Raw genomic sequence first — 144179 nt, 5'->3', positions numbered from 1 at the left:
AACAGGTCCATAGACACAACCGCCCAAAAATAGTTGAAACCAATCACTAGCCGCAGTCACATTTTTCTTCAAATGTTTACGAGGTTAAAAGTTAATGTTTTTCGGGAGTGTGGATTTCTATTTGTTTCTTCTTGTGCACATAATCTTCTCTATCACTCTCTCTCCATCTCTTTGTGTAGGTGTTTCTTTCCCTAGTTGAAAAGAATCTAAAAGGAGCCACTCGCATGTTTGATAAGAAAACCATAATTTACAAAGGAGGGTCGGGTCAACTCCATATATTCCTTAATTGTGGCAGCAGTGAAAGGCTTCAAATGTTACCAACGTTCAAACTATGGGAAGTTCGAATGGTGTGTCAACATAGAAAGCTTCATGGTGGCAAGGTAGATATGTGAATATTGAAATTTGCATTATTCATGAGAAATTGTTTCAATCATCTGCGTTCGTCTGTTTCATTAAATAGGATTGGCAAGACAAAACCAAGATAAAATTAATTAAAAATTTGCCCGCCCCCCCCCCCCTCCCGAATATCCATCTTTCCCTTCCAATAGTAAGGAGATTGAGAACCGTCTTAAGATTAAAGGTTAAATTGGATACGATAAGGAAAGAGTATCACGTAAAGTGCTCTATATTTCAGTATAACATCACATGCCAACACAAATGATTCTTAGTTTTGTTGATTTTTCTGGAATCCCTCATCCAATGAAAAATGTCACCGTACACCACTGGTACACCAACATTTTTACCCTAAATCTTATATTGTTGGGCAAGATATTATATCACGATCAGTTTCGACTGTTGCCTTATCCTAATAACAAGGTGAAAACATGTACTTACAGTAACCGAACACTTAGATATAAGTGGTGATATGAACTGCCCCCAGTTCTTGCCACTTTTTTTGCCCCCACACTATGGACTCTTAATGCTAAGAATTGTCTACCAAGAGCAAGTATGACGAAAAAATTATTAACATGATTTTCCGAATACTTAATATATTATTTCAAGATTTCCAACTGTTCATAACCTATACTCCAACACACATACGGTCGTAGCAAAGCAAAACACGCTCAAAATGACAAAATTCGCATGCTTTCTTCTTTAACTAGAACCAACTTGGTTCTTATTGTCGGCTGGGAGTCGTGGCGTGCTCCTGTAATCCAGCTTCCTGGAGGCCGGAATCAGAGGACGGTTTGAGGTCGGGAGTCCTGTTGTCCAGTGGACTACGTCGACTGGGCGTCCGCATTAAGCTTGGCACCAATTGTTGTTGGGGGAGCCCGAGGGATCCAGGTTGGCTAAGGAGGGGCGTATCGGGCCAGGCGGGAAACCGAGCATCCAAAAAGCTCCCGTGTCGAGCAGTAGTGGGATAGCGTCCGGGAGTGGCAGCTGGCCAGCAACCTGACCAATACAATTGGACTTGATTCCTTTTGCTAACTTAAAACCATGCTTTATTTTATCGGTGAAATAAATAATCTATTCCTTCAAATATTTGCATTCATTTACACTATTAAAATCAGACATCATGTTTAATTTCCAAGAGCATTCGCATATTCATATTATTTCCATGGAAACTTGAAATAAAGTTATATATTTACAGATATTTATTTCGATTTCGGTTTGGGATAATATTCCAATCAAAATAGAGAAAAGATGCGGGAACAACGTTTCCCTGCTACAGCCAATTCTCAGCTTTTCAACTACTCTCAATTTAGCTACGACATCATATTACAGTGTGTGTGTTTGTGTGTGTCACTTAATTTTGAAATTTCTCTTCACGACAATTTGCATGATGATAAACGTTTCAGGTTGTTCGGTTTAAGACAAGACATCTAACAGGTCCATAGACACAACCGCCCAAAAATAGTTGAAACCAATCACTAGCCGCAGTCACATTTTTCTTCAAATGTTTACGAGGTTAAAAGTTAATGTTTTTCGGGAGTGTGGATTTCTATTTGTTTCTTCTTGTGCACATATTCTTCTCTATCACTCTCTCTCCATCTCTTTGTGTAGGTGTTTCTTTCCCTAGTTGAAAAAAATCAAAAGGAGCCACTCGCATGTTTGATAAGAAAACCATAATTTACAAAGGAGGGTCGGGTCAACTCCATATATTCCTTAATTGTGGCAGCAGTGAAAGGCTTCAAATGTTACCAACGTTCAAACTATGGGAAGTTCGAATGGTGTGTCAACATAGAAAGCTTCATGGTGGCAAGGTAGATATGTGAATATTGAAATTTGCATTATTCATGAGAAATTGTTTCAATCATCTGCGTTCGTCTGTTTCATTAAATAGGATTGGCAAGACAAAACCAAGATCAAATTAATTAAAAATTTGCCCCCCCCCTCCCGAATATCCATCTTTCCCTTCCAATAGTAAGGAGATTGAGAACCGTCTTAAGATTAAAGGTTAAATTGGATACGATAAGGAAAGAGTATCACGTAAAGTGCTCTATATTTCAGTATAACATCACATGCCAACACAAATGATTCTTAGTTTTGTTGATTTTTCTGGAATCCCTCATCCAATGAAAAATGTCACCGTACACCACTGATACACCAACATTTTTACCCTAAATCTTATATTGTTGGGCAAGATATTATATCACGATCAGTTTCGACTGTTGCCTTATCCTAATAACAAGGTGAAAACATGTACTTACAGTAACCGAACACTTAGATATAAGTGGTGATATGAACTGCCCCCAGTTCTTGCCACTTTTTTTGCCCCCACACTATGGACTCTTAATGCTAAGAATTGTCTACCAGGAGCAAGTATGACGAAAAAATTATTAACATGATTTTCCGAATACTTAATATATTATTTCAAGATTTCCAACTGTTCATAACCTATACTCCAACACACATACGGTCGTAGCAAAGCAAAACACGCTCAAAATGACAAAATTCGCATGCTTTCTTCTTTAACTAGAACCAACTTGGTTCTTATTGTCGGCTGGGAGTCGTGGCGTGCTCCTGTAATCCAGCTTCCTGGAGGCCGGAATCAGAGGACGGTTTGAGGTCGGGAGTCCTGTTGTCCAGTGGACTACGTCGACTGGGCGTCCGCACTAAGCTTGGCACCAATATGGTTCCCTTGGGGGAGCCCGAGGGATCCAGGTTGGCTAAGGAGGGGCGTATCGGGCCAGGCGGGAAACCGAGCATCCAAAAAGCTCCCGTGTCGAGCAGTAGTGGGATAGCGTCCGGGAGTGGCAGCTGGCCAGCAACCTGACCAATACAATTGGACTTGATTCCTTTTGCTAACTTAAAACCATGCTTTATTTTATCGGTGAAATAAATAATCTATTCCTTCAAATATTTGCATTCATTTACACTATTAAAATCAGACATCATGTTTAATTTCCAAGAGCATTCGCATATTCATATTATTTCCATGGAAACTTGAAATAAAGTTATATATTTCCAGATATTTATTTCGATTTCGGTTTGGGATAATATTCCAATCAAAATACAAAACAGATGCTGGAACAACGTTTCCCTGCTACAGCCAATTCTCAGCTTTTCAACTACTCTCAATTTAGCTACGACATCATATTACAGTGTGTGTGTTTGTGTGTGTCACTTAATTTTGAAATTTCTCTTCACGACAATTTGCATGATGATAAACGTTTCAGGTTGTTCGGTTTAAGACAAGACATCTAACAGGTCCATAGACACAACCGCCCAAAAATAGTTGAAACCAATCACTAGCCGCAGTCACATTTTTCTTCAAATGTTTACGAGGTTAAAAGTTAATGTTTTTCGGGAGTGTGGAATTCTATTTGTTTCTTCTTGTGCACATAATCTTCTCTATCACTCTCTCTCCATCTCTTTGTGTAGGTGTTTCTTTCCCTAGTTGAAAAGAATCTAAAAGGAGCCACTCGCATGTTTGATAAGAAAACCATAATTTACAAAGGAGGGTCGGGTCAACTCCATATATTCCTTAATTGTGGCAGCAGTGAAAGGCTTCAAATGTTACCAACGTTCAAACTATGGGAAGTTCGAATGGTGTGTCAACATAGAAAGCTTCATGGTGGCAAGGTAGATATGTGAATATTGAAATTTGCATTATTCATGAGAAATTGTTTCAATCATCTGCGTTCGTCTGTTTCATTAAATAGGATTGGCAAGACAAAACCAAGATAAAATTAATTAAAAATTTGCCCCCTCCCCCTCCCGAATATCCATCTTTCCCTTCCAATAGTAAGGAGATTGAGAACCGTCTTAAGATTAAAGGTTAAATTGGATACGATAAGGAAAGAGTATCACGTAAAGTGCTCTATATTTCAGTATAACATCACATGCCAACACAAATGATTCTTAGTTTTGTTGATTTTTCTGGAATCCCTCATCCAATGAAAAATGTCACCGTACACCACTGATACACCAACATTTTTACCCTAAATCTTATATGGTTGGGCAAAAAATTATATCACGATCAGTTTCGAGTGTTGCCTCATCCTAATAACAACATGAAAACATGTACTTACAGTAACCGAACAGTTAGATATAACTGGTGATATGAGCTGCCCCCAGTTCTTGTCACTTTTTTTTGCCCCCACACTATGGACTCTTAATGCTAAGAATTGTCTACCAAGAGCAAGTATGACGAAAAAATTATTAACATGATTTTCCGAATACTTAATATATTATTTCAAGATTTCCAACTGTTCATAACCTATACTCCAACACACATACGGTCGTAGCAAAGCAAAACACGCTCAAAATGACAAAATTCGCATGCTTTCTTCTTTAACTAGAACCAACTTGGTTCTTATTGTCGGCTGGGAGTCGTGGCGTGCTCCTGTAATCCAGCTTCCTGGAGGCCGGAATCAGAGGACGGTTTGAGGTCGGGATTCCTGTTGTCCAGTGGACAACTACGTCGACTGGGCGTCCGCACTAAGCTTGGCACCAATGTGGTTCCCTTGGGGGAGCCCGAGGGATCCAGGTTGGCTAAGGAGGGGCGTATCGGGCCAGGCGGGAAACCGAGCATCCAAAAAGCTCCCGTGTCGAGCAGTAGTGGGATAGCGTCCGGGAGTGGCAGCTGGCCAGCAACCTGACCAATACAATTGGACTTGATTCCTTTTGCTAACTTAAAACCATGCTTTATTTTATCGGTGAAATAAATAATCTATTCCTTCAAATATTTGCATTCATTTACACTATTAAAATCAGACATCATGTTTAATTTCCAAGAGCATTCGCATATTCATATTATTTCCAGGAAACTTGAAATAAAGTTATATATTTACAGATATTTATTTCGATTTCGGTTTGGGATAATATTCCAATCAAAATAGAAAAAAGATGCGGGAACAACGTTTCCCTGCTACAGCCATTTCTCAGCTTTTCAACTACTCTCAATTTAGCTACGACATCATATTACAGTGTGTGTGTTTGTGTGTGTCACTTAATTTTGAAATTTCTCTTCACGACAATTTGCATGATGATAAACGTTTCAGGTTGTTCGGTTTAAGACAAGACATCTAACAGGTCCATAGACACAACCGCCCAAAAATAGTTGAAACCAATCACTAGCCGCAGTCACATTTTTCTTCAAATGTTTACGAGGTTAAAAGTTAATGTTTTTCGGGAGTGTGGATTTCTATTTGTTTCTTCTTGTGCACATAATCTTCTCTATCACTCTCTCTCCATCTCTTTGTGTAGGTGTTTCTTTCCCTAGTTGAAAAGAATCAAAAGGAGCCACTCGCATGTTCGATAAGAAAACCATAATTTACAAAGGAGGGTCGGGTCAACTCCATATATTCATTAATTGTGGCAGCAGTGAAAGGCTTCAAATGTTACCAACGTTCAAACTATGGGAAGTTCGAATGGTGTGTCAACATAGAAAGCTTCATGGTGGCAAGGTAGATATGTGAATATTGAAATTTGCATTATTCATGAGAAATTGTTTCAATCATCTGCGTTCGTCTGTTTCATTAAATAGGATTGGCAAGACAAAACCAAGATCAAATTAATTAAAAATTTGCCCCCCCCCCCTCCCGAATATCCATCTTTCCCTTCCAATAGTAAGGAGATTGAGAACCGTCTTAAGATTAAAGGTTAAATTGGATACGATAAGGAAAGAGTATCACGTAAAGTGCTCTATATTTCAGTATAACATCACATGCCAACACAAATGATTCTTAGTTTTGTTGATTTTTCTGGAATCCCTCATCCAATGAAAAATGTCACCGTACACCACTGATACACCAACATTTTTACCCTAAATCTTATATGGTTGGGCAAAAAATTATATCACGATCAGTTTCGAGTGTTGCCTCATCCTAATAACAAGGTGAAAACATGTACTTACAGTAACCGAACAGTTAGATATAACTGGTGATATGAGCTGCCCCCAGTTCTTGTCACTTTTTTTTGCCCCCACACTATGGACTCTTAATGCTAAGAATTGTCTACCAAGAGCAAGTATGACGAAAAAATTATTAACATGATTTTCCGAATACTTAATATATTATTTCAAGATTTCCAACTGTTCATAACCTATACTCCAACACACATACGGTCGTAGCAAAGCAAAACACGCTCAAAATGACAAAATTCGCATGCTTTCTTCTTTAACTAGAACCAACTTGGTTCTTATTGTCGGCTGGGAGTCGTGGCGTGCTCCTGTAATCCAGCTTCCTGGAGGCCGGAATCAGAGGACGGTTTCAGGTCGGGAGTCCTGTTGTCCAGTGGACTACGTCGACTGGGCGTCCGCACTAAGCTTGGCACCAATATGGTTCACTTGGGGGAGCCCGAGGGATCCAGGTTGGCTAAGGAGGGGCGTATCGGGCCAGGCGGGAAACCGAGCATCCAAAAAGCTCCCGTGTCGAGCAGTAGTGGGATAGCGTCCGGGAGTGGCAGCTGGCCAGCAACCTGACCAATACAATTGGACTTGATTCCTTTTGCTAACTTAAAATCATGCTTTATTTTATCATTGAAATAAATAATCTATTCCTTCAAATATTTGCATTCATTTACACTATTAAAATCAGACATCATGTTTAATTTCCAAGAGCATTCGCATATTCATATTATTTCCATGGAAACTTGAAATAAAGTTATATATTTCCAGATATTTATTTCGATTTCGGTTTGGGATAATATTCCAATCAAAATACAAAACAGATGCGGGAACAACGTTTCCCTGCTACAGCCATTTCTCAGCTTTTCAACTACTCTCAATTTAGCTACGACATCATATTACAGTGTGTGTGTTTGTGTGTGTCACTTAATTTTGAAATTTCTCTTCACGACAATTTGCATGATGATAAACGTCCAGGTTGTTAGGTCTAAAACAAGACATCTAACAGGTCCATAGACACAACCGCCCAAAAATAGTTGAAACCAATCACTAGACGCAGTCACATTTTTCTTCAAATTTTTACGAGGTTAAAAGTTAATGTTTTTCGGGAGTGTGGATTTCTATTTGTTTCTTCTTGTGCACATATTCTTCTCTATCACTCTCTCTCCATCTCTTTGTGTAGGTGTTTCTTTCCCTAGTTGAAAAGAATCAAAAGGAGCCACTCGCATGTTCGATAAGAAAACCATAATTTACAAAGGAGGGTCGGGTCAACTCCATATATTCCTTAATTGTGGCAGCAGTGAAAGGCTTCAAATGTTACCAACGTTCAAACTATGGGAAGTTCGAATGGTGTGTCAACATAGAAAGCTTCATGGTGGCAAGGTAGATATGTGAATATTGAAATTTGCATTATTCATGAGAAATTGTTTCAATCATCTGCGTTCGTCTGTTTCATTAAACAGGATTATCAAGACAAAACCAAGATCAAATTAATTAAAAATTTGCCCCCCCCCCCCGAATATCCATCTTTCCCTTTCAATAGTAAGGAGATTGAGAACCGTCTTAAGATTAAAGGTTAAATTGGATACGATAAGGAAAGAGTATCACGTAAAGACTCTATATTTCAGTATAACATCACATGCCAACACAAATGATTCTTAGTTTTGTTGATTTTTCTGGAATCCCTCATCCAATGAAAAATGTCACCGTACACCACTGATACACCAACATTTTTACCCTAAATCTTATATGGTTGGGCAAAAAATTATATCACGATCAGTTTCGAGTGTTGCCTCATCCTAATAACAACATGAAAACATGTACTTACAGTAACCGAACAGTTAGATATAACTGGTGATATGAGCTGCCCCCAGTTCTTGTCACTTTTTCTTGCCCCCACACTATGGACTCTTAATGCTAAGAATTGTCTACCAAGAGCAAGTATGACGAAAAAATTATTAACATGATTTTCCGAATACTTAATATATTATTTCAAGATTTCCAACTGTTCATAACCTATACTCCAACACACATACGGTCGTAGCAAAGCAAAACACGCTCAAAATGACAAAATTCGCATGCTTTCTTCTTTAACTAGAACCAACTTGGTTCTTATTGTCGGCTGGGAGTCGTGGCGTGCTCCTGTAATCCAGCTTCCTGGAGGCCGGAATCAGAGGACGGTTTGAGGTCGGGATTCCTGTTGTCCAGTGGACAACTACGTCGACTGGGCGTCCGCACTAAGCTTGGCACCAATGTGGTTCCCTTGGGGGAGCCCGAGGGATCCAGGTTGGCTAAGGAGGGGCGTATCGGGCCAGGCGGGAAACCGAGCATCCAAAAAGCTCCCGTGTCGAGCAGTAGTGGGATAGCGTCCGGGAGTGGCAGCTGGCCAGCAACCTGACCAATACAATTGGACTTGATTCCTTTTGCTAACTTAAAACCATGCTTTATTTTATCGGTGAAATAAATAATCTATTCCTTCAAATATTTGCATTCATTTACACTATTAAAATCAGACATCATGTTTAATTTCCAAGAGCATTCGCATATTCATATTATTTCCAGGAAACTTGAAATAAAGTTATATATTTACAGATATTTATTTCGATTTCGGTTTGGGATAATATTCCAATCAAAATAGAAAAAAGATGCGGGAACAACGTTTCCCTGCTACAGCCATTTCTCAGCTTTTCAACTACTCTCAATTTAGCTACGACATCATATTACAGTGTGTGTGTTTGTGTGTGTCACTTAATTTTGAAATTTCTCTTCACGACAATTTGCATGATGATAAACGTCCAGGTTGTTAGGTCTAAAACAAGACATCTAACAGGTCCATAGACACAACCGCCCAAAAATAGTTGAAACCAATCACTAGCCGCAGTCACATTTTTCTTCAAATGTTTACGAGGTTAAAAGTTAATGTTTTTCGGGAGTGTGGATTTCTATTTGTTTCTTCTTGTGCACATAATCTTCTCTATCACTCTCTCTCCATCTCTTTGTGTAGGTGTTTCTTTCCCTAGTTGAAAAGAATCAAAAGGAGCCACTCGCATGTTTGATAAGAAAACCATAATTTACAAAGGAGGGTCGGGTCAACTCCATATATTCCTTAATTGTGGCAGCAGTGAAAGGCTTCAAATGTTACCAACGTTCAAACTATGGGAAGTTCGAATGGTGTGTCAACATAGAAAGCTTCATGGTGGCAAGGTAGATATGTGAATATTGAAATTTGCATTATTCATGAGAAATTGTTTCAATCATCTGCGTTCGTCTGTTTCATTAAATAGGATTGGCAAGACAAAACCAAGATCAAATTAATTAAAAATTTGCCCCCCCCCCCTCCCGAATATCCATCTTTCCCTTCCAATAGTAAGGAGATTGAGAACCGTCTTAAGATTAAAGGTTAAATTGGATACGATAAGGAAAGAGTATCACGTAAAGTGCTCTATATTTCAGTATAACATCACATGCCAACACAAATGATTCTTAGTTTTGTTGATTTTTCTGGAATCCCTCATCCAATGAAAAATGTCACCGTACACCACTGATACACCAACATTTTTACCCTAAATCTTATATGGTTGGGCAAAAAATTATATCACGATCAGTTTCGAGTGTTGCCTCATCCTAATAACAAGGTGAAAACATGTACTTACAGTAACCGAACAGTTAGATATAACTGGTGATATGAGCTGCCCCCAGTTCTTGTCACTTTTTTTTGCCCCCACACTATGGACTCTTAATGCTAAGAATTGTCTACCAAGAGCAAGTATGACGAAAAAATTATTAACATGATTTTCCGAATACTTAATATATTATTTCAAGATTTCCAACTGTTCATAACCTATACTCCAACACACATACGGTCGTAGCAAAGCAAAACACGCTCAAAATGACAAAATTCGCATGCTTTCTTCTTTAACTAGAACCAACTTGGTTCTTATTGTCGGCTGGGAGTCGTGGCGTGCTCCTGTAATCCAGCTTCCTGGAGGCCGGAATCAGAGGACGGTTTGAGGTCGGGAGTCCTGTTGTCCAGTGGACTACGTCGACTGGGCGTCCGCACTAAGCTTGGCACCAATATGGTTCACTTGGGGGAGCCCGAGGGATCCAGGTTGGCTAAGGAGGGGCGTATCGGGCCAGGCGGGAAACCGAGCATCCAAAAAGCTCCCGTGTCGAGCAGTAGTGGGATAGCGTCCGGGAGTGGCAGCTGGCCAGCAACCTGACCAATACAATTGGACTTGATTCCTTTTGCTAACTTAAAATCATGCTTTATTTTATCATTGAAATAAATAATCTATTCCTTCAAATATTTGCATTCATTTACACTATTAAAATCAGACATCATGTTTAATTTCCAAGAGCATTCGCATATTCATATTATTTCCATGGAAACTTGAAATAAAGTTATATATTTACAGATATTTATTTCGATTTCGGTTTGGGATAATATTCCAATCAAAATACAAAACAGATGCGGGAACAACGTTTCCCTGCTACAGCCAATTCTCAGCTTTTCAACTACTCTCAATTTAGCTACGACATCATATTACAGTGTGTGTGTTTGTGTGTGTCACTTAATTTTGAAATTTCTCTTCACGACAATTTGCATGATGATAAACGTCCAGGTTGTTAGGTCTAAAACAAGACATCTAACAGGTCCATAGACACAACCGCCCAAAAATAGTTGAAACCAATCACTAGACGCAGTCACATTTTTCTTCAAATTTTTACGAGGTTAAAAGTTAATGTTTTTCGGGAGTGTGGATTTCTATTTGTTTCTTCTTGTGCACATATTCTTCTCTATCACTCTCTCTCCATCTCTTTGTGTAGGTGTTTCTTTCCCTAGTTGAAAAGAATCAAAAGGAGCCACTCGCATGTTCGATAAGAAAACCATAATTTACAAAGGAGGGTCGGGTCAACTCCATATATTCCTTAATTGTGGCAGCAGTGAAAGGCTTCAAATGTTACCAACGTTCAAACTATGGGAAGTTCGAATGGTGTGTCAACATAGAAAGCTTCATGGTGGCAAGGTAGATATGTGAATATTGAAATTTGCATTATTCATGAGAAATTGTTTCAATCATCTGCGTTCGTCTGTTTCATTAAACAGGATTATCAAGACAAAACAAAGATCAAATTAATTTAAAATTTGCCCCCCCCCCCGAATATCCATCTTTCCCTTTCAATAGTAAGGAGATTGAGAACCGTCTTAAGATTAAAGGTTAAATTGGATACGATAAGGAAAGAGTATCACGTAAAGACTCTATATTTCAGTATAACATCACATGCCAACACAAATGATTCTTAGTTTTGTTGATTTTTCTGGAATCCCTCATCCAATGAAAAATGTCACCGTACACCACTGATACACCAACATTTTTACCCTAAATCTTATATGGTTGGGCAAAAAATTATATCACGATCAGTTTCGAGTGTTGCCTCATCCTAATAACAACATGAAAACATGTACTTACAGTAACCGAACAGTTAGATATAACTGGTGATATGAGCTGCCCCCAGTTCTTGTCACTTTTTCTTGCCCCCACACTATGGACTCTTAATGCTAAGAATTGTCTACCAAGAGCAAGTATGACGAAAAAATTATTAACATGATTTTCCGAATACTTAATATATTATTTCAAGATTTCCAACTGTTCATAACCTATACTCCAACACACATACGGTCGTAGCAAAGCAAAACACGCTCAAAATGACAAAATTCGCATGCTTTCTTCTTTAACTAGAACCAACTTGGTTCTTATTGTCGGCTGGGAGTCGTGGCGTGCTCCTGTAATCCAGCTTCCTCGAGGCCGGAATCAGAGGACGGTTTGAGGTCGGGAGTCCTGTTGTCCAGTGGACAACTACGTCGACTGGGCGTCCGCACTAAGCTTGGCACCAATGTGATTCCCTTGGGGGAGCCCGAGGGATCCAGGTTGGCTAAGGAGGGGCGTATCGGGCCAGGCGGGAAACCGAGCATCCAAAAAGCTCCCGTGTCGAGCAGTAGTGGGATAGCGTCCGGGAGTGGCAGCTGGCCAGCAACCTGACCAATACAATTGGACTTGATTCCTTTTGCTAACTTAAAACCATGCTTTATTTTATCGGTGAAATAAATAATCTATTCCTTCAAATATTTGCATTCATTTACACTATTAAAATCAGACATCATGTTTAATTTCCAAGAGCATTCGCATATTCATATTATTTCCATGGAAACTTGAAATAAAGTTATATATTTACAGATATTTATTTCGATTTCGGTTTGGGATAATATTCCAATCAAAATAGAAAAAAGATGCGGGAACAACGTTTCCCTGCTACAGCCAATTCTCAGCTTTTCAACTACTCTCAATTTAGCTACGACATCATATTACAGTGTGTGTGTTTGTGTGTGTCACTTAATTTTGAAATTTCTCTTCACGACAATTTGCATGATGATAAACGTTTCAGGTTGTTCGGTTTAAGACAAGACATCTAACAGGTCCATAGACACAACCGCCCAAAAATAGTTGAAACCAATCACTAGCCGCAGTCACATTTTTCTTCAAATGTTTACGAGGTTAAAAGTTAATGTTTTTCGGGAGTGTGGATTTCTATTTGTTTCTTCTTGTGCACATAATCTTCTCTATCACTCTCTCTCCATCTCTTTGTGTAGGTGTTTCTTTCCCTAGTTGAAAAGAATCTAAAAGGAGCCACTCGCATGTTTGATAAGAAAACCATAATTTACAAAGGAGGGTCGGGTCAACTCCATATATTCCTTAATTGTGGCAGCAGTGAAAGGCTTCAAATGTTACCAACGTTCAAACTATGGGAAGTTCGAATGGTGTGTCAACATAGAAAGCTTCATGGTGGCAAGGTAGATATGTGAATATTGAAATTTGCATTATTCATGAGAAATTGTTTCAATCATCTGCGTTCGTCTGTTTCATTAAATAGGATTGGCAAGACAAAACCAAGATCAAATTAATTAAAAATTTGCCCCCCCCCCCTCCCGAATATCCATCTTTCCCTTCCAATAGTAAGGAGATTGAGAACCGTCTTAAGATTAAAGGTTAAATTGGATACGATAAGGAAAGAGTATCACGTAAAGTGCTCTATATTTCAGTATAACATCACATGCCAACACAAATGATTCTTAGTTTTGTTGATTTTTCTGGAATCCCTCATCCAATGAAAAATGTCACCGTACACCACTGATACACCAACATTTTTACCCTAAATCTTATATGGTTGGGCAAAAAATTATATCACGATCAGTTTCGAGTGTTGCCTCATCCTAATAACAACATGAAAACATGTACTTACTGTAACCGAACAGTTAGATATAACTGGTGATATGAGCTGCCCCCAGTTCTTGTCACTTTTTTTTGCCCCCACACTATGGACTCTTAATGCTAAGAATTGTCTACCAAGAGCAAGTATGACGAAAAAATTATTAACATGATTTTCCGAATACTTAATATATTATTTCAAGATTTCCAACTGTTCATAACCTATACTCCAACACACATACGGTCGTAGCAAAGCAAAACACGCTCAAAATGACAAAATTCGCATGCTTTCTTCTTTAACTAGAACCAACTTGGTTCTTATTGTCGGCTGGGAGTCGTGGCGTGCTCCTGTAATCCAGCTTCCTGGAGGCCGGAATCAGAGGACGGTTTGAGGTCGGGAGTCCTGTTGTCCAGTGGACTACGTCGACTGGGCGTCCGCACTAAGCTTGGCACCAATATGGTTCCCTTGGGGGAGCCCGAGGGATCCAGGTTGGCTAAGGAGGGGCGTATCGGGCCAGGCGGGAAACCGAGCATCCAAAAAGCTCCCGTGTCGAGCAGTAGTGGGATAGCGCCCGGGAGTGGCAGCTGGCCAGCAACCTGACCAATACAATTGGACTTGATTCCTTTTGCTAACATAAAATCATGCTTTATTTTATCATTGAAATAAATAATCTATTCCTTCAAATATTTGCATTCATTTACACTATTAAAATCAGACATCATGTTTAATTTCCAAGAGCATTCGCATATTCATATTATTTCCATGGAAACTTGAAATAAAGTTATATATTTACAGATATTTATTTCGATTTCGGTTTGGGATAATATTCCAATCAAAATACAAAACAGATGCGGGAACAACGTTTCCCTGCTACAGCCAATTCTCAGCTTTTCAACTACTCTCAATTTAGCTACGACATCATATTACAGTGTGTGTGTTTGTGTGTGTCACTTAATTTTGAAATTTCTCTTCACGACAATTTGCATGATGATAAACGTCCAGGTTGTTAGGTCTAAAACAAGACATCTAACAGGTCCATAGACACAACCGCCCAAAAATAGTTGAAACCAATCACTAGCCGCAGTCACATTTTTCTTCAAATGTTTACGAGGTTAAAAGTTACTGTTTTTCGGGAGTGTGGATTTCTATTTGTTTCTTCTTGTGCACATATTCTTCTCTATCACTCTCTCTCCATCTCTTTGTGTAGGTGTTTCTTTCCCTAGTTGAAAAGAATCAAAAGGAGCCACTCGCATGTTCGATAAGAAAACCATAATTTACAAAGGAGGGTAGGGTCAACTCCATATATTCCTTAATTGTGGCAGCAGTGAAAGGCTTCAAATGTTACCAACGTTCAAACTATGGGAAGTTCGAATGGTGTGTCAACATAGAAAGCTTCATGGTGGCAAGGTAGATATGTGAATATTGAAATTTGCATTATTCATGAGAAATTGTTTCAATCATCTGCGTTCGTCTGTTTCATTAAACAGGATTATCAAGACAAAACCAAGATCAAATTAATTAAAAATTTGCCCCCCCCCCGAATATCCATCTTTCCCTTTCAATAGTAAGGAGATTGAGAACCGTCTTAAGATTAAAGGTTAAATTGGATACGATAAGGAAAGAGTATCACGTAAAGACTCTATATTTCAGTATAACATCACATGCCAACACAAATGATTCTTAGTTTTGTTGATTTTTCTGGAATCCCTCATCCAATGAAAAATGTCACCGTACACCACTGATACACCAACATTTTTACCCTAAATCTTATATGGTTGGGCAAAAAATTATATCACGATCAGTTTCGAGTGTTGCCTCATCCTAATAACAACATGAAAACATGTACTTACAGTAACCGAACAGTTAGATATAACTGGTGATATGAGCTGCCCCCAGTTCTTGTCACTTTTTCTTGCCCCCACACTATGGACTCTTAATGCTAAGAATTGTCTACCAAGAGCAAGTATGACGAAAAAATTATTAACATGATTTTCCGAATACTTAATATATTATTTCAAGATTTCCAACTGTTCATAACCTATACTCCAACACACATACGGTCGTAGCAAAGCAAAACACGCTCAAAATGACAAAATTCGCATGCTTTCTTCTTTAACTAGAACCAACTTGGTTCTTATTGTCGGCTGGGAGTCGTGGCGTGCTCCTGTAATCCAGCTTCCTGGAGGCCGGAATCAGAGGACGGTTTGAGGTCGGGATTCCTGTTGTCCAGTGGACAACTACGTCGACTGGGCGTCCGCACTAAGCTTGGCACCAATGTGGTTCCCTTGGGGGAGCCCGAGGGATCCAGGTTGGCTAAGGAGGGGCGTATCGGGCCAGGCGGGAAACCGAGCATCCAAAAAGCTCCCGTGTCGAGCAGTAGTGGGATAGCGTCCGGGAGTGGCAGCTGGCCAGCAACCTGACCAATACAATTGGACTTGATTCCTTTTGCTAACTTAAAACCATGCTTTATTTTATCGGTGAAATAAATAATCTATTCCTTCAAATATTTGCATTCATTTACACTATTAAAATCAGACATCATGTTTAATTTCCAAGAGCATTCGCATATTCATATTATTTCCAGGAAACTTGAAATAAAGTTATATATTTCCAGATATTTATTTCGATTTCGGTTTGGGATAATATTCCAATCAAAATAGAAAAAAGATGCGGGAACAACGTTTCCCTGCTACAGCCATTTCTCAGCTTTTCAACTACTCTCAATTTAGCTACGACATCATATTACAGTGTGTGTGTTTGTGTGTGTCACTTAATTTTGAAATTTCTCTTCACGACAATTTGCATGATGATAAACGTTTCAGGTTGTTCGGTTTAAGACAAGACATCTAACAGGTCCATAGACACAACCGCCCAAAAATAGTTGAAACCAATCACTAGCCGCAGTCACATTTTTCTTCAAATGTTTACGAGGTTAAAAGTTAATGTTTTTCGGGAGTGTGGATTTCTATTTGTTTCTTCTTGTGCACATAATCTTCTCTATCACTCTCTCTCCATCTCTTTGTGTAGGTGTTTCTTTCCCTAGTTGAAAAGAATCAAAAGGAGCCACTCGCATGTTTGATAAGAAAACCATAATTTACAAAGGAGGGTCGGGTCAACTCCATATATTCCTTAATTGTGGCAGCAGTGAAAGGCTTCAAATGTTACCAACGTTCAAACTATGGGAAGTTCGAATGGTGTGTCAACATAGAAAGCTTCATGGTGGCAAGGTAGATATGTGAATATTGAAATTTGCATTATTCATGAGAAATTGTTTCAATCATCTGCGTTCGTCTGTTTCATTAAATAGGATTGGCAAGACAAAACCAAGATCAAATTAATTAAAAATTTGCCACCCCCCCTCCCGAATATCCATCTTTCCCTTCCAATAGTAAGGAGATTGAGAACCGTCTTAAGATTAAAGGTTAAATTGGATACGATAAGGAAAGAGTATCACGTAAAGTGCTCTATATTTCAGTATAACATCACATGCCAACACAAATGATTCTTAGTTTTGTTGATTTTTCTGGAATCCCTCATCCAATGAAAAATGTCACCGTACACCACTGATACACCAACATTTTTACCCTAAATCTTATATGGTTGGGCAAAAAATTATATCACGATCAGTTTCGAGTGTTGCCTCATCCTAATAACAAGGTGAAAACATGTACTTACAGTAACCGAACAGTTAGATATAACTGGTGATATGAGCTGCCCCCAGTTCTTGTCACTTTTTTTTGCCCCCACACTATGGACTCTTAATGCTAAGAATTGTCTACCAAGAGCAAGTATGACGAAAAAATTATTAACATGATTTTCCGAATACTTAATATATTATTTCAAGATTTCCAACTGTTCATAACCTATACTCCAACACACATACGGTCGTAGCAAAGCAAAACACGCTCAAAATGACAAAATTCGCATGCTTTCTTCTTTAACTAGAACCAACTTGGTTCTTATTGTCGGCTGGGAGTCGTGGCGTGCTCCTGTAATCCAGCTTCCTGGAGGCCGGAATCAGAGGACGGTTTGAGGTCGGGAGTCCTGTTGTCCAGTGGACTACGTCGACTGGGCGTCCGCACTAAGCTTGGCACCAATATGGTTCACTTGGGGGAGCCCGAGGGATCCAGGTTGGCTAAGGAGGGGCGTATCGGGCCAGGCGGGAAACCGAGCATCCAAAAAGCTCCCGTGTCGAGCAGTAGTGGGATAGCGTCCGGGAGTGGCAGCTGGCCAGCAACCTGACCAATACAATTGGACTTGATTCCTTTTGCTAACTTAAAATCATGCTTTATTTTATCATTGAAATAAATAATCTATTCCTTCAAATATTTGCATTCATTTACACTATTAAAATCAGACATCATGTTTAATTTCCAAGAGCATTCGCATATTCATATTATTTCCATGGAAACTTGAAATAAAGTTATATATTTCCAGATATTTATTTCGATTTCGGTTTGGGATAATATTCCAATCAAAATACAAAACAGATGCGGGAACAACGTTTCCCTGCTACAGCCAATTCTCAGCTTTTCAACTACTCTCAATTTAGCTACGACATCATATTACAGTGTGTGTGTTTGTGTGTGTCACTTAATTTTGAAATTTCTCTTCACGACAATTTGCATGATGATAAACGTCCAGGTTGTTAGGTGTAAAACAAGACATCTAACAGGTCCATAGACACAACCGCCCAAAAATAGTTGAAACCAATCACTAGACGCAGTCACATTTTTCTTCAAATTTTTACGAGGTTAAAAGTTAATGTTTTTCGGGAGTGTGGATTTCTATTTGTTTCTTCTTGTGCACATATTCTTCTCTATCACTCTCTCTCCATCTCTTTGTGTAGGTGTTTCTTTCCCTAGTTGAAAAGAATCAAAAGGAGCCACTCGCATGTTCGATAAGAAAACCATAATTTACAAAGGAGGGTCGGGTCAACTCCATATATTCCTTAATTGTGGCAGCAGTGAAAGGCTTCAAATGTTACCAACGTTCAAACTATGGGAAGTTCGAATGGTGTGTCAACATAGAAAGCTTCATGGTGGCAAGGTAGATATGTGAATATTGAAATTTGCATTATTCATGAGAAATTGTTTCAATCATCTGCGTTCGTCTGTTTCATTAAACAGGATTATCAAGACAAAACCAAGATCAAATTAATTAAAAATTTGCCCCCCCCCCGAATATCCATCTTTCCCTTTCAATAGTAAGGAGATTGAGAACCGTCTTAAGATTAAAGGTTAAATTGGATACGATAAGGAAAGAGTATCACGTAAAGACTCTATATTTCAGTATAACATCACATGCCAACACAAATGATTCTTAGTTTTGTTGATTTTTCTGGAATCCCTCATCCAATGAAAAATGTCACCGTACACCACTGATACACCAACATTTTTACCCTAAATCTTATATGGTTGGGCAAAAAATTATATCACGATCAGTTTCGAGTGTTGCCTCATCCTAATAACAACATGAAAACATGTACTTACAGTAACCGAACAGTTAGATATAACTGGTGATATGAGCTGCCCCCAGTTCTTGTCACTTTTTCTTGCCCCCACACTATGGACTCTTAATGCTAAGAATTGTCTACCAAGAGCAAGTATGACGAAAAAATTATTAACATGATTTTCCGAATACTTAATATATTATTTCAAGATTTCCAACTGTTCATAACCTATACTCCAACACACATACGGTCGTAGCAAAGCAAAACACGCTCAAAATGACAAAATTCGCATGCTTTCTTCTTTAACTAGAACCAACTTGGTTCTTATTGTCGGCTGGGAGTCGTGGCGTGCTCCTGTAATCCAGCTTCCTCGAGGCCGGAATCAGAGGACGGTTTGAGGTCGGGAGTCCTGTTGTCCAGTGGACAACTACGTCGACTGGGCGTCCGCACTAAGCTTGGCACCAATGTGATTCCCTTGGGGGAGCCCGAGGGATCCAGGTTGGCTAAGGAGGGGCGTATCGGGCCAGGCGGGAAACCGAGCATCCAAAAAGCTCCCGTGTCGAGCAGTAGTGGGATAGCGTCCGGGAGTGGCAGCTGGCCAGCAACCTGACCAATACAATTGGACTTGATTCCTTTTGCTAACTTAAAACCATGCTTTATTTTATCGGTGAAATAAATAATCTATTCCTTCAAATATTTGCATTCATTTACACTATTAAAATCAGACATCATGTTTAATTTCCAAGAGCATTCGCATATTCATATTATTTCCATGGAAACTTGAAATAAAGTTATATATTTACAGATATTTATTTCGATTTCGGTTTGGGATAATATTCCAATCAAAATAGAAAAAAGATGCGGGAACAACGTTTCCCTGCTACAGCCAATTCTCAGCTTTTCAACTACTCTCAATTTAGCTACGACATCATATTACAGTGTGTGTGTTTGTGTGTGTCACTTAATTTTGAAATTTCTCTTCACGACAATTTGCATGATGATAAACGTTTCAGGTTGTTCGGTTTAAGACAAGACATCTAACAGGTCCATAGACACAACCGCCCAAAAATAGTTGAAACCAATCACTAGCCGCAGTCACATTTTTCTTCAAATGTTTACGAGGTTAAAAGTTAATGTTTTTCGGGAGTGTGGATTTCTATTTGTTTCTTCTTGTGCACATAATCTTCTCTATCACTCTCTCTCCATCTCTTTGTGTAGGTGTTTCTTTCCCTAGTTGAAAAGAATCTAAAAGGAGCCACTCGCATGTTTGATAAGAAAACCATAATTTACAAAGGAGGGTCGGGTCAACTCCATATATTCCTTAATTGTGGCAGCAGTGAAAGGCTTCAAATGTTACCAACGTTCAAACTATGGGAAGTTCGAATAGTGTGTCAACATAGAAAGCTTCATGGTGGCAAGGTAGATATGTGAATATTGAAATTTGCATTATTCATGAGAAATTGTTTCAATCATCTGCGTTCGTCTGTTTCATTAAATAGGATTGGCAAGACAAAACCAAGATCAAATTAATTAAAAATTTGCCACCCCCCCTCCCGAATATCCATCTTTCCCTTCCAATAGTAAGGAGATTGAGAACCGTCTTAAGATTAAAGGTTAAATTGGATACGATAAGGAAAGAGTATCACGTAAAGTGCTCTATATTTCAGTATAACATCACATGCCAACACAAATGATTCTTAGTTTTGTTGATTTTTCTGGAATCCCTCATCCAATGAAAAATGTCACCGTACACCACTGATACACCAACATTTTTACCCTAAATCTTATATGGTTGGGCAAAAAATTATATCACGATCAGTTTCGAGTGTTGCCTCATCCTAATAACAAGGTGAAAACATGTACTTACAGTAACCGAACAGTTAGATATAACTGGTGATATGAGCTGCCCCCAGTTCTTGTCACTTTTTTTTGCCCCCACACTATGGACTCTTAATGCTAAGAATTGTCTACCAAGAGCAAGTATGACGAAAAAATTATTAACATGATTTTCCGAATACTTAATATATTATTTCAAGATTTCCAACTGTTCATAACCTATACTCCAACACACATACGGTCGTAGCAAAGCAAAACACGCTCAAAATGACAAAATTCGCATGCTTTCTTCTTTAACTAGAACCAACTTGGTTCTTATTGTCGGCTGGGAGTCGTGGCGTGCTCCTGTAATCCAGCTTCCTGGAGGCCGGAATCAGAGGACGGTTTGAGGTCGGGAGTCCTGTTGTCCAGTGGACTACGTCGACTGGGCGTCCGCACTAAGCTTGGCACCAATATGGTTCACTTGGGGGAGCCCGAGGGATCCAGGTTGGCTAAGGAGGGGCGTATCGGGCCAGGCGGGAAACCGAGCATCCAAAAAGCTCCCGTGTCGAGCAGTAGTGGGATAGCGTCCGGGAGTGGCAGCTGGCCAGCAACCTGACCAATACAATTGGACTTGATTCCTTTTGCTAACTTAAAATCATGCTTTATTTTATCATTGAAATAAATAATCTATTCCTTCAAATATTTGCATTCATTTACACTATTAAAATCAGACATCATGTTTAATTTCCAAGAGCATTCGCATATTCATATTATTTCCATGGAAACTTGAAATAAAGTTATATATTTCCAGATATTTATTTCGATTTCGGTTTGGGATAATATTCCAATCAAAATACAAAACAGATGCGGGAACAACGTTTCCCTGCTACAGCCAATTCTCAGCTTTTCAACTACTCTCAATTTAGCTACGACATCATATTACAGTGTGTGTGTTTGTGTGTGTCACTTAATTTTGAAATTTCTCTTCACGACAATTTGCATGATGATAAACGTTTCAGGTTGTTAGGTGTAAAACAAGACATCTAACAGGTCCATAGACACAACCGCCCAAAAATAGTTGAAACCAATCACTAGACGCAGTCACATTTTTCTTCAAATTTTTACGAGGTTAAAAGTTAATGTTTTTCGGGAGTGTGGATTTCTATTTGTTTCTTCTTGTGCACATATTCTTCTCTATCACTCTCTCTCCATCTCTTTGTGTAGGTGTTTCTTTCCCTAGTTGAAAAGAATCAAAAGGAGCCACTCGCATGTTCGATAAGAAAACCATAATTTACAAAGGAGGGTCGGGTCAACTCCATATATTCCTTAATTGTGGCAGCAGTGAAAGGCTTCAAATGTTACCAACGTTCAAACTATGGGAAGTTCGAATGGTGTGTCAACATAGAAAGCTTCATGGTGGCAAGGTAGATATGTGAATATTGAAATTTGCATTATTCATGAGAAATTGTTTCAATCATCTGCGTTCGTCTGTTTCATTAAACAGGATTATCAAGACAAAACCAAGATCAAATTAATTAAAAATTTGCCCCCCCCCCGAATATCCATCTTTCCCTTTCAATAGTAAGGAGATTGAGAACCGTCTTAAGATTAAAGGTTAAATTGGATACGATAAGGAAAGAGTATCACGTAAAGACTCTATATTTCAGTATAACATCACATGCCAACACAAATGATTCTTAGTTTTGTTGATTTTTCTGGAATCCCTCATCCAATGAAAAATGTCACCGTACACCACTGATACACCAACATTTTTACCCTAAATCTTATATGGTTGGGCAAAAAATTATATCACGATCAGTTTCGAGTGTTGCCTCATCCTAATAACAACATGAAAACATGTACTTACAGTAACCGAACAGTTAGATATAACTGGTGATATGAGCTGCCCCCAGTTCTTGTCACTTTTTCTTGCCCCCACACTATGGACTCTTAATGCTAAGAATTGTCTACCAAGAGCAAGTATGACGAAAAAATTATTAACATGATTTTCCGAATACTTAATATATTATTTCAAGATTTCCAACTGTTCATAACCTATACTCCAACACACATACGGTCGTAGCAAAGCAAAACACGCTCAAAATGACAAAATTCGCATGCTTTCTTCTTTAACTAGAACCAACTTGGTTCTTATTGTCGGCTGGGAGTCGTGGCGTGCTCCTGTAATCCAGCTTCCTCGAGGCCGGAATCAGAGGACGGTTTGAGGTCGGGAGTCCTGTTGTCCAGTGGACAACTACGTCGACTGGGCGTCCGCACTAAGCTTGGCACCAATGTGATTCCCTTGGGGGAGCCCGAGGGATCCAGGTTGGCTAAGGAGGGGCGTATCGGGCCAGGCGGGAAACCGAGCATCCAAAAAGCTCCCGTGTCGAGCAGTAGTGGGATAGCGTCCGGGAGTGGCAGCTGGCCAGCAACCTGACCAATACAATTGGACTTGATTCCTTTTGCTAACTTAAAACCATGCTTTATTTTATCGGTGAAATAAATAATCTATTCCTTCAAATATTTGCATTCATTTACACTATTAAAATCAGACATCATGTTTAATTTCCAAGAGCATTCGCATATTCATATTATTTCCATGGAAACTTGAAATAAAGTTATATATTTACAGATATTTATTTCGATTTCGGTTTGGGATAATATTCCAATCAAAATAGAAAAAAGATGCGGGAACAACGTTTCCCTGCTACAGCCAATTCTCAGCTTTTCAACTACTCTCAATTTAGCTACGACATCATATTACAGTGTGTGTGTTTGTGTGTGTCACTTAATTTTGAAATTTCTCTTCACGACAATTTGCATGATGATAAACGTTTCAGGTTGTTCGGTTTAAGACAAGACATCTAACAGGTCCATAGACACAACCGCCCAAAAATAGTTGAAACCAATCACTAGCCGCAGTCACATTTTTCTTCAAATGTTTACGAGGTTAAAAGTTAATGTTTTTCGGGAGTGTGGATTTCTATTTGTTTCTTCTTGTGCACATAATCTTCTCTATCACTCTCTCTCCATCTCTTTGTGTAGGTGTTTCTTTCCCTAGTTGAAAAGAATCTAAAAGGAGCCACTCGCATGTTTGATAAGAAAACCATAATTTACAAAGGAGGGTCGGGTCAACTCCATATATTCCTTAATTGTGGCAGCAGTGAAAGGCTTCAAATGTTACCAACGTTCAAACTATGGGAAGTTCGAATAGTGTGTCAACATAGAAAGCTTCATGGTGGCAAGGTAGATATGTGAATATTGAAATTTGCATTATTCATGAGAAATTGTTTCAATCATCTGCGTTCGTCTGTTTCATTAAATAGGATTGGCAAGACAAAACCAAGATCAAATTAATTAAAAATTTGCCCCCCCCCCTCCCGAATATCCATCTTTCCCTTCCAATAGTAAGGAGATTGAGAACCGTCTTAAGATTAAAGGTTAAATTGGATACGATAAGGAAAGAGTATCACGTAAAGTGCTCTATATTTCAGTATAACATCACATGCCAACACAAATGATTCTTAGTTTTGTTGATTTTTCTGGAATCCCTCATCCAATGAAAAATGTCACCGTACACCACTGATACACCAACATTTTTACCCTAAATCTTATATGGTTGGGCAAAAAATTATATCACGATCAGTTTCGAGTGTTGCCTCATCCTAATAACAACATGAAAACATGTACTTACTGTAACCGAACAGTTAGATATAACTGGTGATATGAGCTGCCCCCAGTTCTTGTCACTTTTTTTTGCCCCCACACTATGGACTCTTAATGCTAAGAATTGTCTACCAAGAGCAAGTATGACGAAAAAATTATTAACATGATTTTCCGAATACTTAATATATTATTTCAAGATTTCCAACTGTTCATAACCTATACTCCAACACACATACGGTCGTAGCAAAGCAAAACACGCTCAAAATGACAAAATTCGCATGCTTTCTTCTTTAACTAGAACCAACTTGGTTCTTATTGTCGGCTGGGAGTCGTGGCGTGCTCCTGTAATCCAGCTTCCTGGAGGCCGGAATCAGAGGACGGTTTGAGGTCGGGAGTCCTGTTGTCCAGTGGACTACGTCGACTGGGCGTCCGCACTAAGCTTGGCACCAATGTGGTTCCCTTGGGGGAGCCCGAGGGATCCAGGTTGGCTAAGGAGGGGCGTATCGGGCCAGGCGGGAAACCGAGCATCCAAAAAGCTCCCGTGTCGAGCAGTAGTGGGATAGCGCCCGGGAGTGGCAGCTGGCCAGCAACCTGACCAATACAATTGGACTTGATTCCTTTTGCTAACATAAAATCATGCTTTATTTTATCATTGAAATAAATAATCTATTCCTTCAAATATTTGCATTCATTTACACTATTAAAATCAGACATCATGTTTAATTTCCAAGAGCATTCGCATATTCATATTATTTCCATGGAAACTTGAAATAAAGTTATATATTTACAGATATTTATTTCGATTTCGGTTTGGGATAATATTCCAATCAAAATACAAAACAGATGCGGGAACAACGTTTCCCTGCTACAGCCAATTCTCAGCTTTTCAACTACTCTCAATTTAGCTACGACATCATATTACAGTGTGTGTGTTTGTGTGTGTCACTTAATTTTGAAATTTCTCTTCACGACAATTTGCATGATGATAAACGTCCAGGTTGTTAGGTCTAAAACAAGACATCTAACAGGTCCATAGACACAACCGCCCAAAAATAGTTGAAACCAATCACTAGACGCAGTCACATTTTTCTTCAAATTTTTACGAGGTTAAAAGTTACTGTTTTTCGGGAGTGTGGATTTCTATTTGTTTCTTCTTGTGCACATATTCTTCTCTATCACTCTCTCTCCATCTCTTTGTGTAGGTGTTTCTTTCCCTAGTTGAAAAGAATCAAAAGGAGCCACTCGCATGTTCGATAAGAAAACCATAATTTACAAAGGAGGGTAGGGTCAACTCCATATATTCCTTAATTGTGGCAGCAGTGAAAGGCTTCAAATGTTACCAACGTTCAAACTATGGGAAGTTCGAATGGTGTGTCAACATAGAAAGCTTCATGGTGGCAAGGTAGATATGTGAATATTGAAATTTGCATTATTCATGAGAAATTGTTTCAATCATCTGCGTTCGTCTGTTTCATTAAACAGGATTATCAAGGCAAAACCAAGATAAAATTAATTAAAAATTTGCCCCCCCCCCCGAATATCCATCTTTCCCTTTCAATAGTAAGGAGATTGAGAACCGTCTTAAGATTAAAGGTTAAATTGGATACGATAAGGAAAGAGTATCAGGTAAAGACTCTATATTTCAGTATAACATCACATGCCAACACAAATGATTCTTAGTTTTGTTGATTTTTCTGGAATCCCTCATCCAATGAAAAATGTCACCGTACACCACTGATACACCAACATTTTTACCCTAAATCTTATATGGTTGGGCAAAAAATTATATCACGATCAGTTTCGAGTGTTGCCTCATCCTAATAACAACATGAAAACATGTACTTACAGTAACCGAACAGTTAGATATAACTGGTGATATGAGCTGCCCCCAGTTCTTGTCACTTTTTTTGCCCCCACACTATGGACTCTTAATGCTAAGAATTGTCTACCAAGAGCAAGTATGACGAAAAAATTATTAACATGATTTTCCGAATACTTAATATATTATTTCAAGATTTCCAACTGTTCATAACCTATACTCCAACACACATACGGTCGTAGCAAAGCAAAACACGCTCAAAATGACAAAATTCGCATGCTTTCTTCTTTAACTAGAACCAACTTGGTTCTTATTGTCGGCTGGGAGTCGTGGCGTGCTCCTGTAATCCAGCTTCCTGGAGGCCGGAATCAGAGGACGGTTTGAGGTCGGGAGTCCTGTTGTCCAGTGGACAACTACGTCGACTGGGCGTCCGCACTAAGCTTGGCACCAATGTGGTTCCCTTTGGGGAGCCCGAGGGATCCAGGTTGGCTAAGGAGGGGCGTATCGGGCCAGGCGGGAAACCGAGCATCCAAAAAGCTCCCGTGTCGAGCAGTAGTGGGATAGCGTCCGGGAGTGGCAGCTGGCCAGCAACCTGACCAATACAATTGGACTTGATTCCTTTTGCTAACTTAAAACCATGCTTTATTTTATCGGTGAAATAAATAATCTATTCCTTCAAATATTTGCATTCATTTACACTATTAAAATCAGACATCATGTTTAATTTCCAAGAGCATTCGCATATTCATATTATTTCCATGGAAACTTGAAATAAAGTTATATATTTACAGATATTTATTTCGATTTCGGTTTGGGATAATATTCCAATCAAAATAGAAAAAAGATGCGGGAACAACGTTTCCCTGCTACAGCCAATTCTCAGCTTTTCAACTACTCTCAATTTAGCTACGACATCATATTACAGTGTGTGTGTTTGTGTGTGTCACTTAATTTTGAAATTTCTCTTCACGACAATTTGCATGATGATAAACGTTTCAGGTTGTTCGGTTTAAGACAAGACATCTAACAGGTCCATAGACACAACCGCCCAAAAATAGTTGAAACCAATCACTAGCCGCAGTCACATTTTTCTTCAAATGTTTACGAGGTTAAAAGTTAATGTTTTTCGGGAGTGTGGATTTCTATTTGTTTCTTCTTGTGCACATAATCTTCTCTATCACTCTCTCTCCATCTCTTTGTGTAGGTGTTTCTTTCCCTAGTTGAAAAGAATCAAAAGGAGCCACTCGCATGTTTGATAAGAAAACCATAATTTACAAAGGAGGGTCGGGTCAACTCCATATATTCCTTAATTGTGGCAGCAGTGAAAGGCTTCAAATGTTACCAACGTTCAAACTATGGGAAGTTCGAATGGTGTGTCAACATAGAAAGCTTCATGGTGGCAAGGTAGATATGTGAATATTGAAATTTGCATTATTCATGAGAAATTGTTTCAATCATCTGCGTTCGTCTGTTTCATTAAATAGGATTGGCAAGACAAAACCAAGATCAAATTAATTAAAAATTTGCCCCCCCCCCTCCCGAATATCCATCTTTCCCTTCCAATAGTAAGGAGATTGAGAACCGTCTTAAGATTAAAGGTTAAATTGGATACGATAAGGAAAGAGTATCACGTAAAGTGCTCTATATTTCAGTATAACATCACATGCCAACACAAATGATTCTTAGTTTTGTTGATTTTTCTGGAATCCCTCATCCAATGAAAAATGTCACCGTACACCACTGATACACCAACATTTTTACCCTAAATCTTATATTGTTGGACAAGATATTATATCACGATCAGTTTCGACTGTTGCCTTATCCTAATAACAAGGTGAAAACATGTACTTACAGTAACCGAACACTTAGATATAAGTGGTGATATGAACTGCCCCCAGTTCTTGCCACTTTTTTTGCCCCCACACTATGGACTCTTAATGCTAAGAATTGTCTACCAAGAGCAAGTATGACGAAAAAATTATTAACATGATTTTCCGAATACTTAATATATTATTTCAAGATTTCCAACTGTTCATAACCTATACTCCAACACACATACGGTCGTAGCAAAGCAAAACACGCTCAAAATGACAAAATTCGCTTGCTTTCTTCTTTAACTAGAACCAACTTGGTTCTTATTGTCGGCTGGGAGTCGTGGCGTGCTCCTGCAATCCAGCTTCCTGGAGGCCGGAATCAGAGGACGGTTTGAGGTCGGGAGTCCTGTTGTCCAGTGGACAACTACGTCGACTGGGCGTCCGCACTAAGCTTGGCACCAATATGGTTCCCTTGGGGGAGCCCGAGGGATCCAGGTTGGCTAAGGAGGGGCGTATCGGGCCAGGCGGGAAACCGAGCATCCAAAAAGCTCCCGTGTCGAGCAGTAGTGGGATAGCGTCCGGGAGTGGCAGCTGGCCAGCAACCTGACCAATACAATTGGACTTGATTCCTTTTGCTAACTTAAAACCATGCTTTATTTTATCGGTGAAATAAATAATCTATTCCTTCAAATATTTGCATTCATTTACACTATTAAAATCAGACATCATGTTTAATTTCCAAGAGCATTCGCATATTCATATTATTTCCATGGAAACTTGAAATAAAGTTATATATTTACAGATATTTATTTCGATTTCGGTTTGGGATAATATTCCAATCAAAATACAAAACAGATGCTGGAACAACGTTTCCCTGCTACAGCCAATTCTCAGCTTTTCAACTACTCTCAATTTAGCTACGACATCATATTACAGTGTGTGTGTTTGTGTGTGTCACTTAATTTTGAAATTTCTCTTCACGACAATTTGCATGATGATAAACGTTTCAGGTTGTTCGGTTTAAGACAAGACATCTAACAGGTCCATAGACACAACCGCCCAAAAATAGTTGAAACCAATCACTAGCCGCAGTCACATTTTTCTTCAAATGTTTACGAGGTTAAAAGTTAATGTTTTTCGGGAGTGTGGATTTCTATTTGTTTCTTCTTGTGCACATAATCTTCTCTATCACTCTCTCTCCATCTCTTTGTGTAGGTGTTTCTTTCCCTAGTTGAAAAGAATCTAAAAGGAGCCACTCGCATGTTTGATAAGAAAACCATAATTTACAAAGGAGGGTCGGGTCAACTCCATATATTCCTTAATTGTGGCAGCAGTGAAAGGCTTCAAATGTTACCAACGTTCAAACTATGGGAAGTTCGAATGGTGTGTCAACATAGAAAGCTTCATGGTGGCAAGGTAGATATGTGAATATTGAAATTTGCATTATTCATGAGAAATTGTTTCAATCATCTGCGTTCGTCTGTTTCATTAAACAGGATTATCAAGACAAAACCAAGATAAAATTAATTAAAAATTTGCCCGCCCCCCCCGAATATCCATCTTTCCCTTTCAATAGTAAGGAGATTGAGAACCGTCTTAAGATTAAAGGTTAAATTGGATACGATAAGGAAAGAGTATCAGGTAAAGACTCTATATTTCAGTATAACATCACATGCCAACACAAATGATTCTTAGTTTTGTTGATTTTTCTGGAATCCCTCATCCAATGAAAAATGTCACCGTACACCACTGATACACCAACATTTTTACCCTAAATCTTATATGGTTGGGCAAAAAATTATATCACGATCAGTTTCGAGTGTTGCCTCATCCTAATAACAACATGAAAACATGTACTTACAGTAACCGAACAGTTAGATATAACTGGTGATATGAGCTGCCCCCAGTTCTTGTCACTTTTTTTTGCCCCCACACTATGGACTCTTAATGCTAAGAATTGTCTACCAAGAGCAAGTATGACGAAAAAATTATTAACATGATTTTCCGAATACTTAATATATTATTTCAAGATTTCCAACTGTTCATAACCTATACTCCAACACACATACGGTCGTAGCAAAGCAAAACACGCTCAAAATGACAAAATTCGCATGCTTTCTTCTTTAACTAGAACCAACTTGGTTCTTATTGTCGGCTGGGAGTCGTGGCGTGCTCCTGTAATCCAGCTTCCTGGAGGCCGGAATCAGAGGACGGTTTGAGGTCGGGAGTCCTGTTGTCCAGTGGACAACTACGTCGACTGGGCGTCCGCACTAAGCTTGGCACCAATGTGGTTCCCTTTGGGGAGCCCGAGGGATCCAGGTTGGCTAAGGAGGGGCGTTCGAATGGTGTGTCAACATAGAAAGCTTCATGGTGGCAAGGTAGACATGTGAATATTGAAATTTGCATTATTCATGAGAAATTGTTTCAATCATCTGCGTTCGTCTGTTTCATTAAACAGGATTATCAAGACAAAACCAAGATCAAATTAATTAAAAATTTGCCCCCCCCCCCGAATATCCATCTTTCCCTTTCAAATGTAAGGAGATTGAGAACCGTCTTAAGATTAAAGGTTAAATTGGATACGATAAGGAAAGAGTATCAGGTAAAGACTCTATATTTCAGTATAACATCACATGCCAACACAAATGATTCTTAGTTTTGTTGATTTTTCTGGAATCCCTCATCCAATGAAAAATGTCACCGTACACCACTGATACACCAACATTTTTACCCTAAATCTTATATTGTTGGGCAAAAAATTATATCACGATCAGTTTCGAGTGTTGCCTCATCCTAATAACAAGGTGAAAACATGTACTTACAGTAACCGAACACTTAGATATAAGTGGTGATATGAGCTGCCCCCAGTTCTTGCCACTTTTTTTTTGCCCCCACACTATGGACTCTTAATGCTAAGAATTGTCTACCAAGAGCAAGTATGACGAAGAAATTATTAACATGATTTTCCGAATACTTAATATATTATTTCAAGATTTCCAACTGTTCATAACCTATACTCCAACACACATACGGTCGTAGCAAAGCAAAACACGCTCAAAATGACAAAATTCGCATGCTTTCTACTTAACTAGAACCAACTTGGTTCTTATTGTCGGCTGGGAGTCGTGGCGTGCTCCTGTAATCCAGCTTCCTGGAGGCCGGAATCAGAGGACGGTTTGAGGTCGGGAGTCCTGTTGTCCAGTGGGCTACGTCGACTGGGCGTCCGCACTAAGCTTGGCACAAATATGGTTGCCTTGGGGGAGCCCGAGGGATCCAGGTTGACTAAGGAGGGGCGTATCGGGCCAGGCGGGAAACCGAGCATCCAAAAGCTCCCGTGTCGAGCAGTAGTGGGATAGCGTCCGGGAGTGGCAGCTGGCCAGCAACCTGACCAATACAATTGGACTTGATTCCTTTTGCTAACTTAAAATCATGCTTTATTTTTTCGGTGAAATAAATAATCTATTCCTTCAAATATTTGCATTCATTTACACTATTAAAATCAGACATCATGTTTAATTTCCAAGAGCATTAGCATATTCATATTATTTCCATGGAAACTTGAAATAAAGTTATATATTTACAGATATTTATTTCGATTTCGGTTTGGGATAATATTCCAATCAAAGTACAAAACAGATGCGGGAACAACGTTTCCCTGCTACAGCCAATTCTCAGCTTTTCAACTACTCTCAATTTAGCTACGACATCATATTACAGTGTGTGTGTTTGTGTGTGTCACTTAATTTTGAAATTTCTCTTCACGACAATTTGCATGATGATAAACGTTTCAGGTTGTTGGGTCTAAAACAAGACATCTAACAGGTCCATAGACACAACCGCCCAAAAATAGTTGAAACCAATCACTAGCCGCAGTCACATTTTTCTTCAAATGTTTACGAGGTTAAAAGTTAATGTTTTTCGGGAGTGTGGATTTCTATTTGTTTCTTCTTGTGCACATAATCTTCTCTATCACTCTCTCTCCATCTCTTTGTGTAGGTGTTTCTTTCCCTAGTTGAAAAGAATCAAAAGGAGCCACTCGCATGTTTGATAAGAAAACCATAATTTACAAAGGAGGGTCGGGTCAACTCCATATATTCCTTAATTGTGGCAGCAGTGAAAGGCTTCAAATGTTACCAACGTTCAAACTATGGGAAGTTCGAATGGTGTGTCAACATAGTAAGCTTCATGGTGGCAAGGTAGATATGTGAATATTGAAATTTGCATTATTCATGAGAAATTGTTTCAATCATCTGCGTTCGTCTGTTTCATTAAATAGGATTGGCAAGACAAAACCAAGATAAAATTAATTAAAAATTTGCCCCCCCCCCCCCCGAATATCCATCTTTCCCTTCCAATAGTAAGGAGATTGAGAACCGTCTTAAGATTAAAGGTTAAATTGGATACGATAAGGAAAGAGTATCACGTAAAGTGCTCTATATTACAGTATAACATCACATGCCAACACGAATGATTCTTAGTTTTGTTGATTTTTCTGGAATCCCTCATCCAATGAAAAATGTCACCGTACACCACTGATACACCAACATTTTTACCCTAAATCTTATATGGTTGGGCAAAAAATTATATCACGATCAGTTTCGAGTGTTGCCTCATCCTAATAACAACATGAAAACATGTACTTACAGTAACCGAACAGTTAGATATAACTGGTGATATGAGCTGCCCCCAGTTCTTGTCACTTTTTTTTGCACCCACACTATGGACTCTTAATGCTAAGAATTGTCTACCAAGAGTAAGTATGACGAAGAAATTATTAACATGATTTTCCGAATACTTAATATATTATTTCAAGATTTCCAACTGTTCATAACCTATACTCCAACACACATACGGTCGTAGCAAAGCAAAACACGCTCAAAATGACAAAATTCGCATGCTTTCTTCTTTAACTAGAACCAACTTGGTTCTTATTGTCGGCTGGGAGTCGTGGCGTGCTCCTGTAATCCAGCTTCCTGGAGGCCGGAATCAGAGGACGGTTTGAGGCCGGGAGTCCTGTTGTCCAGTGGACTACGTCGACTGGGCGTCCGCACTAAGCTTGGCACCAATATGGTTCCCTTGGGGGAGCCCGAGGGATCCAGGTTGGCTAAGGAGGGGCGTATCGGGCCAGGCGGGAAACCGAGCATCCAAAAAGCTCCCGTGTCGAGCAGTAGTGGGATAGCGTCCGGGAGTGGCAGCTGGCCAGCAACCTGACCAATACAATTGGACTTGATTCCTTTTGCTAACTTAAAACCATGCTTTATTTTATCGGTGAAATAAATAATCTATTCCTTCAAATATTTGCATTCATTTACACTATTAAAATCAGACATCATGTTTAATTTCCAAGAGCATTCGCATATTCATATTATTTCCATGGAAACTTGAAATAAAGTTATATATTTCCAGATATTTATTTCGATTTCGGTTTGGGATAATATTCCAATCAAAATACAAAACAGATGCTGGAACAACGTTTCCCTGCTACAGCCAATTCTCAGCTTTTCAACTACTCTCAATTTAGCTACGACATCATATTACAGTGTGTGTGTTTGTGTGTGTCACTTAATTTTGAAATTTCTCTTCACGACAATTTGCATGATGATAAACGTTTCAGGTTGTTCGGTTTAAGACAAGACATCTAACAGGTCCATAGACACAACCGCCCAAAAATAGTTGAAACCAATCACTAGCCGCAGTCACATTTTTCTTCAAATGTTTACGAGGTTAAAAGTTAATGTTTTTCGGGAGTGTGGATTTCTATTTGTTTCTTCTTGTGCACATAATCTTCTCTATCACTCTCTCTCCATCTCTTTGTGTAGGTGTTTCTTTCCCTAGTTGAAAAGAATCAAAAGGAGCCACTCGCATGTTTGATAAGAAAACCATAATTTACAAAGGAGGGTCGGGTCAACTCCATATATTCCTTAATTGTGGCAGCAGTGAAAGGCTTCAAATGTTACCAACGTTCAAACTATGGGAAGTTCGAATGGTGTGTCAACATAGAAAGCTTCATGGTGGCAAGGTAGATATGTGAATATTGAAATTTGCATTATTCATGAGAAATTGTTTCAATCATCTGCGTTCGTCTGTTTCATTAAATAGGATTGGCAAGACAAAACCAAGATCAAATTAATTAAAAATTTGCCCCCCCCTCCCGAATATCCATCTTTCCCTTCCATTAGTAAGGAGATTGAGAACCGTCTTAAGATTAAAGGTTAAATTGGATACGATAAGGAAAGAGTATCACGTAAAGTGCTCTATATTTCAGTATAACATCACATGCCAACACAAATGATTCTTAGTTTTGTTGATTTTTCTGGAATCCCTCATCCAATGAAAAATGTCACCGTACACCACTGATACACCAACATTTTTACCCTAAATCTTATATGGTTGGGCAAAAAATTATATCACGATCAGTTTCGAGAGTTGCCTCATCCTAATAACAAGGTGAAAACATGTACTTACAGTAACCGAACAGTTAGATATAAGTGGTGATTGAGCTGCCCCTAGTTCTTGTCACTTTTTTTTGCCCCCACACTATGGACTCTTAATGCTAAGAATTGTCTACCAAGAGCAAGTATGACGAAGAAATTATTAACATGATTTTCCGAATACTTAATATATTATTTCAAGATTTCCAACTGTTCATAACCTATACTCCAACACACATACGGTCGTAGCAAAGCAAAACACGCTCAAAATGACAAAATTCGCATGCTTTCTTCTTTAACTAGAACCAACTTGGTTCTTATTGTCGGCTGGGAGTCGTGGCGTGCTCCTGTAATCCAGCTTCCTGGAGGCCGGAATCAGAGGACGGTTTGAGGTCGGGAGTCCTGTTGTCCAGTGGACTACGTCGACTGGGCGTCCGCACTAAGCTTGGCACCAATATGGTTCCCTTGGGGGAGCCCGAGGGATCCAGGTTGGCTAAGGAGGGGCGTATCGGGCCAGGCGGGAAACCGAGCATCCAAAAAGCTCCCGTGTCGAGCAGTAGTGGGATAGCGTCCGGGAGTGGCAGCTGGCCAGCAACCTGACCAATACAATTGGACTTGATTCCTTTTGCTAACTTAAAACCATGCTTTATTTTATCGGTGAAATAAATAATCTATTCCTTCAAATATTTGCATTCATTTACACTATTAAAATCAGACATCATGTTTAATTTCCAAGAGCATTCGCATATTCATATTATTTCCATGGAAACTTGAAATAAAGTTATATATTTACAGATATTTATTTCGATTTCGGTTTGGGATAATATTCCAATCAAAATAGAAAAAAGATGCGGGAACAACGTTTCCCTGCTACAGCCAATTCTCAGCTTTTCAACTACTCTCAATTTAGCTACGACATCATATTACAGTGTGTGTGTTTGTGTGTGTCACTTAATTTTGAAATTTCTCTTCACGACAATTTGCATGATGATAAACGTTTCAGGTTGTTCGGTTTAAGACAAGACATCTAACAGGTCCATAGACACAACCGCCCAAAAATAGTTGAAACCAATCACTAGCCGCAGTCACATTTTTCTTCAAATGTTTACGAGGTTAAAAGTTAATGTTTTTCGGGAGTGTGGATTTCTATTTGTTTCTTCTTGTGCACATAATCTTCTCTATCACTCTCTCTCCATCTCTTTGTGTAGGTGTTTCTTTCCCTAGTTGAAAAGAATCAAAAGGAGCCACTCGCATGTTTGATAAGAAAACCATAATTTACAAAGGAGGGTCGGGTCAACTCCATATATTCCTTAATTGTGGCAGCAGTGAAAGGCTTCAAATGTTACCAACGTTCAAACTATGGGAAGTTCGAATGGTGTGTCAACATAGAAAGCTTCATGGTGGCAAGGTAGATATGTGAATATTGAAATTTGCATTATTCATGAGAAATTGTTTCAATCATCTGCGTTCGTCTGTTTCATTAAATAGGATTGGCAAGACAAAACCAAGATCAAATTAATTAAAAATTTGCCCCCCCCCTCCCGAATATCCATCTTTCCCTTCCAATAGTAAGGAGATTGAGAACCGTCTTAAGATTAAAGGTTAAATTGGATACGATAAGGAAAGAGTATCAGGTAAAGTGCTCTATATTTCAGTATAACATCACATGCCAACACAAATGATTCTTAGTTTTGTTGATTTTTCTGGAATCCCTCATCCAATGAAAAATGTCACCGTACACCACTGATACACCAACAATTTTACCCTAAATCTTATATGGTTGGGCAAGATATTATATCACGATCAGTTTCGAGTGTTGCCTCATCCTAATAACAAGGTGAAAACATGTACTTACAGTAACCGAACAGTTAGATATAACTGGTGATATGAGCTGCCCCCAGTTCTTGTCACTTTTTTTTGCACCCACACTATGGACTCTTAATGCTAAGAATTGTCTACCAAGAGTAAGTATGACGAAGAAATTATTAACATGATTTTCCGAATACTTAATATATTATTTCAAGATTTCCAACTGTTCATAACCTATACTCCAACACACATACGGTCGTAGCAAAGCAAAACACGCTCAAAATGACAAAATTCGCATGCTTTCTTCTTTAACTAGAACCAACTTGGTTCTTATTGTCGGCTGGGAGTCGTGGCGTGCTCCTGTAATCCAGCTTCCTGGAGGCCGGAATCAGAGGACGGTTTGAGGTCGGGAGTCCTGTTGTCCAGTGGACTACGTCGACTGGGCGTCTGCACTAAGCTTGGCACCAATATGGTTCCCTTGGGGGAGCCCGAGGGATCCAGGTTGGCTAAGGAGGGGTGTATCGGGCCAGGCGGGAAACCGAGCATCCAAAAAGCTCCCGTGTCGAGCAGTAGTGGGATAGCGTCCGGGAGTGGCAGCTGGCCAGCAACCTGACCAATACAATTGGACTTGATTCCTTTTGCTAACTTAAAACCATGCTTTATTTTATCGGTGAAATAAATAATCTATTCCTTCAAATATTTGCATTCATTTACACTATTAAAATCAGACATCATGTTTAATTTCCAAGAGCATTCGCATATTCATATTATTTCCATGGAAACTTGAAATAAAGTTATATATTTCCAGATATTTATTTCGATTTCGGTTTGGGATAATATTCCAATCAAAATAGAAAAAAGATGCGGGAACAACGTTTCCCTGCTACAGCCAATTCTCAGCTTTTCAACTACTCTCAATTTAGCTACGACATCATATTACAGTGTGTGTGTTTGTGTGTGTCACTTAATTTTGAAATTTCTCTTCACGACAATTTGCATGATGATAAACGTCCAGGTTGTTAGTTCTAAAACAAGACATCTAACAGGTCCATAGACACAACCGCCCAAAAATAGTTGAAACCAATCACTAGACGCAGTCACATTTTTCTTCAAATTTTTACGAGGTTAAAAGTTACTGTTTTTCGGGAGTGTGGATTTCTATTTGCTTCTTCTTGTGCACATATTCTTCTCTATCACTCTCTCTCCATCTCTTTGTGTAGGTGCTTCTTTCCCTAGTTGAAAAGAATCAAAAGGAGCCACTCGCATGTTCGATAAGAAAACCATAATTTACAAAGGAGGGTAGGGTCAAGTCCATATATTCCTTAATTGTGGCAGCAGTGAAAGGCTTCAAATGTTACCAACGTTCAAACTATGGGAAGTTCGAATGGTGTGTCAACATAGAAAGCTTCATGGTGGCAAGGTAGACATGTGAATATTGAAATTTGCATTATTCATGAGAAATTGTTTCAATCATCTGCGTTCGTCTGTTTCATTAAACAGGATTATCAAGACAAAACCAAGATCAAATTAATTAAAAATTTGCCCCCCCCCCCCGAATATCCATCTTTCCCTTTCAAATGTAAGGAGATTGAGAACCGTCTTAAGATTAAAGGTTAAATTGGATACGATAAGGAAAGAGTATCAGGTAAAGACTCTATATTTCAGTATAACATCACATGCCAACACAAATGATTCTTAGTTTTGTTGATTTTTCTGGAATCCCTCATCCAATGAAAAATGTCACCGTACACCACTGATACACCAACATTTTTACCCTAAATCTTATATTGTTGGGCAAAAAATTATATCACGATCAGTTTCGAGTGTTGCCTCATCCTAATAACAAGGTGAAAACATGTACTTACAGTAACCGAACACTTAGATATAAGTGGTGATATGAGCTGCCCCCAGTTCTTGCCACTTTTTTTTTGCCCCCACACTATGGACTCTTAATGCTAAGAATTGTCTACCAAGAGCAAGTATGACGAAGAAATTATTAACATGATTTTCCGAATACTTAATATATTATTTCAAGATTTCCAACTGTTCATGACCTATACTCCAACACACATACGGTCGTAGCAAAGCAAAACACGCTCAAAATGACAAAATTCGCATGCTTTCTTCTTTAACTAGAACCAACTTGGTTCTTATTGTCGGCTGGGAGTCGTGGCGTGCTCCTGTAATCCAGCTTCCTCGAGGCCGGAATCAGAGGACGGTTTGAGGTCGGGAGTCCTGTTGTCCAGTGGACTACGTCGACTGGGCGTCCGCACTAAGCTTGGCACCAATATGGTTCCCTTGGGGGAGCCCGAGGGATCCAGGTTGGCTAAGGAGGGGCGTATCGGGCCAGGCGGGAAACCGAGCATCCAAAAAGCTCCCGTGTCGAGCAGTAGTGGGATAGCGTCCGGGAGTGGCAGCTGGCCAGCAACCTGACCAATACAATTGGACTTGATTCCTTTTGCTAACTTAAAACCATGCTTTATTTTATCGGTGAAATAAATAATCTATTCCTTCAAATATTTGCATTCATTTACACTATTAAAATCAGACATCATGTTTAATTTCCAAGAGCATTCGCATATTCATATTATTTCCATGGAAACTTGAAATAAAGTTATATATTTCCAGATATTTATTTCGATTTCGGTTTGGGATAATAATCCAATCAAAATACAAAACAGATGCTGGAACAACGTTTCCCTGCTACAGCCAATTCTCAGCTTTTCAACTACTCTCAATTTAGCTACGACATCATATTACAGTGTGTGTGTTTGTGTGTGTCACTTAATTTTGAAATTTCTCTTCACGACAATTTGCATGATGATAAACGTTTCAGGTTGTTCGGTTTAAGACAAGACATCTAACAGGTCCATAGACACAACCGCCCAAAAATAGTTGAAACCAATCACTAGCCGCAGTCACATTTTTCTTCAAATGTTTACGAGGTTAAAAGTTAATGTTTTTCGGGAGTGTGGATTTCTATTTGTTTCTTCTTGTGCACATAATCTTCTCTATCACTCTCTCTCCATCTCTTTGTGTAGGTGTTTCTTTCCCTAGTTGAAAAGAATCAAAAGGAGCCACTCGCATGTTTGATAAGAAAACCATAATTTACAAAGGAGGGTCGGGTCAACTCCATATATTCCTTAATTGTGGCAGCAGTGAAAGGCTTCAAATGTTACCAACGTTCAAACTATGGGAAGTTCGAATGGTGTGTCAACATAGTAAGCTTCATGGTGGCAAGGTAGATATGTGAATATTGAAATTTGCATTATTCATGAGAAATTGTTTCAATCATCTGCGTTCGTCTGTTTCATTAAATAGGATTGGCAAGACAAAACCAAGATAAAATTAATTAAAAATTTGCCCCCCCCCCCGAATATCCATCTTTCCCTTCCATTAGTAAGGAGATTGAGAACCGTCTTAAGATTAAAGGTTAAATTGGATACGATAAGGAAAGAGTATCACGTAAAGTGCTCTATATTTCAGTATAACATCACATGCCAACACAAATGATTCTTAGTTTTGTTGATTTTTCTGGAATCCCTCATCCAATGAAAAATGTCACCGTACACCACTGATACACCAACATTTTTACCCTAAATCTTATATGGTTGGGCAAAAAATTATATCACGATCAGTTTCGAGAGTTGCCTCATCCTAATAACAAGGTGAAAACATGTACTTACAGTAACCGAACAGTTAGATATAAGTGGTGATTGAGCTGCCCCTAGTTCTTGTCACTTTTTTTTGCCCCCACACTATGGACTCTTAATGCTAAGAATTGTCTACCAAGAGCAAGTATGACGAAGAAATTATTAACATGATTTTCCGAATACTTAATATATTATTTCAAGATTTCCAACTGTTCATAACCTATACTCCAACACACATACGGTCGTAGCAAAGCAAAACACGCTCAAAATGACAAAATTCGCATGCTTTCTTCTTTAACTAGAACCAACTTGGTTCCTATTGTCGGCTGGGAGTCGTGGCGTGCTCCTGTAATCCAGCTTCCTGGAGGCCGGAATCAGAGGACGGTTTGAGTTCGGGAGTCCTGTTGTCCAGTGGACTACGTCGACTGGGCGTCCGCACTAAGTTTGGCACCAATATGGTTCCCTTGGGGGAGCCCGAGGGATCCAGGTTGGCTAAGGAGGGGCGTATCGGGCCAGGCGGGAAACCGAGCATCCAAAAAGCTCCCGTGTCGAGCAGTAGTGGGATAGCGTCCGGGAGTGGCAGCTGGCCAGCAACCTGACCAATACAATTGGACTTGATTCCTTTTGCTAACTTAAAACCATGCTTTATTTTATCGGTGAAATAAATAATCTATTCCTTCAAATATTTGCATTCATTTACACTATTAAAATCAGGCATCATGTTTAATTTCCAAGAGCATTCGCATATTCATATTATTTCCATGGAAACTTGAAATAAAGTTATATATTTACAGATATTTATTTCGATTTCGGTTTGGGATAATATTCCAATCAAAATAGAAAAAAGATGCGGGAACAACGTTTCCCTGCTACAGCCAATTCTCAGCTTTTCAACTACTCTCAATTTAGCTACGACATCATATTACAGTGTGTGTGTTTGTGTGTGTCACTTAATTTTGAAATTTCTCTTCACGACAATTTGCATGATGATAAACGTTTCAGGTTGTTCGGTTTAAGACAAGACATCTAACAGGTCCATAGACACAACCGCCCAAAAATAGTTGAAACCAATCACTAGCCGCAGTCACATTTTTCTTCAAATGTTTACGAGGTTAAAAGTTAATGTTTTTCGGGAGTGTGGATTTCTATTTGTTTCTTCTTGTGCACATAATCTTCTCTATCACTCTCTCTCCATCTCTTTGTGTAGGTGTTTCTTTCCCCAGTTGAACAGAATCAAAAGGAGCCACTCGCATGTTTGATAAGAAAACCATAATTTACAAAGGAGGGTCGGGTCAACTCCATATATTCCTTAATTGTGGCAGCAGTGAAAGGCTTCAAATGTTACCAACGTTCAAACTATGGGAAGTTCGAATGGTGTGTCAACATAGAAAGCTTCATGGTGGCAAGGTAGATATGTGAATATTGAAATTTGCATTATTCATGAGAAATTGTTTCAATCATCTGCGTTCGTCTGTTTCATTAAACAGGATTGGCAAGACAAAACCAAGATCAAATTAATTAAAAATTTGCCCCCCCCCCTTCCCGAATATCCATCTTTCCCTTTCAATAGTAAGGAGATTGAGAACCGTCTTAAGATTAAAGGTTAAATTGGATACGATAAGGAAAGAGTATCAGGTAAAGTTCTCTATATTTCAGTATAACATCACATGCCAACACAAATGATTCTTAGTTTTGTTGATTTTTCTGGAATTTCTCATCCAATGAAAAATGTAACCGTACACCAATGATACACCAACATTTTTACCCTAAATCTTATATTGTTGGGCAAAAAATTATATCACGATCAGTTTCGAGTGTTGCCTCATCCTAATAACAAGTTGAAAACATGTACTTACAGTAACCGAACAGTTAGATATAACTGGTGATATGAGCTGCCCCCAGTTCTTGCCACTTTTTTTTGCCCCCACACTATGGACTCTTAATGCTAAGAATTGTCTACCAAGAGCAAGTATGACGAAAAAATTATTAACATGATTTTCCGAATACTTAATATATTATTTCAAGATTTCCAACTGTTCATAACCTATACTCCAACACACATACGGTCGTAGCAAAGCAAAACACGCTCAAAATGACAAAATTCGCATGCTTTCTTCTTTAACTAGAACCAACTTGGTTCTTATTGTCGGCTGGGAGTCGTGGCGTGCTCCTGTAATCCAGCTTCCTGGAGGCCGGAATCAGAGGACGGTTTGAGGTCGGGAGTCCTGTTGTCCAGTGGACTACGTCGACTGGGCGTCCGCACTAAGCTTGGCACCAATATGGTTCCCTTGGGGGAGCCCGAGGGATCCAGGTTGGCTAAGGAGGGGCGTATCGGGCCAGGCGGGAAACCGAGCATCCAAAAAGCTCCCGTGTCGAGCAGTAGTGGGATAGCGTCCGGGAGTGGCAGCTGGCCAGCAACCTGACCAATACAATTGGACTTGATTCCTTTTGCTAACTTAAAACCATGCTTTATTTTATCGGTGAAATAAATAATCTATTCCTTCAAATATTTGCATTCATTTACACTATTAAAATCAGACATCATGTTTAATTTCCAAGAGCATTCGCATATTCATATTATTTCCATGGAAACTTGAAATAAAGTTATATATTTACAGATATTTATTTCGATTTCGGTTTGGGATAATATTCCAATCAAAATAGAAAAAAGATGCGGGAACAACGTTTCCCTGCTACAGCCATTTCTCAGCTTTTCAACTACTCTCAATTTAGCTACGACATCATATTACAGTGTGTGTGTTTGTGTGTGTCACTTAATTTTGAAATTTCTCTTCACGACAATTTGCATGATGATAAACGTTTCAGGTTGTTCGGTTTAAGACAAGACATCTAACAGGTCCATAGACACAACCGCCCAAAAATAGTTGAAACCAATCACTAGCCGCAGTCACATTTTTCTTCAAATGTTTACGAGGTTAAAAGTTAATGTTTTTCGGGAGTGTGGATTTCTATTTGTTTCTTCTTGTGCACATAATCTTCTCTATCACTCTCTCTCCATCTCTTTGTGTAGGTGTTTCTTTCCCTAGTTGAAAAGAATCAAAAGGAGCCACTCGCATGTTTGATAAGAAAACCATAATTTACAAAGGAGGGTCGGGTCAACTCCATATATTCCTTAATTGTGGCAGCAGTGAAAGGCTTCAAATGTTACCAACGTTCAAACTATGGGAAGTTCGAATGGTGTGTCAACATAGTAAGCTTCATGGTGGCAAGGTAGATATGTGAATATTGAAATTTGCATTATTCATGAGAAATTGTTTCAATCATCTGCGTTCGTCTGTTTCATTAAATAGGATTGGCAAGACAAAACCAAGATAAAATTAATTAAAAATTTGCCCCCCCCCCTCCCGAATATCCATCTTTCCCTTCCAATAGTAAGGAGATTGAGAACCGTCTTAAGATTAAAGGTTAAATTGGATACGATAAGGAAAGAGTATCACGTAAAGTGCTCTATATTACAGTATAACATCACATGCCAACACGAATGATTCTTAGTTTTGTTGATTTTTCTGGAATCCCTCATCCAATGAAAAATGTCACCGTACACCACTGATACACCAACATTTTTACCCTAAATCTTATATGGTTGGGCAAAAAATTATATCACGATCAGTTTCGAGTGTTGCCTCATCCTAATAACAAGGTGAAAACATGTACTTACAGTAACCGAACAGTTAGATATAACTGGTGATATGAGCTGCCCCCAGTTCTTGTCACTTTTTTTTGCCCCCACACTATGGACTCTTAATGCTAAGAATTGTCTACCAAGAGCAAGTATGACGAAGAAATTATTAACATGATTTTCCGAATACTTAATATATTATTTCAAGATTTCCAACTGTTCATAACCTATACTCCAATACACATACGGTCGTAGCAAAGCAAAACACGCTCAAAATGACAAAATTCGCATGCTTTCTTCTTTAACTAGAACCAACTTGGTTCTTATTGTCGGCTGGGAGTCGTGGCGTGCTCCTGTAATCCAGCTTCCTGGAGGCCGGAATCAGAGGACGGTTTGAGGTCGGGAGTCCGAGGGATCCAGGTTGGCTAAGGAGGGGCGTATCGGGCCAGGCGGGAAACCGAGCATCCAAAAAGCTCCCGTGTCGAGCAGTAGTGGGATAGCGTCCGGGAGTGGCAGCTGGCCAGCAACCTGACCAATACAATTGGACTTGATTCCTTTTGCTAACTTAAAACCATGCTTTATTTTATCGGTGAAATAAATAATCTATTCCTTCAAATATTTCCATTCATTTACACTATTAAAATCAGACATCATGTTTAATTTCCAAGAGCATTCGCATATTCATATTATTTCCATGGAAACTTGAAATAAAGTTATATATTTACAGATATTTATTTCGATTTCGGTTTGGGATAATATTCCAATCAAAATACAAAACAGATGCTGGAACAACGTTTCCCTGCTACAGCCAATTCTCAGCTTTTCAACTACTCTCAATTTAGCTACGACATCATATTACAGTGTGTTTGTTTGTGTGTGTCACTTAATTTTGAAATTTCTCTTCACGACAATTTGCATGATGATAAACGTTTCAGGTTGTTCGGTTTAAGACAAGACATCTAACAGGTCCATAGACACAACCGCCCAAAAATAGTTGAAACCAATCACTAGCCGCAGTCACATTTTTCTTCAAATGTTTACGAGGTTAAAAGTTAATGTTTTTCGGGAGTGTGGATTTCTATTTGTTTCTTCTTGTGCACATAATCTTCTCTATCACTCTCTCTCCATCTCTTTGTGTAGGTGTTTCTTTCCCTAGTTGAAAAGAATCAAAAGGAGCCACTCGCATGTTTGATAAGAAAACCATAATTTACAAAGGAGGGTCGGGTCAACTCCATATATTCCTTAATTGTGGCAGCAGTGAAAGGCTTCAAATGTTACCAACGTTCAAACTATGGGAAGTTCGAATGGTGTGTCAACATAGAAAGCTTCATGGTGGCAAGGTAGATATGTGAATATTGAAATTTGCATTATTCATGAGAAATTGTTTCAATCATCTGCGTTCGTCTGTTTCATTAAATAGGATTGGCAAGACAAAACCAAGATAAAATTAATTAAAAATTTGCCCCCCCCTCCCGAATATCCATCTTTCCCTTCCATTAGTAAGGAGATTGAGAACCGTCTTAAGATTAAAGGTTAAATTGGATACGATAAGGAAAGAGTATCACGTAAAGTGCTCTATATTTCAGTATAACATCACATGCCAACACAAATGATTCTTAGTTTTGTTGATTTTTCTGGAATCCCTCATCCAATGAAAAATGTCACCGTACACCACTGATACACCAACATTTTTACCCTAAATCTTATATGGTTGGGCAAAAAATTATATCACGATCAGTTTCGAGAGTTGCTTCATCCTAATAACAACATGAAAACATGTACTTACAGTAACCGAACAGTTAGATATAAGTGGTGATATGAGCTGCCCCTAGTTCTTGTCACTTTTTTTTGCCCCCACACTATGGACTCTTAATGCTAAGAATTGTCTACCAAGAGCAAGTATGACGAAGAAATTATTAACATGATTTTCCGAATACTTAATATATTATTTCAAGATTTCCAACTGTTCATAACCTATACTCCAACACACATACGGTCGTAGCAAAGCAAAACACGCTCAAAATGACAAAATTCGCATGATTTCTTCTTTAACTAGAACCAACTTGGGTCCTATTGTCGGCTGGGAGTCGTGGCGTGCTCCTGTAATCCAGCTTCCTGGAGGCCGGAATCAGAGGACGGTTTGAGTTCGGGAGTCCTGTTGTCCAGTGGACTACGTCGACTGGGCGTCCGCACTAAGCTTGGCACCAATATGGTTCCCTTGGGGGAGCCCGAGGGATCTAGGTTGGCTAAGGAGGGGCGTATCGGGCCAGGCGGGAAACCGAGCATCCAAAAAGCTCCCGTGTCGAGCAGTAGTGGGATAGCGTCCGGGAGTGGCAGCTGGCCAGCAACCTGACCAATACAATTGGACTTGATTCCTTTTGCTAACTTAAAACCATGCTTTATTTTATCGGTGAAATAAATAATCTATTCCTTCAAATATTTCCATTCATTTACACTATTAAAATCAGGCATCATGTTTAATTTCCAAGAGCATTCGCATATTCATATTATTTCCATGGAAACTTGAAATAAAGTTATATATTTCCAGATATTTATTTCGATTTCGGTTTGGGATAATATTCCAATCAAAATAGAAAAAAGATGCGGGAACAACGTTTCCCTGCTACAGCCAATTCTCAGCTTTTCAACTACTCTCAATTTAGCTACGACATCATATTACAGTGTGTGTGTTTGTGTGTGTCACTTAATTTTGAAATTTCTCTTCACGACAATTTGCATGATGATAAACGTTTCAGGTTGTTCGGTTTAAGACAAGACATCTAACAGGTCCATAGACACAACCGCCCAAAAATAGTTGAAACCAATCACTAGCCGCAGTCACATTTTTCTTCAAATGTTTACGAGGTTAAAAGTTAATGTTTTTCGGGAGTGTGGATTTCTATTTGTTTCTTCTTGTGCACATAATCTTCTCTATCACTCTCTCTCCATCTCTTTGTGTAGGTGTTTCTTTCCCTAGTTGAAAAGAATCAAAAGGAGCCACTCGCATGTTTGATAAGAAAACCATAATTTACAAAGGAGGGTCGGGTCAACTCCATATATTCCTTAATTGTGGCAGCAGTGAAAGGCTTCAAATGTTACCAACGTTCAAACTATGGGAAGTTCGAATGGTGTGTCAACATAGAAAGCTTCATGGTGGCAAGGTAGATATGTGAATATTGAAATTTGCATTATTCATGAGAAATTGTTTCAATCATCTGCGTTCGTCTGTTTCATTAAATAGGATTGGCAAGACAAAACCAAGATCAAATTAATTAAAAATTTGCCCCCCCCCCTCCCGAATATCCATCTTTCCCTTCCAATAGTTAGGAGATTGAGAACCGTCTTAAGATTAAAGGTTAAATTGGATACGATAAGGAAAGAGTATCACGTAAAGTGCACTATATTTCAGTATAACATCACATGCCAACACAAATGATTCTTAGTTTTGTTGATTTTTCTGGAATCCCTCATCCAATGAAAAATGTCACCGTACACCACTGATACACCAACATTTTTACCCTAAATCTTATATTGTTGGGCAAGATATTATATCACGATCAGTTTCGACTGTTGCCTTATCCTAATAACAAGGTGAAAACATGTACTTACAGTAACCGAACACTTAGATATAAGTGGTGATATGAGCTGCCCCCAGTTCTTGCCACTTTTTTTGCCCCCACACTATGGACTCTTAATGCTAAGAATTGTCTACCAAGAGCAAGTATGACGAAGAAATTATTAACATGATTTTCCGAATACTTAATATATTATTTCAAGATTTCCAACTGTTCATAACCTATACTCCAACACACATACGGTCGTAGCAAAGCAAAACACGCTCAAAATGACAAAATTCGCATGATTTCTTCTTTAACTAGAACCAACTTGGTTCTTATTGTCGGCTGGTAGTCGTGGCGTGCTCCTGTAATCCAGCTTCCTGGCGGCGGGAATCAGAGGACAGTTTGAGGTCGGGAGTCCTGTTGTCCAGTGGACTACGTCGACTGGGCGTCCGCACTAAGCTTGGTATCAATATGGTTCCCTTGGGGGAGCCCGAGGGATCCAGGTTGGCTAAGGAGGGGCGTATCGGGCCAGGCGGGAAACCGAGCATCCAAAAAGCTCCCGTGTCGAGCAGTAGTGGGATAGCGTCCGGGAGTGGCAGCTGGCCAGCAACCTGACCAATACAATTGGACTTGATTCCTTTTGCTAACTTAAAACCATGCTATATTTTATCGGTGAAATAAATAATCTATTCCTTCAAATATTTGCATTCATTTACACTATTAAAATCAGACATCATGTTTAATTTCCAAGAGCATTCGCATATTCATATTATTTCCAAGGAAACTTGAAATAAAGTTATATATTTCCAGATATTTATTTCGATTTCGGTTTGGGATAATATTCCAATCAAAATAGAAAAAAGATGCTGGAACAACGTTTCCCTGCTACAGCCAATTCTCAGCTTTTCAACTACTCTCAATTTAGCTACGACATCATATTACAGTGTGTGTGTTTGTGTGTGTCACTTAATTTTGAAATTTCTCTTCACGACAATTTGCATGATGATAAACGTTTCAGGTTGTTCGGTTTAAGACAAGACATCTAACAGGTCCATAGACACAACCGCCCAAAAATAGTTGAAACCAATCACTAGCCGCAGTCACATTTTTCTTCAAATGTTTACGAGGTTAAAAGTTAATGTTTTTCGGGAGTGTGGATTTCTATTTGTTTCTTCTTGTGCACATAATCTTCTCTATCACTCTCTCTCCATCTCTTTGTGTAGGTGTTTCTTTCCCTAGTTGAAAAGAATCAAAAGGAGCCACTCGCATGTTTGATAAGAAAACCATAATTTACAAAGGAGGGTCGGGTCAACTCCATATATTCCTTAATTGTGGCAGCAGTGAAAGGCTTCAAATGTTACCAACGTTCAAACTATGGGAAGTTCGAATGGTGTGTCAACATAGAAAGCTTCATGGTGGCAAGGTAGATATGTGAATATTGAAATTTGCATTATTCATGAGAAATTGTTTCAATCATCTGCGTTCGTCTGTTTCATTAAATAGGATTGGCAAGACAAAACCAAGATCAAATTAATTAAAAATTTGCCCCCCCCCCCCTCCCGAATATCCATCTTTCCCTTCCAATAGTAAGGAGATTGAGAACCGTCTTAAGATTAAAGGTTAAATTGGATACGATAAGGAAAGAGTATCACGTAAAGTGCTCTATATTTCAGTATAACATCACATGCCAACACAAATGATTCTTAGTTTTGTTGATTTTTCTGGAATCCCTCATCCAATGAAAAATGTCACCGTACACCACTGATACACCAACATTTTTACCCTAAATCTTATATTGTTGGGCAAGATATTATATCACGATCAGTTTCGACTGTTGCCTTATCCTAATAACAAGGTGAAAACATGTACTTACAGTAACCGAACACTTAGATATAAGTGGTGATATGAACTGCCCCCAGTTCTTGCCACTTTTTTTGCCCCCACACTATGGACTCTTAATGCTAAGAATTGTCTACCAAGAGCAAGTATGACGAAAAAATTATTAACATGATTTTCCGAATACTTAATATATTATTTCAAGATTTCCAACTGTTCATAACCTATACTCCAACACACATACGGTCGTAGCAAAGCAAAACACGCTCAAAATGACAAAATTCGCATGCTTTCTTCTTTAACTAGAACCAACTTGGTTCTTATTGTCGGCTGGTAGTCGTGGCGTGCTCCTGTAATCCAGCTTCCTGGAGGCCGGAATCAGAGGACAGTTAGAGGTCGGGAGTCCTGTTGTCCAGTGGACTACGTCGACTGGGCGTCCGCACTAAGCTTGGTATCAATATGGTTCCCTTGGGGGAGCCCGAGGGATCCAGGTTGGCTAAGGAGGGGCGTATCGGGCCAGGCGGGAAACCGAGCATCCAAAAAGCTCCCGTGTCGAGCAGTAGTGGGATAGCGTCCGGGAGTGGCAGCTGGCCAGCAACCTGACCAATACAATTGGACTTGATTCCTTTTGCTAACTTAAAACCATGCTTTATTTTATCGGTGAAATAAATAATCTATTCCTTCAAATATTTGCATTCATTTACACTATTAAAATCAGACATCATGTTTAATTTCCAAGAGCATTCGCATATTCATATTATTTCCATGGAAACTTGAAATAAAGTTATATATTTACAGATATTTATTTCGATTTCGGTTTGGGATAATATTCCAATCAAAATAGAAAAAAGATGCGGGAACAACGTTTCCCTGCTACAGCCATTTCTCAGCTTTTCAACTACTCTCAATTTAGCTACGACATCATATTACAGTGTGTGTGTTTGTGTGTGTCACTTAATTTTGAAATTTCTCTTCACGACAATTTGCATGATGATAAACGTTTCAGGTTGTTCGGTTTAAGACAAGACATCTAACAGGTCCATAGACACAACCGCCCAAAAATAGTTGAAACCAATCACTAGCCGCAGTCACATTTTTCTTCAAATGTTTACGAGGTTAAAAGTTAATGTTTTTCGGGAGTGTGGATTTCTATTTGTTTCTTCTTGTGCACATAATCTTCTCTATCACTCTCTCTCCATCTCTTTGTGTAGGTGTTTCTTTCCCTAGTTGAAAAGTATCAAAAGGAGCCACTCGCATGTTTGATAAGAAAACCATAATTTACAAAGGAGGGTCGGGTCAACTCCATATATTCCTTAATTGTGGCAGCAGTGAAAGGCTTCAAATGTTACCAACGTTCAAACTATGGGAAGTTCGAATGGTGTGTCAACATAGAAAGCTTCATGGTGGCAAGGTAGATATGTGAATATTGAAATTTGCATTATTCATGAGAAATTGTTTCAATCATCTGCGTTCGTCTGTTTCATTAAATAGGATTGGCAAGACAAAACCAAGATCAAATTAATTAAAAATTTGCCCCCTCCCCCTCCCGAATATCCATCTTTCCCTTCCAATAGTAAGGAGATTGAGAACCGTCTTAAGATTAAAGGTTAAATTGGATACGATAAGGAAAGAGTATCACGTAAAGTGCTCTATATTTCAGTATAACATCACATGCCAACACAAATGATTCTTAGTTTTGTTGATTTTTCTGGAATCCCTCATCCAATGAAAAATGTCACCGTACACCACTGATACACCAACATTTTTACCCTAAATCTTATATGGTTGGGCAAAAAATTATATCACGATCAGTTTCGAGTGTTGCCTCATCCTAATAACAACATGAAAACATGTACTTACAGTAACCGAACAGTTAGATATAACTGGTGATATGAGCTGCCCCCAGTTCTTGTCACTTTTTTTTGCCCCCACACTATGGACTCTTAATGCTAAGAATTGTCTACCAAGAGCAAGTATGACGAAAAAATTATTAACATGATTTTCCGAATACTTAATATATTATTTCAAGATTTCCAACTGTTCATAACCTATACTCCAACACACATACGGTCGTAGCAAAGCAAAACACGCTCAAAATGACAAAATTCGCATGCTTTCTTCTTTAACTAGAACCAACTTGGTTCTTATTGTCGGCTGGGAGTCGTGGCGTGCTCCTGTAATCCAGCTTCCTGGAGGCCGGAATCAGAGGACGGTTTGAGGTCGGGAGTCCTGTTGTCCAGTGGACAACTACGTCGACTGGGCGTCCGCACTAAGCTTGGCACCAATGTGGTTCCCTTGGGGGAGCCCGAGGGATCCAGGTTGGCTAAGGAGGGGCGTATCGGGCCAGGCGGGAAACCGAGCATCCAAAAAGCTCCCGTGTCGAGCAGTAGTGGGATAGCGTCCGGGAGTGGCAGCTGGCCAGCAACCTGACCAATACAATTGGACTTGATTCCTTTTGCTAAGTTAAAACCATGCTTTATTTTATCGGTGAAATAATAATCTATTCCTTCAAATATTTGCATTCATTTACACTATTAAAATCAGACATCATGTTTAATTTCCAAGAGCATTCGCATATTCATATTATTTCCATGGAAACTTGAAATAAAGTTATATATTTACAGATATTTATTTCGATTTCGGTTTGGGATAATATTCCAATCAAAATAGAAAAAAGATGCGGGAACAACGTTTCCCTGCTACAGCCAATTCTCAGCTTTTCAACTACTCTCAATTTAGCTACGACATCATATTACAGTGTGTGTGTTTGTGTGTGTCACTTAATTTTGAAATTTCTCTTCACGACAATTTGCATGATGATAAACGTTTCAGGTTGTTCGGTTTAAGACAAGACATCTAACAGGTCCATAGACACAACCGCCCAAAAATAGTTGAAACCAATCACTAGCCGCAGTCACATTTTTCTTCAAATGTTTACGAGGTTAAAAGTTAATGTTTTTCGGGAGTGTGGATTTCTATTTGTTTCTTCTTGTGCACATAATCTTCTCTATCACTCTCTCTCCATCTCTTTGTGTAGGTGTTTCTTTCCCTAGTTGAAAAGAATCAAAAGGAGCCACTCGCATGTTTGATAAGAAAACCATAATTTACAAAGGAGGGTCGGGTCAACTCCATATATTCCTTAATTGTGGCAGCAGTGAAAGGCTTCAAATGTTACCAACGTTCAAACTATGGGAAGTTCGAATGGTGTGTCAACATAGAAAGCTTCATGGTGGCAAGGTAGATATGTGAATATTGAAATTTGCATTATTCATGAGAAATTGTTTCAATCATCTGCGTTTGTCTGTTTCATTAAATAGGATTGGCAAGACAAAACCAAGATCAAATTAATTAAAAATTTGCCCGCCCCCCCCCCCTTCCCGAATATCCATCTTTCACTTCCAATAGTAAGGAGATTGAGAACCGTCTTAAGATTAAAGGTTAAATTGGATACGATAAGGAAAGAGTATCACGTAAAGTGCTCTATATTTCAGTATAACATCACATGCCAACACAAATGATTCTTAGTTTTGTTGATTTTTCTGGAATCCCTCATCCAATGAAAAATGTCACCGTACACCACTGATACACCAACATTTTTACCCTAAATCTTATATGGTTGGGCAAAAAATTATATCACGATCAGTTTCGAGTGTTGCCTCATCCTAATAACAACATGAAAACATGTACTTACAGTAACCGAACAGTTAGATATAACTGGTGATATGAGCTGCCCCCAGTTCTTGTCACTTTTTTTTGCCCCCACACTATGGACTCTTAATGCTAAGAATTGTCTACCAAGAGCAAGTATGACGAAAAAATTATTAACATGATTTTCCGAATACTTAATATATTATTTCAAGATTTCCAACTGTTCATAACCTATACTCCAACACACATACGGTCGTAGCAAAGCAAAACACGCTCAAAATGACAAAATTCGCATGCTTTCTTCTTTAACTAGAACCAACTTGGTTCTTATTGTCGGCTGGGAGTCGTGGCGTGCTCCTGCAATCGAACTTCCTGGAGGCCGGAATCAGAGGACGGTTTGAGGTCGGGAGTCCTGTTGTCCAGTGGACAACTACGTCGACTGGGCGTCCGCACTAAGCTTGGCACCAATGTGGTTCCCTTGGGGGAGCCCGAGGGATCCAGGTTGGCTAAGGAGGGGCGTATCGGGCCAGGCGGGAGACCGAGCATCCAAAAAGCTCCCGTGTCGAGCAGTAGTGGGATAGCGTCCGGGAGTGGCAGCTGGCCAGCAACCTGACCAATACAATTGGACTTGATTCCTTTTGCTAACTTAAAACCATGCTTTATTTTATCGGTGAAATAAATAATCTATTCCTTCAAATATTTGCATTCATTTACACTATTAAAATCAGACATCATGTTTAATTTCCAAGAGCATTCGCATATTCATATTATTTCCATGGAAACTTGAAATAAAGTTATATATTTACAGATATTTATTTCGATTTCGGTTTGGGATAATATTCCAATCAAAATAGAAAAAAGATGCGGGAACAACGTTTCCCTGCTACAGCCATTTCTCAGCTTTTCAACTACTCTCAATTTAGCTACGACATCATATTACAGTGTGTGTGTTTGTGTGTGTCACTTAATTTTGAAATTTCTCTTCACGACAATTTGCATGATGATAAACGTTTCAGGTTGTTCGGTTTAAGACAAGACATCTAACAGGTCCATAGACACAACCGCCCAAAAATAGTTGAAACCAATCACTAGCCGCAGTCACATTTTTCTTCAAATGTTTACGAGGTTAAAAGTTAATGTTTTTCGGGAGTGTGGATTTCTATTTGTTTCTTCTTGTGCACATAATCTTCTCTATCACTCTCTCTCCATCTCTTTGTGTAGGTGTTTCTTTCCCTAGTTGAAAAGAATCAAAAGGAGCCACTCGCATGTTTGATAAGAAAACCATAATTTACAAAGGAGGGTCGGGTCAACTCCATATATTCCTTAATTGTGGCAGCAGTGAAAGGCTTCAAATGTTACCAACGTTCAAACTATGGGAAGTTCGAATGGTGTGTCAACATAGAAAGCTTCATGGTGGCAAGGTAGATATGTGAATATTGAAATTTGCATTATTCATGAGAAATTGTTTCAATCATCTGCGTTCGTCTGTTTCATTAAATAGGATTGGCAAGACAAAACCAAGATCAAATTAATTAAAAATTTGCCCCCCCCTCCCGAATATCCATCTTTCCCTTCCAATAGTAAGGAGATTGAGAACCGTCTTAAGATTAAAGGTTAAATTGGATACGATAAGGAAAGAGTATCACGTAAAGTGCTCTATATTTCAGTATAACATCACATGCCAACACAAATGATTCTTAGTTTTGTTGATTTTTCTGGAATCCCTCATCCAATGAAAAATGTCACCGTACACCACTGATACACCAACATTTTTACCCTAAATCTTATATTGTTGGGCAAGATATAATATCACGATCAGTTTCGACTGTTGCCTTATCCTAATAACAAGGTGAAAACATGTACTTACAGTAACCGAACACTTAGATATAAGTGGTGATATGAACTGCCCCCAGTTCTTGCCACTTTTTTTGCCCCCACACTATGGACTCTTAATGCTAAGAATTGTCTACCAAGAGCAAGTATGACGAAAATATTATTAACATGATTTTCCGAATACTTAATATATTATTTCAAGATTTCCAACTGTTCATAACCTATACTCCAACACACATACGGTCGTAGCAAAGCATAACACGCTCAAAATGACAAAATTCGCATGCTTTCTTCTTTAACTAGAACCAACTTGGTTCTTATTGTCGGTTGGTAGTCGTGGCGTGCTCCTGTAATCCAGCTTCCTGGAGGCCGGAATCAGAGGACAGTTTGAGGTCGGGAGTCCTGTTGTCCAGTGGACTACGTCGACTGGGAGTCCGCACTAAGCTTGGTATCAATATGGTTCACTTGGGGGAGCCCGAGGGATCCAGGTTGGCTAAGGAGGGGCGTATCGGGCCAGGCGGGAAACCGAGCATCCAAAAAGCTCCCGTGTCGAGCAGTAGTGGGATAGCGTCCGGGAGTGGCAGCTGGCCAGCAACCTGACCAATACAATTGGACTTGATTCCTTTTGCTAACTTAAAACCATGCTTTATTTTATCGGTGAAATAAATAATCTATTCCTTCAAATATTTCCATTCATTTACACTATTAAAATCAGACATCATGTTTAATTTCCAAGAGCATTCGCATATTCATATTATTTCCATGGAAACTTGAAATAAAGTTATATATTTACAGATATTTATTTCGATTTCGGTTTGGGATAATATTCCAATCAAAATAGAAAAAAGATGCGGGAACAACGTTTCCCTGCTACAGCCAATTCTCAGCTTTTCAACTACTCTCAATTTAGCTACGACATCATATTACAGTGTGTGTGTTTGTGTGTGTCACTTAATTTTGAAATTTCTCTTCACGACAATTTGCATGATGATAAACGTTTCAGGTTGTTCGGTTTAAGACAAGACATCTAACAGGTCCATAGACACAACCGCCCAAAAATAGTTGAAACCAATCACTAGCCGCAGTCACATTTTTCTTCAAATGTTTACGAGGTTAAAAGTTAATGTTTTTCGGGAGTGTGGATTTCTATTTGTTTCTTCTTGTGCACATAATCTTCTCTATCACTCTCTCTCCATCTCTTTGTGTAGGTGTTTCTTTCCCTAGTTGAAAAGAATCTAAAAGGAGCCACTCGCATGTTTGATAAGAAAACCATAATTTACAAAGGAGGGTCGGGTCAACTCCATATATTCCTTAATTGTGGCAGCAGTGAAAGGCTTCAAATGTTACCAACGTTCAAACTATGGGAAGTTCGAATGGTGTGTCAACATAGAAAGCTTCATGGTGGCAAGGTAGATATGTGAATATTGAAATTTGCATTATTCATGAGAAATTGTTTCAATCATCTGCGTTCGTCTGTTTCATTAAATAGGATTGGCAAGACAAAACCAAGATAAAATTAATTAAAAATTTGCCCGCCCCCCCCCCCCCTCCCGAATATCCATCTTTCCCTTCCAATAGTAAGGAGATTGAGAACCGTCTTAAGATTAAAGGTTAAATTGGATACGATAAGGAAAGAGTATCACGTAAAGTGCTCTATATTTCAGTATAACATCACATGCCAACACAAATGATTCTTAGTTTTGTTGATTTTTCTGGAATCCCTCATCCAATGAAAAATGTCACCGTACACCACTGATACACCAACATTTTTACCCTAAATCTTATATGGTTGGGCAAAAAATTATATCACGATCAGTTTCGAGTGTTGCCTCATCCTAATAACAACATGAAAACATGTACTTACTGTAACCGAACAGTTAGATATAACTGGTGATATGAGCTGCCCCCAGTTCTTGTCACTTTTTTTTGCCCCCACACTATGGACTCTTAATGCTAAGAATTGTCTACCAAGAGCAAGTATGACGAAAAAATTATTAACATGATTTTCCGAATACTTAATATATTATTTCAAGATTTCCAACTGTTCATAACCTATACTCCAACACACATACGGTCGTAGCAAAGCAAAACACGCTCAAAATGACAAAATTCGCATGCTTTCTTCTTTAACTAGAACCAACTTGGTTCTTATTGTCGGCTGGGAGTCGTGGCGTGCTCCTGTAATCCAGCTTCCTGGAGGCCGGAATCAGAGGACGGTTTGAGGTCGGGAGTCCTGTTGTCCAGTGGACTACGTCGACTGGGCGTCCGCACTAAGCTTGGCACCAATATGGTTCCCTTGGGGGAGCCCGAGGGATCCAGGTTGGCTAAGGAGGGGCGTATCGGGCCAGGCGGGAAACCGAGCATCCAAAAAGCTCCCGTGTCGAGCAGTAGTGGGATAGCGTCCGGGAGTGGCAGCTGGCCAGCAACCTGACCAATACAATTGGACTTGATTCCTTTTGCTAACTTAAAATCATGCTTTATTTTATCATTGAAATAAATAATCTATTCCTTCAAATATTTGCATTCATTTACACTATTAAAATCAGACATCATGTTTAATTTCCAAGAGCATTCGCATATTCATATTATTTCCATGGAAACTTGAAATAAAGTTATATATTTCCAGATATTTATTTCGATTTCGGTTTGGGATAATATTCCAATCAAAATACAAAACAGATGCGGGAACAACGTTTCCCTGCTACAGCCAATTCTCAGCTTTTCAACTACTCTCAATTTAGCTACGACATCATATTACAGTGTGTGTGTTTGTGTGTCACTTAATTTTGAAATTTCTCTTCACGACAATTTGCATGATGATAAACGTCCAGGTTGTTAGGTCTAAAACAAGACATCTAACAGGTCCATAGACACAACCGCCCAAAAATAGTTGAAACCAATCACTAGACGCAGTCACATTTTTCTTCAAATTTTTACGAGGTTAAAAGTTACTGTTTTTCGGGAGTGTGGATTTCTATTTGTTTCTTCTTGTGCACATATTCTTCTCTATCACTCTCTCTCCATCTCTTTGTGTAGGTGTTTCTTTCCCTAGTTGAAAAGAATCAAAAGGAGCCACTCGCATGTTCGATAAGAAAACCATAATTTACAAAGGAGGGTAGGGTCAAGTCCATATATTCCTTAATTGTGGCAGCAGTGAAAGGCTTCAAATGTTACCAACGTTCAAACTATGGGAAGTTCGAATGGTGTGTCAACATAGAAAGCTTCATGGTGGCAAGGTAGATATGTGAATATTGAAATTTGCATTATTCATGAGAAATTGTTTCAATCATCTGCGTTCGTCTGTTTCATTAAACAGGATTATCAAGACAAAACCAAGATTAAATTAATTAAAAATTTGCCCCCCCCCCCCGAATATCCATCTTTCCCTTTCAATAGTAAGGAGATTGAGAACCGTCTTAAGATTAAAGGTTAAATTGGATACGATAAGGAAAGAGTATCAGGTAAAGACTCTATATTTCAGTATAACATCACATGCCAACACAAATGATTCTTAGTTTTGTTGATTTTTCTGGAATCCCTCATCCAATGAAAAATGTCACCGTACACCACTGATACACCAACATTTTTACCCTAAATCTTATATGGTTGGGCAAAAAATTATATCACGATCAGTTTCGAGTGTTGCCTCATCCTAATAACAACATGAAAACATGTACTTACAGTAACCGAACAGTTAGATATAACTGGTGATATGAGCTGCCCCCAGTTCTTGTCACTTTTTTTTGCCCCCACACTATGGACTCTTAATGCTAAGAATTGTCTACCAAGAGCAAGTATGACGAAAAAATTATTAACATGATTTTCCGAATACTTAATATATTATTTCAAGATTTCCAACTGTTCATAACCTATACTCCAACACACATACGGTCGTAGCAAAGCAAAACACGCTCAAAATGACAAAATTCGCATGCTTTCTTCTTTAACTAGAACCAACTTGGTTCTTATTGTCGGCTGGGAGTCGTGGCGTGCTCCTGCAATCGAACTTCCTGGAGGCCGGAATCAGAGGACGGTTTGAGGTCGGGAGTCCTGTTGTCCAGTGGACAACTACGTCGACTGGGCGTCCGCACTAAGCTTGGCACCAATATGGTTCCCTTGGGGGAGCCCGAGGGATCCAGGTTGGCTAAGGAGGGGCGTATCGGGCCAGGCGGGAAACCGAGCATCCAAAAAGCTCCCGTGTCGAGCAGTAGTGGGATAGCGTCCGGGAGTGGCAGCTGGCCAGCAACCTGACCAATACAATTGGACTTGATTCCTTTTGCTAACTTAAAACCATGCTTTATTTTATCGGTGAAATAAATAATCTATTCCTTCAAATATTTGCATTCATTTACACTCTTAAAATCAGACATCATGTTTAATTTCCAAGAGCATTCGCATATTCATATTATTTCCATGGAAACTTGAAATAAAGTTATATATTTACAGATATTTATTTCGATTTCGGTTTGGGATAATATTCCAATCAAAATAGAAAAAAGATGCGGGAACAACGTTTCCCTGCTACAGCCAATTCTCAGCTTTTCAACTACTCTCAATTTAGCTACGACATCATATTACAGTGTGTGTGTTTGTGTGTGTCACTTAATTTTGAAATTTCTCTTCACGACAATTTGCATGATGATAAACGTTTCAGGTTGTTCGGTTTAAGACAAGACATCTAACAGGTCCATAGACACAACCGCCCAAAAATAGTTGAAACCAATCACTAGCCGCAGTCACATTTTTCTTCAAATGTTTACGAGGTTAAAAGTTAATGTTTTTCGGGAGTGTGGATTTCTATTTGTTTCTTCTTGTGCACATAATCTTCTCTATCACTCTCTCTCCATCTCTTTGTGTAGGTGTTTCTTTCCCTAGTTGAAAAGAATCAAAAGGAGCCACTCGCATGTTTGATAAGAAAACCATAATTTACAAAGGAGGGTCGGGTCAACTCCATATATTCCTTAATTGTGGCAGCAGTGAAAGGCTTCAAATGTTACCAACGTTCAAACTATGGGAAGTTCGAATGGTGTGTCAACATAGAAAGCTTCATGGTGGCAAGGTAGATATGTGAATATTGAAATTTGCATTATTCATGAGAAATTGTTTCAATCATCTGCGTTCGTCTGTTTCATTAAATAGGATTGGCAAGACAAAACCAAGATCAAATTAATTAAAAATTTGCCCCCCCCCCTCCCGAATATCCATCTTTCCCTTCCAATAGTAAGGAGATTGAGAACCGTCTTAAGATTAAAGGTTAAATTGGATACGATAAGGAAAGAGTATCACGTAAAGTGCTCTATATTTCAGTATAACATCACATGCCAACACAAATTATTCTTAGTTTTGTTGATTTTTCTGGAATCCCTCATCCAATGAAAAATGTCACCGTACACCACTGATACACCAACATTTTTACCCTAAATCTTATATGGTTGGGCAAAAAATTATATCACGATCAGTTTCGAGTGTTGCCTCATCCTAATAACAAGGTGAAAACATGTACTTACAGTAACCGAACAGTTAGATATAACTGGTGATATGAGCTGCCCCCAGTTCTTGTCACTTTTTTTTGCCCCCACACTATGGACTCTTAATGCTAAGAATTGTCTACCAAGAGCAAGTATGACGAAAAAATTATTAACATGATTTTCCGAATACTTAATATATTATTTCAAGATTTCCAACTGTTCATAACCTATACTCCAACACACATACGGTCGTAGCAAAGCAAAACACGCTCAAAATGACAAAATTCGCATGCTTTCTTCTTTAACTAGAACCAACTTGGTTCTTATTGTCGGCTGGGAGTCGTGGCGTGCTCCTGTAATCCAGCTTCCTGGAGGCCGGAATCAGAGGACGGTTTGAGGTCGGGAGTCCTGTTGTCCAGTGGACTACGTCGACTGGGCGTCCGCACTAAGCTTGGCACCAATATGGTTCCCTTGGGGGAGCCCGAGGGATCCAGGTTGGCTAAGGAGGGGCGTATCGGGCCAGGCGGGAAACCGAGCATCCAAAAAGCTCCCGTGTCGAGCAGTAGTGGGATAGCGTCCGGGAGTGGCAGCTGGCCAGCAACCTGACCAATACAATTGGACTTGATTCCTTTTGCTAACTTAAAATCATGCTTTATTTTATCATTGAAATAAATAATCTATTCCTTCAAATATTTGCATTCATTTACACTATTAAAATCAGACATCATGTTTAATTTCCAAGAGCATTCGCATATTCATATTATTTCCATGGAAACTTGAAATAAAGTTATATATTTACAGATATTTATTTCGATTTCGGTTTGGGATAATATTCCAATCAAAATACAAAACAGATGCGGGAACAACGTTTCCCTGCTACAGCCAATTCTCAGCTTTTCAACTACTCTCAATTTAGCTACGACATCATATTACAGTGTGTGTGTTTGTGTGTGTCACTTAATTTTGAAATTTCTCTTCACGACAATTTGCATGATGATAAACGTCCAGGTTGTTAGGTCTAAAACAAGACATCTAACAGGTCCATAGACACAACCGCCCAAAAATAGTTGAAACCAATCACTAGACGCAGTCACATTTTTCTTCAAATGTTTACGAGGTTAAAAGTTACTGTTTTTCGGGAGTGTGGATTTCTATTTGTTTCTTCTTGTGCACATATTCTTCTCTATCACTCTCTCTCCATCTCTTTGTGTAGGTGTTTCTTTCCCTAGTTGAAAAGAATCAAAAGGAGCCACTCGCATGTTCGATAAGAAAACCATAATTTACAAAGGAGGGTAGGGTCAAGTCCATATATTCCTTAATTGTGGCAGCAGTGAAAGGCTTCAAATGTTACCAACGTTCAAACTATGGGAAGTTCGAATGGTGTGTCAACATAGAAAGCTTCATGGTGGCAAGGTAGATATGTGAATATTGAAATTTGCATTATTCATGAGAAATTGTTTCAATCATCTGCGTTCGTCTGTTTCATTAAACAGGATTATCAAGACAAAACCAAGATTAAATTAATTAAAAATTTCCCCCCCCCCCGAATATCCATCTTTCCCTTTCAATAGTAAGGAGATTGAGAACCGTCTTAAGATTAAAGGTTAAATTGGATACGATAAGGAAAGAGTATCAGGTAAAGACTCTATATTTCAGTATAACATCACATGCCAACACAAATGATTCTTAGTTTTGTTGATTTTTCTGGAATCCCTCATCCAATGAAAAATGTCACCGTACACCACTGATACACCAACATTTTTACCCTAAATCTTATATGGTTGGGCAAAAAATTATATCACGATCAGTTTCGAGTGTTGCCTCATCCTAATAACAACATGAAAACATGTACTTACAGTAACCGAACAGTTAGATATAACTGGTGATATGAGCTGCCCCCAGTTCTTGTCACTTTTTTTTGCCCCCACACTATGGACTCTTAATGCTAAGAATTGTCTACCAAGAGCAAGTATGACGAAAAAATTATTAACATGATTTTCCGAATACTTAATATATTATTTCAAGATTTCCAACTGTTCATAACCTATACTCCAACACACATACGGTCGTAGCAAAGCAAAACACGCTCAAAATGACAAAATTCGCATGCTTTCTTCTTTAACTAGAACCAACTTGGTTCTTATTGTCGGCTGGGAGTCGTGGCGTGCTCCTGCAATCCAGCTTCCTGGAGGCCGGAATCAGAGGACGGTTTGAGGTCGGGAGTCCTGTTGTCCAGTGGACAACTACGTCGACTGGGCGTCCGCACTAAGCTTGGCACCAATATGGTTCCCTTGGGGGAGCCCGAGGGATCCAGGTTGGCTAAGGAGGGGCGTATCGGGCCAGGCGGGAAACCGAGCATCCAAAAAGCTCCCGTGTCGAGCAGTAGTGGGATAGCGTCCGGGAGTGGCAGCTGGCCAGCAACCTGACCAATACAATTGGACTTGATTCCTTTTGCTAACTTAAAACCATGCTTTATTTTATCGGTGAAATAAATAATCTATTCCTTCAAATATTTGCATTCATTTACACTATTAAAATCAGACATCATGTTTAATTTCCAAGAGCATTCGCATATTCATATTATTTCCATGGAAACTTGAAATAAAGTTATATATTTACAGATATTTATTTCGATTTCGGTTTGGGATAATATTCCAATCAAAATAGAAAAAAGATGCGGGAACAACGTTTCCCTGCTACAGCCAATTCTCAGCTTTTCAACTACTCTCAATTTAGCTACGACATCATATTACAGTGTGTGTGTTTGTGTGTGTCACTTAATTTTGAAATTTCTCTTCACGACAATTTGCATGATGATAAACGTTTCAGGTTGTTCGGTTTAAGACAAGACATCTAACAGGTCCATAGACACAACCGCCCAAAAATAGTTGAAACCAATCACTAGCCGCAGTCACATTTTTCTTCAAATGTTTACGAGGTTAAAAGTTAATGTTTTTCGGGAGTGTGGATTTCTATTTGTTTCTTCTTGTGCACATAATCTTCTCTATCACTCTCTCTCCATCTCTTTGTGTAGGTGTTTCTTTCCCTAGTTGAAAAGAATCAAAAGGAGCCACTCGCATGTTTGATAAGAAAACCATAATTTACAAAGGAGGGTCGGGTCAACTCCATATATTCCTTAATTGTGGCAGCAGTGAAAGGCTTCAAATGTTACCAACGTTCAAACTATGGGAAGTTCGAATGGTGTGTCAACATAGAAAGCTTCATGGTGGCAAGGTAGATATGTGAATATTGAAATTTGCATTATTCATGAGAAATTGTTTCAATCATCTGCGTTCGTCTGTTTCATTAAATAGGATTGGCAAGACAAAACCAAGATCAAATTAATTAAAAATTTGCCCCCTCCCCCTCCCGAATATTCATCTTTCCCTTCCAATAGTAAGGAGATTGAGAACCGTCTTAAGATTAAAGGTTAAATTGGATACGATAAGGAAAGAGTATCACGTAAAGTGCTCTATATTTCAGTATAACATCACATGCCAACACAAATGATTCTTAGTTTTGTTGATTTTTCTGGAATCCCTCATCCAATGAAAAATGTCACCGTACACCACTGATACACCAACATTTTTACCCTAAATCTTATATTGTTGGGCAAGATATTATATCACGATCAGTTTCGACTGTTGCCTTATCCTAATAACAAGGTGAAAACATGTACTTACAGTAACCGAACACTTAGATATAAGTGGTGATATGAACTGCCCCCAGTCCTTGCCACTTTTTTTGCCCCCACACTATGGACTCTTAATGCTATGAATTGTCTACCAAGAGCAAGTATGACGAAAAAATTATTAACATGATTTTCCGAATACTTAATATATTATTTCAAGATTTCCAACTGTTCATAACCTATACTCCAACACACATACGGTCGTAGCAAAGCAAAACACGCTCAAAATGACAAAATTCGCATGCTTTCTTCTTTAACTAGAACCAACTTGGTTCTTATTGTCGGCTGGGAGTCGTGGCGTGCTCCTGCAATCCAGCTTCCTGGAGGCCGGAATCAGAGGACGGTTTGAGGTCGGGAGTCCTGTTGTCCAGTGGACAACTACGTCGACTGGGCGTCCGCACTAAGCTTGGCACCAATATGGTTCCCTTGGGGGAGCCCGAGGGATCCAGGTTGGCTAAGGAGGGGCGTATCGGGCCAGGCGGGAAACCGAGCATCCAAAAAGCTCCCGTGTCGAGCAGTAGTGGGATAGCGTCCGGGAGTGGCAGCTGGCCAGCAACCTGACCAATACAATTGGACTTGATTCCTTTTGCTAACTTAAAACCATGCTTTATTTTATCGGTGAAATAAATAATCTATTCCTTCAAATATTTGCATTCATTTACACTATTAAAATCAGACATCATGTTTAATTTCCAAGAGCATTCGCATATTCATATTATTTCCATGGAAACTTGAAATAAAGTTATATATTTCCAGATATTTATTTCGATTTCGGTTTGGGATAATATTCCAATCAAAATACAAAACAGATGCTGGAACAACGTTTCCCTGCTACAGCCAATTCTCAGCTTTTCAGCTACTCTCAATTTAGCTACGATATCATATTACAGTGTGTGTGTTTGTGTGTGTCACTTAATTTTGAAATTTCTCTTCACGACATTTTGCATGATGATAAACGTTTCAGGTTGTTCGGTTTAAGACAAGACATCTAACAGGTCCATAGACACAACCGCCCAAAAATAGTTGAAACCAATCACTAGCCGCAGTCACATTTTTCTTCAAATGTTTACGAGGTTAAAAGTTAATGTTTTTCGGGAGTGTGGATTTCTATTTGTTTCTTCTTGTGCACATAATCTTCTCTATCACTCTCTCTCCATCTCTTTGTGTAGGTGTTTCTTTCCCTAGTTGAAAAGAATCTAAAAGGAGCCACTCGCATGTTTGATAAGAAAACCATAATTTACAAAGGAGGGTCGGGTCAACTCCATATATTCCTTAATTGTGGCAGCAGTGAAAGGCTTCAAATGTTACCAACGTTCAAACTATGGGAAGTTCGAATAGTGTGTCAACATAGAAAGCTTCATGGTGGCAAGGTAGATATGTGAATATTGAAATTTGCATTATTCATGAGAAATTGTTTCAATCATCTGCGTTCGTCTGTTTCATTAAATAGGATTGGCAAGACAAAACCAAGATCAAATTAATTAAAAATTTGCCCCCCCCCCCTCCCGAATATCCATCTTTCCCTTCCAATAGTAAGGAGATTGAGAACCGTCTTAAGATTAAAGGTTAAATTGGATACGATAAGGAAAGAGTATCACGTAAAGTGCTCTATATTTCAGTATAACATCACATGCCAACACAAATGATTCTTAGTTTTGTTGATTTTTCTGGAATCCCTCATCCAATGAAAAATGTCACCGTACACCACTGATACACCAACATTTTTACCCTAAATCTTATATGGTTGGGCAAAAAATTATATCACGATCAGTTTCGAGTGTTGCCTCATCCTAATAACAACATGAAAACATGTACTTACTGTAACCGAACAGTTAGATATAACTGGTGATATGAGCTGCCCCCAGTTCTTGTCACTTTTTTTTGCCCCCACACTATGGACTCTTAATGCTAAGAATTGTCTACCAAGAGCAAGTATGACGAAAAAATTATTAACATGATTTTCCGAATACTTAATATATTATTTCAAGATTTCCAACTGTTCATAACCTATACTCCAACACACATACGGTCGTAGCAAAGCAAAACACGCTCAAAATGACAAAATTCGCATGCTTTCTTCTTTAACTAGAACCAACTTGGTTCTTATTGTCGGCTGGGAGTCGTGGCGTGCTCCTGTAATCCAGCTTCCTGGAGGCCGGAATCAGAGGACGGTTTGAGGTCGGGAGTCCTGTTGTCCAGTGGACTACGACGACTGGGCGTCCGCATTAAGCTTGGCACCAATTGTTGTTGGGGGAGCCCGAGGGATCCAGGTTGGCTAAGGAGGGGCGTATCGGGCCAGGCGGGAAACCGAGCATCCAAAAAGCTCCCGTGTCGAGCAGTAGTGGGATAGCGTCCGGGAGTGGCAGCTGGCCAGCAACCTGACCAATACAATTGGACTTGATTCCTTTTGCTAACTTAAAACCATGCTTTATTTTATCGGTGAAATAAATAATCTATTCCTTCAAATATTTGCATTCATTTACACTATTAAAATCAGACATCATGTTTAATTTCCAAGAGCATTCGCATATTCATATTATTTCCATGGAAACTTGAAATAAAGTTATATATTTACAGATATTTATTTCGATTTCGGTTTGGGATAATATTCCAATCAAAATAGAAAAAAGATGCGGGAACAACGTTTCCCTGCTACAGCCAATTCTCAGCTTTTCAACTACTCTCAATTTAGCTACGACATCATATTACAGTGTGTGTGTTTGTGTGTGTCACTTAATTTTGAAATTTCTCTTCACGACAATTTGCATGATGATAAACGTCCAGGTTGTTAGGTCTAAAACAAGACATCTAACAGGTCCATAGACACAACCGCCCAAAAATAGTTGAAACCAATCACTAGACGCAGTCACATTTTTCTTCAAATTTTTACGAGGTTAAAAGTTACTGTTTTTCGGGAGTGTGGATTTCTATTTGTTTCTTCTTGTGCACATATTCTTCTCTATCACTCTCTCTCCATCTCTTTGTGTAGGTGTTTCTTTCCCTAGTTGAAAAGAATCAAAAGGAGCCACTCGCATGTTTGATAAGAAAACCATAATTTACATAGGAGGGTCGGGTCAACTCCATATATTCCTTAATTGTGGCAGCAGTGAAAGGCTTCAAATGTTACCAACGTTCAAACTATGGGAAGTTCGAATGGTGTGTCAACATAGAAAGCTTCATGGTGGCAAGGTAGATATGTGAATATTGAAATTTGCATTATTCATGAGAAATTGTTTCAATCATCTGCGTTCGTCTGTTTCATTAAACAGGATTGGCAAGACAAAACCAAGATCAAATTAGTTAAAAATTTGCCCCCCCCCCTTTCCCGAATATCCATCTTTCCCTTTCAATAGTAAGGAGATTGAGAACCGTCTTAAGATTAAAGGTTAAATTGGATACGATAAGGAAAGAGTATCAGGTAAAGTGCTCTATACTTCAGTATAACATCACATGCCAACACAAATGATTCTTAGTTTTCTTGATTTTTCTGGAATTTTTCATCCAATGAAAAATGTAACCGTACACCAATGATACACCAACATTTTTACCCTAAATCTTATATTGTTGGGCAAAAAATTATATCACGATCAGTTTCGAGTGTTGCCTCATCCTAATAACAAGTTGAAAACATGTACTTACAGTAACCGAACAGTTAGATATAACTGGTGATATGAGCTGCCCCCAGTTCTTGCCACTTTTTTTTGCCCCCACACTATGGACTCTTAATGCTAAGAATTGTCTACCAAGAGCAAGTATGACGAAAAAATTATTAACATGATTTTCCGAATACTTAATATATTATTTCAAGATTTCCAACTGTTCATAACCTATACTCCAACACACATACGGTCGTAGCAAAGCAAAACACGCTCAAAATGACAAAATTCGCATGCTTTCTTCTTTAACTAAAACCAACTTGGTTCTTATTGTCGGCTGGGAGTCGTGGCGTGCTCCTGTAATCCAGCTTCCTGGAGGCCGGAATCAGAGGACGGTTTGAGGTCGGGAGTCCTGTTGTCCAGTGGACTACGTCGACTGGGCGTCCGCACTAAGCTTGGCACCAATATGGTTCCCTTGGGGGAGCCCGAGGGATCCAGGTTGGCTAAGGAGGGGCGTATCGGGCCAGGCGGGAAACCGAGCATCCAAAAAGCTCCCGTGTCGAGCAGTAGTGGGATAGCGTCCGGGAGTGGCAGCTGGCCAGCAACCTGACCAATACAATTGGACTTGATTCCTTTTGCTAACTTAAAACCATGCTTTATTTTATCGGTGAAATAAATAATCTATTCCTTCAAATATTTGCATTCATTTACACTATTAAAATCAGACATCATGTTTAATTTCCAAGAGCATTAGCATATTCATATTATTTCCATGGAAACTTGAAATAAAGTTATATATTTCCAGATATTTATTTCGATTTCGGTTTGGGATAATATTCCAATCAAAATACAAAACAGATGCGGGAACAACGTTTCCCTGCTACAGCCAATTCTCAGCTTTTCAACTACTCTCAATTTAGCTACGACATCATATTACAGTGTGTGTGTTTGTGTGTGTCACTTAATTTTGAAATTTCTCTTCACGACAATTTGCATGATGATAAACGTTTCAGGTTGTTGGGTCTAAAACAAGACATCTAACAGGTCCATAGACACAACCGCCCAAAAATAGTTGAAACCAATCACTAGACGCAGTCACATTTTTCTTCAAATTTTTACGAGGTTAAAAGTTACTGTTTTTCGGGAGTGTGGATTTCTATTTGTTTCTTCTTGTGCACATATTCTTCTCTATCACTCTCTCTCCATCTCTTTGTGTAGGTGTTTCTTTCCCTAGTTGAAAAGAATCAAAAGGAGCCACTCGCATGTTCGATAAGAAAACCATAATTTACAAAGGAGGGTAGGGTCAACTCCATATATTCCTTAATTGTGGCAGCAGTGAAAGGCTTCAAATGTTACCAACGTTCAAACTATGGGAAGTTCGAATGGTGTGTCAACATAGAAAGCTTCATGGTGGCAAGGTAGACATGTGAATATTGAAATTTGCATTATTCATGAGAAATTGTTTCAATCATCTGCGTTCGTCTGTTTCATTAAACAGGATTATCAAGACAAAACCAAGATCAAATTAATTAAAAATTTGCCCCCCCCCCCGAATATCCATTTTTCCCTTTCAATAGTAAGGAGATTGAGAACCGTCTTAAGATTAAAGGTTAAATTGGATACGATAAGGAAAGAGTATCAGGTAAAGAATCTATATTTCAGTATAACATCACATGCCAACACAAATGATTCTTAGTTTTGTTGATTTTTCTGGAATCCCTCATCCAATGAAAAATGTCACCGTACACCACTGATACACCAACATTTTTACCCTAAATCTTATATTGTTGGGCAAAAAATTATATCACGATCAGTTTCGAGTGTTGCCTCATCCTAATAACAAGGTGAAAACATGTACTTACAGTAACCGAACACTTAGATATAAGTGGTGATATGAGCTGCCCCCAGTTCTTGCCACTTTTTTTTTGCCCCCACACTATGGACTCTTAATGCTAAGAATTGTCTACCAAGAGCAAGTATGACGAAGAAATTATTAACATGATTTTCCGAATACTTAATATATTATTTCAAGATTTCCAACTGTTCATAACCTATACTCCAACACACATACGGTCGTAGCAAAGCAAAACACGCTCAAAATGACAAAATTCGCATGCTTTCTACTTAACTAGAACCAACTTGGTTCTTATTGTCGGCTGGGAGTCGTGGCGTGCTCCTGTAATCCAGCTTCCTGGAGGCCGGAATCAGAGGACGGTTTGAGGTCGGGAGTCCTGTTGTCCAGTGGGCTACGTCGACTGGGCGTCCGCACTAAGCTTGACACAAATATGGTTCCCTTGGGGGAGCCCGAGGGATCCAGGTTGGCTAAGGAGGGGCGTATCGGGCCAGGCGGGAAAGCGAGCATCCAAAAGCTCCCGTGTCGAGCAGTAGTGGGATAGCGTCCGGGAGTGGCAGCTGGCCAGCAACCTGACCAATACAATTGGACTTGATTCCTTTTGCTAACTTAAAATCATGCTTTATTTTTTCGGTGAAATAAATAATCTATTCCTTCAAATATTTGCATTCATTTACACTATTAAAATCAGACATCATGTTTAATTTCCAAGAGCATTCGCATATTCATATTATTTCCATGGAAACTTGAAATAAAGTTATATATTTACAGATATTTATTTCGATTTCGGTTTGGGATAATATTCCAATCAAAATACAAAACAGATGCGGGAACAACGTTTCCCAGCTACAGCCAATTCTCAGCTTTTCAACTACTCTCAATTTAGCTACGACATCATATTACAGTGTGTGTGATTGTGTGTGTCACTTAATTTTGAAATTTCTCTTCACGACAATTTGCATGATGATAAACGTCCAGGTTGTTAGGTCTAAAACAAGACATCTAACAGGTCCATAGACACAACCGCCCAAAAATTGTTGAAACCAATCACTAGACGCAGTCACATTTTTCTTCAAATTTTTACGAGGTTAAAAGTTACTGTTTTTCGGGAGTGTGGATTTCTATTTGTTTCTTCTTGTGCACATAATCTTCTCTATCACTCTCTCTCCATCTCTTTGTGTAGGTGTTTCTTTCCCTAGTTGAAAATAATCAAAAGGAGCCACTCGCATGTTCGATAAGAAAACCATAATTTACAAAGGAGGGTAGGGTCAACTCGTATATTCCTTAATTGTGGCAGCAGTGAAAGGCTTCAAATGTTACCAACGTTCAAACTATGGGAAGTTCGAATGGTGTGTCAACATAGAAAGCTTCATGGTGGCAAGGTAGACATGTGAATATTGAAATTTGCATTATTCATGAGAAATTGTTTCAATCATCTGCGTTCGTCTGTTTCATTAAACAGGATTATCAAGACAAAACCAAGATCAAATTAATTAAAAATTTGCCCCCCCCCCGAATATCCATCTTTCCCTTTCAATAGTAAGGAGATTGAGAACCGTCTTAAGATTAAAGGTTAAATTGGATACGATAAGGAAAGAGTATCAGGTAAAGTGCTCTATATTTCAGTATAACATCACATGCCAACACAAATGATTCTTAGTTTTGTTGATTTTTCTGGAATCCCTCATCCAATGAAAAATGTCACCGTACACCACTGATACACCAACATTTTTACCCTAAATCTTATATTGTTGGGCAAAAAATTATATCACGATCAGTTTCGAGTGTTGCCTCATCCTAATAACAAGGTGAAAACATGTACTTACAGTAACCGAACACTTAGATATAAGTGGTGATATGAGCTGCCCCCAGTTCTTGCCACTTTTTTTTTGCCCCCACACTATGGACTCTTAATGCTAAGAATTGTCTACCAAGAGCAAGTATGACGAAGAAATTATTAACATGATTTTCCGAATACTTAATATATTATTTCAAGATTTCCAACTGTTCATAACCTATACTCCAACACACATACGGTCGTAGCAAAGCAAAACACGCTCAAAATGACAAAATTCGCATGCTTTCTACTTAACTAGAACCAACTTGGTTCTTATTGTCGGCTGGGAGTCGTGGCGTGCTCCTGTAATCCAGCTTCCTGGAGGCCGGAATCAGAGGACGGTTTGAGGTCGGGAGTCCTGTTGTCCAGTGGGCTACGTCGACTGGGCGTCCGCACTAAGCTTGACACAAATATGGTTCCCTTGGGGGAGCCCGAGGGATCCAGGTTGGCTAAGGAGGGGCGTATCGGGCCAGGCGGGAAAGCGAGCATCCAAAAGCTCCCGTGTCGAGCAGTAGTGGGATAGCGTCCGGGAGTGGCAGCTGGCCAGCAACCTGACCAATACAATTGGACTTGATTCCTTTTGCTAACTTAAAATCATGCTTTATTTTATCGGTGAAATAAATAATCTATTCCTTCAAATATTTGCATTCATTTACACTATTAAAATCAGACATCATGTTTAATTTCCAAGAGCATTCGCATATTCATATTATTTCCATGGAAACTTGAAATAAAGTTATATATTTCCAGATATTTATTTCGATTTCGGTTTGGGATAATATTCCAATCAAAATACAAAACAGATGCGGGAACAACGTTTCCCTGCTACAGCCAATTCTCAGCTTTTCAACTACTCTCAATTTAGCTACGACATCATATTACAGTGTGTGTGATTGTGTGTGTCACTTAATTTTGAAATTTCTCTTCACGACAATTTGCATGATGATAAACGTCCAGGTTGTTAGGTCTAAAACAAGACATCTAACAGGTCCATAGACACAACCGCCCAAAAATTGTTGAAACCAATCACTAGACGCAGTCACATTTTTCTTCAAATTTTTACGAGGTTAAAAGTTACTGTTTTTCGGGAGTGTGGATTTCTATTTGTTTCTTCTTGTGCACATAATCTTCTCTATCACTCTCTCTCCATCTCTTTGTGTAGGTGTTTCTTTCCCTAGTTGAAAATAATCAAAAGGAGCCACTCGCATGTTCGATAAGAAAACCATAATTTACAAAGGAGGGTAGGGTCAACTCGTATATTCCTTAATTGTGGCAGCAGTGAAAGGCTTCAAATGTTACCAACGTTCAAACTATGGGAAGTTCGAATGGTGTGTCAACATAGAAAGCTTCATGGTGGCAAGGTAGACATGTGAATATTGAAATTTGCATTATTCATGAGAAATTGTTTCAATCATCTGCGTTCGTCTGTTTCATTAAACAGGATTATCAAGACAAAACCAAGATCAAATTAATTAAAAATTTGCCCCCCCCCCCCCGAATATCCATCTTTCCCTTTCAATAGTAAGGAGATTGAGAACCGTCTTAAGATTAAAGGTTAAATTGGATACGATAAGGAAAGAGTATCAGGTAAAGTGCTCTATATTTCAGTATAACATCACATGCCAACACAAATGATTCTTAGTTTTGTTGATTTTTCTGGAATTTCTCATCCAATGAAAAATGTCACCGTACACCACTGATACACCAACATTTTTACCCTAAATCTTATATTGTTGGGCAAAAAATTATATCACGATCAGTTTCGAGTGTTGCCTCATCCTAATAACAAGGTGAAAACATGTACTTACAGTAACCGAACAGTTAGATATAAGTGGTGATATGAGCTGCCCCCAGTTCTTGCCACTTTTTTTTTGCCCCCACACTATGGACTCTTAATGCTAAGAATTGTCTACCAAGAGCAAGTATGACGAAGAAATTATTAACATGATTTTCCGAATACTTAATATATTATTTCAAGATTTCCAACTGTTCATAACCTATACTCCAACACACATACGGTCGTAGCAAAGCAAAACACGCTCAAAATGACAAAATTCGCATGCTTTCTACTTAACTAGAACCAACTTGGTTCTTATTGTCGGCTGGGAGTCGTGGCGTGCTCCTGTAATCCAGCTTCCTGGAGGCCGGAATCAGAGGACGGTTTGAGGTCGGGAGTCCTGTTGTCCAGTGGGCTACGTCGACTGGGCGTCCGCACTAAGCTTGGCACAAATATGGTTGCCTTGGGGGAGCCCGAGGGATCCAGGTTGGCTAAGGAGGGGCGTATCGGGCCAGGCGGGAAACCGAGCATCCAAAAGCTCCCGTGTCGAGCAGTAGTGGGATAGCGTCCGGGAGTGGCAGCTGGCCAGCAACCTGACCAATACAATTGGACTTGATTCCTTTTGCTAACTTAAAATCATGCTTTATTTTTTCGGTGAAATAAATAATCTATTCCTTCAAATATTTGCCTTCATTTACACTATTAAAGTCAGACATCATGTTTAATTTCCAAGAGCATTCGCATATTCATATTATTTCTATGGAAACTTGAAATAAAGTTATATATTTACAGATATTTATTTCGATTTCGGTTTGGGGTAATATTCCAATCAAAATACAAAACAGATGCGGGAACAACGTTTCCCTGCTACAGCCAATTCTCAGCTTTTCAACTACTCTCAATTTAGCTACGACATCATATTACAGTGTGTGTGTTTGTGTGTGTCACTTAATTTTGAAATTTCTCTTCACGACAATTTGCATGATGATAAACGTTTCAGGTTGTTCGGTTTAAGACAAGACATCTAACAGGTCCATAGACACAACTGCCCAAAATAGTTGAAACCAATCACTAGCCGCAGTCACATTTTTCTTCAAATGTTTACGAGGTTAAAAGTTAATGTTTTTCGGGAGTGTGGATTTCTATTTGTTTCTTCTTGTGCAAATAATCTTCTCTATCACTCTCTCTCCATCTCTTTGTGTAGGTGTTTCTTTCCCTAGTTGAAAAGAATCAAAAGGAGCCACTCGCATGTTTGATAAGAAAACCATAATTTACAAAGGAGGGTCGGGTCAACTCCATACTTCAAATGTTACCAACGTTCAAACTATGGGAAGATCGAATGGTGTGTCAACATAGAAAGCTTCATGGTGGCAAGGAAGACATGTGAATATTGAAATTTGCATTATTCATGAGAAATTGTTTCAATCATCTGCGTTCGTCTGTTTCATTAAATAGGATTGGCAAGACAAAACGAAGATCAAATTAATTAAAAATCCCCCCCCCCCTCCCGAATATCCATCTTTCCCTTCCAATAGTAAGAAGATTGAGAACCGTCTTAAGATTAATGGTTAAATTGGATACGATAAGGAAAGAGTATCAGGTAAAGTGCTCTATATTTCAGTATAACATCACATGCCAACACAAATGATTCGTAGTTTTGTTGATTTTTCTGGAATCCCTCATCCAATGAAAAATGTCACCGTACACCAACATTTTTACCCTAAATCTTATATTGTTGGGCAAAAAATTATATCACGATCAGTTTCGAGTGTTGCCTTATCCTAATAACAAGGTGAAAACATGTACTTACAGTAACCGAACACTTAGATATTTGTGGTGATATGAGCTGCCCCCAGTTCTTGCCACTTTTTTTTGCCCCCACACTGTGGACTCTTAATGCTAAGAATTGTCTACCAAGAGCAAGTATGACGAAAAAATTATTAACATGATTTTCCGAATACTTAATATATTATTTCAAGATTTCCAACTGTTCATAACCTATACTCCAACACACATACGGTCGTAGCAAAGCAAATCACGCTCAAAATGACAAAATTCGCATGCTTTCTCCTTAACTATTGTCGTTTTCACGTTCAGAAGACACAACGGCGCTTATGGAGAAACCGCACAGTGTTGCCAATACAGCGCTAGCTCATGTCGCCGGGAAATGATGACCTTGCTTCACAATGAAGGTGTTACATATTTTGTATATATAATGATAATTATATGTAATTATTAATGATAATATTATACTGTGAACGTTACAGTTACCCTTTTTACTATGATCCATTGCGATCACTACACACGCGAGTGTAATGCACGAATATGACACTTCAGAAATCACTTTCTTTCAATTTCAAATTCTTTATTTACGTGGGCGAAGTTGAGCCTGATGCTGTTCTGCCACCTAACCCGCGTCATCGATTACATTTAAATTTAAATTTCTTATACATATGTTATTACAGTATTAATACAGTGTGCAATAAACTGTATGATTTAGTTACAAAATCTATTGATAAAGTAATTGTAATAAATGTATGAATAAAATGATACAAAAATTGTGAAAAACAACTACATAAAAATAAAATAAAATGAATAAAAAATGAATAAAAATAAAAACATGTAGACAAAATACATAACATAAACATACAAGTTACATCATAATATTTGAACACAATCTCTGCCTCTGCCAAAAGAAATTCTTTACTTCATTTCGGAAAGATTCTATTTTAGATATGCTCGACATGGTCTTAGGTAGGGCACTCCATATTTTTGCAGCAAAATATGAAAACGACGACTGATATGCCTGTGTGTTGCAGAGTGGAAGGTTAAATTTGAAATTATTTCTTGTATGGTAGCTGTGAATACTGGTGCGAGGGATCAACATGTCTGCCAGATACAATGGCTTGCCAGATGTGATAATTTTATGTATAAGGCAATATGTATGCAGTAGCCGCCTACGGTACATATTTTAGTATATTCTTATTATTTACATGGAAGGTAAAATATGTTCACGTCTCGGGATGCAAAATATGAACCGCATGCACGCATTTTGGCATTTTTGAATCTTTGCTTGTAAAGTTTTATTTATTCTACCAGAGTATACTACATCACAATAGTCGAGAAATGGATATATAAGTGTTTCAACTAATCGCTGCTTGATTTCTGAAGATACTAGTTTGTTAAATTTAAACAAGAATCTAAGTGTTCCAAATGATTTATTGATTTGGCGGCTAATATGCTCATTCCATGATAGACGAGTGTCAAATATCAGTCCAAGACTTTTAACTACTTGAGCTCTAGGTATGACATCATCATTTATTTTAATTGTTGTATTAGTGTGCTCGACCGAACCAATAGCATTTCGAGTTCCAATAAATGTATAACATGACTTATTAGCATTAATTTTAAGGCCATTTGCATCACACCATGTTTTTATCGCACCCAAATCATTACTTATGTATTCAGTACTTATGGCAATTTCTGTTAGATTGAATGATTTGGTTAGTTGAGTGTCATCAGCATATGAATGTACGTTACAGTATTTGACAACTGAGGGTAGGTCTGCAATATAAATCGTAAACAATAAGGGACCTAGTATAGATCCCTGTTGAACACCAGATGAAATATATAAATTATTAGATAATAAAGTAGGCGACAGTTTTACACGTTGATTTCGGTTACTTAGATATGAAAAATACCAGTTAAGGGTAGATTGTGAAAAACTGTAATATTTCAGTTTACTGAGCAGTAATTTATGTTGTACCGTATCAAATGCTTTGGACAGGTCCAATAATATTAATGCAGTGAGGAATTTCTTATCCATAGCCTGGAGGACGTCATTTGTGACTTTCAGCAAAGCCGTAGCAGTGCTGTGTGCCGGCCGAAATCCTGACTGTGAGGGTGGAAGAATATTGTTTTGGGCAATGAAGCTAAATGTCTGTTTATAGATTATTTTTTCTAGTAGTTTTGAACACACAGGCAGAACACTAATAGGTCGAAGGTCGTTTACATTAGTTGGTCGGGTCGTCTTAGGGAGTGGTGTTATCAAAGCTTCTTTCCATTTCCTGGGAAATACGGATTTCTCGAGCGAAAAGTTAATAATATGTGTGATAATAGGCAAAATAAAAGGTAGCGATAACTTCAGCATTGTAGTTGATATTCCATCTGCACCAATAGCAGTAGACTTGATTTCGTACAAACATTTTCTTACAGTATAGCCATCCACTTTTTTAAAAGCAAATTCGGGAAGCATATTATTAAACTTTTGGTTACTAAATTTTAAACATTCTTGAGATATCAGACGTTGGTCGATATTTAGACTATCAATTGAATTAATAAAGTGTTCATTTATCTCGTTCCCATTGTCAAACGTGGAGGGGAGATCATTTTTATTTGAGCCAATGCCTACAGATTTCAGCTGCTTCCATAAATGCTTTGGTTGTCTTGGTGTTTTATTGATGTTATGCTCAAAATAACACTTTTTTTCTTGCCGAATAACGGATGTCGTGAAATTTCTCAATTCTTTGTATTCTTTCCATGCAGATTCAGTTCCGATTCGCTTGAATTTACGAAACGCATTGTCCCTTAGTTTCATCAACAGCTTCACATTCGATGTAATCCATGGCATACGTTTGTTACGAACTCGTGTTTTACGAACTGGCGCGTGCTTGTCAAAGAGATCAAGTAAGTTGACATTGAAATACTCTACTTTCATATCCAAGTTATCGGTGTTATATATTTTTCCCCAGTTAATTTTTTCTGCATCCTTCACGAATTTATTTATCATAATCAATATCACCGTATTTTCTGTGGTATATAATTCTGTTCACGCTTTCTGGTTTGGTATACGCAAGTACAACGTGGGTCATTCTATGATCGCTATTGCTGACTGGCTCACCGACACCATGTTGGATTATATTTTGCATGTTGCTGACAAACGTCAGATCAATTAATGACTTAGTCGTGGAGGTTATTCTGGTCGGTTTATTGATTATTTGCGTTAATTGAAATTGATTAAACAAATTTTGAATGTAAACGACGTCAGCACAGTCTGGATGTAAGAAATTAATGTTGAAATCTCCAGCTATAACAAGGTCATTAACTAAGGGATACATTTCGGTCAATATATCTTCTAAAATTGACAACTGTGTATATGGAATACGCTTAGGCCTGTATACGGCACAAATACCGAGACGTTCCTTTTTTATTTCAACCGTAGTTGCAAGGTACTCAACGTCAAACTCTCCTTCGATTTCGATAGACAACGGATGCAGTTTTAGTCCCTCCCGTGCGTACATGCAGACACCCCCACCCATGCTGTAATGGCGATCAGAGCGTATTAAGTCATAACCTGGAATTTTCACTGCATTATCCGTTATATTGCAAGTTAATCACGTTTCTGTTATAACAAGAATGTCAATCTGTTTCTCTGTAATTTCGATGCATATTTCCTGAAGTTTGGGGAATAATGACCTGACGTTTACATTTGCTATTTTGAGACCCAGGGAGCAGCCGGTTCTCTTGTCATCGGCGAGAGGGTGGCGGAGGACATGCCCTAGAGCAGTGGAGTTCATTTCAAAGGGGGTGGTAGGTTCTGTTAGAGGCATAGCGGTAGAAGTAACTTCTGGAGGGTTGCAGAGCAGAGAGAGGTTGCAAACTCACTACATTTATCCGCAGATGCATAAAGGTCACAAATACAAATAAAAGTTTTCTGCTTTTTACGGTACTTTTCATCATTAGAAACTTATTAATATGTTTTCTTGATTTAATAACAATTACACTTTGCTGATGTACAAGAACGTGACTCACATTTACGAAACTAAACTGTAAAATTATGCAGTTGAGATTAAAATATTGAAAGTAGTAAACAATAATAAAAGAAACAAAACACGTATATATCAAAGAAAAGAGGAACTTAAACATTTAGAAGCTACAACTTAAGACTAAATGTGTTCCCGATAAATAAAAATTATAAGAGTAATGTGAAATTTAAATTTCATGTTATGAAAGGTAAAAGAGATTTTAAAAAATGATAAAGTTTACGGATCACTCATATCTTCCCGGTAAGCGTTCAAAGTTCATCTAATTGCTTTCTGCAAGTGATGAAGTGCTTCACGTTTCCAATGTTTATTACGATATTCCCATCTTGGGTCCAACAGTTCTTGTAATTGTATTTGCTCGTCGCCAGTTTGAGAAGCTCGAGACGTGCGCGGCAGAGATCTTCTGTGATGGTGATATTAGAACCCTTCAGTTTCCGTTTATTTCGAAACACACTTGCTCTCGCACGGTAACTAGTAAATTTAACAAGAATGGCTCTTGAAAAAGTAAAAATCACTGAGAGCTCACACAACTGAAAACACTTTTTCGAGAGAGGGAAAAAGACTAAACAGACCAAAGCAGATCTCTCACTCAAGTAAGGGGAACCTGGCACATGGGTTAGATTCAAGTTGCAACCCAAACAAACAAATGAGTTATGGCCCACGTGAACTGATAAGACGTGAATGACTCAAGCAAGGCATGTCATATTTCTATCTTGAAGCCCCATATTTTGTCACGTGTTGGAAAGCCTTTCAAAGGTTAATATGGTGTCTATGAATTTATGTGTACGTTGGAAACTGAAAGGTGATCTTCATTTCAGTATTAATGTCGACAGTAATGTAAACGAAAACAACGTGTATTTGCGACAGCACTAATGTTGCTCACAACAGCAGCATTGGAAATAATTGTCAATTATTAAATTTAAGTAATTTCAATTCTATTATAACAAACTGCATGAAGTTCATATTTTTACTGAATGGAAATAAAATAACAACTCGAAAACTTGGTGGTGATTAGCCGGAATGCTGCGGTGAGTCAGCTCAAGATGGCCAGACAACGTCTCCTTACTTCGCGCGCGGTTCGGGTTAAAAAGAAACTCCAATTGCATGGAAGTAATATTTCTGGGAACCTTTGAGTGGTTATAAAAAATAATTTCATTATTTTCTCCACAACTTTGTCGCTGGAAGTTTTTACTTGGAATTAAAGAACAAAAAATGGCCAGCGACGACATTTTCTACTGCACGAATATAAAAAATCTCTACATGCTTTGTTTGAATATTTTTTAATGCAAATATGCTTTAAAGTATTGATAAATTCTGAGTACCACCGTCACCTATGACAATTAAAAACAGTGTCAATTTTTTTTAATAATGAATTCTTCAATTTTACGGCATGTTTCAACGTTAGGAATGAAAACAATGTAAAAATTGTGTTTTCACAGAAAATTTGCGTTTTTAATTTATCTAAAATTATGTAAGCAAGTTACCAGTTTTTTGTGTTCACCATCGTATTCTCTACAAAAGTTCCTGCAAAACTGCAGGTACCGATTTTACTTAAGCTAAATTTGTAAATCCAGAAATTTCACAACAGCGCGCTCGTATTTCCCATAAGAAAAGCATTGTCCATAAGAGCCCATTGTGTCTTCTGAACGTGAAAACGACTCTAGAACCAACTTGGTTCTTATTGTCGGCTGGGAGTCGTGGCGTGCTCCTGTAATCCAGCTTCCTGGAGGCCGGAATCAGAGGACGGTTTGAGGTCGGGAGTCCTGTTGTCCAGTGGGCTACGTCGACTGGGCGTCTGCACTAAGCTTGGCACCAATATGGTTCCCTTGGGGGAGCCCGAGGGATCCAGGTTGGCGTATCGGGCCAGGTGGGAAACCGAGCATCCAAAAGCTCCCGTGTCGAGCAGTATAGCTCGGCCACAAGGAAAAAAAACCTTCCCTCAAAAGCGTTCGCGCATCTTCCCTGCTGTTATCGGTGCTCGGGGCAGTGTTGCCAGGTCAGACTTGAAAAAATCAGGAGATTGTTCCTTGGGAACCAGAAGATCTGCTACAAAATCCGATGATCTAATAGTAGCGGATGAACGACGTTCTCGGGGGCGGGGGGCGGCATAGGCGTGCGCACTGGGGGGCAAGGGGATGTCTGCAGAGTTTTTCCAGCGAGGGGAAAACAATGTATTTTTATCAGGCGCGTAAACGAGGCCCTCTCAGAAAACACCACTTGAGTTTGAAATTATCATGTTCCTACATCCCTATTATAATAATGGATGTAAATTACTGTGACTGAAATCAACTCATACGTCTGAAATAATAGGTACTTTTATATCAACATTCATTTTCCAGAAGAGGAGAGAGTGGGTGGCGACCATACTTGCACTTCCTTCTGGACGTCCATGCCGGTATATAATTTTGTAGAAAATTAAGAATTTAAGTATAGAATAGTATATTAAGGATAGAAAATTAAGTATTTTCCAGCCGGTAAAAGTTTCAGCAATTAGTGGGGGAGGGGTGCATTATTTCCTTTGCAATTGAACTATGCCGCTTCGTTCCCTAGCAAATTTCTTGTTATTAACACTCACATGCTTTATCCGTCAGTTATGCTGCCTCTATGTTGCTGCATTTAATATATATACATTATGCATTATGTTTCTACCTAGTAAGGCAAGAACGTTTCACTGTGTTTGTGTCACTTCATTCATTTCATCAGTTTTTCATTCATCCATATTGCCGTATTTACCCGTAGAGACACAAATCAACTAAAATAACTAAATTAGAATTAGATTTTCGGGTGGGAAAAAATACAACCATCTAAAAATAGTAATGTAGTAATAGTAATAAAATAATAATAATGTCCTAGCACAATTGAGTATCGTTTGGTATAATTTCACAGTTCAAACAGCAATTTTCATGGCTGAGTGGAGTTCCACTCTACCTCTCCCTTCCATGTTCAAGTTAGATGAGCAGGAAACGTGTTTTTGAGCAGGTCGTTGGAGGTTCCATATCAATAGTTTTTTAAGGAATTCTCCCGAGAAATCAATAGGTCTGGCAACACTGACGTGAGCCGGGCTGAAGGCTCCTTCCCCCTGTCCTTTCGCCCACCCGCCAGCGCGATGGGGTTCTGCGCAGGTTTCTTTCCTTGTGGTTCCACTATAGTGGGATAGCGTCCGGGAGTGGCAGCTGGCCAGCAACCTGACCAATACAATTGGACTTGATTCCTTTTGTTAACTTAAAATCATGCTTTATTTTTTCGTTGAAATAAATAATCTATTCCTAATTACTTCAAATATTTGCATTCATTTGACCAGAGACAGTAAAAAACGTGACTTATTACTATATACTAAGTATGTAATTATAAGTATTGTTAAAATTTAACAATACTTTAATAACAGTAGTTATGCTGTCTAATGTATTTCTGTTTGCCTTGTGTAGTATCGGTGATGTGTATGTATGTGTCTTGTGTTGTAGTTGTGCTGTCTAGTATGTTTGTGTAGTAGTTGTGCTGTCTAGTATGTTTGTTTTGTCTTGCGTAGTAGTTGTGCTGTCTAATTTGTTTGTGTTTGTCTTGTGTAGTAGTTGTGGTGTGTAGTTTGTTTATGTTTATATTGTGTAGTAGTTGTGTGTTTGTGTTTATATTGTGTTATAGTTGTGATGTGTTTGTGTGTGTCTTATGTAGTAGTTGTGCTGTCTAATGTGTTTGTGTTCATCTTGTGTAGTAATTGTGCTGTCTAATATGTTTGTGTTTGTCTTGTGTAGTAGTTCCTCCATTCATATTAGGGGTTAGGCGTAGAGCTGCCAACTCTGCACTGTAAAAAAAAATGTCAAGAAACATCAATATAAGGCCATGCATGTTCCCAAGGTAAAATATTCCGGAGGTAAAATAGTCCCCCGTTCGGATCTCCGGGTGGGGACTACTTTGGGAGGTCCCTGGACTAAGGATAAGATCTACGTTAGGAATAAGGATATTAAATTAGACACCTGGAATGTTCTGAGCCTTTACCGGCCTGGGGCATTTCAGTGTACAGTAAATGAGATAGTTAAATATAAATTAGATGTAGTAGCTGTTCAGGAAGTTAAGTGGCCAGGAGAAGGGAATTGTAAAACTAAAAATTATACTTTTTTCAATGGTGGTACTGAAAATCATAATTTTGGAACAGGCTTTTTCATAAATAATAGTATTATCTCGGCTCTTAAAACAGTAGAATTTATTAATGATACGATATCATATGCAGTTTTACAGGATAGGTGGTGTAAAATTATTTTAATAAACATACATGCACCAACGGAAGATAAAGATGATAATACTAAAGATGATTTTTATACAGAGTTAGAACAGGTCTTTGATAAATTTTCTCAGTATGATATGAAAATTCTGTTAGGTGACTGTAATGCACAGATTGGCAAAGAAGAGACATTTAAACCCACGATTGGTAAAGAAAGTCTTCATGAATTAAGTAATGATAATGGTATAAGATTGATTACTTTTGCAACCTCAAAGAATTTAATTGTGAAAAGTACCACTTTTAAACATAAAGATATCCATAAATATACCTGGTCTTCTCCAGATGGTAAAACTCATAATCAGATAGATCATATTCTCATTCATAAGAGAAGGCATACTAGTATAATTGACGTTCATACACATAGAGGTGCTGACTATGCCAGTGACCATTATTTAGTAATTGCTAAATTAAGAGAAAGACTCTCAGTGATAAATCATAAGCAACAAAATCTAAAAGTTCTAAAATTTGATACAGGAAAGTTTACTGATGAAAGAATTAAGAAAGATTACCAAATTAAACTGTCAAATAGATTTGATGTTTTGCAGGATTTAAATGATGATGAAAATATAAATGAAACAGACGTAAATAAGAATTGGGAGCACATACGTAATGCAATAAAATCAGCAGCTAAAGAAAGTATAGGATACTATAAACCGAGAAAAAGTAAGCCATGGTTTGATAATGAATGTCATAATCTAATAGAAATAAGAAATCAGGCTAGACTTAGGTGGTTCAATAACACTTATGATACAAATCTAAACAATTATAATAGAATAAAGCGAGAAGTTAACCGCACGTTTAGAAGTAAAAAAAGAGATTACTTGAAAAGCAAAATTAACGAAATTGAAACAAACAGCAAAAATAAAAATATCAGAGATTTATATAAAGGTGTAAATGAGTTTAGAAAGGGGTGGCAACCTAAAGTAAACTTGATAAAAGATAAAGACCGTGATTTTCTAGCTGACCCAAGCGATATTCTAAATAGATGGAAGAACTACTTTAATGACCTTTTAAATGTCCATGTAGGAGATAAATCAGAAGTAAATGACGTCCACACAGCAGAACCTTTAGTTCCAGAACCTAACTTGACTGAAGTTAAGGATGCTATTAAAAGGCTAAAGAATAACAAAGCACCTGGCATTGATTTAATACCAGCTGAGTTATTTAAATATGGTGGAAATTCATTAATATGTCAAATTCATAAATTAATTTGTTTAATATTGAATAAAGAAGAAATCCCTCAACAGTGGAAAGACTAGATAATTGTTCCTGTGTTTAAAAAAGGTGATAAAATGAACTGCAATAATTACCGTGGAATTTCTCTACTCTCAACAACATATAAAATATTATCTAACATTCTTTTAACAAGACTAACCCCATATGCTAATGAAATTATAGGTGATTATCAATGTTTATTTAAACGTAACAGATCAACTACAGATCAAATTTTTCACATCAGACAGACACTTGAAAAAAAGTGGGAATATAATCAAAATGTCCATCAGCTATTCATTGATTTCAAAAAAGCATATGATTCGGTCAAAAGAGATAAATTATATAATATATTACTCGAGTTTGGAATACCTAAAAAGCTTGTTAGTATGATAAAAATATGTACCAGTGAAACAGAAAGTAAAATTCGTGTGGGTATTAATATGTCTGACAAATTTACAATTCATGATGGGTTAAAACAAGGAGATGCATTATCTCCATTGCTCTTTAATTTTGCCTTAGAATATGCTGTTAGGAAGGTAAAAGAAACTAAAGAAGGACTAAAATTAAATGGTGTGACTCAGTTGTTAGCATATGCAGATGATGTAGACTTACTGGGGGATGATGTGAATACAATTAAGAATAATGCTAAAATATTTTTCAAAACTGCTAAAGAGATAGGTTTGGAAGTTAACAAAGAGAAAACTAAATATATGCTTACAGGCCGAAACCAAGTGTTAGGTAATAATCAGAATCTAATTATTGATAACGACTCGTTTGAACCAGTTTCCAAATTCAAATACTTAGGAGTAATATTAACAAATGAAAATTATATTAAAGAGGAAATAAAAAGTAGGCTTAATTCAGGAAATGCATGTTACTTCTCTCTTCATAAACTTTTGTCTTCTCGTTTAATATCTAAGAAACTGAAAGTTAAAATATACAAAACCGTAATTTTGCCTGTAGTATTATATGGATGTGAAACTTGGTCCCTTACATTGAAAGAGGAACATAAATTGAGAGTATTTGAAAATAAGATCCTTAGGAGAATCTTTGGACCTAAAAGGGATGAGGAGACAGGTGAGTGGAGAAGGTTACATAATTTAGAACTACATAATTTGTATTCATGTCCAGATATTATTAGAATAATTAAATCAAGAAGACTTAGGTGGGCAGGCCATGTGGCACGAATGGGAGAGGAAAGAGGAGTTTACAGGATTCTTGTTGGGAAACCTGATGGTAAGAGACCTGTAGGAAGGCCAAGATGAAGATGGAGGGATAATGTTGAGATGGACCTAAGGGAAATCGGTAGGGATGGAAAAGAGTATATAGAACTTGCTCAAGATAGGGAAAGATGGAAGGCGTGTGTTGCTGCAGCCATGAACCTTCGGGTTTAAGAAGGCTAGGGAGTTAGTTAGTTAGTTAGTTAGTTAGTTAGTTAGTTAGTTAGAGGAGGACCCCCCCTTAATATCTTGAGCCATCTCAACTAGGAATAATCATCTCCCACCCACTGGATATAGAAACCATATTATTGCACATATCATTCTTGTAAAGTTCCACTTCAGTTCAGTTCATTTTAATTTTAAAGTCTCAATTTATGGCAAATGTGTACCCATCCAATGCCTTTTAGAAGTCATGTATTCGGTATTTTCTCAGACAACTGGAGGGAATTTTATTTAAAAGAATACTGAGTTGAAATTGTTTTTAAAACATTTGACAAAGTATTTATTTATAAAATAAGTAGCTGTACCTAATGACGCTTCTCAAGCACTGAAAGTACTATCATTCAGTACTTATACAACACCGAAATCCTTCAGATCTCAGAGCAAGCAAAGAAAACCATATGCTTGAAAGTTTTCTTCAATCTTTTGTGGACAATATGAAGAGCGGGCCAAGGTTTCTTTTCGTATGTAGTGGTATTAAATGTATATTCACGCGTGTCTTTTTGGGTGACATGTCAATTAATTCCTCGTTTATGTGAAAAAGTGAACTTTAATGTAAGCAAAAGCATGTTAAAGATTTTCTAAGTATACCCAATACATAGGTAAAAATAAGTCTCCCCTCTAATAAAATCACAAACTGAACCCTGTTTTAATGTCTAGGAAACATTTTATTTCATCTAGGAATGATATCGCCATGAGACGAGAAGAGAATCTTTACATCCTCATCTCGTCTTCCGTGTGGTGAGGTCCTTCTCGTTCTTGTTTGTGCGTACTTTTTTTTTCGGTTTCCACTCAGAAGTTATTAAAATTTATTCTAGATTCACTTGATGCTCAGATAGGCTAATCTGGACTGGATCTACAGTTTAAAAGTGGAATCCAAATCACCGTGCATGTGGGATCTCTTAATTACAAGGCGAGATATCTCATCCTGACCCACGTAGCCTACATCGTGTCACCACTCAAAGTTTCACAACATGCATTTTTACTGTTCCTTCTATGCTTAAGATTTTCACCTTATTTCAGTTCTGGAAAATGGAGACAAATTTTAGTCTTAATGACAAAAAGAAATATGGCTAACGTTTGTGAGAAATGACCACAGTTCTTCCATTTGAAAACTATTTAATCTCACCAGCCACTATATATGAAATATTTATTGAATGATTATACCCAAATCTTTGAACATAGCCATACACATATTTCCATAACAATACCAAAAAATCCCTCTGCGACCATTTTGTGTACACATCATACACGCCCTCCCCCCCTTAAACACAACAGCTGCTTCTCCCTTAAAATGTTCCCGTTCCTACGAAATTTCCCTTCTGGGAAGATCCCCTTGAGCGAATTCTTTCTCAGGACGAGGTAAAACATTGTCAGTCATGTCTGCGTCAAACTGCCATAAATGAAACGTGATAATCTCTTTTCAATCTAACTATTACCAGCTATACTACAAATGACAAAATATCGCTTCAGACAGTTCTTTTTTAACAGAAGAAGTATTAGCTATCCCAAGATTTTATTACATATTTCGTGGCGTTTTTCGCGTTAAAGTGTAAAAATTCGGTGTTATTATGAAAAATGGCATAATTCACGTTATTTTGCGATTCCGAAACACCGAAAACTTGCCTCCTTTACCTACCAAATACATTTTAAACACTTTTATTTTGCTTTCCTCAACTTTTCGGTATTATCGTTAAAACAAAAATTTCACGTCCATATATATATATATATATATATATATATGTCATTAAAGCACCAACTTGTCTTAAAAAGGTTTTTCTGCTTTACATTTTGTTTCGACGCTGCGAACCGGCGAAAGATGGAATTTTATCTTGAATAGATGAAACCGGGCAACACAGGTTCGCAATTGTCACTAACGGATTAACTTTGCAATTAAAGTAAACAAAATATACGACTTATTTGAAAAAAGAAAATTAATAAGATATACGATAGGTATGTCTAAATAAGACACACAGTATTTATTTTAAGCAATTTCTTCAAATATGATGCCAGAGTTTCAAACGAAATCGTCTCGATTATCAAGTTCCGCCTCGCTTCGATTTTGCAGAGATTTATTTCAGTCCCGTCTCGAAATTTGAGAGGAAACAGAGACTTTTCTTATCTCAGTACCATCTGTATTTAAAAAAAAATATTTTAATATATAGGTTTAAGTATCGTTACCCGAACACCCTCTTACACAGTTATGAAAATAATGGGTGAGGTACAAAAGTACATTGTACCCCCCAAGTTGGTCTGTTGTGTGTCGTCTCGTTTGTGCAAATATTTCCATTTGAAAAATGCAAATGAAAAGAAGGAGAAGGTCAGTCATATACTCTCCTGATGAAGATTTGTATTGACACGACCACTTCTTTAGAAAAGTGTACCTCCCCTACGCAAACCAGCATTTGTCTGGAACGTGATTTTCTGAAATTAAACTTTAATTGATTCCAACGTTCATGCATATTTTAAACAATTTTTATCTCTTTGAAGAGGTTCCCAAGAGAACCGGACAATGAACTAACTAGTATTATCAAGCACAATGTAGTAGAATAAGTTTACATTGGCTTGAATTTCTGTGGTAAGGAAGATTATGCTTATTAAGTTATGAACAATATGAACGTCTCATATTGAGCGAAATGAAAATAGGTTCTTTTAACAGTAGCACCTTGCATATGTCAAATTATCCAAGGGGGTACAGGGGGTACAATTGGATTTGCGGATTTAGGGGGTACAGTACCCCCTTCAAAAATTTGTACCCCTGTACCCCCCCCCCCCCGTTCCTGCGCCACTGCAAAACTCCATGGTGGAGTGGTTATTACAGCAAGCTTCGATGCCAGGGGCCCCAAATTTGAATCCCAGCCTGGATATTCTTTGTGAGTGTCCCTTCATCGATTTATATTATCATCATCACTTATCCTCTTTTACATGATTAACCTAAAGTAGCAGAAATGTGAAGTAAAATAAACCAAATCAGTCAAGCCCACTGCAATGCACTGGAGGGGGAAATTTGGATATACATTGTACCCAGTTTAGAGGTAGGAGGAGCAGTTTCCAGATACGATCCCTAAACTGCTCCTCGCACCACCAATCTTTCCCCATGTTGAGCTGGGGAAAGAGAGTTCTGTGTGCTGGATGGTAGTAGTAGGAGGAGAAAACTTAACATTACACTCATGGGAGTATTATTTTACTTGTTCTCTTGGGAATATCAAACTTCTGGTGGCATAGTAAAAGATATGAACAGAAAGAGACAGGCTCAAAAGTTTTCATTTCCAGTTGGAAAAGTCTAAATGTCCATTTGATTAGACATAATTTGAAGTTAAAGTTGTCTCTCTATAAGGAATATAGTATGTAAGTAATTATTCATCATTTGTTTCACAGATCGGATCTGGCATAATAATAACAAACGTAAAAAATCACTTTCACTTGCCACATGGGTAAAAATTCATGCTCTCTTTTGGCCTCTGTTGTTTTATTTAGTACCAGTTCACATTTCAACATTAATGATATAAATGTCCACCTAGTGCAAAACTGTCCTTCATAGCCTTAGAGTTGATATCCATTGCCTAATGCAGAATTTTATTTTTGTAACCATGCATCTGCCCTGAAATATGAATTTTGTTACAAAGTTGACTTCTCTTTTGCAGAGCAAGTTGCAACCTCTCCCACTGTCTGGTGAAGCACAGTTCACCCCACAATCCTTGTTACTGGGAACAGTATGCTCCAAGCTGATGAGGAGTTTCACCATCATATGTAACAACTAAAGTAAATGACTAAAGTTTTGTCTAACATTGTATAAATTGTATGAATAATAAATTGTTGAATTTTCATGTTATGTAATACTAGTGAACATTATTCAGTTGCTCATAGAACCCTTCACTGGATGAGAAAGATGCATGTGATTGTATCAAGCTTTGTTCTTTAATTGTAATGAAACAGTTCATGGTGATAAAACTAGCCCAGAGAAAGTGGCAGCATATATAGGGTTACCAGATGTCCGGTTTTTTCCGAACATGTCCTACATTTTAACCTAATGTCCAGCATCCGGGAGGAATTTGAAAAATGTCATAAATGTCCTACATTTTGAACATCACATAATATTAATTTGGAAAATACGTAATAGAAAAAAAATCATGTAAGTTACAAGTCTAAGGACTGCGCTTCCAAACTCAATAGTGAAATTTATTTTGATTCAGTCATTGCCCAAAAAGAAAATGAAGTTTGTCCTGCTATTAAAGAAACGGGAAAACGGAAGTACTTAATGAACAATATAAATTGATTGTAAAGCAGGGGTATAGAGAACAAAGTTATTCAGGGTGTCTGTCAGTCAAGAAAGTCATGGCAAGTCATGGTAGTCAAGAAAAAGTAAAGAAATCAACAAGTAGCTCAAGAAGTCAATAAAAAAGCAATAAATTATTCTTGTGGTCAATAATTTTTGCTATCATAATGACTGATTGGTTGATTTAGTTTATTTTACTTCACTTTTTCTGTCCCTTTGACTAATTGCAAAGATGAGGATGAATGGTGGTAAGATAAGATGGATGAAGGGGCAGTCACAAACATATAGGGACAACTGACACAAGCCCCACATAAGATTATACTGGCTGTGAGTGCAGACGTCAAAGCCTTGCTTGTCTGCCAAACACAGTTCAGGATGCATTAATACGAGAAAGCAGATCTAATTCTCTTCTTAAATTCAGCTTCAGTTTTCATCTTAACTGGCCCTTTGGTAGGGGTTTTCGTTAAATAAATATTTATTTTCTTCATTACTAATTTCCAACTTTACCTAAGTAGGGGTCGAATAAATAAACATTAAGAAAAGCAAAAAAAAAAAAAAAAAAAAAAAGGTCTAGGAAAGTCCAGATAAAGTCAGGAATTCTGGATGTGTTATTTTGGTAGACACCCTGTTATTGAACTAAAAACTACCCAAGATGAAACTACTTGAACCATTTTAAATTACGGTAATTGCTGAATATTTGTTTGCCATTACAGTCAATAATTTAAATGTTGAGAGAGTACTTTCATTACCATCAGCACAACAGACTCAGGTGAGAAATTATTTTTTCATAAAGTCTGTAAAATGTTTGTTTGGTACTGGTCCCTATAATTTCAAAGCATTTGACTTTCCACTCTAACATAAATATAGTTTGACAAAACCCGAAATTTTGATAAAAATTGTTTCCTCTCAGAAGTAACACTCAAATCATGTAGTAAGAGATGCATTGATTAGTATGATTGCAAGTTTTGAAATTTTGCATTTAAAAATTCAATAAAAATTCATTTTTTTAAAACTGAAAAGTGTTATTTTTCAACTACTTTCTAACATGTTCTATAGAAATATGTATTATTTATTGAGAATGTGTTGTGTCCTACATTTTGACTTAATGTCCAACATTTTGGGACAGCATGTCCTACATTTCCCTTACAGCGATCTGGTAACCCTAAGCATATACATACTTTTCTTTGGTTGTTTTTTGTCTATGATTCTTCTGGGTTAGGAAAGTTATGCATGGGAGAAATTTAAACTTTATCAGAAATTATTTATAACAGATTAAAAGGTAAAGGAAATCTTAATATCATGTTAATGAAATATTTGTCTATAATAAGCAACCCATCAGTTTTATTTTGAATTTCATGGATCTGCTGTCACTACTAGTCTGTAATTCCAATAAGTATCCTACATGTTACACGATAAAACACGTATTATTATCTGAATACTTATTCAATAAGCCTTTTTGTTTATCAGGTATTATTATAATGATAAAATGTGATTTTAGTTTATTATTCTTATCTTTGCTTCTAATTACAGTTTGATCAAGAGAAACTAATATCTAATATTATTATAATTTTAATGTATGAAAGAAAACAATAACAGGTTATCTTTCCTTACTTTTAATTATGGTAGAAAACTAAAGTAAAGGTTTTCCCTGATATGCCAGTGGTTCTTGATTAACATGAGAACACCCAATACAAAAAGTCAACACCAGTACTTTGAATTATCTTGGCGAAATGAAAACAAGGAAAAATATAAAGTATCATTTGTTTATAAAAATATTAAACAGATTAACGTAGACCTACTTACGGACACCTTGCCAGCTTTTAGATCGGATTAGTGCTATACTCTTCAAACTTTGCAGGTCATTTTCTATAAGAACTAGACTTGTGGGGTTTAACACACGAGAGCTCTCGACACTAGTTATCACTTGTTGTTCACTGAATGTTCCGTCTTCTTTTCCTGGTGGTGCCTCGGTGTCTCGAAGTTGAAGAAATTCCCTCTTTACAACCTCATCTTAAGGATCAGCCCTGGTGTGCTTCGCTGCGATTGACAGTTTCTTCCTCCGCAGATACAATTAAGAATGTTAATCTAGGATCGCACTGGCTGTGCCGTTTTCCATAGTTGTTACAATAACGAGTCAGGCAACACGAGTTCTGTTCACACTTTCAGTCTTTGTCAACTCAGTTTGGCTGATCACTCGCGAACTTGGCATTTTATCATCAGAAACTTAATTATCAAAAATAATGTCCTCCAAGTTCTTCTAAAACTAAACAGACCGAGCACACTAGTGTGACCACCTTCCAGTCAAAATCTCCGCGCCAACTGCTGTAACTGCTCCGCATGAAAATCACGAGCGCTTAATTCCCTTTGTCTATGAGACAGTCTATTCTTTCAAAAAGGGATGTCTTGATTCCTTTTACTTCATTTATGTAAACAATCGGTTACATTATAACTTGAACTATTGGATGTTGAGCTAGTGATCACAGTTCTATTTAAAAAAAAATGGTTCTGGTCACTTGAAACTTGCTGGGTGCAGGCTTGCCATGCTTTTGACACACAGCAATGTATGATAAGAAGTGGCCTTGAATAGCGTGACTCACGTTTAAATGCAAGCATGCTATGCTTCCAAGATTGTCTGGCTTTGAAAAGCAAGTCATTTTGTTCAACATTTCAGAATGTGATTGCTATATTCTCTCAAAAGAGCAAGAAAGGAAATTCGACCAATGTTCTCCTGTTGTTTAAAACCAAATATTTTTAATCAAAAGTTCACGATTGTCAATAACACGATTTACCTATCTGAGCATAATATGGATGTAAATATTAAAATGTAATATAAAGATTATCGAAAATTTCAGGAACTTTCCCATGTTCTCTTCCAGTGTTTATGTCAATGACAGAAAAGCAAGCAATATTTGAATTTATTTTTAACTCAATTAAAATAATGTGTAAGAATTTAAAATAAATAGGAAAGAGCGGAATGACTGTTGTTCTGCCTTAAAAATTACGGTTCTTCGAGAAATTAAAATAAGAAGGATTTAGTCCAGCACCTTAAAGAACTGTTCCACAAGTCTATCTTGTCTAACATGGTCAAATGTGATGTGATTTTATGAATACAATTTTCCGCCTGTTGACATATAGTATTTCACATATTTGGCAGTTTGCAAACGTTTTTGCAAATGGTATAATTATTTCGTGTTACCTTACGCAACAGCAAATATATTTCATAAGACTGTTTTGGACACGATACTTCATCAGTTGCAGTATTGCAGGAAGAGACCACCACCCTGCAGTTTTGATTGATTGATTGATTAATTGAATTGGTGTTTTAAGTCCACTTTGTGCACAGTAAGGCTAATTGGGACTGAACCTACAGTTTAAAGTGGGGTCCAAACCACTATGTGCCTCCACCGGGTATCGAACCCAGGACCCTTTGATTACAAGGTGACGACGCTACCACTGCGCCATCGGGGAGGCTCTAGATATTTTATTTTAATAATGTCTAATCACAGAAATAAGTTTGAAGAGGTACATCGCATTTTTGCAAGAGCTACCAATATTCTCATGTTTTCTCTTCACTTCGAAAAATATATCTCACAGATAGCTATTATACTATAAGAAAGCAATTCAGAATTAAAGTAATAGTTCAATTACGTGTATATTCAACCACATTTACAATATTGGGGCGACAGAATACTTAAGAATTGTTGTCCCAATGAAAGATCATGGCATGGTATAGTGGTTACAGTTTCTGATTAGGTTGCTAGTGGTTCTAGGTTCAGTCCTCCTTATGAGGTGTTCTTATGGTGTTTTTAATCCTCCTTTAATTAAACAAGAGCATTGTAACATTATTTGTGATAGCAGTGTAAAGTGGCCACATTGTTCTGCATCTTGAATTTACTCAGTAAAAATAAACAAATAATATTGTCACACGTTCAAAGGAATATTTTCACATAGAAAATAAAGGTTGCAAGATTGTGAATTATTATACTCTGACGATAATTGTATATGGATTCAAAGACATTGACAAAAATTAATAAAATAACTATTTATGTTTGTGGTAATTCAACATATTTTTTTTTCACTTGAGTTAAATGCAAGGCTCAAATATCGAATAAACACTTTTCACCATGTGCACATTCCTATAAAATGTATCGGTCCTTCATTTTTGTTACAATCAAGTATTCTTTGCACATTACATGCAGGAGGTGAGTTGCATCTACATTTCACACTGATCAGGTCATTCTACGTACTTTCGGAAACGAAAGCTTGTAGAGTAGTGGCTACTGTTAAGGATCGTCAACCTGATGGTCATAGGTTCATACCCCTCCGGTCGCAGAAAATTTCCACAAGTTTTAGACATATCCCATTGTGTTCATTGTCCATGCCGTGTAAAATGAAATGATGATTCTGTTTAGAATTAACGATGGGGGAAATATAAAATAACAAAATCTCCAATTCAACGAACTGAGAAGTGGAGAAAAATTGGATAATTTTCATAAATTTGAAAATTACATTCATGTTTTTAGTGGTATAATTGCAGGTAAAATCGAAAATCTTATTTGGAAGATTTTTATCTTGTTCTGAACTCACCCAAAAGGTATTTCACACCGATCTAATAATTCTCTAATACATTTCAAAATGTTATTGAATGTTTCATGTCGATAATTTGATCAATGCATAAATTCTTGATGCTGAGACCATATTTTCTGCAAATACCTCTTTTCTCCTCTCGTTCCCAGTCTCATCTGTTATTCTCATGCCTCCTTCTCCTCTGCTTCTATCTCATATCGCCTCCTCTGCTGTTCTAGCCTCTTGTCTCCATCCCAATCTTCTCCACTACTATTACCTCCTCTGCTATCTTTGATTTCAGACTACAGTACACTCCTCTACTGTCCTCTTCATTCTTCTCATTTTCTCTCTTTTACTCTACTCTCCACTCTCCTCTTCTCGTCTCCTCCTCTCCTCTCCAAACTCCTCTTCTCCCATCTTGTTTTCCTCCTCTCTTTTTTTGCTCCATTTTCCTCATCTCTCCTTGCATCTTTTTCCTTTCTTCTCACTACTTCTTCTATCCTTTTCTTCCCTCCTCATCTTTTCCTCTTCTCCATTCGCTTTATCTTTTTTGTCCCCTTTTGTTTCCTGTCTCCTCTTTTCCTTTGTATAGATTCATCAGCAATTAAATATTAGAAAATCTATTTTCTTTCTTTCAGAAATAATTTTGTCATATGTGATAAAAAGCTGGTATTTTTAAATGTATACAATAATACTTGATTTTATTCCTTTCGCGTACCTATTGTGCATGTGGCAACCATGAAATTGAGACTAATTCTACACGCAATCCATCAATGACTTGTGTAAGTTGGGTTGCCTAGTTAAAAATGTCGTTCTCTTAAGATGTTTGAGAGACACTGTACAGTCCTCTTCGAAACTCTGAGTGACAGAAGTTAATGGTATGGGAAATAATGTTCTTCTCTTCTACCTGTTTCTTACTCATTTCAAATAACCTCTGTACACGGCATATGAAAATTTAAAGTGAGTCCTCTGGTAACGGTTTTGCAGAATTCTCTCTATTTCCATCTCATAGTTTACGGAATAGAATTCATCTAGAAATGACTAAAATCCCTGAACGGTTTGGCGTATCGATACAAAATATTCGCTTCTCTTTTTAAAGCAACTAGGAGGATTCTATCTAAAATAACTTTATCATTTAAGTGAAAAGCTTCTTGGTAATTTCATAGTTCTTGTAGAAATTCATCGATGGTTACTCTATCATTTGATCCTTCGAATACTGGTATTGGAATATTACTTTGTTGTAGTATCTTGGCAACATTAACTTCAACCCTTCTATTTCCCTCATTTGTTCTAGCAGAGGGAATTTTCTTTAATTCCTGAATGAATTCTTCATCTGAACGTCCTTCTATCTCAATGCCACCAAATAGCCTCTGAACTATTTCCCTGTCTAACGTAATATCCACGTTTGAACTTTCATCTCATTTTCCACTTCTCATCGCGTATAAATATGCACTACTTTGATAGCATTCTTTCTAACTTTTAATTTGAAAATATCGCGGAAATAGGCCCCAAGATATGTAATGCTTTACTTGCTTTCCAAGGGAGTATCCTGCCTTGGTTCAACTTGTTACATGTTTTTGTTACTTCCCCCAGGCAAGCAAAACTAACAGAACAGTTTGATCAAACTAAAAACATAGAATAACTACCATGCAAATCATGTTATATTCTTTACGTCGGATATTAGGGAGAAACTCGAATCTTTTTCCTTTTAATGATATTCCAGATGTTTGGTTTTAGAATTATATAAAAAGACTAATCTTTAGTGGTTAAATGTGTACAAAAAAATACAAAAAGAATAACCTCCACATAATAAATGGCATGATCCAATTAATGAAATACTCTATCTGAAATATATAAAGGAGTTGTTCTTATGCTGACCTAGACCAGCAGTATTAGTTCAAAATGTATGCAAGCTTGACACTTGCATACATGATATGGTTCTCTAATTCACTTCTCCCTTGATAATAAGAAATAAGCGCCCAAAAATAATCTAAACTTTATATTAAAAAACAACTACTAATTATGCACTATTCTTGAAATGTTGAAAACTGTTTCTATAATTTTGCCCACTGCCACTGTCCATTTAATCCAAAATTAAAGACAAGTAAGACACCTTGACAGTGTTGAATCTACAACTTTAACTAATAGCTTTGTGCAACAAAGTACTTGGCTCTTTGGCAATGGGCAGTTAGTTATATTAAAAAATAAATGCATCTCTTAATCCACTCGGGTACCATTATGAAAACTCTTCCTTTCAGAGGCTTCATGGGTGTTTCTCTAAAAACAATAACAATTATCCTCTGAAGACTAAACCTTATCTTGTTGCCAAACGAATAAAAAATTGCATGGACTTATCTAAACATTTCCATGAAAAATGATTGCTAGCCCTAGAACTAGCCACAGCAACTCTACTGGCACCAAGAGATCCTTCCAAGATCTCCCCTCTAGCCAAAAAAATGTGAGAATGCTAACCCCCGCTATTCTGCTGGATCCTTTATGTAGGCCCTCTGAAGAATGACTGGTGAACTGGAATTTTCCACCCCTTAATGATTTGGAGGGAAAAGATTTTAAAATTAACCGCCTTCCGCAACCCTGCTTCTAGTCACGTAGGCTAGCCTTCTAGTAAGTAAGTAAGTAGGTAAGTAAAAAAATTGCATAAAGAAAGGAGTTACATTGGTATTAAAAAACAAAATATTATACATGCATAAAAACTAATAATAAAAGGATCATGTGGTGATGTAGTGATTCTATAATTTCAAATGAAGTCAACTATTTTAAAATTTTGATTATCTTGTACGAAGTACCCTCTGAGTAATTTAAGCTAAACTCTAGTAAATGGGCACAGTACAGTTGCAGAACATTAATAAATATTCTGATAATATTAAATAGTAAAGTGGTCGAGTTGATATTATTGGGAATCAATATCAGCACCAGTTTCAATATTGGTTCAGAGTGGCACTGTCTTGAAACCTAAAAATATACATATTTTTACAAGGAGCTACATCGATTCAAATATAACAAGGACTTTAGTGTGCTATTGGATCCTGCAAATCAATCTCAATTATTTATATGTATATTCATTATCTGATTTCTTGAATACTCCACAAAAATGTCTACAAAGCTAAATTAGCTACCTAATGATATTCAGAAATTGTAAACACACATTCTAATTTTGTAAAATTTTTATGTGTAATAATCTGATTAGAAGTATACAATGTAAAAAAATGTCCAAATATAAATATACAGTTAATTTTTTAAAAAAAATATGTAAATGTACATATAAAGGCAGGCAGTGACATTTGTAGTTGTAGTTGTCTGGAAAGAAAACATGAAAATGAGCAAGCCATTCATCCAAAACACAAGAATCTTTTCATTTCAATTTCCGAAAATATTTCACAGAATAACTGTTGTATGAATTTTGCTAAGCATCAAAAACATCAAAATTTATCTGACAATGTTATTTTTAGTTCAGTTATGTAAGAAACATTAGTTTTATTCTGTATATGGTGTTGCACTAGAAATTACAAAAATTGTTTGCGATGTAAAGTTTAACTGATGAATATTCACAGAATTAATCCATTGTAGTACGACCAGTAGTTTTTGTCAGTGAGTGGTCCATATTACACAGGGAATCGTGTAACTTCATATTCCTCAAAGGCATCCTACAAAAACAAAAATGTAAACATTTAATGATTTTTATGATAAACAATATTGAAGTTCAACAATTTAAATGAGATAAAACTTAGATAATCTCTATTTTGTATATGTTAAGGAAGGGGCAAATGGACACTGAAGGCAAACAGATCCCCTAAGAAAATTTTGAATATTTTCACAATGTTGGTCATGGTGCATCAGTTGCAATTATGAGTTTGAAGCTGAACATGTGCAAGTAAGAGTAAAGAAAATAGGTACAAATCCTGGAGATGAAACACCAATTCAGCCTTAATACCAGACGAAGTGAGAAAAATATTACATACAGAAACTCGAATAGTAACAAAAACATGTAACAAGCATAAGAATTCCATGGATTATGATAGCCTGGTCAAAGTTCTGCTTTGACTGTGGTGACAACAGTTCTTCCTCGATAGGCACAGAGGCATTACTAACACGCCGCTACAAACTAGAGTATTTATTTTAAAAATATGGCTATGCATCACAGGGCAAACAGACAAGCTGCTGTTGAGGCAAATGGACATGCATGAACTGCATTGCATTTAAATAACGGCAGGTAGTTTTGGATTGAGATACTAGTGTACTTTACAATGATGCCTGTGTGAAGAAATATGGGTAAAAGTGTCAATAAAGTGGATTTTTGCTGAAATATGGAATCATTTGTCCACTATAGGTATAATGTGTGTGGTAAAAGGATTTAATATGTGTGGAACACATTCATTTAATCAATAGCGTCTGTCTGAGCATGTATTTGTTCCCAGAACTGTCCAGGAAGTGAATGATCAAGATTATGCATCATCAGAACCTACATTGAAGGTAGCTGAAGTGTAGGGTGACCATAATACTTTGAGTCCAAAATGGTACACCTCAAGGAGGCCAGTTTACCTCCTCCTGTAAAACAGGTTAGATTTAATTATACATTTGTTATTAACGTGTATTATTTACTAAAGTATGGGCCATATAAATAATACAACACAAACAAGAAATGAAATATCATCTCACATTTTCAAAAAGTATTAACACTGGACACAAATTTTAACTTTATCTATTTTAAATGGAAAAGAAAGGGTGAGTCAAATAGCATCTTTTCCACTGATTTCAAATCCGTTTACTGTTTTCCTCTATCGTGCACAGATTTTTGTGTAATATGCATTTCTTGTTGTAATGAAATAGCTTTGTTTTATTGAAATTAATGTATGTTACATATTCTGTATAATGACCTAAAATGTACTTATTAAGGATTTTCTGCTGCATTTAGTTTGAGGAAGTTCAAGAAATAAATATTTACGCTCTAGAAAAATATGCATTTTCAAGAAATCACTTTTGACCTAATCTAGTTTTTACTCACACTTTTTTTCTCTTCACACAATAAGAATCTAAAACAGTGCAAGGTTAGAAAGGATAACCAGTGAGGTGAGGTAATTGCCTGATATTCCCCCCCCCCTCCATCTGTAACTTCTGGATCCACCACTGACTCACCACAGATATAACTAAAATTGTTTGGGTGGTTATCACACTGATGAGGCATTCTTAACTTTACACAAATAATATGTACAAATTAGTGCCAACAAACATATTATGTCACAAATGTAAGAGAACTGGATTTCAACTGAAATATTAACATTTCTCTTTATCCTGCTGGTAACAAACCAGTATTTTTCTTCGTTATCATCAATGATTGGCTTATGCAAAAGCACTTTAAGGAAAACAAGTAACTTTTATTCATGTTTTGAAATTCATAGTGCTTGTACCTTTGCTACTATTACAGAGCTTAATTATATGAATGGGCTATTGTGGAAGAAAAATGTAAACACTTTTTTTTTTTAAGTGGATCCTAATAGAGAAATTCTAACTTCATATTCAGAATCAGCACACCAGAAAGCATAAGAATCAGTGAAAATTATTAATTTAACAAAATCATTGTTGGCCAGTGTAATTATAATTTAAGTATCTCCTGATCAACCTTTGATGGTAGCTCAACGCTGAAGTTGAGGCATACTAGAAAAACAAATCATCTTGAAAACAACCATTCACCAGCCATTCATAGAACTCCCCAAGTATCTTACACACAATGCAAGATTTGTCTTTTGAGTGTCAAAATGCAGGAATTTAAATTCTAGTTGCAGGTTCATATTGAATCTACATATACGCTTCTTGTCCATGCTTATGGACTGCTCTACAAGTAAGAGAACACACACAATGCAATACAACTTTGGATGTGAGCTATCTTATAAAGGAAACGTGTGTCTGATAGAACATTCTCAATGACAATGGAACATTTTGATTGTTATGAGGTGCTTGAGACACAGTCCAGCTGTTTTGCCATGACATTGGCATGATTCAAGTTTAAAAATTCAATCAACATTTTTGTAGCATCAAATGTCTTTCCTCAAATTTAGATTTGTTTTTCAAGCTAGCTCATAGATTCTTATAAAACAGAACAAATAGAGATTTTTAATAATATTGACGGGTTGACCGGAACATGCCTCTGAAATGGGACTGTCCCAGTCAAAATGGGACGACGTATGGTCACCATACTGATGTGTCATATCGAGGAAGTTTTGAGGTGCTATGCCCTTGCCATCAACTTCTGGAGATTCACACATATTAACGGATCCTTCCTTCATCACTGGCCTCAAAAGAAAAAGGCTGCAAGTTGAACATAGAAAAGCAAAGCAGGATTAACACACTGCAAGCGATGTGTGCCTTGTTTGTAAAGTAGTGTTCAAGCAGAGTCAAAACTTTGTACAGTTTTTAGAGTGTTCACTCTATGAATAGCAATAGCCTGTTCCATGCTTTATTACTGTGATTATAGTTTCTAAATCATCTAGTGTTAGATTGTCCCAAACATGCAGGACAAATTAACACTGCAATACCTTATGATTGACTGGGCTAAAGTTTCAGAGTTATTTTTAAAAATGTGCTTTAGGGTGTCCATTTGTCCCCTTTTTACCCTAATTTTCTAGAAAATTCAGTACAGGTACAGCGCCTAGAATAACGTAGTGTGGAAAACGGCATGCTTCTGCGCTCTCTGGCTGGTTCCACTCGAAAATGATCCGCTAGAGGCGCTGGTGTTGACCCCGGTGCTTGGTGTTCGACTGCTTATAATGGAAGTAAATGGAATTTTCGCTGCAACGTCTGATTCTTTTACATGAAGCATTTCTATGAATGTGATAATTGCTATGATATTTGGTACAGTGGTCGCGAAGATATTAACGAACATTCTAGGCAGTCGACCACGTCCTGTTATCGTCATACTCTCGTTAATAATACGGGAGAAAAAATACGCGTGGAATGTTCTTGGCAACTAAATTTTTGTGTATGAATTAGGTTCATTAATATTATTATCATCATCATCATTTCTTTTAAAGATATACACACTGAAGCATTTGTATTTTTGATATTTACTGTCTCTTTTCTTCCGCTTTAAACTAATCGCGGCGATGATGATAATGATGATTGCATGAAACGACAAGGGGAACCCCGCAAAACTTTCTTAGTGTCATCAACATGAGTGTAAGGCAACTTTCAAACCAATGTGACAAGCGACACGGGATGTTCACACTGTCACACTAGTGACACACACTTCCAGACTGTAAAATAGCATTCATTGCACATGAGGGTCCAAACAGCAAACGACACGTTCATATGGCGTATTTGAGTGCTACTAGTTACTTCGGTCGGAAAGCTCCTTAAAGGAAGGGTGCTGAGACCGAAGTGACGCACTACAGGGGGAGTTCCCAACTAAGTGACAAGCGACATGGTGCCTTCAGTCTATTAGCAAGCGTTGCTTGCGAATTACAGATAGGCAACACGATAAACCGCACATTACAACAACAGATCTAGGCGACACGATAAGCCACACGTGTCGCTTTGTCGCTTGTGCGTCGCTCAAACTGGGCCATTTCCTCAATAGCTTGCAACATGTTGCCGTGGTTTGTTGTTCACGCATACGCGATGCAATGAGTGTCTTGCTTTAGTGAGATTGCGCACCAAAGCGACAAGCGGCACGCGACACTTATCGCTTGAGGATTTCACCAACCAAACGCTGGCCTGTGCTTCCCGTCATGCCGCTACGATGTGAAATGTTGCTCTTGATTGGCTCGTTTCCAAGCAACATGTGTCACTTCGGTATGAAAGTTGCCTTGGACAGAATGACCCGTGTCGCTTTGGTGTGAAATTCTCGTATCGTTTGTCGCGTGTCGCTTTGGTGTAAAATCTCCTTGAGGAAACAGTGCGGTCAGAGCTTTTGTCCCTACGGTTCGAAAGGCTGCATTGATTTCCGACTGCTCGCTTTCAAGCGACATTTGTGGTTTGTCGCCTCGGTATGAAATATCTCTCAGGATACTATTTATATTCTAATAACATAGAAAAATAAACTCTAATACACAGTCCAAGACCTGACGTCCGGAATCACATTGCGATGTTTCTTCATGTGTTACGCATGCTATTTATTTATTAATTTTATTTTACTTTTCTTTCCAAATTAATGCCATTTCGTGACTCCAAATCACTCCACAAATATAACTGTTTCCATCAATTCACTTACCGCCTTTCTAGAGAAATAAATCTACACAATATATTCCAAAAACTAACTAAGCCGCATTACTTTCATAACAAAATTAGCATCTGGGTCGATCGCACTGCCATCTACTTGTCATCGTCTCGGGGAACCAGTTTCTTGGGTCGTTTTCCACACTACGTTATTCAAGGCGCTGTAGTACAGGTATTTTGTTACAACTGGTATTAAATCTCCCAATACTCAAATTCTTTTAATAATACTTATGGGTATGATCTACTCAAAATCCCCAGGTTTGATTGCTAGTAGGAGCACAAATTTTGTGGTATAGATACTGGTAGAAAAGATCTGAGTGGCTTTTCTGTGCATAGGGGTGAACTTAAAAACACATTAATACAGTTTGAATATTAGATATTAGAAACTCCTTATTTCACAAACCCTTGCTAAATGGTAGTGCTTGACAGCTATGCCTACCAACCATAGTTTACCGTTAGGGATGGATGATATCAGAAATTAGATATCATAACACATTATCATTAAGAGTTACTATTTACAATACTTTTTATGTCACGATGTAAGTCACACGTCAACTCCATGTTTGATTGGCTGATTTATTTTACTTCCCATATTTAATGCCCTTGGCAAATCATGAAGATGAGGATGAATGGTGATATGGTGAGATGGATAAAGGAACAATCACGAACATACAGGGTGCTCGGAAATTTCCCTTACAAATTCCTAGGGCTAGTAGAGGGGACGGAATCCATGTCCGGAAACATACCGTTTCCATGCTACAACCATGACAATGTGTTGGATGTGCCTGTGTTGGAATGCAACCGGGTAGGCAATACATGAAGTCAGAAGATCACCTGATGACCTAAAGTATAATCATTTATTACAACCATGTCAAATGAGGTGTTACGTAAGGTACAGAAGTGAATGAAGTTTGACTCAGTCCATTATACAAACAAATTTATGATGAACCCAAAGGAGTAGAAGCAGAATCGACAAGATTTAAAACAGAATTAGTAGAGGCAGCTGAAAGGTATTTGGACAAGCAAGAAAAGAAAGAAGAAAGAAACACCATGGTGGAATGAAAGAACTAGAGAGGCAGAGAAAAACAAAAATGATGCATTTAGAAAATTGTCTAAAGTTAAATCACAAAATGCATGAAAAGAGTAGGCAAATCCAGGAAAGGCACTACGAGTATGGAAATGATTTTATTATGGCATTCATAGATATAGAAAAGGCATACGATAGAATGGACAGAACAAAGATTTGGAAGGATCTAAGAGAGAATGGAGTTGAGGAAGAGATAGTATGCAGGGTGCAGAGCACTTACAAGGCCAACCAGAGTTGTGTGCAGACACCAGTGGGGAGAATGGAGTGGTTTGATATAAGTAATGGACTAAAACAGGGAAGTGCTCTTTCCCCACTGCTCTTCATAATTACAATGGTTTGATTGATTGATTAATTTGGTGTTTTAAGTCCACTTTATGTACAGTAAGGCTAATTGGGACTGGACCTACAGTTTAAAGTGGGATCCGAACCACTTGTGCCTCCACTGGGTATCGAACCCGGGACCCTTTGATTACAAAGTGACGACGCTACCACTGCACCATCGGAGAGGCCCTACATACAAGGGTTGGATAAAAAGTAATGGCAACACTGCTGTCCCGTGAAAGGGGTGAGTCACAGGGCCACAAGCATTTCGTGGCTGATAAAGGAATGTCAGACGAGGAAGTATAGTGAGTGGGAGCGATTGTATGTTATTCAGTCAATAACAGCAGTGCTCCGAAGCAGAGGACGAGAGTGCAAGCGCCCTAACAATATGTTTAGACAAGAAGAACAACGTCTCTCAGGCAGACGGTCAACACAGCCTACTTCTGCACCTTCTTTCAACACCACATTCGTCTCGCATTAAGAAGGAAGCGACGGCACGGTGTCCCATCATCCTGCTTGACAATGCAAGGTGTCACACTGCGAACAATGTGACGGCGCTCCTGCATAACTGGTAGTGGGAGGTACTGGAACATCCGCCGTATTCACCGGTATGAGACCGTGTGATTACGACCGTTTTGTCAAAATGAAGGAACCACTGGACGGGAAGCACTACGACACGCGCGAAGCCATCATATGTGCTATAGGGCGGTCACTGCGGGACATCGACAGAGATGGACGCGCTGACGGTGTACGACGCCTTCCATACGTGTGACAGAAGGTCGTAGAGATGAGGGGTGATTACTTTGAAGGAATGTAACACGTGCTCCTCTGCCAATACAGTGAAGTACCAATTATACCAGTGTTTCCATTACTTTTTATCCAACCCTTGTATAATTACAATGGATGCAATTAACGAAGAGGTGGGGAAGAAGATAGGAGAGGAGGAGATGAAGACCCTGTTGTTTGCTGATGATTTAGTAATATGGGGGAACAGGGAAGAAGAAGTACAGAGACAGCTTGATAGTTGGAATGAGGAAATCAGAAGAGCAGGAATGAAATTTAGTGCAGAAAAGAGTGAGGTGCTAATAACAACACGAAACAGAGCCAGAAATGAACCAAGAATAAAGATGGACATGGAAAAGTTGAGGGTAGTGGAGAGCTTCAAATATCTAGGAAGCATAATTGAGAGAAGTGGAAGAATAGATGAGGAGGTAAACAGAAGAGAGCAAATGGGTGGTGGACTATATCAAAGCATTCGAAGATTAATATGGAACAGGGATGTACCTATGAAATGCAAAAAGGTGATATATAATACATACTATGTGCCGATAATTATGTATGGAGCAGACACTTGGAGAATGACAGAGAGAGATAAAAGAAAGGTGCAGGCAGTGGAGATGAAATTTTTAAGGAGTATATTGGGGAAGACTTGAAGGGAAAGAATAAGGAATGAGGAGATCTGACAAACAGTGTGTGTGGTGAAGCTTCAGGACAGGATAGATAAGTCATAGATGAGATGGTTCGGAGACATGAATAGGATGGGTGCAGAAAGACTACCAGTAAGAGCTTACCATCCCCAAGGAGTGGGAATATGGCCAAGGGGGAGACCAAGATGTCAGTGGAAGGAGCAGATATCGGAGAGTGTTGGGAGGAGAGGAGAAGATTGGAACACTGTGGAAAGAGAGGAGTGCTGGAAAACCAGGAAAAATTGGAGAGGGTTAACGTCTATGCCGACCCAACCAGAGGCAGGAAATGGCAAAGGATGATGATGAAGTTGTCAGTGTTAGCAAAAATAGTATGATTATAAAATGGGTGCACACCACTAAAAGTATTTCTGCCAGCGCCCATGCCTATGGGCCCCATGAAGTGTAATATCCTTCAAGGTGGGTCCTGGACTGAAAAAGTTTGAGAATCACTGCTCTAGCAGGTTTAATCCTGAAACAGAACTGCCAGAAAATGAATTATCATGCTACCTAACTTTTAGGCACTGTCATCAAAGAAATAGTAATGGATTTAAATGTTGAAAGCATTTGAAGTTCTACAACAGGGAAAAAATGATTCATGCAAAACTTCACCTTTTTGACTAAAACATGGAAATTTATTTTTATTAGAGCACTGCAGTTATACTGTGAAAGAGAGTGTTCCTAAAATATGACTGTCATACAACAGATGAGTACATGGTTTGTATAGAACGTAGACAATCAGCATTTATAGAACATATGATTCAACTAATACAAGGAGGAAGAAGAAATATCCCCACCCAACACATGGCATACATGACAAGATGGTTAGGATAAATTACATCATTTATGATTAATACTTACACAGAATCTGGGCTCATACCAAATTGAGAAAGGTTTCCAGTCTAGAGCAGTTATTGTCAGTTGTCTCACAAGCAGTACATGCAATTCAGTCTAATAGAAAGGGAGAAAAAAATTACATTTATGAAAGGGATGGCACCAATCAATAAGTATACAAAATATTATTATCCAATAATTGCATATCAGTATGCAACTTTTATTATCAAAATCACTGACAAGTTTACCAAACAAATATATTTTCTCTAAATATTGTGGAATTTGCATCAACAATTGAGGCATTGAATGATAGAAGGTGCCAAGCACTTGCATTTTTATCTCTTCTCTCACTCCACAGGCTGAACACTGACTCTCCTCACATTCAGATCTTGGCCAATACATGGTTGTGAATCCAAGCCACAATGACATTCTTAGTGAAAATATCAATAGAACATGAAAAGATGTTGCCAGACACATACATTCCACCATAAAGCACAATTTTCATAGGTTTGAGGTTTAATCTCTTACCACATTCAATGCTTCAATTTAGTCACACACATTGTAATTATTTTTGTGAAATGATGCATTTCGAAAATGGTTTCAACTTGAATCACAAAATTTACAAAAAGAGTACATGGAAAAGAAGAAAGAGCAGTAGTAAAGGAGAAAGGAAGAACGTGGATGGAAGGATGGGCCAAAGTGCAAGAAAAACATGTAGAGAATGTATTGAGGTTTAGTGAGAGAAAGGAGAAAAGAAAAAGAAGATGGCTCTAAATTAAGGGATGAAAGTAGAGGATGAAGAAATAAGAAGAATGTGGAGAAATCATTTCGAGAAATTGCTGAAATGTGAAAGAAGGAAATGAACATGAAGAAGTGGAGGAAAAATTGAATTTCACATGGAAAGAAGTAGAGGAAGCACTGAAGAGAATGCAGAGAGGTAGATCACTTGGAATAGATGAAATGCCAGGGAAAATGATACTAGGAGCAGGAGTGATTGGTGTGCAGTGGCTGTACAGAGTGATGAAAATAGTGTTGCAAGAGAGAGAAGTGCCAAGCGATTAAACAAAGGGACCAATATTTCCCATATTCAAGAAGGGAGACAGAAAGGAATATAAGAACTATAGAGAAATAACACTAATGTGCCACTCAGCAAAGGTGTATGAGAAAATATTAGAGAAAAGAATAAGGAAAGTAACAAAGCTGAACAGAGAGATTAACAGTATGAATTTGGAAGAGGCAGATCAACAGTCGATCTGATATTCACCATAAGGCAATTACACTAAAGGCACTACGAGTGTGGAAATGATTTGATTATGGCATTCCTAGATGTGGAAAGGCATATGATAGAATGGACAGATATAAGATTTGGAAGGCTCTAAGAGAGAAAGGAGTTGAGGAAGAGATAGTGTGTAGAGTGCAGAGAACTTACAAGGCCAAGCACAGCTATGTGAAGACACTAGTGGGAAGAATGAAGTGGTTCAGTATAAGTAATGGACTAATACAGGGAAGTGCTCTTTCTCTACTGCTTCTCATAATTGCAATGGATGCAATTAACTAAGAGGTGGGGGAAGAAGATAGGAGAGGAAGATATGAAGGCCCTGTTGTTCGCTGATGACTTAGTAATATGGGGAAACATGAAGAAGAATTTTTAGAGACAGCTTCATAGTTGGAATGAGAAAATTAGAATTGCAGGAATGGAATTCAGTGCAGAAAAGAGTGAGGTACTAATAACAACAAGAAACAGAGCCAGAAATGTAGCAAGAATAAAGGTAGACACAGAAGAGTTGAGGGTAATGGAGAGTTTCAAATATAATTGAGAAAAGTGGAAGAATAGATGAGGAGATAAACAGAAGAGGACAAATGGGTGGTGGACTTTATCCAAGCATCTGAAGATTAATATGGAAAAGGGATGTACTTATGACATGCAAGAAGGTAATATATAACACATACTATGTGCCAACAATTACATATGGAGCAGAGACTTGGACAATGACAGAGACAGTTAAATGACAGATGCAGGCAGTGGAGAAGACATTTTTAGGGAGTATATTGGGGAAGACTATAGGGCATAGAATAAGGAATGAGGAGATCCGACAGACAGTGGGTGTGGTGAAGCTTCAGGATAGGGTAGATTACCAGCAAGAGCTTAAAATGCACAAGGAGTGTGAATAATGCCAAGATGTTGGTGGAAAGAACAGATAGTGGAAGAGATGAGGACAAGATTGGAACACCATGGAAAGAGAGGAGTGGTGGAAGACGAGGAAAAAATGGAGAGGCTTGACTTCTATGCCAACCCAGGCAGAGGCAGGAAATGGTGAATAATGATGATAATGATGATGATGACTATACTCGTTTAGTACATGATTTGTACTTTTCTGAAGAGTGAAATTGCAAAATGTCTAATCTCAGAAATGCAGCAAGTTAATGAAATAATGTACGTACACACACAGATGATGTTACTCACATAACACGAAATACATGTATAAATGACAAACAACAGTTATGTTACATGCACAGTTATGTTCTTGGCATTATAAATTTGAAAGCAGAATTACCTCATCTATTTAAATATATTCATTATTTTTAAAGTGTCATCTAATACTGACAAACACTGGAGTAAAAGTATTATTGCCAAATAACTCTCTTTAAAGTAATTAAATAAAGCTTCTATATAATATAGCACTACTGAGCACAGTATGGATTACTAATGAGACAGTGCTATTTTCAATCCACCCATCCAATTTCTAACAACATTTCTTCTCCTACCATATCCAATCTACCTCAACTTGTCAAAAACTCAACTTTTACCAGCTTCAAACTTTCACCTCACTACTTTGCTGAAAACCTGATGTGACCTTATCATTGTTCATGAGGATCAGCAAACAAGTAATCACCATCAAAACCTGTGGAATATTCTTTCAAAGAAAGAACACTCATGAACAAAGCAATGAGAATGAAGGGGTAATAAATGTGATGGGACACTCTGATTTCAGTATTGACCTAACAGTTTTGAAGAGCATATCAACTAGCGACTAGTGTGACATAATCACTTGCTGGACAGTGTATATTGATGAGCAGGGCAATTGTGATGGGTGAAATATAATGCCAATATTGCAGCCCAATGGAGGAAAAATGAAGAGAAGACAGAGGTAAGACAGACTGCAGCAAAACCCCCAAAATCTCCTTCATGTTCTACCACACTATAATTTCTTTGTAAGTTTTCCACTATTCCAACTTGAACCGTCACATTTAGTTCAGTGCCACCTAGTGATAAGTCTTTCTGTGTGATGATTATCATGACATGAAAAAACCAGTGTTGCACTGCAATAATCATTTCAAAACAAGTTTAAGAAGAACTCATCATCAACGGACTCTATTCTAAGTGGTGTAATCATTTCACTGAAGGTAGGTGCATTTGCAAGTGTATGTCCAAAAAATGTTGATGTAACAGTGAAATAAGTGGAGAAAGTATCAGGAGACCAAGTAAATAAAAAAAAAGACAGAGCATGTAGGGTGATTGTATTTCCCCAATCGACAATTTGGTATATTCTCAGAAGTGACTGTGACAGTGACTGTACAAATTACAGATGGTGTAAGCCCTCTGACTCGAAGTGATTTTGCCATGTTTGCAACTTCAAAGAGGTGCAAGTTTTTCTCAGTGGGAATGTTCCATGTCACTGGATCTTTCAGCCAAGAACTCCAGACTTCACGCCAATCATTTTCTTCTTAGGTGAATGACTTCCCAGCGGTAGAAGCCTCAATGAAGCTTTTTTCCGATGCGAGCCTCAGCAACTGGGCGGGTCGCAGGTGGTGGATAGCGAACGGCCACCAGATATGGTGGTTAGCTGCGAATAAGGCAATGCCAAATAAGCAGTCCCGGACCGAGGCGACAATGCTAACAGGGCCTGGGGAGGATGGTCTTTGGCAAGTCCATACTCAATAAAAACCCAGAAAAGCCCAATGACAGCATTGTGACATGGCGAGGAAGTGCCGCCATTAAATAAGCACTGCCCCTACTGCCTTGTAGGGAGGGGAGGGATCCCCAAAGGCTAAGGGAAGGAACCCTAACAGAAAACCGGCCAACGGCTCTAGAGATGGAAAAGACTGTAGAGTCCCAACATCCTAAGAGGCGGAAGAGCTACAACCCCACTGCCTTGTGGTAAGGGTTTTGACCCGAAGGCTATGGGAGCAAACCCAGAAAGAAAACCAAGCAAGGGCAGAGGCTTAAAGGGAGCACTCCTCCCACTGCCCTAGCTTCATCGTAGGGCTAATAACCCACATGAAGTGAAATAATACATATTCAGAGAAACACAGGAATAGAAGCCGAACAGAGTAAACAACGACGACAATGCAAGGTAAAACGGACTATGAGATTTGGAACCTGGAACATCACCTCCCTCTCAGGAAAGGAAGTGGAGATTGTAAAGGAAATGGAGAAATACAAACTAGAAATATTAGGAATTAGTGAAGTCAAAAAGAAAGGATCAGGAGAAGTTGACATGGAAAAAGGATATGTTCTCAGGTATTCAGGAGTAGAAAGAAGGAGTAGAGCAAAAGAAGGTGTGGGAATTATTGTTAGCGAAAGACTGAACACTAGAGTAACTGACTGGAAAGCAGTTAACTCTAGGATAATAAGACTGAATTTGGAATTGGAATTAAACCGTAGGATTACCATTATACAAGTATACGCTCCTACAGAGGATAAAGATGAACTAGAAAAAGAACTATATTACAACACCCTCCAACAAATATTAGATGAGGCTAGAAGAAATGAAATTAGACGAGGACATGGAAGTTTGGGAAGGTATGGTGCTGAAAAGACTCGAAACAGCAATGGAGATAAAATGCTGGAATTCTGTATTGATAACGAGCTCCGCATCGGAAACTCCTTCTTCCCGCATAAAAGAATACATCAAATTACCTTTGAAGCAATTAGCAGAGGAGCACAAAGCACAATAGATTACTGCGTATATACAAAAAACACCCATTATGATGTAATGGATGTAAGAGTTTTTCGCAGCGCTGAGCTCAGTACTCAACATAGACTACTAGTAATGACGACCCGATTCAAACCACTACCTGCACCAATTAAGATAAACCTTACTAAACTTAAAATATCAACATTAGAAACCCAAAATAAAAGAAAGGAGTTTCAGAGGAAACTGAAAGAAAAACTTAGAGAAAAAGAACAAAACCATGGACAAGAATGGAATGTGGAAAATAAATGGAAAGTAATGAAAGAAAGCCTCAATGAAGTTGCAACAGAAATATGTGGAATAGTAAAGATAACAAATAAAAAGAAGCAAACAAGATGGTGGAGCGATAATGTAAAAGAAAAAGTTTCAATTAAAAAGAAAGCATGGCTAAAATACTTAAAGACCAAAAGAATGGAGGACAAAGAAGCTTATATACAGGCAAGAGATACAGCAAAACGGATAGTGAGAACAGCGAAGAAGGAAACCTGGGAACAATTTGGAAAGGAAATAGAAGAAAATCATAAAAATAATCCAAGAAAATTTTGGCATGTGTTGAAAAATCTGAAAGGAAAACGAGGAAAGAAAATAAGGAATATCAAAAACAAGAATAACGAGGTGAAAACCAATATGAAGGAAATTTTAGATACGTGGAATGAATATTATGCGGAAACCTTTAGAGAAGAAGAGGAATTGTATGAGGAAAGACCCATGAGGGAAGAAAATGAGAACGTGGAAGCTGAGGAAGAAATCCAACTAAAAGAAGTACAAGAGGCAATTAAATCTTTAAAAACTGGTAAAGCACCCGGTTGGGATAATATACATCCAGAATTTATAAAATATGGAGGAAAGGAAATAGTAAAATGGATATGGGATTTATACAGACTAATATGGGCAACAGAGAAAATACCAAAAGATTGGGAACAGAATGTAATAATTCCTATACATAAAAAAGGAAGTACCCTCGATTGCTCAAACTATAGAGCAATATGCTTAGCGCCAGTGGCCCAGAAACTATATTCACACATTATAGAAAAAAGATTAAGGCAACAAGTGGAAGATAAATTGGAAGAAGAACAAGCAGGTTTCAGGCCTCATCGTCAAACTCAAGATCTAATCTTCTCCCTGAGGAACGCAATAGAGAAGATATTAAGCAGAGGAGGGGAAATATTTACAGCTTTTATTGACTTAAAGTCTGCCTTCGACAGAGTACCAAGAGGAGAAATATGGAAGGCCCTTCATCAGTTCCAAGTAACGTCAAAACTGACTAGAATAATTCAAAGTCTATATAAGAACGTTAAAGGAACGGTTAGAATAAATGGACAATCCTCCAAGGAATTTAATATGGGAAAAGGAGTAAAACAAGGTGATGGGCTTAGTCCTCTTCTTTTCATATTATTCATGGATCAAATTATAAAACAATGCAAAAGAAGAACAAGAAAATGCAAAATTGGAAAATATAAGATGAAACCGGTATGGGTACAAACATTAGTATACGCTGATGATATTGTTCTCCTAGCAAAAGATAGCAACAGCCTACAAAATGCTGTCCTAGAGTGGGGCCGAGCATTCAAAGAACGAAAGATGGAAATCAATGTTAGCAAGACGAAAGTCATGCACTTCACTAAACAAGAACCAGCAAGGATGCACATTCACTGGAATAATAAGACCTTAGAACAAGTAGAACAGTTTGAATATTTAGGAACCATACTAACTGCGGACGGGAAAATGGACTCTGAAATTAATCACAGAATTCAGAAAGCAAATAATCTGTACTATAATATTAGTAACACCATTATAGGTAAAAAGGAGATTAGTAAAGAAACAAAAATGAAAATATATAAAACAGTCTATCTCCCCACGCTATTATATGGATCAGAAAGCTGGATAATGCAAACTAAATTGGAGAGCAGACTTACTGCTACTGAAATGAAATTCTTAAGAAAAACTGTAGGAAAGACAAGGAGAGATATGATACGAAACACAACAATAAGAAGAGAATGCCTGAATCAGGAACCACTGATTGAAATCATCGAGAAGAGGGAATTAGGCTGGCTGGGACATCTTATTAGGATGGAGGAAGAGCGTAAACCGAAACAAATATTTGAGGCCCGACCAGAAGGAAAGAGAGGAAGGGGACGACCCAGGTTGAACTGGAACCAGTACATTTATGGACTGGCACAGAAGAGAGGGAAGACACCGGACGAAGTGAAAAGACTGGCACAGGATAAAACTTCTTTCAAGAAGTGGCTGAAAGGACCCGACGCCTAAGTGGGCATAAGGGAAAAGAAGAAGAAGAAGAAGAAGTGAATGACTTGGTGTTTGCCCCAATCCCCAGTACTACCTTAGAGGATGCAGAGCTGAAGCTGTCACACAAGTGGATAGTGGAGAATGAATGGTCTGAATTTGACTATCACGGCATGTTTAGGATTACCTGTGGTAACTTGTGATTGTCATCAGAAGTAAATTCTCTGATACACAAAGTTTCATTTCGTACCTCTTTTCAATTAAATAATTACAAACGTTTGTAACAAGAAATGTTTAGAGTAGTCCTGCACTTACTGGTGTGCACATGGCTGCAAGTGTTACATTTACAATTTCATTATAAGCTTCTACAATCACTACTTACGTCAGTGATGTCAGTTGGTTTATAGAGACCAACAAAAGGGTTATTTTCAACATTAGCTGGTAGGGGATCTTTGAAGAAATAGATGTCATCGAGTCTTCTCTTCATATATCCTGGACATGGATGAAACAATATGATCCGCATCTTGCTGAGCCGATTCCAGTCAGCTTTAGGATTTACATTCTGAAAGGAATATATAATTGTATCTAAAGATATCTGTTTGGCGGTTACGTGGAGATAGGTAATTAACTCTGATAGACTTACTTTTCATTTTTCTGCATAAATTTCTCTCGCGATCAATTTCGCCACCTGTCGGGTGGCTTCGTCAGGCGTGTACTGTCTTGCTGCGGGCAGTGTGGTTCCTTCTTCTTCTTCCGCTTGTGCTCGAGGCGGTGCTAGTTGATGCAGTCATGCAAGCAAAATCTACATTGGAAAGGTTTTCAAAGGAAACTTATGAAATAGTGACCACGTCCACCAAACTCAACACTAACCCCAGGGCCCTCAATAAAACCTGGCTTCCCGCTATCAGGAATATGCACCCCACCCAACCTGCTCCTCCCCCACAACAAGAAACCAAGCACGGACCTCAAGCATTTGCGAACAAGTGCTGCTCCACGAAAGCAGATGACGAGAGCGAAAACCGCAGCTTACAGTACCAAAACCATGTTGCACAGTAAAAGAAGGAAGCACTACGCCCGCACAGGAATGGCAGAATGTGAAAGGACTGTGTCAACTAGCACCGCCACGAGCAGAGCAGAAGAAAAAGAAACCACACTACCCGCAGCAAGACAGTAAATGCCTCACGAAGCCATCAGACAGGTGTTGAAATCTATCGCGAAAGAAATTTATGTGGAAAAATGAAAAGTAAGTTTATCTGAGAAGGAATATATAAGTCAAACTCAACATAAGACTACTCAAGTTGTAAATACCTTGTACTTATTATCAAGTACACAGAAAAATAGATAAATAAATAACTTCTTGAATATTCTATATTTCTAGCAAATTGTGATTCAATTAAATGAATCAAGTTAGAATTATTTCCACAGCCTGGATTTTTAAGTACCAAAAACTGTCAAGATAGGCAAGTGAAATGACACTAAAAATGTTTTAGAAAGGCATGCTAATAGATAGGGAGACAAATTTATGGTAAATAAAAATTGAGGAGAGCGGTAAATAAAATGTTAAATCAGCAGTATATACCATCGGTGAAAAAAAAATTGGCACACACTTTTTCATTATGAGAGGAAACAACATACAAAAGAGCTATAAATTGATAAACTACTTCATTTTTATATACTGTACACATACACAAGTACTTAGCTGCATAACCAAAAAGAAAATTTCAACACAAAATCACTTCATTTCTAAATTGCATATCTCAAGTGATTTATTCATTGTATGTATTTAAAGGATATCCTTGCTGTCCAACAAATAAAATAATCACTACTGCACATACACAAACACATGTTGAAAATCACATAATGATAAACAAAATTCATTCATGACTGAACACAAATGACACCATTGTTTCCCTTGATGTGTGGGAACATACTAATCTTATCACTGCTACAGCTAGCAAGTTCAATGAAACTGGAAGTTGAGTAGACATTCGGGGGAAGAAAGGAATGCAGCTTGACAGGGAGCGAAGTTTTCGAACTGAGATTATGTGCATGAGAAATCACAATTTGCAGGGTCTTCCTGATGAGATCGAAGATAAAACGTTCTTCAGCTGTAAGTGGTAGGAAACTTTAAGCAAACATTTCGTTACAAATCAACAGTTTGCGCGCACAACCTCGATTGCTGGTTTTTGCGTGTTTTCTACTTAATTTGATGATATTTCATGGTTATTTCACGAAAAAGCATACATTTCATGGAAAAGCACACATTTCGCATTACTTCGCGAATGAAACTCATGCATATTTCATCACTGGGGTTGTAGTTATGTGAAGAATGTTCAAAATTGCTTCTTTTTATCACATTTCGCGATTTCGCGCATCACGAAAATTCAATGTCCCTACTAATAGGCAATAAAAATAGAAAAAGAGTGTATAATAGAAATGAACACTAAATACTGTGAATAATGAAAGGCTGAAAATTCAAAATCTCTCATCCAAATTGAAAAAGAAAGAAGGGGTTGCAATTTAAAGGCAGCATGATGAATGTATGGCAAAGATTCTTATAAGGAAAGGAGAGTGACTACCTTACCATACTTCTAATTTCATTACTCACCACTTCATTGACATTTATTAAAATAAAATTAAACTTCTATGTTTTAGTATAATTGCACAGCCATCCAACCCTGACAGAGGTAGATCTCACCATATTATTTGGAGTTCATGTGGAAAGTATAATTTCCATGAGAGCAGATATATTTATAATATACATTTTGGGGTCAGACTCATTGATTTCCATACCAGAATGAACAGCACCACATGCAATTTCAGACATGGTCACATATTATTATTACATTGTAAAAGAAAAAAGAACATTATGCTGTTATCAATATTAGATTTCATTCTAATAAGAATGATTTATGATTAATGGAGTTCTATCATATTATTTTGTACTAATCATAGCAAGGTGGATGTACCTTATTCTTCATTCTCAAACACAGAATCAGAATGAGGTGAGAGACTCCACAGAACTAAAACTTGCTGGACATAAATAATTATTCACCATGAAAATAACAAAATTTCTGTCCACAGACTGTCATAATAGGTGGCATTGAGTTTGGGGTTAAATGAAATTAAATCCTACTTAATGGGATCCTGCAAACTACTTTGATTTCATCTAGCACACTACTTCATATGCAAACTATTAAAAGGTAGTGCATAATGTTCTACTGTGATGAATTTTTTAAGGAGGTAAAGATAGTCCTGTTCTCATTTAGTCTGCAGCTCTTAATAGTTCAATCCCTTAATGTATTCAGTGCTCCTTCTTCTCTATTTTTAAATACAATTTTAGTGATGTTTCCTCATTCCCTCCAGGCACCTACTCTGGGAGACACCTATACTTCCTCTAATTTTACGAAAGTCAATTTACATGTCAATATTCATCATTAGGGCCAGACTTTATGTCCTATAAAACTGTAAAATATGTATGTTATTATGTTATAAAAATTGAAAATTATGTCATAAAAAATAAAAATATGTCAGAGACATACACAAAACTTGTTGTGTCTGCAAGTGCTAAATCTTCTTCAATGTTTCCCAGAGTTGATCCACTGTCCCCACTGAGGACACCGGTGATGCTGGTCAAGGTGCTGTATCCAGGATTATTGTTCAAGATGTCTCTGAGTTTGTTTCTTAAGAGTTCTGCAGTTTATTCCTTTGCTGTTGATAACTTAGTTTTCACTTCTTCAATGCTTTCACTTTTGGCTAATTGCAAATATGAGGATGGGCGATGATATATATGATTAAGGGACACTCACAAACACCCATGCCCAGGCAAACCCAGGACCCCTGGCATCATAGCACACTGTGCTAACCACTCCACCATGGAGGCCAGGCAAAAATTTACAGAAATGTAAACTATATCTTCTTTCACTCTTGAATCTTGAACTTATTGTTGAACAACATGAACAGATGCAGCACTCTCAGTTTCAAAACCACCAACTACACCAGCAAGAATGTGAAGATTGGAGGAGTTATACTGAATTGCTTGAAGCCATGTTCCCCACCATATGCCAGGCAGATGATGTGGACATTTTTGGGATGAAGAACCATTAAGGCTTTTACTGCCTTCAGCATATACCTAGCAGCATCTGTTACAAGTAGAAGAATCATGTCATGCAGAATAACTTCTGTATAGAGTAGCTGCATTGAGTTTTCAATACAGTCAGAGATTGTTGAGTGGTTCACAATCTCCAACTGTTCAACATGCACAAGGAATATTTATCCAGCCTGTTCCACTTCCAGAATACCCAGCTCATCATTAACTATATGTAATGTCCACAACAGTCTGTCATTTCGTCAACTGATAACTATGCATCTTCTTCTTCACTTTATCTTGAGTGTTATATGTAGATTCACTTTATATATTTCTCACATAGGCTTGCTAAGTGTGGCCTCATGAGGGATTTTATTGTGACAGAAGAACTCGTGAAGAATAGGTTCTTCCAGATTCCAGAGAGGGATGCCAGACACAATAAATGCCTTGCACAGATCATTGGAGAAAGAGGTCAGTCGATTGCTCTGGCCCAGAGCACCACATTTTGAAGTAGTGCCTGAACTGCATTGTTTTTATCTCTTAACAAGTTTCTTTGTTGTTTCGGCATGTCTAAATGTTGCAATACTGAAGACATCTTCAAATACCCTACCCCCTTTTCACACAACTTACAAAACAGAATCTTGTTGTCTGTTGAGAACATATCACACCCAAATTCTGTAATATAGGCCCTCAATCTCACAACAAGAGATTCCTTTACAGAAGGCATTCTATTCACTCACACTGCTACTGATATGTGCCTGGCTCAAATGACAAGTGATCTTCAAACTCCCATACTCGATTGCTGATAGAGTTAGGGCTGTAATTTACCAAATGTTATCTTTACTTGTGACAAATTGCTGTGAGAAGTGAAAAAAAGGTAAATAAATGAGAACAATTGAAACTTGTTTACTTCCTGCCTGGCAACCTACATACAAAAATAGGTCTTGAAGTGGCCACCTGACAAAGTGAAGCCTGGGCCACTGATAATCCTCCCTGGCAACTTCATGTACATAGAACTCCTTGTGACCAACAGACGAGGTGGAGCCTTGGCCACCGAGAATAATTCTCCAGGGCAACCATTTATAGACACCATATGATTTGACAGACTACACGCTACCCTGAAGAAAGGAGGCAGATTCAGCCTCCAAAACGTTGGTATTTTAAAACTAACACAGTGGTTAAAAGTCCAAAAATTAAAAATGAATAAATCACCACTGATCAGCTACAAAGAAGAATATTTTGTGTAGTATGCCATGAAATAAGAACAAGTGAAGCTGTGTATACATAAACTCACCTCAGATGCACTAACTTTGATACATTGACAACCATCCTGTTCATAAAATGGTGATTCCATGAGGACTTTCTTTGGAATGCTCAGTCTCCATCTGGATGGTCGAAATACATACATAGAGCTCACACCAGGATAGAGCTCATGATCCACATACACCTTCTGTGGCTCGTACACTTTCACGAACACCTTTATCCAATGTGTGAATCTGTTCCTGAAGACAAATTCTGAAATACGCTGTAAGAATAAAATGTACACATTTTATAAAATCAATATTATTTATCCCGGGAGAACATGCATGGCAATATCTTACGCGAGGAGGCGCACACGGTCAAAATGACCGCACTTGAATATTTAGGTCTATTGGGTTTGTTTAGTCATATTTCAACATTAGTTTGCTTGTATTTTTTTTATTCCTTCTTTCTTTTGTATATATTTTTTATTTTTAATGCAATAAATAAAACTGGTGAGAGTTTTCAAAAGTTTAATACACTTTTTAAAGAAAATGTTTTGTTCTGTATTTTTGTAAGAATATAATAGGCAAAAGAAACATGATTTTACAAAAGTTTAATAGGTAATTGTTCTTGTTCATTATATTATTGTAAGAATACAATGCATTTATGAAACAAACATAATTTTACTTAAGTTTGATGCAAAGGTTTTAGAGAGAACAAAATTATGATACTAAAAGGTATTTACAATTGTAGTATATTTTCTACATTTACCACTAGTTCTTTTTTTTTTATCTATTTCATTTCTTTACTCAACATCCACTTCATCACCATCAAGATTTCCATTTGGACATTCCACATTAAAAACTGTGTGTTCATGGCAGACATAGAGTGAACAGTGGATGCATTTTCTTTCTTTATCTGATTTACATTCTTCATCGCCGAAGAGGTGTCATCTTACTCTTTCAAATTATCTTCCAAGCTCTTTCATCACGTTTCTTCTTGAAGCCCATGAATTCGATTCTCTTCTTCCAGGTTCATAATTATAGGGGAAAGTCCAATAATGATTGATTGTTAAATCTATAACACGAGAAAGCATGCATGGTCAACAGCGCCGCAGATGAAACTGAACTGTGTCTTTTAAATGATAAAAGGCCACTGTTAATATTTTTTGCTGGCCAGATCATCTCCCACATTTCAAGGATGGGCAAACAAAGAAAGAAATTTGCAGTCAAATCCCCTCCACGCATGTTCTCCCGGGTTAATGTATCTTCAAGTGTGTCAGATGACAAGTACGTGTGTCTGTTACAATAAAGTCAGGGACACAGGATGAAGATATTAAAATATGCACAAACATAAAATGTGAGTGAAAAAAAAACGTTTTGGGTGTCAATATTCTGCACTTATAAGAGAAAAAGCTATTTATTAACTGTTGCTTACTTATGAATTGGTAAATTCACAACACTAAAAACAAAAGAGAACACGCACTTCAACCATGCATTCTTCTCACAACTGTGAATAGAAGATCATTCAAGAAAGCTTCAAACTAACGGGAAAGTAATACCAACCTCATTGCACAAATCATTGCTCATGCAGAAGTAAGGAAGCATAAACTTGCAAAATGACTGGGTGTAGCCTATTGCACAAGTTCAGAAGAAGCTAGTGTGAGGGTCAACATTCTGCTTCAATTTGATTTTAATTTTTGGTATTTAGTGTTGCCTTTCTGCCACTTTTGGCTAATCGTGATGAGCCATCCTGCTTCAATCATGATGTGGTTGGGTGAGTTATGATGGCATCAACGAGCTCCATTTCTGCAACAAAGGGGATGGAGGGGGGGACATCAGTCAGAGTGTACCAGGAGACAGTCGAGCAGACAATGGTTAAGGATCTCTGCAACACTCTCTTTCATGGACGGGATTGGAACTTTCACTAGTATTCTTTCTGCATCTGCTTATAAGGCTTGAGTTACTCAGCAGTGGCTTCAGACAAATGTACCCAATGTTGTCGCCTTGTAATCAAGGGGTCCTGGGTTCAATACCTGGTGGAGTCACATAGTGGTTCGGATCCCACTTTAAACTGTAGGTCCAGTCCCGATTAGCCTTACTGTGCATAAAGTAGACCAAATCAATCAATCAATCATTCAATCAAATGTGCCCAATTTCATTTCCCACTCACATTGGCCATCTGATAGTCCAGACCTGAAATCTATGGACTTAAAATTGTGTGGTCCATGGTTCAAGACATGGCTTGCAAACAGAGACAGCCAAGTATTGCCCATTTCAAGCACTATCTCATGAAGATGGTGGGAGATTTCCTTGTGGATTCAGTGGGTAATTCAATCAATGAGTGGTTTGGTTTGGTTTGGTTTGGTTTGAGTTGGTGTTTTAAGTCCACTTTATGCACAGTAAGGCTAATCGGGACTGGACTTACGGTTTAAAGTGGGATCCGAACCACTGTGTTATGTGCCTCCACCGGGTATCGAACCCGGGACCCTTTGATTACAAGGCGAAATCAATGAGTGTCAACAGAGTCTTATAGCATGTGTGCAGGTCAAAGGTGGTAGTTTTAAACAATGATTAATGCTTTGTGTACACATTATACAAGTGTAACACATATGCATGGGGCATTATTATATCTTAAAGTGCCTGATATTCATTCAAAACCTTGTGACAGTAATTATGGTAAGACTGAATGTATATGGCTGGAACACTTTCAACAAACAGAAGTTTATAATATCAATTATCAATTGATTGATTAATTTGGTTTATTCTACTTCGCTTTCCTACAACTTTTGGCTCCTCACGAACACACAATATCAATTAATCTGTGATGCAAAATAAACATATATGTAAAGCCTATATCTTCAAAATAGTTTATGGAAAGCAAGAAGCGAAGATAAAAGCTTGAATTGCCTGCCCCCTCTCTCCTCCCACACACACTATCCAATTGGTAAGGATCTATTAAAACTCTGTTTACTGTTCATGTCTACTGAGGTAAAATTAATAAAAAGTTATAATTAATTAATAATAAGTGTAATAATGCTGTTAATTATATAATAATTCATTGCTCAATTAAAAAAGTGTGAAGAAACAACTGAAAAACTGCTTAAGCCACCTCCAAGTTACTTCTTCCAGTGTCAGTAACATTTTATGGTGTATACAATGCAATGAAAATATTTTATTTATATTATTATTATTAGTAGTAGTAGTAGTAGTAGTGTTAAAAGTAAAAAGCACATACCTGGCACTGGCTGTCAAATTCAATATCAATATACCTCAAAGGCCTGTCATTCTTGCGCTTTGATTTCAAACCAAAATTGAAGGGGCCTTTCAGGCTGTACTTCACATGCTCCACTGAAGGTTGCTGTAGGTCTTCCTGTACATCTGCATACAGAGTATGTCTATTTTCAAAACCTTCAACAAATCTATTTTTGGCCCTGAAACAGAAAACAATTATTTGTATTAAAACATACACACACTTTTCTATCTTCTCCACATTCACTCTATTGCTCCACAATGCTGCCCAGAGGATTCAACATGCTATAAGACATTGAATTATGTTAAATGATTATCATTACTTTATATTGAATGGTGCTCACAAGACTGCACTGCAGTTTTGAAAAATGCACTGGAATACCATCTAATGAGAGTGGTAACATAGTTCCCTTGTAATCAAGGAGTCCCAGGTTCAATACCCAGTGGAGGCACATCTGACTTTAAACTGCAAGTCCAATCCCAATTAGCCTAAAATATGAGTGGATTGTTGTTTTTTTAAATAGTAAAAAACACAAGAATCCATATTTCCTGTTCACAAATTCCAGGGCAAGCTGCTGCAAATGAACCAAGGATGGCATCGTACTGCAATAATTCTACTAAATAAAAAGTCGGTTCTACAAGAGATTTTAACCTGCGATATTCAGATAACTGGGCCAGCTCGTTACCACTTTCCCACTTTGTCACTTCATCAAACCAAGTTGAAATTTTGTCTTAAGAGCCGTCAGCAATCTTGCAATCTTGGTTAACATACCTGCTGTTTCTCACTAGTTTGTTTTTACAAGCTGGAATAGACTTGAGGTCTGCAACTCAGAACTACACTTCTGTGGTAACTTATTCTCTCCCGTCTACTCTAATGCGACATATCTCATGTACTCATGTATTGTAAATGCAAAGTGGCATTTCCATATGTTGCAAATAATTTTTCATACCAACGTTAGTTCCAGATTTGGCCACAACCAGCGAGCATTTACTATCTGGACATGTAGTACAGGGATACATTAGTACTGTTCATGTGTATAATAATAGTTTACCACATCTAAAGTCCCATGACATAAAAGCTAATAGTTAATTATGAAGTTCACTTTTACAACAGAATATTTGCACATAATTAAATGAAAATGTATTTTAAACAATTTATGCAACAATTACGCTACACAAAATAATCGGAAGCCATTTTTCTGTCTCACAAGAAACATCAGAAAAATGTTGGTTGGTTTTGGTGGTTAAATTTCAATAGGTAATTTCTGACACCAGCATCACTGTTATCAGCTGATCACAATACATCAAAATGGAGGTATATCAGGCTGCATGGAAAAGGGCCCAAAAATATGGTGGAGGTCAAAAGTCAATTTAACCCTTAGATGCCCAGGCTGTTTTTCCCAGTATTCGTACTAATGTCCATCATGTTTTCAGCAGGACATTTTAATTCCTGCAATGCTTTAAATAAAAATTAATATCTCAGAAACTATGAATGATAGAGTTACAAAACATACCTTGTTTTGTTCAGCATGAAGCAGGCTATAAGTCTATACCAGAAAAAATAATTTTATCTTTATCCAGTAGTAGACGAAGTAGAAAATCAAAAAACTTTTCAAGAAATTTCTAATTTGGTGTGCCCCACTTAGAAGCCAAGACAGGAGGGCTGAAAACTGTACCTATATGTTGCTATGTGTCATTGCAAAATATCCACTTGGTGTTGATAATTATGGAGAAAAAATATTTAGGACAGTTCTAGGTTAAAGATTGCAGCTGTCATACAGTCTCCCACTGACTGCGATGTAGCCTACGTGTAGTAATCAGATTTTTGCATGCTCGGAATTTGGCACAGAGCCACCAGCAATCGTGTGAGGTGTGCAGACCAGACGTCGTGAGTGATGGTATGGTCAGACGATGGTGCAGACAATTCAAGGAAGGCCAATCGAATGTGCACAACCCCATAAAGCTGAGTACACACGGGCCCTTTGCATCTCTTCAGGTGAGAGATCTTGGACCACTCCCTGTACAGCCCTGGCCTAGCATGTACCGAATTTCATCGTTTTGTTTAACTGAAGAGGTTTCTGGCAGGGCTAGGATTTGACAGCTACATTGCGGTAGAGATAGTTCCAGTCTTTGCTGTCAGACATATATGCCATGGGCATACAAAATTTACTGCCATGCTACGATAAATGCCAGAACAACGGAGGTGATTATGCCGAAAATTAGGTTAGGACTCACTGTTACAAATGCAATAAATTACAACCGATATTCTTGTTTTATTTATGCCTAATCGGTAGGGACCTTAATTTTTGTTATTTTTTTTTAAATTGGTGTATTTTTTTTATTTTTTACTATTCGGTGTTATTTTCATTTTAGCGCATTTTCTGGCAAATATCTGAAATTATACCTTCATGGGTTTTTAAACTACTGTATCCAATTGTAAGTCACATGGCCTATGCCTCTTCGTAAGAGTTTGATATCTTGAAAGTTATTTTGGGAAAGTTATTTTCCATACCCCCTTTTTAATTTTAAGGTAAGGGTTTTAGATAATGGAATTTTCCCCGTACATACTGAAGGGTGCATAATGACCATAAGTGGCGACGCACACAAAAAAATTAAATTAATCAATCTCACGTGACAGCCTGTCCATAAATATACTGTCATGCTTTACAGTGGTATTACGTCGCTTTGGATAATCGTTTTTAAATGAAATTGGTGACATTTGAAAGAAAAACTCAAATATTTTATTTTACAACTCGTAGACATTGAATGTGGCCCCCACGAGTGGCCCTGCAGACATCAAGGCGATATTCCCATTCATGCCACAGATGCTCCAACATATCCACAGGGATGGACTGGATTGCAGAAGTGATACAAATTTGCAGTTCTTGCAGGTTTTGAGGCAATGGGGGTACATAGACACAATCTTTTATGTATCCCCATAAAAAGAAGTCACAGACCGTCAAGCCAGGTGACCTCGGCGGCCAATTGTAGAAGACATTATCATCATTTCCGGCACGTCCAATCCATATTCCTGGAAGCCGCTCATTCAGATGTTTCCGAACATGTAAATGCCAGTGAGGAGGTGCTCCATCTTGTTGAAAAATAAATTCATTGCCTTCATTTTCTTCCAATTGTGGAAATAACTATTCAGTGAGCATGTCAAGATAAGCTGGACCTTTCACAGCGGCCTCTCAAAAGAAAAATGGGCCATACACTTGACGTTTCCATACGGCACAAAAGACATTCACTTTAGGGGAGTCTCTTTCAACTTCCAAAATTGCATGTGGATTCTCACTCCCCCAAATCCTTACATTATATCTGTTCACTTTTCCACCAACGTGGAATGTTGCCTCATCACTGAAAATTATTTTTCCTGACAGATTTACGTTATCCTCCATTAGTAACATAAAATGTTCAGAGAAATCTAACCATTTTACAGGGTCATCAGGTTTCAACCTGTGCACTAATTGCAGTTTGTAGGGTTGAAACTTTAATCGCGTATGCAGGATCTTAGATACGGTGGATTTAGGGATGTTCAACTGCTGATTAGCTCTACGTACAGACTTCTCCCACACTTGTTCCACAATTCCCGCATTGACAGATGGTCTCCCTGAATGGCCTTTCCTTTGATGACATATGCAGACACGATCCACAAAATCCTGGTACCACTTCAAAATTGACGTGTGTGAAGGAGCCTGATTTCGAAACCTTCGCCTATAAGCATGCTGAACCTTCACCAAACTCTGTGTGGCATGATATTCTAAAATACATCAACTACATTCTTAAATCTTCTGTAATAACAACACAATTTTAAAGGAAAACATTCACATGTAACCTGCCTGCCTGCTAAATATCCAACAATGAACCCGCATCGTCCATTGTTGTCAGGAGAGAATATATTTCAGTTTCTATGTTTGATCTCGTTCATTGTTGTCCATAGCTGATATTGGTGTCCATTGTTGACATGCACAAAAATATTTGAGTTATTCTTTCAAATGTTACCAATTTCATTTAAATACGATTATCCAAAGCGACGTAATACCACTTTAAAGTATGTCAGTATATTTATGGATACGGTGTATTATGGCACTAAAAATTGGCATTATCTTTTTTTGACTTGTTAGTGTTATGTTTCCCAAAATTAGCGATTTTGTTTTAGAACATTTTTCTGCCAAATGTACCGAAACTTAATACTCCATTGTGCTTTTAAATTATTATTTTAAATTGTAGGTCACGTTGTCTACGTATTTTCGTGACAGTTTGATATATTGGAACAGATTTTTGAGGAAGTAGAAGTAAAGTGGTCCCCTGCACTTTGCCATGAAGGTGTATAGGGGTGTGGAGTTATGGGCCCACACTTTCTTTATCACGGCTGAAGGTGGGGGTGATGTGATCAGCACCACACTCCTGGCTACCTTTATCCCTCAAACTTTGCTCCAGGTACCCACTTGATATGACGCTGGGCGGGTGCTGGAGCAGTTTGAATATTTGGGAAAGATCCTGGTTCTCCCCCGCAGGTTATCGACCCCAGGACTGTTGCATGGTAGTCAGACGCCATAATGAGTGAGCTCCATTATTTCTCGCTCGACAAATGCGGATGATGCATTTATAATATATATATATATGTGTGTGTGTGTGTGTGTGTGTGTGTGTATTGTTTTAAACCTTCAAAACTATCACAATTTCGTTTTAAGTTAAGGTATTCATTAATTTTAAACAGGTCTTAAATCAAAGCATGCATAAAATAATTTTAATCAAGGCATTAACTTCTAAGATCCTTGATAAATTGTCAACACATGCGATAATTTTTTTCCAGTTAAATGTACATTTATATTAGCGCAAATATACCATCACTAAAACAAAAAAAGGAGAAGAAGATTTCGTTTTCATGAACTCAAGATGAAACATAAAGCACAAAGTTTTTGTGAATAGTTTATTTTATGCAAATAGGAATACGTCGATATAAATAATTTGTTTAGAACTAACATGAGTATTTTCCACTAATTTTGGGTCCGGAACCAATGTCTTGGAAATCCATTTTGCTATCGCAGAATGTTTATGGTTATACCATTAACGGTTTTATTTTGGTAATTCAAAACACATCTCGGCGCGACAAATACTGAAGATGTGACTCCCGTGTGACAGTAGATACACACTCGATCTCCTGTTAGAACCCTGCCACTTTGCTCTGTGATGCAAATGGTTTTGATAAAAGTTGAAAAAAATCGTGGGAAATACATGATTTAATGTGGCTGTCGGAATTATTCCATGTATAACAAGCATTATAGTTTAATCTTGAAACAAATGTTGGAAAACTTGCATGGCCTAGAAAAGACAAGAATGTTGGATTTCATGTCATTTTTCGTTGTTTATAACATTTTTTTAAAAAATTGCTAAAAACGCCAATAATTCTCATTTTATGCCAAATTCGCATTATTTCGAACAGACATCACTGTACATTCATAAACACAACTTCCCAGCAATTACAATTTTTCACGATTTTCGTGTTTGCGAAAAACCAATGTCCCTACTAATTAGAAATTACTTTCTGGCCCCCCCTCGTATCAATCAATAGATAGAAAGTAAAAATTTAGCAGGGCTGGCAGAGATAAGTCAAGTCTTGAAGAAAGTGATTTGCTTTTATGATTGAATGATTCAAGTATATATGATATTAACATATTTACGTATTTATTATTAGTATTTTATTTCATAGTATTGAACATTAACTTTGCTCACAAGGGAGGTTATCTAAGTGTCCCCCTCCGATTCCCATGAAACTTGGCAGGTGTATAGAGGGGTCCAAAGGAAGAAATACGCGTTTTTTTGTTTCGGCTAAAAAATAGTTTTAGGGGGCAACCCCCACCTCAAATGTCAAGATGAGGACAAATTGAAGTGGGGATCTGACCCTGAAACCACATAAATATGGCACAGGAAGAACACGCACATATAATTGGAACACACACAGCACAGAACTGTAGGATTGTCGGTACCAAATGCAAGTGATATCGTGAAGGACGATAGCACTTGCCTAAAACACTCTTTTAGCTGAAACCCAAAAACACATATTTCTTCCTTTGGGCACCTCTATACACCTGCCAAGTTTCATGACAATTGGAAGGGACACAGGGGTCAGATCCCCATTTCAATTTTTTTTCATCTTGACATTTGAGGGGGGATTGCCCCCTAAAACAGTCTTTTATCCGAAACAAAAAACACGTATTTCTTCCTTCGGGTCTCTCTATACACCTGCCAAGTTTCATGGAAATCGGAGGGAGACTCTTAGATAACCTTCCTTGTCAGTGAGAGATTAATGACCATCTCTCAAGAGTTTAAACAGACAGGACAGAGAGTGGCGTTAATTTCATTGCAATACTGTTGTTGTTGAAGTAAATTTGAGGTTGGGAGCATGCACTTGCCAATTTTTATAAAGTTCACAGATGCAGATTTATGTTTCACTTCTTCGTGATAGTATTCAATATACACTATGTGGAAGAAAGTCATTGGACACAACATGTCAGCAGATACCATCAGATTTCTTGCAATCAGTAGGAGGTCAGGCCGCCTTTGGCAGAGATAACAGTAGCCACTCGTTGTGGTAAACTGGACACAAGGTCGTGTAGTACACAGAGTGGGATATTCCGCCATTCCTCCTGCAGTACAGTCGCCAACCCTGAAAGTGTATAAGGGCGAGGCAATCACGACCTCAATCGGCGCTCCAGTTCATCCCATAGATGTTCAATAGGGTTGAGGTCAGGGCTCTGAGCAGACCAATCCAGTTGGGTGATATTATTTTCTGTATACCACTCCATGGTAGTAGCCTGGAAACATGACAAGTCACATTATCGTCCTGGAACACACATTCTTCGTTTACATAGAAATGCCACAACGTGGGGAGCATGGAGTTGTCGAGAATATCTCGGTAGGACGCAGACGTCATGTAGCCATACACCGGTACCAGTGGACCCACGCCATGCCAGCTGAAACAACCCCAGAACATGATGCCGCCACCACTATATTTCACTGTGGGCACTACACATTCGGGTAACAGATGTTCTCTGGGTAATTGCCATACCCACACTCTCCCATCTGATCGAAACAGTGTGAAGCGTGATTCATTGCTCCATAGGACCTTCCGCCATTGCTCCACCATCCAGTTTCTCGGCTCTTTACACCAGCGTAGTCTCTGCCGTTCATTGTTTTTTTTTTGTTATCAGGGGTTTGTGGGCAGCGGCTCGACCATAATAAGCGAGTGCATGGGCCTCCTTCCGAAGTGTCTTGGTCAAAACAGTCAAATTAGTTGCACTTTGAAACTCTTCTGCAATCGAATGCATCGGACGGGTCCCGCTTTTCCGAATCTGTGTGTTGGAGGGATTTTTGAGGAGTATGTTTCAATCGTGCTCCAACGTTGTCTACTTTCTCCTCAGTAAACACATGTCATTTTACCCTTTGCTTCTTATTGAGAACATACCCTGTTTCATAAATTTGTTCACAAGTATTTAAACACTGTTTCTGTGTTAAACAGGAACATCTGGGAATTCTGATGGAAAATGCATTCTAACTTCCCTACAAGATTTCGTAATGACATAAGAGTCATACATACAAATTCATTATTTTAAATTGTGTGGATAGCATGACAATATTAGACTGCAGAAAAGAAACACGTGCAAACTGGACACCAGCTATCTGGATACTGAAGCACTGACACATCCAGTGCCAAGATCAGTGTAGAGCTGTGGATCTAAATGCCCGTAAATGCACTCTTACATCCAGCCACGCTACCTGTCACTCCACGACCACATCAGCTGTGAAAAGCACTCTAGAATCAAATATAGTATAACACTTTATCCTCCTTTCAAATTCTGCATCTTGATACAAATATTCAACATCAGCTGAAACCTGCCTTCTGGGCAGAGGTAGTGTTCACAACCCCTGAGAATATGGCATGTTCACCATTGATAATACTCACAGCTCTATTAAATTGTTAATTTGGTGAAACGTGCAGAGATATTTATTTTATTGTTACCACTTGTAACTACCTATCCTAAAATTATAAGACATTGTTTTCTCTATATGACTACATGTTTGTGTGTGTGCATGCATGTATGTGAATACTAGCAATTGCAGTGGAACCCTGATTTCACATTCCCAGATTTTACATTTTCCCACATTATACATTCAATCTGGATGGTCCCAACCTAGTCAAATATCACACAATTTTCCTCGATTTTACATTTTCCCACATTTTAAGTTTTATCAGCTTGGTACCCTGAAAAACGTAAAATAGAGGTTCCACTTTACATTTTATTTAGAATGAGCTAGTTTCATCCTAACACAGAAGATGAAACTACATAAACCATAATCCACTTTCAATTATGAAAGAACCAATTTTGCCACACATCCACTACAAAACCAATAATCCAAACATAGATATGTATGTTAATGAAAGACTGAGATAACAATTTTATGTTTTCTGCAAGAAATCATTCTAGAGAGAATTTTAAGTTACTAAAATGCTCCAATGTACCCTCAGGCATTCTTAGCTGACATAAAACGAAAAAAAAAGTGAATACACATTTAGTATACACACATAAGGAAGGTAGCCATAAGTTCGCCACTGTTCCAAAGTTCACCACCCCACAGATTCTATGTTTAGCCGAAAGATATCAGAAGTTACTTCATGCCAGGTGCATGGTGCCTTGGATAATACGTTGAACACTGAACGTTGATTTCCATTAGCACGTGCTTGCTTGGAGATAGTTGCCACATTCTGTTGGTAGTGGTTGCTGGTTAGTGCTGATATAACATTTGCTTCGTAAGTATCCGTCTAACACAACAGAATAACTATTGCATTTAGAGAGTGGAATATATAACTTCAAAGCCTACGTTGTGTACTTTCTAGGAGTATTGTTAAAATTAAATTTATAATTGTTATGTCACAGTGTCTGACGTGTTTAATAAAAGCTGCACGTGTTCTTAAGTTTGCCACTGTATCGTGTGTCATGGTGAAGTTAAGAACTGATGTTATGACAATGAAACTTTTTTCATTAAATAGAGTTAGACTTATAATTAATTAGTTTTGCATGCAGATTTTCAAAGTTGAGGGCCACCAAAACTTAAATGGTGTACAACATGTAAGATTGACTCCCAAAAATAAACTCCCGAAGAGGAACCATCCACCAATTAACAGCCGCGGGGTCCAAATTCAGAAAAGTCTGGTCTCCAGTCCATCAGATCCCAATCCTTCCTGTTCCAATGCACTTGGTTACCCAACAGCCACAACAAACTGCAAAACTGTAAGACCTAAAAACACAACCCATCCTCATCCAAAAAAGAATCCTGGAGCAGACAAATCTACAGAGAGCTGGTATTGTTTCCTTTGCAAAGAAGATTGTGTCCTAGATATGAGATGCTGCAGTTTATGTCATCCTTACATTCACGAAGAATGTGTGGGATTAACAAAATATGATAAATGTGTTTTCGATTGTCCAGAGTGCTCAAATTGATACTTCATTCTCAGTGCAAAGTGAAATTGACTGGGACTAAAATTGTGCTTGTAACAATCTGTACTGATTTTATGCATGAATATTGTATAATTAATATTGCCTTTGTTTAGTAAGAAAATAAATTGCATCCACTCTCTACTGTCATTAAAATATTAATTGAGTTTACCGCTTGGACACAAGTGGTGAAGTTAGGGAACACGGGCATCCTAACTACACCAGTTGCAACCCCCCTTCTCTTGGCCATTGTTCGAGAAAGGGGACCGTTTTTCTTCTCACGAATTTATATGTTGTTCTATTGATCATTATCATTGTAAAAGTATTTTTTATATTTTGAAAAAAATATTTCTTCGTGATTGTTATAACAATTTGCTTAAGGTGGCAAACTTATGGAGACTTACCTTATTATTAAAAAGGTAAATTTTTATGATTATAAGTCTACATTTAACTCCATATTTTGGTGAAAATAACTAAATATGTATTTACATATTTAGCACATTCTTACTACAAATAAATCTGTTCCCTGCATATAAGTGTTAACACGATCTCAAAGATGAATATTTGCTATATTATAAACACAGAACTATTGAAATAAATTATTATTACTGTTTCAAATTCCAGGTACACAAATTTTGAAGCATTACTTTTAAGTGTCACAATTTGTAAAATATGTCAATATTGTTGATGTTCAGGGGTTACGACAAGCATAGTGTCCCCTCCCCGGCACTGGGGAGCAGGAATTTGCAGAACCGCTGCCTATTTCCCTTCTCATTACTCTCAAATTACAACAACAAGTTTGACAACTACCAAATTATTTATATGATATTTATCGTGAGTTTCCATACAAGCTGATGGTTTTTGGATGAAACTTGGATGTGAGGAAAGCAATGAAACTCTCTTCTGAGACCTGCTAATAGCAAAAAAAATTAAGTCCTAAATGCTACCAAACTTGAAATACTATATTTATTAATCTGATACATTATTAAAAAAATGAACCAGTGCATTTTCTTCCTGTTGTAATAACCTATGATTCCAAAGTTTAATTTAATTTTAAGCTTCAAGTTCAGTTCTTTTGCTCTCCCATGAACAATAATTGTTTAAACGAGCTTGGTATCACTTTTCTGTTAGTCTTGGAGCATCTTCCATTTGTACGGGAAGAACACATGGTTAAAGTGAGTGTTCTCTTTTGTTTGGTGTGTTGCGAATTTACCAAATCAAGCATGGAGATTTTAAATTGTGAACAAGAAGCTGTAAGTTATAGCAAGTATTTTATTTTATTATGTGAATAACATGACCAAGGCTTTTGAAATAAGAGGTATGACCATTGAGTGAGAAGTTGGAGGGTATATTATTATTATTATATGAAAGGTTCTTCCATTTCTAGGAAAACTGGGGCAATGGGCTGTATAATTTATTTACCACCACCCATTTTTTCTTGGAGTACTGCATTGCTTGCCTCCTCCTTACGGCTGTGCTTCACCTGTCTTGTTCATATTAATAGTAATTATTATATTTAATTACACTAATTTTATGCCCACAAGTTCAAGAGCTGAGCAATAAATTTAAGCCTAACAATCTGAAATATATGTTTGTGTGGTGGTGAGGGGGAGGTGTATTGTACTTGGTCTGTGGTAAATTAATGGAATAATGTTCCAGTGAAAAACTGCACAGTTTTTTTGCTGTGCTAATTTGCATTCTTGCAATTTTACACACTTTTCTGTTTCTATTAATTTCAATTGTGATGTGATAATAAAAATGGCTAACGAACTCATGGTAGTGATGAGGGGCAGTCAGGAACATGCATACTCAACTTTGAATTTGAACTCAATGTGTCCATTATTTTCAGAGAGCACTTTCCTAAAATTACTTGCTTTTCTCTCTCTGTCTGTCTGTGTACTTGCATGAGGATTCAGGAGGACTCTTTCATAGAGGTTTCAGGTATTTGCAGATATGGATAGAGATATATAAAATTCAGGTTTCATGCTACATTATCACTTCCTAAATTCTTTCTTCTGTACTGAAACATTGCAATCTATGCATTTGGGTGTGTGGGCAGAGGGGAAGGGGGTGCGTGATGATTTAAAGATTACCCATAATAAGTTGCTACCCCAAGTACATAGGTCACCTCACATCACAAAGCACAAGTGTTCAAGATAGAATATGCATGTCGTTTCTAAGCCAGTCATTCTTTAAGTTCATTTTTTTAACAGGAAAGCAAGTATAGCAATAATGTATCTCAAATAGAGGGGCTCAGGGGAAGAGTAGAGGACTGTAGTATGAGAAATCCCATGATAGCAGTACATAATTTAAGCATAAGTAGCATGTGTGAAAAATGAGACAGCATTACACTCTGCTCAATTGCAACAGAAATATATAGCTCCTTCTACTGCTACACTGATGCATTTAGCGATTACAATACTGAGCCAAATTACAAAAGGATTAGAATTACTAACCATGAATCATAATCCTCGTAGTACTCTGTAAGGTAAGTGATTTTTGGTTCTTTGGGCTTCAACTCTGTAAAGACATATCCTCCTACCCATTCTTCACCATAGCTGAAAATGAAAGTATCACTGTTCACAAATTCTTCTAGCAGAATTCAATTGATACACACACATGAAAAATATATATCTTAAAGCAAAAAAATTACAACATGTCCATAAATATGAAAAAAGTGTACTTATAGGTGGAAGATTTTCCTTCCAATGTTTCCAGTTCCTTCTTCAAAGACGTACAGGAATTAAGACATTAAAAGATTAAAATGGGCAAAAAGAAAAAAAGATCAGAATCATTCTGGCCACGATAAAAGTCAGACTGACAAGACAAATCAAAGGACCTGTCAGTTGTGTTCAGATTTCCTGCTTCAGATGGGAAGCAAAACTACCTGAAGAAAAGAGAACCACTTCTTCTGCTTTCCCCTCTTTTCTGCTCTTCTCTCATTTCTACCTCAAGGGAATGTTTGTTGGGAAATATTATTACTGTGTGGAGGATTATTACTTTTTTTTTCACTTCAATGATATCAATCCTAAAACACCACAGAGTGGATAGTGGTCCTGGGTTCGAATCCTGACCTGGGCATGGATGTTTGTGAGTGTCCATTCATTAATTTCATCACATCATCATTCATCCTCATCTTCGCAAATTAGCCAAAAGTGGCACAAGAAGCGATGTAAAATAAAGCAATTCAATCAATCAACACCACAGTTGCAATACATTTTTCAACTGTCTTTGGTTCCATGCCAATCCAGGATCTGCCTTTCAATACATTTATCCTATACAGTTATGCCTTTGATGCCCTATTGAATGCCCAAGCCATATGCTTACAGTCTACATCCTTGAATTGCCTTCCAATTCCTTCAAAACTCCTGCATCTGATGCTGATTTTTTTAAAAAAAGTTTCCATATTTAATTTAATCTACACTTGGATATTTCATCACTTTCCTTTTCTCAGGGCGCATGTGCTTGATTAAACAATTTTCCAATACTGGGAGTGATTTGCAAGCAGCTGTTAAGCCATAGTTACTGTATAATCCATTTCATGCAGGAATATGTCCTATTATAAACAATTTCTCTTGGACCATTCTGGTTATTTATATCACTTTTCTACTTGTTGGTTTAAATGTGACAATCAGGGTTAAAGACACACAGTTAAAATGGATCATGGAACAAATTGAAATTTTATATTCTCACCTTGACCAAGGCTTGAACCCAGATCCTCTGGCTTCACACCGAGTGATGCTGACCCCTCTGTCATGGATGGGGCATGATGCGGTAGGTACAGCTAACAATGCACTTAAAGAAACATTTCTCCCTTCTAATAGTTAATTTATGTAGTTATTAAATAATTAAGTCCATTCCTGTGTAAAATAGCTCATTTTTGCTTCTCAAATATTTAAAGCAGAATTAATTAATTTTCTGGGATTCCTGAAACTCACAGGATAATCCAGACTTCAAAGTGGCATGTCAGTAAATATACAGGGTGTGCATGCAGTCTTTCCCTGATTATGAATATTTATATCCCAACTTCCACAGTAGATAGACAAATAAAACCTATGGCAAAAAGTAGTGCAATACATCAAGTTTTTTTTTTCTCTCCATTTCTTTGTTTTGTCTGATTTCTTCTTCTCTTGTGTTTCAGGTAGCATAATTTAGAAGTGCTGCTCTCACAATAACGTCTATGCAGGAGAAAGCGCAATGTGTTTTGTGGTTCCATGAAACACGGTCACCTGTTACAGTTCAGCGAGAGTTCAAAAGGGTCTATGGTCGAGATCCGCCAGTTGTGAAGAGCATCAAAGGATGGTACGTAAAGTTTAAAGAGACTGGCACTGTTGGTGATAAGGCAAGAAGTGGAAGACCTGCAGTGACGAAACTGTTGATACCGTGCGAACAGCCTTTTAATGCAAACTGCGGAAATCGATGTGTCGTGTCACCAGAGAAATTGGTGACACGACCAATTTTGCACGCTAATTTTGCTACAGACATCTTGGAACGAATCGATGCAGACAATGACTACCTTAACCAAGTGTGTTCTTCAGATGAAGCGACGTTTCACATAACCGGGAAAGTAAACAGACATAATGTCCGGATATGGGGGTCGGAGAACCCACACGTAAGCACATAAGGGACAGCCCGAAAGTGAATGTTTGGTGTGTGCACAACAAAATTATTGGACCATTATTTTTCATTGAGCCTACCATTACGTCAACAGTTTACCTGGACATGTTGAAACTTTACGTTGCACCTCAGTTACAGGAATGTCAACCATGGGTAGTGTTTCAACAAGATGGTGCACCGCCACACTGGGAGTTAACTGTTCGCCAGTTTTTGCATGACACCTTTCCAGACAGATGGATCGGTAGAGATGGTCCCATATCATGGCCACCGCATTCACCGGACATAACCCCTCTTGACTTCTTTTTATGGGGTTACGTTAAGGACACAGTGTTTAGTTCACCAGTTCCTGATATGCAAACTCTTCCATTCGTGCCACATGGCCTGCCCACATAAGTCTTCTTGATTTAATTATTCTAATAATATCTGGACATGAATACAAATTATGTAGTTCTAAATTATGTAACCTTCTCCAGTCACCTGTCTCCTCATCCCTTTTAGGTCCAAAGATTCTCCTAAGGATCTTATTTTCAAATACTCTCAATTTATGTTTCTCTTTCAATGTAAGGGACCAAGTTTCACATCCATATAATACTACAGGCAAAATTACTGTCTTGCCTATTTTAACTTTTAGTTTCTTAGATATTAAACGAGAAGACAAAAGTTTATGAAGAGAGAAGTAACATGCATTTCCTGAATTAAGCCTACTTTTTATTTCCTCTTTAATATTATTTTCATTTGTTAATATTACTCCTAAGAACTTGAATTTGGAAACTGGTTCAAACGAGTTGTTATCAATAATTAGATTTTGATTATTACCTAACACTTGGTTTCGGCCTGTAAGCATATATTTAGTTTTCTCTTTGTTAACTTCCAAACCTATCTCTTTAGCAGTTTTGAAAAATATTTTAGCATTATTCTTAATTGTATTCACATCATCCCCCAGTAAATCTACATCATCTGCTAATGCTAACAACTGAGTCACACCATTTAATTTTAGTCCTTCTTTAGTTTCTTTTACCTTCCTAACAGCATATTCTAAGGCAAAATTAAAGAGCAATGGAGATAATGCATCTCCTTGTTTTAACCCATCATGAATTGTAAATTTGTCAGACATATTAATACCCACACGAATTTTACTTTCTGTTTCACTGGTGCATATTTTTATCATACTAACAAGCTTCTTAGGTATTCCAAACTCTACTAATATATTTTAGTACTAATAATGCACTCTTCTGGTATGCGAGGACTGCATTATTAGGATGCTCCTTTTAAGGAAGTTGAAGTTTTTTCTTATTTTTTTTAATTGAAATTATGATTGATCCAATGTAATATTTTTCCTTCGCATTCGTGGCAATTTTAATTAACATTTTATATATATATATATATATATATATATTAACCGCAATCTTGCAATATTTTAAAAACTTGAATGCATTTTTTCAGGAGGGCCAAATGTTTATTATAAAATGGAGGTTGGTAGTAGAAATTCGGTAATAATTTGATGATTGTGTGGGAGAGTATGTTTCCAATAGGACGGTTAAACTACCAATGAACTATGCCTTTTTTATTCCCTATTTTTTTTTTGGTTCGTTAATGTGCCCGTTGACCCCCCCATTTTTTCTACACATTCCTTAGTATTACAGTAACTATTCTGTAATGTTAATTCTTTCCCCATTTTCCCTTTGCTCTGAACTTGTCCTTTGATTGTATTCCTGATTATAACCAGTTCGTTTTTTATCTGCTTCCTCATGAATTTCTGCATTAAGTACCTTGCAACTTTTTCTTGACTTTGATTTTTGCTTCAATTTTTTCATTATCATCATCGTTATATAAGTAATTAATACAAAATTATATATAAAAATTATCTATTGAATTATATGTTAAACTATGGAATAGAACTGTGGGGGTTAAGGGGGGACAACACAATAATTGGCATACAAACAGAATTTTATAAGAGAGTAATGGGCGTAAGCAGAGGCACGGCCAACTGTGGGATTCTCGAGGAATTGGGCCTGAACAGAGACGCGGTACAAGCACGGATGAGGGTTGTTAAATATTGGATGCGATTATCACAAGAGGGCCAAACTACGCTGAGGGGACAATGTTTGGAAATACAGACAAGGGAGGAAAACGTTTACAGCTGGGGTCTGGAAGTGAAAAATCTCTTACATAATAGCGGAATGGGTTGGGTATGGGAAGAGGGAGCATCTCAACAGAAAATCAAATCAGGGACAGGTTGCTCGACATAGACAGACAAGAAATAATAGCAGACTGCCAAACAAAGACCTCAATCAGGGAACAGCTAAGAGTAAGAGAATGGGGGAAAGCGAGATATATCCAGGTGGTGGGAAAAATGAAAGAGGCATGCTGGCATGGTTCAGATTAGGGGGATGGAAACAACTAAGAAAGAAACGAAGCAAGGGAAACGATATGTCCTTTGTGTGAGGGGGAGGAGACGGAGAAGCATATCATACTGAACTGCCCTTCTACACGTGACCTAAGGGACAAATGGATGAAAAACGTAACAGGTAGGGAGGTGATAGAAGTGGTAGACGACAGAATAAAGATAAAGGAAGCGGGGCAGCAAGTAGTAGTTGTGCTGTCTAATGTGTTTGTGTTCATCTTGTGTAGTAATTGTGCTGTCTAATGTGTTTGTGTTTGTCTTGTGTAGTAGTTCCTCCATTCATATTGGGGGTTAGGCGTAGAGCTGACAACTCTGCACTGTAAAAAAATGTCAAGAAACCGCAATATAAGGCCATGAGCAACATAGATGACTAAAAGCACACTATTAAGAAAACTGCCCAGTTGAAGTGACAGGTGCAGCTTGTTATGTCACTCCAGTATGAAAGGTTGTATTTATTTCTTACAGTTTGTTTGATAACCTTGCAGCATGACCAGATGCTCATCTTGTAATATGGATAAATTGGCTAAAAAACACACCAAGTTTCAGATCAAATGAATTTGATACTTTCCAGTGTAAATGCGTAAAGATGTGGGTAAGAGCATGTTGGGCTTTGATCAATGATACTTGTCTTCTCTGTGTGACCACTGAAGTGTTGATAAAGAATCAGAAATTTATTTAAAACCAAGTTGTATCATATTAGCTAATATTATAAAAGTATTATCACAAGCATTGTGTGTTGACAGTGGTAATGCTGTTGACCTTAGCAATCCTGTATTGAAACAAATTATGCTGCTGGTGCCATTATTCCTGCAGCTGAAACAATGTATGCTTGTAGTGGAGAATTGGGACATGGGAGAGGATAGTGACCATGAAGTTGTTGCATTGTTCTGATATTTTTGAAATTTATGAAATCTTCAATACATATTTTCAATGGAGCTGTTCACAGCCAAAGTTTTCTGGTGGCAGTTCCAACATATTTGTGTCACTTAGAGAAATTAGTTTGTTATTTTGTTACCCTAAGTTTTACACTGGACCAAGATTGAGTGACTATTCAAACCTTACTTTCACAAAAGTTAAATGTTTCTGATTTAAATCCCTATTAAAACTGCTGATCTCCATTGAAAAGTGATTATCCCAGCATGTTACATTGCCAGGGGTCCCATGTCTGAATCCCCGCCCAGCCATGTTTTTTTTTTGTGAGTGTCCCTTTATCAATTTCATCATATCATCACTCATCCACACCTTCGCAATTAGCCAAAAGTGGCAGGTAACTTAAGTAAAATAATCAATCAATCAATCCCTCACTTCCACATAGTACACCCTGGAGTGCATTTTGCAGACGAAGGAGGCTTTGGCAACTGGCACTATGGCCATTATAATTTTGTGTGTGTTTTCCTGTTTTTGTCCTTGTGTGTGCTGAGTGCCTCTTTACAGCCCCAGCTTTTAACGAAAGTCAGAATATTTCAAGATTTTAGTAACACGACATTGCAATTATGCTATTTTCGTTATGGTAAGGGGCTGGACCCTGTATAATGTGATGGGTGCAAAATAGCGTAAGTGCTGATGCACCGAAAATTTTAAATTAAAATTTAAAAAAATCCAATCAACCAATCCTATTAAAACTGTGTTTCATAAAATTTCCAGATAGTATAAGTCATAAGTTTCTGAAAGTAGGTAATAATTAATATATTGTCCAACACTGTGGCCATGCAATCTAAGGTGTCACACATTGGGCTCGGGCTATGTGATGAATGCTGGTTCAAGTGCAAGGATGAAGCATAACAACTTTTCTGCAGAGATTTTGGCCAGTGTATGGGAGTGATGGCCACCCACCTTCCTGAGGAAATTGGGGAGCTTCAAATGAGTAGTGAAACTTGGTCATGGAAACCTTCAACAACTGGGGGTTCATTGTCATGGCTACTGGTCACCTTGTATCTGATTAGATGAATCCTACCTCTGCTGTTGCGTCATGAGCAAAAAAAAATGATTAATGTATTAAAGTGCAATGGCAGGGTAGTTCAAACAAGCTAAATGGCATATGTTTATGCACAAATAGCACTAATATTGGTGTCATCTGTGTCATTCCCAGCTGCCGTGGGTTCACAGTCTAAAAGTTAACTGCACTGCTTGTTATGTTCTTTCTAGTTGCAAGCATGCGAAAATTAATAGCAAGTGTCAGACTTGGAATAACTCTATAAATAATCCAGAAAAAAATATGTTTATTATACACTATGTCTCCCCAATAATTTAATGATCATGTATGTTTTCTTCATATTTCTATTAGCTTTGCATAATCAAACCAATTATATATGAATGTATATGATAATTGTCTTTGAGAGATGATCATTTTTGCTGCATTAGGGAGGTTAGGCTTAATGCTTTTAACATCTTCACATTTTATGGGGCTTGTGTGTGTGCATACAATGACATTTCATGATGAAAAAAACTAATTCAGGATGTGAAGCATCTCATGGATGCAGCTAAATTTCAGAGCCAATCATTTCATCTACACATTAAAGCAAAGAGGATGTTGCATAAAACATCGAAATCTATGTACTAATAAAGAAGAAATCATTGTAATTTTCACGGAGGCACACCTTGTTGCCAGGGCTATTTGTGGTACTCGATATCATCATCTATGCATATGCTACATACAGATATGTATTTCATATAAAACAGTGACAACACTGTTGAGCCTTGTTTCCATCTTAATAAAATATTAAAATGCTGACCAAGGCATAAAAAATATACATTAAAACGTAATGTTTCGACCCTCTAACAGGGTTATTCTTCAGACGAAGATTCACAATAAATTTATTACGTTACATTTCTAGTGTATATTTTTTATATACAACAAATTTTGCCTTGGTCAGCATTTTAATGTTTTATTCATTTAAAAGGGTGAAAAACTGACCATTTCCATGATCACAAAAATACAATGCATGGCGGAAAGTCACATGCCAAGATTAGAGTGTATGGTTCTTCCTACAACCACACAAATAATAATAATAGTATCCAAATACATGAAAATATACTTAGTAAAGTCTATAATATATCACACTCAAATGTTGATGGTGAAAGCAATACCAGGAGTATCCTTTTTGGCATTCTCCTTCTCTAAGAAGTGTGTACTGGTGTGTGTATGTCAGCAGAGGGAAAACATCAAAAGACAAAAACAGAAAAAATGCATACACTCACACTCACTGTGTGAGTGGCTGCGGTGGCTCAGTCGGTAACGCGTCTGACTACCATGCCTAAGGTCCCGGGTTCGATCCCCAGCCGGTTCAAATCCGGGAACTTTTCTAACATTGGAAGTGGCCCCGGCGCCCACCCAGCATCGAATAACATGGGTACCTGGGGGAAACCCTGGGGGGTAAAGGCAGTCAGGGGCGTGATGCTGATCACATCACCCCAACCACAACCAGATCAAGAAAGAGTGGGGCGTTACACCCACACCCCCTATACGCCTTCATGGCGTGGTGCTTTGCACAGGGGAGCACTTTACCTTTTTTTACTCACACTCACTAACCATAGACAATCAATGCATCAGTGGAACTTACTTTCGGTACTACTTTACTATAGCAGTGATACCTATAAATAATTTATTTCACACTTTTTTACATTGCTAATGTACTATTCTGCATTGCGGAACATTTCTTTAGGTGAAATAATGAATTTCTAACGAAAAAAATGTCTAGTTCTTACATTTACGAGTACTTACTGTTACTCGTTATTTCGATTCTGTAACACACATTATGGCGATAGCGTACTGGTTCATCGCGCGTTGTGAGAGTGTCTTGTCGATTTATGCAGTGTTGCAACCTTGTTCACCGGAAAATACCTACTTTTGTGCCTGGATTTGAAATTATGCTAATACCTAGCAAACCATTGACGTTAGCCTCACAAACCATTGACGTTAGCCCCACAAATCATTCACATTAGTCTCACAAACCATTCACATTAGCCCCACAAACCATTGACGTTAGCCCAAAAAACCATTCACATTAGCCCCACAAACCATTTCCGTACGGTTAGGTTAGGTACGCATAGTTAAAAAGAAAAAAAATTAAAAATAAAAATACTCAACACGTCATGTTATAGTGAAAACACGGTCAGTTTGAAACACTGTGTTTACGTCATCTAACACACAGAACATTGTGCTCTCGTGCAGAAAGCAAACGGCGGCAGCAGAAACATCATGTGTCACAAAGATTTTCACAGAAAACAACATGCATTCACATTAAATTAGATCAAAACTACATTCACAAACTTCCACAATGCTACAGAAACTGATTTCCGTAAGTACTTTCTCCTGTAAAAAGTAAGAAATCCGTCACCCCCTATAGTAAAGTGTTACCTTACTTTCATTTACATTTCTGCTCCAGGCACATAACATGTAGAGTAGAGGAGGCAAATGTGGAAAACTGTTTTTGTTTTTACTTTAATATTGCACATTTTGATATGAAAATTCAACAAAAAAATATAATACACATTCCTTTTTTGAAAACACTCTTAGAATATTTGAAATAATTAGGTGAAGTCGGGGCAGAACGGGGAAGCAGAGTTGAATGGGGTACCCCCCCTATTTCCACATTATGCTGCTGCAGCCTAGCAGAAGCATGATGAATGCCCATCAGATGAGAAAGTGGCATCGGTGTTACAGAAGAAATGTGGCACGTGTGAATCTTTGTTCTGTTTTTGCCTTGTTTTCAAAGCAAGTTTGCAATATCAGCATCAAAAAATCTCAAAGTAAGCACAACAGTAACATAAAGAATGTATAAGTTCTAATTATAGTTTGACAGTAATATATACATGGCATGTTTTAGTGACTATAGTGTGTAATCCTTCATGGCCAATTTTCGCTGACATCATGTGCAGTTCCTATATGTGTATCGGGGCAGAATGGGGTAGTACCCCATTCATTCATCAGAGGTGACAACAGAAGGGAAGAGATTGAGCGCTAGTTCATCAGTGGAGGCCGCATGTCTTTATTATGATGAATGGTATTCCCAGTCCAACAAGGGATGGATTGCGTGTATGCAGTGCAACAGGCCACATAACACGTGTGCAGGTGCCAATAGTGATGACTAATATGTGTATGTATGTGAGTTATGCCATCCTTAAATCTGAGTACCCCATTGTGCCCCATGTGTTCAAGTGAAAACCAAAAAACACTACTTTCGAAAAAAAAAAAAGTCTAGATGTTTATGTTTGGACAAATATACTGCAACTACTGGTGTTTTTTGTAACTAAGACATAAAATAATATATTCCATTCAGTTTCAGTATTCTCTCGTCATTATAAGTGCCTTATATTACCTTTTATGTTAAGTACCTCATTCCGCCCCAACTTCCCCTAATGTGCTTTTGAAGAAAGTGCTAAATGTAAACTAAATGAAAGTAGGGGGTAATGTGGAATACAGTATTCCACATTACCCTCATAATTGGAGAGTGTCTTGTCTTTACTCACACACACACACACACACACTCACCTGACAACATGATGATAAACATTCTCTGCTATTTAGCTGTACCTTATAACTGCATGCAGGAAGTCATAAAACTATAAAAATGTGATT

General features: G+C 37.9%; 1 protein-coding gene across 1 annotated transcript; it reads right to left on the bottom strand.

The window, feature by feature from the left end:
* Positions 1-67619: 67619 nt before the first annotated feature.
* Positions 67620-136304, bottom strand: LOC145983681 (uncharacterized). Its single transcript, XM_083116738.1, has 7 exons — positions 136297-136304; positions 134037-134138; positions 122070-122265; positions 118885-119115; positions 113886-114065; positions 106311-106400; positions 67620-67898 (listed from the first exon to the last, which is right to left on the bottom strand). Exons 1-7 carry the CDS (start codon positions 136302-136304, stop codon positions 67620-67622), a joined length of 1086 nt encoding a protein of 361 aa, XP_082972864.1.
* Between the last annotated feature and the right edge of the window lie 7875 nt (positions 136305-144179).

Source organism: Lepisma saccharinum, chromosome 2, assembly GCF_977018435.1.
Source record: "Lepisma saccharinum chromosome 2, izLepSacc3.1, whole genome shotgun sequence".
Lineage (NCBI taxonomy): Eukaryota > Metazoa > Arthropoda > Insecta > Zygentoma > Lepismatidae > Lepisma > Lepisma saccharinum.
Note: the sequence above shows the minus strand (reverse complement) of the source record. Positions and strands in the feature narration are given on the sequence as shown.

Bases quoted from the DNA above. Each gene is read 5' to 3' on its own strand.
- LOC145983681 (XM_083116738.1), bottom strand. The intron at 122,266-134,036 runs GTTAGTAATTCT...TTTCTGTTTCAG, and splicing joins TACGAGGATTATGATTCATG to GGCCAAAAATAGATTTGTTG. The intron at 114,066-118,884 runs GTGAGTTTATGT...TATTCCTTTCAG, and splicing joins TCAAAGTTAGTGCATCTGAG to AATGTAAATCCTAAAGCTGA.